The 144,179-nt window shown below is 38.9% G+C and overlaps 4 protein-coding genes across 17 annotated transcripts in view; 1 reads left to right on the top strand and 3 right to left on the bottom strand.

Moving 5' to 3' along the window:
* Positions 1-31,155: 31,155 nt before the first annotated feature.
* On the bottom strand, positions 31,156-67,172 carry plpp3 (phospholipid phosphatase 3). Of its 2 annotated transcripts, none has more exons than XM_079639830.1 (6): positions 66,564-67,172; positions 48,105-48,259; positions 45,294-45,574; positions 44,714-44,771; positions 38,212-38,388; positions 31,156-31,823 (listed from the first exon to the last, which is right to left on the bottom strand). In XM_079639830.1, the coding sequence occupies exons 1-6, from the start codon at positions 66,697-66,699 to the stop codon at positions 31,695-31,697; spliced, it is 936 nt and encodes a 311-aa protein (XP_079495956.1). In that variant the 5' UTR covers positions 66,700-67,172; the 3' UTR covers positions 31,156-31,694. The 2 variants fall into 2 exon arrangements, with proteins under 2 accessions (XP_079495956.1, XP_079495955.1); XM_079639829.1 differs by lacking the exon at positions 48,105-48,259 and adding an exon at positions 47,554-47,711 and having other exon boundaries at positions 66,564-67,156.
* A 3,636-nt stretch (positions 67,173-70,808) lies between these two features.
* prkaa2 (protein kinase, AMP-activated, alpha 2 catalytic subunit) lies at positions 70,809-86,364 on the top strand. Its single transcript, XM_079639391.1, has 9 exons — positions 70,809-71,054; positions 75,455-75,596; positions 80,030-80,123; positions 82,035-82,179; positions 83,149-83,236; positions 83,902-84,126; positions 84,214-84,715; positions 84,804-84,930; positions 85,756-86,364. The coding sequence occupies exons 1-9, from the start codon at positions 70,961-70,963 to the stop codon at positions 85,995-85,997; spliced, it is 1,659 nt and encodes a 552-aa protein (XP_079495517.1). The 5' UTR covers positions 70,809-70,960; the 3' UTR covers positions 85,998-86,364.
* A 3,109-nt stretch (positions 86,365-89,473) lies between these two features.
* Positions 89,474-109,208, bottom strand: LOC307012567 (uncharacterized protein). 3 transcript variants are annotated; one of them, XM_079639388.1, is made up of 19 exons: positions 109,010-109,208; positions 106,255-108,337; positions 104,968-105,129; positions 104,566-104,890; positions 104,354-104,448; positions 104,103-104,128; positions 103,843-103,871; positions 103,565-103,712; positions 103,082-103,241; positions 102,651-102,783; positions 102,491-102,525; positions 101,711-101,786; positions 101,566-101,600; positions 100,650-100,695; positions 100,439-100,519; positions 100,282-100,307; positions 100,152-100,185; positions 99,832-99,936; positions 89,474-90,577 (listed from the first exon to the last, which is right to left on the bottom strand). In XM_079639388.1, the coding sequence occupies exons 1-19, from the start codon at positions 109,019-109,021 to the stop codon at positions 90,553-90,555; spliced, it is 3,636 nt and encodes a 1,211-aa protein (XP_079495514.1). In that variant the 5' UTR covers positions 109,022-109,208; the 3' UTR covers positions 89,474-90,552. The 3 variants fall into 3 exon arrangements, with proteins under 3 accessions (XP_079495514.1, XP_079495516.1, XP_079495515.1); XM_079639390.1 differs by having other exon boundaries at positions 100,282-100,301; XM_079639389.1 differs by having other exon boundaries at positions 104,566-104,887.
* Positions 109,209-111,013: 1,805 nt separating this feature from the next.
* Positions 111,014-144,179, bottom strand: part of dab1a (DAB adaptor protein 1a) — a 410,132-nt gene continuing 376,966 nt past the window's right edge. For 5 of the 11 annotated variants that reach the window (XM_079584679.1, XM_079584680.1, XM_079584676.1 and 2 more), the window contains 8 exons: positions 140,698-140,751; positions 135,064-135,126; positions 133,316-133,378; positions 133,057-133,153; positions 127,849-128,457; positions 122,901-123,025; positions 121,359-121,436; positions 111,014-113,296 (listed from right to left, as the gene is read on the bottom strand). In XM_079584679.1, the coding sequence (XP_079440805.1) occupies positions 113,252-113,296; positions 121,359-121,436; positions 122,901-123,025; positions 127,849-128,457; positions 133,057-133,153; positions 133,316-133,378; positions 135,064-135,126; positions 140,698-140,751 (1,134 nt within the window). In that variant the 3' untranslated portion in view covers positions 111,014-113,251. Of the gene's footprint in view, positions 113,297-121,330; positions 121,437-122,900; positions 123,026-127,848; positions 128,458-133,056; positions 133,154-133,315; positions 133,379-135,063; positions 135,127-140,697; positions 140,752-144,179 lie in introns of all 11 variants that reach the window. The other 6 variants (XM_079584681.1, XM_079584684.1, XM_079584685.1 and 3 more) reach the window with 6 other exon arrangements.

The following is a 144,179-nucleotide window of genomic DNA, read 5'->3' as shown; positions in this document are numbered from 1 at the left end:
TGGACTGGCGTAAAACTTAGAGCACGAAAGTTGTTCGGCCCGATTAAATCTATATGTGTACCGAGTTTCATATTATTACATGCAAACGTGTTTGATATATGGACCAAGTTTTTCGGACCACGTTCAAGGGGGCGCTGTTGAGCTCCCCTGCCACGCCCGGGTACCAGCTTCAGCCCAGCCCTGATGGCCGCAGGTTCTGACCTGTGTGCAAAGTTTCAAGAGTTTTCGAGCACGTTAAGGGCCCCAAATGTGCCAGAGAAGTCCCACACAGCAGAGAAAGGGTTAAAATAAAGCCCCCCTCCTCTCTCACACACACAGACACTGAGAGAGACTGGCAAAATTCCCATCAAATCACATTCAAACCAAAATATCTGACTTCCTGTTGGTCGGAGCTAATGACTGTAAATTAGAAAGTTGTCCGGCTCGGGGAGATAAATATAAATACCGATTTTTGTTACTGTAGGTAAAACTAATACCCCATTTTTGACTAAAGGTGGCACTACTGAGCCCCTTACCACGCCCGTTTCTGAAACTTCACACATGCCTAGTACCTAATAAATCTGATATGCATGTTGAGTTTCATGCAATTTGAAGCATGTTAAGAGCCTCAAATGCACCCAAAAAGAATATAAAAGTTTAAAGCGTTGCCATGGCAACAGTATTTAAGATATCAATAATTCTTTCACAGGTCTACATCTGCCGTGTGTTTACATTATACACATAAAGTTTGAAGCAAATCGGGTAAAAATAAGAGGGTGAATTCAAAGCATTTTGAAAGTGACACACTTCCTGCTGCCAGTTGGTGGCGCTATAACTTTGACTCACAATAGTCACATCCATGCGATCGGCCTCTTACAACGAACACACTGCTGAAGTTTCATCAAGATCAATTAATGTATGAGGATGTTATAACACACTTCCTGTTTCCAATATTCGCCATAAATTCGTTTCCTCGCCACGGCCAAACCGTTCGAGATATCAAAAATCCCCTCGCAATTTATCATCCTCCATGTCTTGACTTCATGCACACCGAGTTTCGTGGTGATTGGTTGAATCGTCTAGGAGGAGTATTTTAAATTCCATTGCATGTGTTTTTTAAACTACGCCAAATAGCCGACTTCCTGTTGGGCTGGGGTAAAAAGTCAGAGCACGAAGGATATATGAACCGATGAGATCTATAAGTGTACCGAGTTTCATATTATTACACGCAAGCGTGTTTGATTTATGGACCAAGTTTTCGGACCGCGTTCCAGGGGGCGCTGTCGAGCCCCCCTGCCACGCCCGGGTACCAGCTTCAGTCCGGCTCTAATGGCCGCGGCTTCTGACATTTGTGCAAAGTTTCAAGAGTTTTTGAGCACGTTAAGATACCCAAAAGTGCCCAAAAGGTAGTAATATAATAATAATGAAGAAATATATATATATATATATATATATATATATATATATATATATATATATATATATATATATAAAGCCGCCACCCCGTTGCCTTTCGGGTTCCTGTGCACGACGGGCAATAACGTAACCCCGCTTTGACTGTCGAGAAGAAGTCTGCTTTAGAGCTTGCATCAGTGTGAGTCTTTCTGCTCCCCTCCAAACACACACAGAAAGGGGGGGGGGGCTGTCTGTGTGTGTGCCCTCCCTCCCTCCCTCCCCACACACACACACACACACACACACACACACACACACACAGAGAATGGCAGGGGGAACTCTGTCAGAGAGAGACAAAACCACATTCAAACCAAAATATCTGACTTCCTGTTGGTCGGAGCTTATGACTGTAAATGAGAAAGTTGTCCGGATCGATAAGCACAATATAGAGACCGAGTTTTGTGACTGTAGGTAAAAATAACCCACCCACTTTAGTCAAAAGTATCTTGAAAGTAACACACTTCCTGCTGCCAGTTGGTGGCGCTATAACTTTGACTCACAATAGTCACATCCATGTGATCGCCCTCTTACAACAAACACACTGCTGAAGTTTCATCAAGATCAATAAATGTATGAAGACGTTATAACACATTGTGTTTTTCTTTTATCGCCATAACTTCGTTTCCTCGCCACGGCCAAACCGTTCGAGATATCAAAAATCCGTCCGCAATTTAGCGTCCTCAATGTCTTGACTTCATGCTGACCGAGTTTGGTGGCGATAGGATAATTTTTCTTGGAGGAGTATATCAAATTCCAGGGGCATGCATTTTCATACAGCCCATAATAGCCGACTTCCTGTTGGACTGGCGTAAAACTTAGAGCACGAAAGTTGTTCGGCCCGATTAAATCTATATGTGTACCGAGTTTCATATTATTACATGCAAGCGTTTTTGATATACGGACAAGTGTTCGAATCCCATTCCAGGGGGCGCTGTCGAGCCCCCCTACCACGCCCGGGTACCAGCTTCAGCCTGGCCCTGATGGCCGCGGGTTCTGACCTGTGTGCAAAATTTCAAGAGTTTTCGAGCATTTTAAGGCCCTCAAAAGTGCCAGAGATTTTGCACACAGCAGAGAAAGGGTTAAACTAAACTAGCCCCCCTCCTCTCACACACACACACAGAGACGCAGAGGGGCAGAGGGAAAATGCTCCGAAAAGTACACATTCAAACCAAAATATCTGACTTCCTGTTGGTCGGAGCTAATGACTGTAAATTAGAAAGTTGTCCGGATCGAAGAGAAGAATATACGTACCGAGTTTGGTTACTGTAGGTAAAACTAATACCCCATTTTTGACTAAAGGTGGCGCTACTGAGCCCCTTACCACGCCCGTTTCTGAAACTTCGCACAAGTGTACTAGGCAATAAATGTGATATGCATGTTGAGTTTCATGCAATTTGAAGCATGTTAAGAGCCTCAAATGCATCCAAAAAGAATATAAAAGTTTAAAGCGTTGCCATGGCGACAGTATTAAAGATATCAATAATCCTTTCACAGGTCTACATCTGTCGTGTGTTTACATTATACAGATGAAGTTTGAAGCAAATCGGGTAAAAATAAGAGGGTGAATTCAAAGCATTTTGAAAGTGACACACTTCCTGCTGCCAGTTGGTGGCGCTATAACTTTGACTCACAATAGTCACATCCATGTGATCGGCCTCTTACAGCGAACACACTGCGGAAGTTTCATCAAGATCAATTAATGTATGAGGATGTTATAACACACTTCCTGTTTCCAATATTCGCCATAAATTCGTTTCCTCGCCACGGCCAAACCGTTCGAGATATCAAAAATCCCCTGGCAATTTTTCATCCTCAATGTCTTGACTTCATGCACACCGAGTTTCGTGGTGATTGTTTGAATCGTCTAGGAGGAGTATTTTAAATTCCATTGCATGTGTTTTTTAAACTACGCCAAATAGCCGACTTCCTGTTGGGCTGGGGTAAAAAGTCAGAGCACGAAGGATATATGAACCGATGAGATCTATAAGTGTACCGAGTTTCATATTATTACACGCAAGCGTGTTTGATTTATGGACCAAGTTTTCGGACCGCGTTCCAGGGGGCGCTGTCGAGCCCCCCTGCCACGGCTGGGTACCAGCTTCAGTCCAGCTCTAATGGCCGCGGGTTCTGACATTTGTGCAAAGTTTCAAGAGTTTTTGAGCACGTTAAGAGACCCAAAAGTGCCCAAATAGTCGTAAGAAAAATAATAATAAATATATATATATATATATATATATATATATATATATAAATATAGCTGCAAGCAGCGATTACGGGCCCAAGCCGGTGGCACCGCCACCCTGGTGCCTTTAGTTACACTAAAGGCACCGGGCTGGCGCTGCCACCGGCTTGGGCCCTCCATCGCTGCTTGCAGCTATATTTATATATATATATATATATATATATATATATATATATATATATATATAAAAAGCCGCCACCCCGTTGCCTTTCGGGTTCCTGTGCACGACGGGCAATAACGTAACCCCGCTTTGACTGTCGAGAAGAAGTCTGCTTTAGAGCTTGTATCAGTGTGAGTCTTTCTGCTCCCCTACAAACACACACAGAAAAGGGGGGGGGGGGGGGGCTGTCTGTGTGTGTGCCCTCCCTCCTCCTCCCCCCCCCCCTCCCCCTCCTCCTCCAGTATCTCACTGGACTAACACACACACACACACACACAGAGAGAGAATGGCAGGGGGAACTCTGTCAGAGAGAGACAAAACCACATTCAAACCAAAATATCTGACTTCCTGTTGGTCGGAGCTAATGACTGTAAATGAGAAAGATGTCCGGATCGATAAGCACAATATACAGACCGAGTTTTGTGACTGTAGGTAAAAATAACCCCCCCACTTTAGTCAAAAGTATCTTGAAAGTAACACACTTCCTGCTGCCAGTTGGTGGCGCTATAACTTTGACTCACAATAGTCACATCCATGTGATCGCCCTCTTACAACAAAAACACTGCTGAAGTTTCATCAAGATCAATAAATGTATGAAGACGTTATAACACATTGTGTTTTTCTTTTCTCGCCATAACTTTGTTTCCTCGCCACGGCCAAACCGTTCGAGATATCAAAAATCCGTCCGCAATTTAGCGTCCTCAATGTCTTTACTTCATGCTGACTGAGTTTGGTGGCAATAGGATAATTTTTCTTGGAGGAGTATATCAAATTCCAGGGGCATGCGTTTTCATACAACCCATAATAGCCGACTTCCTGTTGGACTGGCGTAAAACTTAGAGCACGAAAGTTGTTCGGCCCGATGATATCTAAATGTGTACCGAGTTTCATATTATTACATGCAAACGTGTTTGATATATGGACCAAGTTTTTCGGACCACGTTCAAGGGGGCGCTGTTGAGCTCCCCTGCCACGCCCGGGTACCAGCTTCAGTCCGGCTCTAATGGCCGCAGGTTCTGACCTGTGTGCAAAGTTTCAAGAGTTTTCGAGCACGTTAAGGGCCCCAAAAGTGCCCGAGAAGTCCCACACAGCAGAGAAAGGGTTAAAATAAAGCCCCCCTCCTCTCTCACACACACAGACACTGAGAGAGACTGGCAAAATTCCCATCAAATCACATTCAAACCAAAATATCTGACTTCCTGTTGGTCGGAGCTAATGACTGTAAATTAGAAAGTTGTCCGGCTCGGGGAGATAAATATAAATACCGATTTTTGTTACTGTAGGTAAAACTAATACCCCATTTTTGACTAAAGGTGGCGCTACTGAGCCCCTCCACCGCGCCCGTTTCTGAAACTTCACACATGCCTAGTACCTAATAAATCTGATATGCATGTTGAGTTTCATGCAATTTGAAGCATGTTAAGAGCCTCAAATGCACCCAAAAAGAATATTAAAGTTTGATGCGTTGCCATGGCAACAGTATTTAAGATATCAATAATCCTTTCACAGGTCTACATCTGCCGTGTGTTTACATTATACAGATGAAGTTTGAAGCAAATCGGGTAAAAATAAGAGGGTGATTTCAAAGCATTTTGAAAGTGACACACTTCCTGCTGCCAGTTGGTGGCGCTATAACTTTGACTCACAATAGTCACATCCATGTGATCGGCCTCTTACAGCGAACACACTGCTGAAGTTTCATCAAGATCAATAAATGTATGAAGACGTTATAACACAATGTGTTTTTCTTTTCTCGCCATAACTTCGTTTCCTCGCCACGGCCAAACCGTTCGAGATATCAAAAATCCGTCCGCAATTTACCGTCCTCAATGTCTTGACTTCATGCTGACCGAGTTTGGTGGCGATAGGATAATTTTTCTTGGACGAGTATATCAAATTCCAGGGGCATGCATTTTCATACAGCCCATAATAGCCGACTTCCTGTTGGACTGGCGTAAAACTTAGAGCACGAAAGTTGTTCGGCCCGATTAAATCTATATGTGTACCGAGTTTCATATTATTACATGCAAACGTGTTTGATATATGGACCAAGTTTTTCGGACCACGTTCAAGGGGGCGCTGTTGAGCTCCCCTGCCACGCCCGGGTACCAGCTTCAGCCCAGCCCTGATGGCCGCAGGTTCTGACCTGTGTGCAAAGTTTCAAGAGTTTTCGAGCACGTTAAGGGCCCCAAAAGTGCCCGAGAAGTCCCACACAGCAGAGAAAGGGTTAAAATAAAGCCCCCCTCCTCTCTCACACACACAGACACTGAGAGAGACTGGCAAAATTCCCATCAAATCACATTCAAACCAAAATATCTGACTTCCTGTTGGTCGGAGCTAATGACTGTAAATTAGAAAGTTGTCCGGCTCGGGGAGATAAATATAGATACCGATTTTTGTTACTGTAGGTAAAACTAATACCCCATTTTTGACTAAAGGTGGCGCTACTGAGCCCCTCCACCGCGCCCGTTTCTGAAACTTCACACATACCTAGTACCTAATAAATCTGATATGCATGTTGAGTTTCATGCAATTTGAAGCATGTTAAGAGCCTCAAATGCACCCAAAAAGAATATAACAGTTTAAAGCGTTGCCATGGCAACAGTATTTAAGATATCAATAATTCTTTCACAGGTCTACATCTGCCGTGTGTTTACATTATACACATAAAGTTTGAAGCAAATCGGGTAAAAATAAGAGGGTGAATTCAAAGCATTTTGAAAGTGACACACTTCCTGCTGCCAGTTGGTGGCGCTATAACTTTGACTCACAATAGTCACATCCATGTGATCGGCCTCTTACAGCGAACACACTGCTGAAGTTTCATCAAGATCAATTAATGTATGAGGATGTTATAACACACTTCCTGTTTCCAATATTCGCCATAAATTTGTTTCCTCGCCACGGCCAAACCGTTCGAGATATCAAAAATCCTCTCGCAATTTATCATCCTCCATGTCTTGACTTCATGCACACCGAGTTTCGTGGTGATTGGTTGAATCGTCTAGGAGGAGTATTTTAAATTCCATTGCATGTGTTTTTTAAACTACGCCAAATAGCCGACTTCCTGTTGGGCTGGGGTAAAAAGTCAGAGCACGAAGGATATATGAACCGATGAGATCTATAAGTGTACCGAGTTTCATATTATTACACGCAAGCGTGTTTGATTTATGGACCAAGTTTTCGGACCGCGTTCCAGGGGGCGCTGTCGAGCCCCCCTGCCACGCCCGGGTCCCAGCTTCAGTCCGGCTCTAATGGCCGCGGGTTCTGACATTTGTGCAAAGTTTCAAGAGTTTTTGAGCACGTTAAGGCCCCCAAAAGTGCCCAAAAGGTAGTAATATAATAATAATAAATAATAATAAATAATAAATAATAAAGAAGAATAATCCGAAGGAAAACAATAGGGCCTTCGCCTTTTCAAGGCTTGGGCCCTAATAATAATAATAATCCGAAGGAAAACAATAGGGCCTTCGCCTTTTCAAGGCTTGGGCCCTAATAATCCGAAGGAAAACAATAGGGCCTTCGCCTTTTCAAGGCTTGGGCCCTAATAAATAAGTAATTTACAAGACATTTACACTGTTTCCGTATTCACATGCATATAAACAGAAACATGTACACAACCATGCTTATAAACCAGTTCATGAGCGCGCGCACACACACACACACACACACACACACACACACACACACACACACACACACCTGTGCTTGAGGTCACATAAAAAGATAATCCTGCACGAGCGCACACGACAGAACACACCCCCTCTCTCTCTCTCACACACACACACACACACACACACCTGTACATGAACACACGCATAACGTTACACGGTGCATGAGCGCGCATGAACACGAACACACACACACACACACACACGACACAAGCTGGCAAGTACACTTCAAAACAAACACATAACGTTACCTCAGTATATGCAGTAAAATATGCTGTATAATATAATAAAAACACTTACTTGTCGAGAGTGACGTGTCCACCACCCAAAAACATCTCCTCTGCCACCGAGTCAATGGATCCTCCATCGCTCTCTTCATCAGAGACATCATCCTCCGACTAATCACTGTCACGCCTTGTACATTGTTCTATCACTTCTTCTAGTAAGAAGTGTGTTTTGGTGGTTTTCTTTGCCATTTTCACCAGTTACCTGTTACTATCACTCCAAAAACGCTTTCTCACTCCAATGGTCTTTTTTGCGCACGGGCGCACGAGTCACTGTGTTACTTTGCGCATGAACTTCTCGCGTGACAGATTGAACCGTCCCAGTAAAGCGTCATGTCATTTTTTAGAGAAATTCATTGGCTATCAGAAAATACAGTCATTTTTATGGATCCATGGGACTGGATAGATTTACTGTCAATCAAAGAGGGGGAGGCAACGTTCTCTATCATTGGCACTGCTTGCCCATTGACACCTCATGACACCTCTATAATTCACGGATTGGCTCAAATGACCTGTCAATCTAAAGTGCAGAGGTCAGCGGCCATTTTGACATAAAAATATCTGTAATAATAACATGTTCAAGGCAGCTTCAGCAAAGAATTTGTCGAAGTGGTGTTAGCTCTGTGTGCTAAACTCGAAATGCTACTATACATTACGTGGATGTTTATTGATATACAAATGTGTTTTGGACTAAATACTTCGCCGAATTGGATTGTATGGACCCTTTACAACGCAACTAAACCATTTTGGTGGAATGTAATGGCTCAGTGGACTAACAGGATGCTTCATATGTGAGTTTTTTCCATTTTTAATTTTTTTATTTTGCTGTAGGTGGTCTGACAAAAACACCGATTGTACCTGCTGTGTTTAGTGTATATTAAAATGGTTTACATCGTTCGAATCACAAGAGTCTAAGCTTTCCAAATATATAAGACATGTTTAGCTTTTAATTTGTTCGTTTTTGTATATCGCGAAGATATTGCGCAATAATGCGTGACGTACCGATGACGACCCGTCGGACCGCTATATGGTTAAAATGGGTCATTTATGTAGAAGAAATGTGAAATTATTTTTGAATTTGGAGCCTTCTAGACTGAGAAAAGCCAGAAAATGTATTTTTGGCTTATGGGGATGAAAGACAACAACTCCCAGAATGCACTTGCTTCGCTGCCCTAGGAGGCCACGCCTACCGGTAAGAGATCGCAGTAAACAACAAGGCTATGCTACTAGTGAGTCTCCGTGAGTCTGCCCAGTATTTTGATGTCGACCAAAATGTCCAGGATTCGGATTTTGCGTTCTTCAGTCGCCATTCCTCATGTTTACTGTGACGAGCAGGAACGAGACTGACGGCCGCGGAGAACGATGCGAGCCCGGTGGCGTGATTACTGATGAGTGGCGCCGGCGCCTGTGAGACGCACCGGTCTCGTATCGCTCACGGAGGAGCGGGAATTTTCCTAGCAATGTTAAAACGCACATCAAACGATCACTTGTTTAGCGTTCATGTAAACACTACATTCAGATTCACCAATCGGAATGAATTCAGTTAGATTGAAACAAAAGGTGTGCATGTAAACTATGAATGCGACTGCAGAAAGCAAAAGCCGAATCCTGGACATTTTGGACGATCTCGACGGCCGGACATGTCCGGGAAAAAGAGGATGGTCACCGCTACTACTCAGCTTTCTCCACAGAATAAGAAACTGTTAGCTTACCTTCCAAATAAAGAATGGCTGACACTATATGTACATTCTGTGAGTGAGATCCCTCTATGGGCGGGTTGAAAACATGCGGAACAGCGCCTTCTACTGGATAAATGATGAGCTAGTGTTTGTAGTCTTACCCTTATTCAAAGAAATTTGACTTCCTGCTTTTTATGACACAAATTGACGATTTTTGCGTCATAAAAAGCAGGAAGTGGAACACTTAAATCCTTATTTCTCCCATCTCAGGGGAAAATAAGGGAATAAACCATGACCATTCGAAAATGTGACTGGGTTTCTAAAGATACAAAGTCTAATGCAAATGGGTGAAGTGTTCCTTTAAGAGATTTAAAAACTGGTCGGATTTGTTCAGAAAATAAACTGTTTGCTCAATCTTTATGCTGACAGTCATTTGAAATGACTTTTTAATTAGAAAAACTTTTGGACCCCACTGTACATGCACATTCATGTAGCTAAATTTGCCTTTTTTTTTATTTTTCTTGCTGTAGATAAAGTTAATGTATTGTCCTGGGGTAACGTTATCAGAGAGCAAAATAAGACCTCACTACCAGACATTTGAGTTTCTGACCAACAAGCACAGATGGAAATCAAAGCCTGAATGTCTCTCATTCTGCCTAAGTAATTTATTCTTCCTTACATACACAAACAGGAAGACACACATTATATGCACACACACATACACACTTCTGATTCCAGGAGTAAAGTTGGCTATCTTTAGCTCTACTTGAGGTAGTGATGGGTCTTTCAGGCAGGCTGAATGAGAAAATGACCCCACTTTAGCCCCAGTGGGAGGTAGAGATGTCCAGTGAGACAGACTTAATGTGGAAAAACATCCCTCAATGCAAGAGTGTAGTTGAACACCTGGACTAAATTCAAATGACAAGGTTTTGGAAACATGTCTAAAGAAGCACTCAAGAAAGTGAAACTACAACCCATACTGTCACACACTCACATAGGAACTTGCTAATATCCATTACCAGCAGGAACTGAACATAATCACACATGCTATATAGAAACATCAACTATCAAGAACCTTCAACGTTTATGTCACACTTACAGAAAAATAAGATTTCCCATGGTATTACCATGATATTTCTGGGCATGTTTTCGTGTTATATTTTGTCACTATACTGTTCTATACTGTAGGTTCATTGAGATGTCACACTTAAAATGCACAACATATATAATAAAATATCAAGTGTAATTTATTTATGCTTTTCACTACTCCCATAGTATATGATTGCAGAACATATATATATTATTTATTTAATGGAGCAGATTTTCTGAGAAAATAAATCATAAAAGTGGTTTGTTTGTTTGTTTGTTTGTTTAAAAATCGTATAAATGTATGAGGTGGCAAGGTGGGCATTTTACCCCGAACACGGGGTAAAAGGCTCACCAGCATGGGGCAAAAGACACAAAGGGCCCTATCTTGCACCCAGCGCAAATGACTTTGTATACTAATGCTTGTATCATTCCTATTTTGCACCCGACACACAGTAGACTTTTCCCTCCACAGACGCACGTCGGTAAATTAGGGAATGAACTTGCGCTCCCGGGGGCGGTTCAGCGAAAAGAGGAGGCTTGTTCTGGCGCAAACGTTCCCTGATGCTATTTTGCAGTTTCAGAAAACAATTCCGCCACAGACCAGGAAAAACCTAGTCTAAAGTCAGTGGCGCGTTATTCAGATGCTGTTTTAAGGGCGCATGCTTGGCCATAATGTAGCGTGTGCACAACGCGCATATACTTTGCTTCTCTTTTGGTTAATTTATATATATATATATATATGTATATATATACAGTATATTTATATATATTTTCCATCTGATTATGTCATGTCAAAAAATAGAAAAGTCAGCTAGTTGCTTTAGCTATTTACCTTGAACAAAACTTAAAATCATTAAGAATACCTTAGTCTTAAAATATAGACAATAGTTGTATCGATTCTCATTTGCTGTTTTAAATGTTTTAAAATTTATTTTTTATAAAAAAAACATTAAACATTAGATCAAATTAGCACAGAATCGACATCTTGCTGTCCGCGATCACGTCAAGGATCAGTTATATTTCCATGTGCATCATCCAAAGCGGTTGTTAAGAAAAGTGCTGAGCAGAATTATTGTGCCATCTAGTAGTTTAAAATACAATAAAGTAAAATGCGCCTTTTTCACCTAAGTCGTTGTACCCTACTTACCGTAACAAAAAGTATGTTTCAAGTTATAAATCAATAGATCTCGTTCCAAAATAAGGCAAAAGCTGTGTCTGAATTCGTACACTGGAAGAAAATGTGCTGCACGTGATGAAAAACTGCCATTGTTGGATTTGAGGCGACCTACAATACAATGTCAATACTTTTCTCTGGCATTAATGAACATGACACCCCCTCTCCTTTACTTGCATTAGAAAGTAAAGACAAATTTGACTAAAGTGCCCAAAATTTAGCAAATGCATTTTAGGGCTCACCTTTTTGTAAGGGTAGGCCAGGCTCAGATCCATGCAACCATTCACATGAACAGAATCACATGAAAGCTGGAGTCGATCCCAGAGTCTCGGGACATAGGCAGGGAAACACTCTGGATAGATGGTCAGTCCTCCACAGGGATGACACACTAGAGGTCTGCTAGTGCTACCCAACCCAAGCCTGACATCTGAAAAACGAATTGTTTTCAAGTCGGGTTTGGGTTAATGTTTCATGAATAGACTCAGGTTTGGGTCGAGTTCGGGTTAATGTTTCCTGAATAGCTCTGGGCTCGGGTCGAGTTTGGGTTTGTAACTAAAGAAAAACTGTCTTTGGATTGTGTGGGAACTTCAACTGCGGATCAGGAACCGGAACAATCTTGCTGTGAGCCATCAGTGCTACCCACTGAGCCACCATGCCATCCCTCATCCAAGAACTAACCAAGCCAAACCTTGCTTAGCACCTCTGAGATCGGGAAGGAGGCTCAGATCTTTCTAACAAACTTATCTTTCTTCTCTGCCATGACACCTTTACAATACAGAACTTCTAACATTCAACCCTAACCTTAACCTTTTCAATCCACCCTTCAAACTCACGTGATGCACACCACCCTCATGCTCAGTCTCTCTGTGGCCCATCTCCTCAACCTTCACACTAAATCACTCTTCTTAGGACAGTCCTGGATGTTAATACCTGCCCCATTGGCTCCAACTCAAGGGCCATAGTAGGGTTGAATGAGTTTCATGCATATGATGTGACTGTGGGGCCTTGTCCATGGATGGGACGCCACCTAAAAACCAGGGTATGGTATCAGAACATTCTATTCAAAGAGACCCTGGATAACTATTTACAGGGGCTGAACCATGAAAGGGCCCCATGGAATGAACATTATGGAAAGGAACCTTAATCTACACATATTTCTTCAGCAATACACTTCAGTTTTGGCAGGACCTAGGCTCGATTTACTGTTTACACCGAAAGTTTGAATGTTTAAAGCTTTATTGCTCAATAGACTTGATGAGAGTGACTGCATTCATTATAAGTACCAAAATGGTCCGGAAATGACTAGAGAGCTTGTATAAAAGAAAACATTGTCGCAGTTTTCCCTAAACAACACAGTTAAAAGCGAAGTTTTCACATCTGGAAGTGGCGTGTGTCCTAGAGCCATATGTCCACAAGAATGTGTAACTGCAGATGTCTGCAGGGCAAAGCACACGTACTGCATGTTCCCCCAGGCAGTGAAGTCATGCATCATTGCACAACTCTCCATAGTATTAAAGCTGGAAGTGACATCAGACTGTTGAGAACATCAGAAACAGAAGATATCATTGGTAAAGTAGGATCTCAATGGGAACGGTGATTCAGAACCTAAATAAATACACTATTAAGTTAGCACATTTTTTTCAATTTCCAAACACAGAGCTACCGATGAACATATGGACACCACTTGCTCCTCTGCTGAAAAACAGAGGGAGAGATGAAGAGCGAGAGAGCGTTCTTTTTGCACATAGATATATGACAGCCGTGGAGACGACAGTAAAGCACTGTCTGTCTTTCATCCACCATATCCCCCTGTAACCTGGGGACTTACGACCTCCGCCCTGACCCCTGACTTTTTGGCATCACACAACCGTGTCTAAACTCCGAAGCCTGCCATGTGGAGCGTTTTGCAGAAGTGCAGTGAGTCTCAGATTGAGTCAGAGAGTAAATGAGAGAGACAAGAGAAAGAAAGCTAGAGGGAGAAACTGGAGTAATGTACAGACTTAATCGTATCAATGAAATGACTAATGACAATAATTACTGACAAAAAGTCATTGCAATTTGATTTGATTTTCTCACCCTCAAGTGATTCCAAACCTGTATGACTTGTCTTGCCAGCTTGGAAATCATGATTAGTTCATAAATCAAACCATTCTGATTCTCAGTTCAACTCAGTGACCACAGATTACATACTTTTAAGGGTGCCTCTGCATAATTTTTTAAGCTACATTTTCTCTCAAAATGTGTGTAATTTGGAGGAAGCAGCAGCAATACGCTTTGTAACAAAATCTGGGTGGATACATGATGACAGAATTTTCATCTCTAGGTGATTAATGAGTATATCCACAAAATAAACTTAATAATACAACTTAAATCTGCATTAAATCTGAAAATTACAACACAGCATGTTATTTTGATCAACTAAAATATGCCATTTTATAAAATTGAATGAACATAAAAGGACTTTTCTGTCAAAAACTAGATTATAACAAACACTGCTAATGGCATGTCTTTCTTATGAATCACGAGGAATGAGATGAAAAAACCGTTCAGCTGGATAGGAGATCAGTGGGGTAAGGAGAAGGACTGGACTCTTGTGTTTGCGTGAGTAAGATGACAATGAGATGAGAAGCAGATGTTTGAAGACGCGAGCTGGAGAAATGTGACGTCCATATGAGACTTCCCAATCACTGACATAAAAGAGGCCCTGCAGACAACATCATAAAGCTGTCCTAGATGAGCATCACTTCTCCACAGCTCCCAGTGTGTTTGACGCAAGATTTGGGAAACATCCCAGTCCGTAATTGTCTCACAAAAAGAAATGGATCAGGTTCTCAGGGAGCCGTTTTTTCTGCAATGGATTTCAATGCTGGCCAAGGCTGGTTGATGCTGGTTTGGTGCTCAGATTGAAGAACTGTACATTTTGTCAACCTTGGATGACTTCCCTCCCCTCTGTTGATGAGTGCAGTTGCTAACATTGACAAATGCAGTTTAGGTCAATTTCACAACTCAAGTTCCAAGTTCCTTGTTTACTGGAGATGATTCTGCTCTTGTACTTTCAAGATCAGAGGTTACAATGCATCTAAACCTTCAAGCAGATATGCTGGCCACTTGTGTGGTCTTGAGCTTTTTGCGATCATTATCATACATTATAATAATCTGCCATCATGAAATCTAATGGGATTTGAGCTCAAACCCAAGAGTCAGAGCAGTCACAAAGAGTTTCAGAGTTCATGAGAACGTCCTCCATCCGTGTTACCCAAACTAGATATCAAAATAGGAATCAACCAACATGTCATATCATTTCCTCTTTTAATGCTAATTGTGCTTATTTGAGTGATAAAAAGAGATGCGAGGCCCAAATCACTGTGTGTGACATTTTGTGGGGGAAGACAAGAGAATGGGGCTTGGCAAAGAAGGCTGACTTTTTGCCTCTGAATCAGGGAGACTGCTGGGAAAATTTGCAAGCAGAAAATGTGTTTTGTTCTGGGCCACCCGGAAAACAGCCGTGAAATTCAGTGTGAAAAGTAAGGGTCCACCATGACTCACTCAGTATGCAAAAACACACAGAGACCTGATAACAATATCAAGTAAAATATTCACCACAGGACAAGTATACAACAAGCATGTTTGAACTGAAATCTGACATAGGGCTCTGACTTCTACTAACTAACTAACTACTAATGTTTGAGAAGCTACTGAACGTAATTGATCAGTTTTAATGATATGTAATAGTATTATTTACCACCAAAGTGGTGAACAAACCTCAGTTCAGTTGAATGAGTTACTTTTGGATAAAATACCAAAAAGTTGAAATCAAAATGCAACAGCACCACCAGGGTTGTGTGGCAATCAGAATTGAATTAAGAATGTTTTAATTCATTCTGAATAATAATAAAAAAATTAAACGTGTGTAGCAAATCGGAACCAGTGTTGTTATTGTTAACTAAAACTATTTATTTATTTATTTTAGAAATAAATAAAAAACCTCAATTGAAATTCAAAGAAGGTAATTATTCCGAAATATTGAACTGTCGAATGCTGACCAATTAGTATCAAGTATTTCAGATGGCCGTGTATAAAAGTATTCATAATTGCACAAATCAGCTGAGAAAGTATCATTTTGTCATCTTAAATAGCTACTGCTCTCTATTATTTGGGATGCGTTAGCACCAATCTCACACCGTAAGTAGGATGGAACTGGGATTGATTCAGTGCACATCTGGAAACTGGTTGACATACTTCAGTGTTGAACAACGCCAGATGACTCAGCAGTTTTCATGACTTGGTGGCCATTGAAAATATCATTTGCAGCACTCTGTAATGGATCTGCACTACAAATGAACACACACACACACACACACACACACACGCAAGCTTTAAAATAATAATCAGGAACGGTGGGATGGTTTTGGTAAAGTGGGACTACAGTTCTTGGAAATGGATCTGCTGTAACTGATCATTTTCATCCATCGTCTTACTAAAATGAAATTAACACCAGAATCGAAACTATTGTATCCAGCAAATCTTCCTTGCTGAAAAAGATTTGACATCATATTTAGCTGTTTCTACAGCTCTTTTCATTCAAAATGGCAAGTGTTTGATTTGTTCATGTCTAAATCCAGCCAAAACAATGAGATCAAATTTGGCCAGCTTGAGAGAGAGAGAGAGAGAGAGAGAGAGAGAGAGAGAGAGAGAGAGAGAGAGAGAGAGAGAGAGAGAGAGAGAGAGAGAGAGAGAGAGAGAGAGAGAGAGAGAGAGAGAGAGAGAGAGAGAGAGAGAGAGAGAGAGAGAGAGAGAGAGAGAGAGAGAGAGAGAGACAGAGAGAGAGAGAGAGAGAGAGAGAGAGAGAGAGAGAGAGAGAGAGTGAGAGAGTAAGCATCAGTAAAACTTCAGATTGATGGCTTCTCGCTCAACCATTACATCAGTTGGATGATGTTGTAGGCAACTGAGATACACGTGAAACAAAACATGCATTAGTTCTGACAGTGTCGTACTGCTAAAAGCTCCCAAAATCATTTCCCACCTAACTAACCACTGAGCAACAGAACAATCCTAACATGCTAAAATTAAAAAAGTATTTCCCTGCTGATTTGATGAAGGAAAGGGGATCAAATACAATGAGAGACACAATCTGAAGCCAATGTGGGAGAGTGAGCTTGTTTAATAGTAAATCACTGGTTTTAGCTGCATCTAAGTGAGAAACTACAGATAAAAAGTGCACATCACATTACTTGTGACTCAGAGGTTAAACAATCATCAATCTGTGTGGCAACACCCATAGAGAAACATAAATATTTGGTGTATATACAGAATATGTGGAAAAGCTAGAGCTATTGTATGTGTGACGCACAATACAATTACCAGCAGCAGCGCTGGTTTTACATGTAATGTCTAGAAGCGGTTTTCTGTATTTACACAACAGCACACTAATTCATGAGAATGCAAGTTTTAACAGTGTTAAGGGGTGGTATAATGACCCTTTCACAAGATGTAAAATAAGTCTTTGTATGTGGAGTTTTAGCTCAAAAACCCCAGATATTTTTATATAGCATGTTAAAATTTTCACTTTTTGAGGGTGAGCAAACACCCACCGTTTTGTGTCTGTTCCTTTAAATGCAAATTAGCTGCAGCTCATGGCACAGGGGGTAGAGCTACAACAGCTTGTGTCCTTTTACCTCACACCGACATGCACTCTCTAATGGCGCTTTTCCACTACACAGTACCAGCTCGCCTCGCCTCGACTCGCCTTTGTTTGGTTTTCCACTGTGTAAAAGTTGTACTTGCTTCCAGATACTTTTTTTTTTCATATCACCTTCGGCGAGGTTCTGAGCGATGTGACGTGAATCACGGCAGACTGCTGATTGGTCAGAGAGAATCGTCACTATTCACTGCGTCATCATTGCACGCACCAGACGGAGTATCCTGAATAACCCCGACATTTTTAAATAGTTTGGCCAGAGATTGCGTGATATTACTAATATTATGAAAAACAGCATACACTCGATTTCCTCCATTGTCCTGTGTGTGTGGGTAGCGGGTGTGTGTCGCGTCGCTATGACGACCAGGTACTATTGCGAAGGTACTATCTGCAATGGAAAAAGGAGCGAAAAGCGAGCCGAGACGAGTCGAGTCGAGTTGAGCTGGTACTGGTAATGGAAAAGCGCCAGAAAACTTTTAGCCTTTTATGTTCAAACCAGAGTCAGACAATGATGGAGAGACTCAAGAAGAAGTGACAACATGTAGAATTCACCAGGACATTTCTGAATGGTTAGTTGATGAATTTATGTAGATTATGTGTAGTTATCTTCTAGTCATTGATTAGCATATTCTCTCTTGATAATCTATAAATCCTGTTCAGTGGGCGGGGTTTATGTAAATTCTAGGGTTGGTGATGTCACTAACCCTGGAGGAATGCCGTGTAGTCCCTAACAGCCGTTTTTTTTTAAAGCAAATATCTTTTTTTGCTTTGAACTTTGAGCTTTGCAACTTTGCAGATGTTGTTTATGCTCAAACAGCAACATTACACACTAAAGTTAAAAAAGTGAAATCATAATCAACCACCCCTTTTCACTGTGAATAGAGACGTTTTCTTAATTGAAACTGTATTTTAGTTAAATGAAGCTGATCTATTGTTATGCTCATAATGTAATTTATAATCAAAATGTTCTGTTAAATAAGAAAATCATAAAAAAAAAACCTCCACTGTGTAGGCTCTTAAAAACAAAGGTTTCAAAATGGGGTTTTTGCAGTATTGTAATAGAAGAACCATTTATGGTTTCCTAAACAATCTTTCAATGATCAGTTCTTAAAAGAAAGTAAACATCTGAAGAACCGTTAGTGGCATGGAAAGGTTTCATGGATGCAAACATGAACATTTTAGACCAATAATAATTCCCCCGAGTCATCTGAACAATCTTTGTTTTACGGGTTCATGAGCTCTCAGCATGTACTGTTGAGAAAATAAATTAAAATGTTATTATTAACACAGCAATGCATGCTGGGAATTATTAGCTGAACAGAACAATTTTACATTTTTACTGAAAAATGTAATTCAAATTGGCTAAACAAAGTGTTAACTCAAATCTCAATTCGGCCTTGATTTGTTGCTGCAATTCAATTTTTACAGTGAAAGATAGCATGATGATGAAAAATGTGACCGACATAGAAATCAGGGGAGTGAGTTTACAAGAGATAATGTGCAAGAGAGGCCAGTAGAGCAATGCTGCAGGTCTCAGAGGGTGAGCGGAAGAACAAATGGGGAGTGACAGAGAATAACAGCAGATGAGGAAGGAGGGAAGAGAATGAATGCGAGTGGCAGTGTGGAGGAGTCCAGCTCCCCTGATGCCTTCCGACCTGCAATAACATCAACATGTGTTCATATCGCTTACTAACTGTTTGATGAATGTGCAAGATCTCTGCATTAGCATGGACAGTTTCCATTAACAGACAGTTACTCACAAATGCAATCATATATGTACTCATATCTCTTCTAACGTGCACATGTGGAGTATGCCCTCAATGAAAACCTGAGATTAATAATATGTACTAAATAAATAATTAATTGTATTATTTAATTGCAATGAAATTAATATTTTTAAGTACATTTAAATTACATGTAATTTGCCGAATTGGTCCTAAACTCTAGGTACAAATTGGTTCATATGCAAACCTTTAATCTGTAGTGTATTGAATTAGAAAAATGCAGAATACATATTTTTTAACCCCACAGTAGAAGAACATAATAATTTATAGATATCTGGCACACAAGCACACACAAAACACAAATATTTGACCTCACCTTGATTTAATTTTACTAGTGATGGCTATATAGGCAGACCATTTGTCTCTGTAGACATTAAAATATGTTGTTTTGGGAAAAATCGCAAGAGACACGGAGAAGGGGAGAGAAAACCTCCCTAACCGTCTGCCGTTGACGTGTTCCAGAACATTTCTGTCCAATTTTGACTACATGAGACAGGACACAGGAGTCCACCATGTGTGTATCTAAGTGCGTTAAGTTGTGCATATCAAACTAAGACTCATCCTTACGCCATCATTACTCACAGATTCCAAACGTGCTTCATCTCATTACTGGAAAGTGGGACGTGTTCTGTCCTTGAGAGTAACAGACACAGACAGTATAGCGATAGATTTGGACCTCCACACATTTACCAGTAATGCAGCATGAATGAGGACTCTGACCAGCTGGATAAAGGCCATTTTGGTCCTCACATGGAAGCAAAATCTCCTGACTGACATTTGTAACAAACAAAGCAAGCTGAAGGAATATTGAAAAACAGCTGAGCAGGCACAATTTAAAAACCTCCTGGCAAAAACAAACCATATGTGCTTGACTTAGTTGTGACTTACCGGTATTTATACTAATGGCATTTGAGGCTCAAAGTAGTTTACATCTATAGTAAACTGTTCAGTAATGAGACATTAGCTTATTTCAAGTTGGCAAGGAGTATCAAACATAAACTGCTGACATCTTACATTTGCTAAGGAGGCCTCCAGGTATGATGTCTGATTGTTAGCATTAGCAAACATCCATAATTGTTGCTGTTTATTGTGGTTATAATGTTTCATGATATGATTTGATTTTGCCATGTAGATAGTTGCTCCTGGACTAACTTACTTGTTAAAAACAACTCCTTCATCCAACCAGACTTCAATTTAGGACTAGAGTTAGGCCTAAAGGAAAATGTTATTGTGCTAACAGCTTGCCCTTGCCGAGCTTAGAAGATTTAAAGGGATAGTTCACCCAAACCATTTTTTTTATTGTTTATTTCCAGTCATCTTTATTGTGAGATCAACTTTAAAACCGTCACATTGTATGATTAGAACCACATTGTGACACATAAAGTTTCATTGTGCAGCATAAAACCGCAACACAATGATATATAAAGTTGCAACTGAGAGATATATAGTCACAGGTCTGGAAAGTACAGTTTCAATTATGGACAATAAAGATGCAGTTCTGACAAATAAAAAGGTAACTGAGATGTAAAGCTATTAAAATCAGCGAAAAATTCTAAATGATGAAAAATAATGTTGAAAAGTATTCTAAAAACAGACGCAATTGTGAGATATAATAATTAAATTATGAAAAATAAAGTTGTAATTATGAGACATAAATTCACAATTATGAAAATTCACAATTATGTACAAATATTTTAACTACTGTAGTCACATGGACTATTAAAATAGGACTATGTCTTTACCACCATTCTGGGCCTTGAAAGTTGCAATGATGTTGCTGTCAATGGAGGGACAGAAAGCTCTCAGATTTCATCAAAAGTTGAGTCACAATAGTTGAGGTGAGTAATTACTGACATAATCTTCATTTTTGGGTGAACTAACCCTTCTGGAAGTACCTTTGTGCGCAAATGCTGCCTGCAGCGAAGCAACAAGTCAGCTGCCTAAGTGTACATTTACACGTCAACAATGTACTAAAAACTGAAATGTTTTTCATTTCCGTTTTTCGTGTATAGACGACACCGTTGTCAATGATCCCCATTCACACGGATCCGCGTAAATGATTAAAATCGCTGTATTATGCTGCCAGGCCAGTAGTTGGCGATCTCACATTGTAAAGAAACACTACGCGCATATAGACTGAACATCCAATACACATGCGCATGACGTTTTCACAACTTTTTGTAGTTTACACAGATACTGTAAGTTAATGGTATTGTTTTCAAAAACTTGCACTTTGAAACCCGTTTCAGGCCCTCAAAACGCTCTTATATAGCCAAAATGCATAACAAGTTTTCCGTTTTTAGTTGAAAACAGTGTCGCGTAAACGGCCCCTAAGATTTCAGACGCGGCCCTTGATTAGCTGGTTCAGGTGTGTTTGATTAGAGTTGGAGCTTAGGTATGTGTGACCGTCTTTCAGCATGATCAGATAGGCTAAACCAGATCAGACAGAACAGGAAAACTCGCTTCAAAAGCCTCAGACTGCACTCCTCATGTGGAGCCTGAGCCTCCGGCGCAGAACCATGGGAGACATGAACACACAACAACTGCAACTAATTGAACTCAGTTTACATTTATTGGAGGAGAACTAACGTCATTGTTATGCCATTGGTAGTAATATCCAGAGAGTTATAGTCAATCTTGTCATCTCTAATGGTGTGGAGTAAACAGCGAGACCACTAAAAGCCAGTCGATCGATGTCCGTCACCATACTGAAGTCGTACCGTAAACCAGAGTTATACTCTGCTTATTCTATCATGTTGATTCAGCAATGGCAATGTTTTCCTGATCACTGTAGCAATTAAAGTGTCCCAATCAACAGTATTGCTGAATGCATAATTGAAATATCTCTATTTCAAATAAATGCTGTTCTTTTTAACTTTTTATTCATTAAAGAACCCAGCATGAAAAAAATAAAATAAATTCAACAACAATATTAAGCAGAAAAACTGTTTTCAACATTGATAATAATCAGAAATGTTTCTTGAGCATCAAATCATCATATCAGAATGATTTGTGAAGGATCATGTCACAAGACGTAATGATGCTGAAAGTTCAGCTTTGCATCACAGAAATAAATTAATTATACCTAAAAAGAAAACAGTTATTTTAAATTTAAATTTAAATTTACTGTATTTTTGATCAAATAAATTCAGCCGATCATTAGAGAATTATTTCAACAACAAAAAATAGATATTTTTTAACGATATAAATCATACATTATTCTGAACAAATTATCTCTCCTTCAAAGGTTACATGTTTTCGTGTTGCCTATCAGATTTGGTAAAAAAAATAGAAAAAATAAATAAAAGGACAGATTTTTTTTTTTATGTAGCTTTTGGGTTTGAATATGTGTTTTATGATTGTTTCTTCTTGTCCTGTCTGTCACTATTAAAACATATCCTTTATAATCTGAAGATATGTCTATTTTTGGGGATGCATTTCAAATTGATGTAGCTACACATAGGCTATATAGACCTTCATTTATTGTTAAATTCATTACATACCACTTTACAATTATAACACATGAGTGCTAAATTAATATAATCTTTGTTTATTGCTAGCCCAACATCTGCCTCAATTACTTTTAATTGACCTGGGTGTTGACAGCTATTGTCGAATTTCAAAGCTTTGCGCTAAATAAATTAGCAAAAAACAAAAAAACAAATGCTAAAATTGTCCCAGCTCTCCCCATTTTCTGTGTGGGTTTACCCAGAATCCCACATTAAGACCTCCAGACTCCAGTATCTGATTTTTCACAATGATCACCCCAATTGTTGCAGATGTTATATGGCAAGCTCAAGAAAAGTTTGGGAAATCGGCTCCACAAATCAAAACAAGGTTTACTTACGGACTGGATGAACAGGATGTTTCCAAATGTAGCAATTGAGAACCGAATGCTGTTGCATGATGCACTTGAGTAGCGAAACACAAAGCTAAATTGAACACACTCATTGATGACCTTGTCAGGCCCTGCAAGAAGGGTGAGAGAGAGGGAAACTGGTTTCAAAACAATTGGATTTAAACATTGTATTTAATTAGGCCTATACGCTATACAAATACTTGCCTACGTGCAAAGATTTTCGCACCCACACCACTGAAATAAATGAGGTAATTGCGTCTTTTTATCTCACATTTCTGACTTTTTTTTCTGGCAAAATGCGAGTTGCTAGATCATAAACTCGCAATTTAGAGAAATAAAGTCGCAATTGCGAATTATAAAGTCAGAATTGTGAGATAGGCAATAGCCTACAGTAGCCTAACCACTTGCAATTGTGAGAAAATGAGAATTGTGAGTTGACTTTTTTTTTTTTTGTCAGAACTGGACTTTATAAGTCGCAATTGCAAATTGCGAATCATAATTGTGAGGTAAAAAGTCGCAGTTAGCCTACCTTTTGTATTTTTTTATTCCGTGATGGAAACAAGCTTCATCACATGACCAACATCCGATTTCGCGGATTGCTATTTAAATGACGAGAGTTCACGCTGACCGCACTTTATGGGGCACTAGTTCATTACGTTTTTTTTTTTTTTTTTTTTTTTATTTATGAAAAAATAAAAAAAATTACACTTTGTGGCTGTGCTGTGGAATGGAGGGAAAAAAGCAAGGTCCATAAATGCGTTTTTTTTTTTACTTCTTAAATTTAAAGGGGTCATAACACGGATATATGCACAATGATTATTTGTCAACAATTTGGACCCTCTGTCTGAAATTATCTGTTTAAGGGGCGGCTCCTGTTTGGCTAATGTCATTGCATATTGCACATGAGTGTGATGTGTTTTGAAAACATTATCCATATAAAACAGTTATTTACAGACAAAACATTATGAAATCATGTAGCCTAAGGTTTGTGATAAAACTGCAGTCAGATCCAATACAGTTTCGCTGCTTCATCTTTCAACAAAAGTTTCTTTGCGAACTCTTCATTAGGCTACACTGCGCCTCGTTTACGAAACAAAATGCTCCGGAAAAAAATACAACCCTCCGACGCTATCCGGGATGCCATTAAAATAAACCATCCACTTGTTTCTGATGCTGAGATCCTTCTGAAGTCTGTACAGAGATGCAAACAAGCTGTTTAACCTGGAAAACATGGAAAAGCAGAACAGTGAAATACAAAAATGCATTCTGTGTATCAACGATACAACGTGGTACATGTGGTACAACCTGATACCACATGAGTTTCCGCTTAAACCTGAACATACGTCCACTGTATGTGTATTGAACCTCGTTTTGAAGATATGAACCATTAGGCTACATATTTCCCTAGTTTGTCCTTGCCCATAGTTCAAACAGTCAGAAAAGAAAAACTTCATGAGCATTTTAAGGTGTAATGAGAAACTGTATAATCCAAGTTTAATTAAATGAAAACAAAACATTTTTACTTAGTTTAATTACAAAATAACTGTCGTCATATACAGTAAATGAGCAACATGATCCTCATCATCTGCAGATGTTTATTTTAGTAAATCTGATAAGGATACCAAATTTCCTATAGCAAAATTCTCGAGATAGCTCTGTATGACAGAAATGAGAGCAGCCTAAAGTGGGCCAATCCTGTCTTTGACAATTATGAGGATGTTCTTTGGATTGCTTTCTTATTATGTTTAAAGCCAACCGGAAATTCTGGGATATTGTTTTAATACTGTAAATCTGAGAAAATTTAATTGAGCTGCAGGATAATCCCTTAGAAATCAGAGTTTGATTAATTCCTGTGAGACCAGCCTACACATGCGCCTTCATAAAAGAGGGGGAGAAATAACCGTAAATGCTTGTGTGTGTGCGTGTGTGTGTGTGTGTGTGTGTGTGTGTGTGTGTGTGTGTGTGTGTGTGTGTGTGTGTGTGTGTGTGTGTGTGTGTGTGTGTGGATTAGTGTCTGGAAATGTTGCCACCATTCATAATGGATTTACCATGAAAATTGTGCTGTGCGTCAAACACCAATAACTCATTTTTCTCACCATAAATAACCCTTTCATCTTTTAGGAAGATTTTTGTTACACTTTTTACTCCAGTGAATGTTTTTCAGGTTATAAGTTTATGTTGAAAGTTAGTTTGTGCATATCACTGTTAAAAAAAAGTTGCTGCCTTACATTTTTAAGTACAATCAACTTGGATGTTTAAGTCATTTCAACTTAAATTACATTAAACTGATTTAAAAAATAAGTTAAAGCAATGTAAAAACATATGTTGTCATAATATATTGATCATATATATATATATATATATATATATATATTTTTTACAGTGACGTGCTTTAAAGTCAAGTCAAAAAAACATAATGTATTGAACATTTTTAATAGAACATTTTCATCATTATTGTCCAGAAACAAAAGAAAGAAAGATGCATTTCATTTAACACACATTGAAAAAAGTATGTATTTGTGACATTTAACAACCAGTGTCATTATTGTTAACTTAAGGCAACTCTAACCCTAAAATTTAAATTTAATTTAAAATGACACTAAAATTACAAATACATCTGAAAATATACAAATAGAAGCAATACATACTATAAAAGGATATACATAACACAAGAATAACGCTGGTGACAACTTGCCCCGACCTGAAAAATCTCTAAAAACAACTCCAGGTTTCAGTTAAAATGCCCGTCTTGTCTGAATATGTACTGTACACCATCACATTTGACCTTTGCATTCAACTTTAATTGGTTGTGCAGATGACCCCCCCCCCCCCCTCTCTCTCTCTCTCTCTCTCTCTCTCTCTTCTCTTCTCTTTGTGATTATTCCTGTGCATTTCTAGGTTGTATTCAGGAATGTGCTCCATTTCCCTAAAGGAAGTGGAGAGCGGAGCCCAGCCCTGTCGCCCCTCCTCATGGCAGGCCGTAGAGTGAAAAGACCCTCAGAGACCCTGGACGTCCTTCCTGATGGGCCTGCCCTCGATCCGGTCTGATTCCCATCCCTACCACAGCAGCTCTGGCTGGACAGCTCCTCCGTTGGTTACAGTGCTCTTCTTGTATCAGGAGTAATGTAAAATGAGAGCGTACTGTATGCTGGAGGTCACATAAACCACCCTGCACAAACTAATATACTCATTAAACTCAAGCAGTGACAGTGGATGTAATTCAGAAGTTTATCTGCTCAGCATTGAGGCTGGTTTTATCACATCTGTGGTTTTCTAAGCCTGAATGTGGAGGGTGTTTTATTGCAGGTTGACGATAACAGCCTGATTTCATAGTCAAAGGTGATCATACACTGTCGGCAGACAAGTGTAGATTGAAAATCCCCAGGAGAAACCCATTCACTTGGTGCAGTACAGTAGAGGAGGCATTGCGAGGGCTACTGTGGTTAAGAGGAAAAATGCAATTATATTAAAGTGTAAGTTTACCGAAATTTTTTAATTCTGTCATAATTTACTCACGTCGTTATAAACCTACAAGTCTTTCGTTCATCTTCTGAACACATATTAAAGTCCCCTTGTGGCGAAAATCAAGCTTTTAATGTTGTTTATGTCTATGCATTTTTAAAATGATTTAAGACAAACCATGTGAAAGTTCATAAGTCAACACCATTGCTGAGTGTTTTCTCCTTAAAACTGCAGTGAACCAAAGACAGTCTCAAAACGCGGTTTGAAATTACTGGTGTTTCTGACGTCACAAACTACCTTGTAACCAATCAGGACAACGTGTGATCGTCAACAAGTGAATCTCTGAGCTGGTGTGAGTGAGTGAGTGGAGGCGGGACTAATTCACATATTCATCGGTCTGCGTATACTATAGCAGGCAAGGGTGTAGAGTTACATTCAAGCTATTTTAAGGCATGATTATTATTTATTGATAAATTATTTCAAGGAAAAAACTTTTAAAGTCCCCCTGTAGTCAATCATTTTATCCCTTAAATCTCATGTTTGATCACCAAAATGACATATATAAGCACTTTTTCTTAAAAAAAAATCTAAAAATAAGCAAAAATTCTTCATGCGTAAAATAGTTTAAATGTAACTCTATACCCTTGCCTCGTTTTGTATATGTGCTTCTATGTAAATTAGCCCCGTCTGCATGGTTACAAGGTAGTTTGTGACGTCAGAAACACCAGCGATTTCAAACCGCGTTTTGAGATTCTTTGGTTCAATGCAGTTTTAAGGAGAAAATAATCCGCAATGGTGTTGACTTATGAATAATTTGTACCTCTTAAAGCATGTTAAAAAGACCATATATATATAGACATACCGGTATAAACAATTTTAAAAACTTGATTTTCACCACAGGGGGTCTTTAAATATGTAATTTAGGTGAATTTAAAGGGATACAAATATTGACTACAGGGGAACTTGAAGAACAATCGCTTTATATGATGAACAGATTGAATTGATTCACATATAAACATTGATCAAAGACCCAAAATGCTGTTGTTGTATATAATCTGGCTTCTAATCAGGTTAATTAAGGTGAAACGTTGCAACTGTATGGACCATTTAAGAGGCAGGACTAGTTTTGGTGGCTTATTGTAGATGCCAGTGCAAAACCAGTAAAATAGCCCAGCCTTTGCAACTTAGAAAAACAGCCTGTGCTTAGGCTCACGGTGTTAGGAGTAACAACAGAACCTCCCTCGTGTTCTTTCGGTACTGGCATCAGTCCTGCCTACAGGCCTCCCCGGCTCCCTTCCCTCAGCCAAACATGACCACAGAACCAGAACTGCTCTCAGTGCCATCGCCTCGATCCATCAGCAAAGACCTCAAAAGCCTGGCCCGAACCCAACCCACTGATGTAACATACCCACAATTCAACGCACCAGCCTTTGGCGGCATTTATTTTCCCTTATTAAACCGTTCAATTTGATTGGTTAGTTACATTTTAGAGTAATTTGTAGAGATGTTTCAACTATACTGTGATCTTAACAGACTTCATAACAGTGGAGAATATGACAGCGTGCCACCGTCAGGGAGCCTAACATTAGAAATTACGATCATGGCTCCTCAACACAGCCAAAAATATGAAGTCAGTCTTAGTCCTAGGAAAACAAGAACGCCCAGCCCTGATTGAAACATGCTGACGGTACTAAAATCTTATTATTTCATTCCAAGACAATTCATTTAGCTTCTTTTTCAAACTTTTTTATGACGGGTAGTTAAGTAACACACGTAATACGCCATAAAAATGTTCTTTTTGAAACTCTAGTGATTTACTCATTGAACACTAGGACAATTTCACATCGATGATAACAGTATTCCCAAGAATAAGAACAAACATTCATTAAGACATTCATTCACTTGTATTCAGCAAGGGTGCATTAAATTGATCAAATTACTTTACATTGCTTCAAAAAAGTAAATATTATTTTTTTTAACTTTATATCCTGAAAAAAAAGTATCATGGTTTCTACAAAAAAAAGTAAGTAGCACAACTGTGCAATGATACTATGAAATGTGTCTTGAGCAGCAAATCAGCATATTAATGATTTCTAAAGGATCATGTGACACTGAAGACTGGATTAATGATGCTGAAAATTCAGTTTTAAAACGAAATATATATATATATATATATATTAGGGGTGTAACGGTACGTGTATTCGTACCGAACCGTTTCGGTACAGGGCTTTCGGTTCGGTGCACGTGTGTACCGAATGACCAAATGCAATATTTTGTGTGCGGAACATAGGTACATTTTCGTGTTTCCACACGAACATATTAAGTGGCAGAAGTCTCCGCGTTCAGCGCAAATCCCGCCCTGCAGCTGATTCTAAAGTTTTACCAGTGTTTTACCCGTCGTCACTGTAACCTAAACCAATGAAATAGACTGCAGGGCGAAAAAAAGCTTTTCCGCTCTGCGTGCGCCGCCGCACTCTCCGTTCCGTGTGTGTGTGTGTGTGTGTGTGTGTGTGTGTGTGTGTGTGTGTGTGTGTGTGTGTGTGTGTGTCGGCCCGCTGCGCTCTCTGCTCAATGTTCGAGTCCGTGTTTGCGCTGCGCGTTCTGCTCTGTCGTTAACGGCCCAAACACTCCAATCATGTACCGATCACGCACTGGAAAAGCAAAGTCCGCTCAAATAAGGTGAAATTTCTCAGTAGTACACTTCTATTTGCTGAGCTGGTATAGTTATATATATTTGAGGAATTGCAATTTATAACAGCAAATTGTGCAATTAATTAGTTAATTTTTTTATCGATTCCCAGCCTTAATTTTTAAATATGAGCAGGCCTACAAGCTGGGATTGGTAATGCTGCACTGTAATCATAGTTATTTATTTATATTTTTCATTATATTTTATTATGTGATATTGGTTTGAGACTGAGAGTATTTTATTTAGTGGAGAACTTTGCAGCAGTATTTTATTTCTTATTCTTTTTTTATTTTATATATATGTTATTATATTTTATTAAAAAGTGTTTAAAAAAGTGTAAACAAACTGTTAAAAAAAGTGTATAGTAATAAACAACCTGCAGTTTAATGTTTGCATTTCTTTCCCTTACTGTACCGAAAATAAACCGAACCGTGACTTTAAAACCGAGGTACGTACCGAACCGTGATTTTTGCGTACCGTTACACCCCTAATATATATATATATATTACAATAGAAACAATTAAGAAACAAAGTTCTGTTTGACATTTTAATGGGTTTTACTCATCGAAAACAGTACAATTTCAATTTCACTCAATAAGAAACCAAACACTTTTTTTATGGTTTATAATGAGCTTTTATTTAAAAGCACATGTATTAGAGCTAAGTACATTTAGCAGAAAAAAAACAAACAAAAAAACATTTTGCTATTATTTCTTTTGTACAAAATGAGACAATACAAAAATACTAATAGTGAATTTGATACAATTGAATGTGTTTTATTCAACGCTTATTAAAAACACAAATCTACAATATTTTAGTTACCTAAATACAAAAATCTGTCAATCAATGCTCATAAAAGCAGCACTTTGTAAATAACACAGGTCATGACACATTGCTTTTTAGATTCATAGTGGATATATCTAAACACGTTCAGAAATAATATCTTACATAGTTAATTTTAGTGATCTATACATTATTTATATACTTCTGAGAGAGAAATAAAACGGTTTGTTGAAATGATAGGACGGACTATACAATGGGAGGGATGTGCAACACATTTAGAGCTCGAGTTGTGTTGTATGGATGTGTTCTCTGTAATAGTCAGGCATTATTGTACAGCTGTTAGTGGGGACAGTAGACATCATCACGATAGGATCACAAAGGCTAAGAAAAGGCATATAGAAAAGAAAAAAAAAAGTCCACAGTTTTCTTAAGTTTCTTCACATGGTAACGGCCAACTGCACCAGGACAGGCTGCAGAAACACACGCGACACATATAAACACACGCAAACGTGAGAGACGGAGAGTCCTGCTGAAGGACCCCACATCCCCTTAACCCCGTCAGGGTTTGGGGTAGTTTGACTCTTGCCAGGACAGGCAGAGGGCACAGGTGGCATTATGGGTAAAAACACAACTAGAGTTGAGTGATTATGCAGTCGGAAGGGAAAGAGATCAAACCAGCCAGCGGAAGAGGCTCGTTCCCAGTTCCAAAAAAATTTAAAAATAAATGTGCCAGTGCAGTCAGTGGGAATCAATCCCAGCGACCGTGGCGGCGAGACAACTCTACGCCATCCTCCCCAACATCTAACTCCGCCCCCTGCGTTAGCTCTGACCAATCAGAAGACAGCGAGGCGGCACGGCTCAGCCACGCCCCCAGATGTCGGGCATCATGAAATCAATTACTAAAATAAAAATCTATTTGAAATCAGTCGTTATCTATATAAAAAAAAAAAGTCCCGTTTCCACCCACCCACCATTTAAAACCCGTTAAAATGCAGTTAGGCCACTGTTCGGGTAACAAGATCAGCTTTGATGGGTGTTGATCTCGTTTACAGACCTTCATCAAGCTTCTCAAAGCTACACTTCTCAGATAGCGAGTGGTGACATTTAACAATGAACTTGGATATAGTGCTATAAGTTATTCTTTATATTGTTAATATATCTGTGCTAATTACATCGCAGGTAAAACGAATCATTCCTATTAATAAGGAATTTGTTGTCCTATGCGGTTACTGAAAGGCCACAGAGACAATAGAAAGAGACAGTCGCAAAGAGATAAGCGCTGGTCATATGACCAGCCTCACAATCTCTCCTTCCTTTCGTTGTCGCTCGTTTACGCATTCGTATATTTCTGTGTATTACTTTCGTCAATGGGCCGGTTTGCCCGAGCTGAATTCATTCTCCGCAACAAATTACGCAATATTTCGAGGGAGAAATCACTTTTGTTTGTTAGCTTTGTGTCGGTTTCGCCTTCCGGATTGGGCTCTAGGATAGTGAGGTCTTTATAAAGTCATAATAAGAGTCAATAGGATTGTCTCTGTCCTGTCCCTACATTCTACTGTCAGATGAGAGAGAGGAGGTGTCAGCTAGGCCGTAGCTCCTCTGTCACAGGTGGCTGTTCTGGTTTCTTCAGGGGATAGGGGGTGAGGGATGGGGAGATTACAGACGGATCCTCCCGTTCCCTTCCTCCTACACCATGTTGTGATGGTTGTTCCTCTCTATGATGTCAGAAGAGGGGAGAAGCTCTTTCTTGATTGGCGAGGGAGGTGGAGAGGCAGCCTTGGCTTTGGGTTTGAAGAGGTCCGATACATAAAAGGCCTAGAAGAAGAGAAAGAAAAGGAGAATTAGATCATTTATTTGAGAACCAAAGTCTTCCCAGAAAAAAACTAAGAATCCACAGAATGTGATTGTAATACACCAAAAAAATGGTTGTCAGTGATGTGATAGTGTTGTCAAAAATATAAAAAATAGGACGATACCAGCATTTCCCTCTGGCATTTTGAGTGCTGTTGAACGGATTATTAAAGACCTCTGATTGGCCATTGAGTTAATGCGCTCAACACCTGTCTGTGATTGGCTATAATGATCAACATTTCAAAAACATGTTGTCTTCACCGAATGCTTACACGGGAGTGTTTGAAAGCAGGCGTCTATCAGTGGATATATTGGGGATCTGCATACTCCTAATAAATGTTTTTTTCCTTTGGCTCCCCCTTTAGTGATCACTATAACCCCTTCATTTTGTTACATTTGATCTATATTAGTTACTTGGACTATCGTGTTATGTAGGGAGCTGTTCATGAAAACTTTGTTTTTTTGGGGGATGGAAGGGATGACTTGGCAATCGAAGGAGTAGAGGAGCTAAATAACCAGCATATTATTAAAACATCTCAGTTACCCATATTCAGACATATTTTGGAAGCGTTGTTGCATGTTCCACTGGCCACAAATGAGCAATATGGCTTTTGAAATGTCAGATGATATAAAGGCTGGCATTTCATCGCCCGTGACATACGGATATGAGGTCACGCACTGATAAGAGCGGCCAACGCCTTGAGTCAGTAGTAAAGATAAAGAGGAAACCCCTCAGTTCTTTTGTTTCAGTCTTCGACTGTGAGGGAGCGGGGAGTGAGGTCAGGATTAATGGTCTCACTTGGCGTGGGAAGAACTTTGTCGTCAAGGAAAGATGCCCGACAACCCTCTCTTTGCGTTCTAATGACATCACTGGCAAAACAGGAAACCGGGGAGGGGAAGAAAGGAAGTGTGCCCTTGGCATTAGACTAGGCTTGCATCCAATGGATTTACAATGAGCCACGGGCTTTTCATGCCAAAGACGGGATGCTTTCACAGTAATGCAGGCAAAGGAGAGGCCTACGGGATATTTAGCCGTCTACACACCATGAATGTTACTGAAGCATGCAGAACAGCTGAGCTGGACCACAGCAACGTGGAATCACCGATTCCAGAAAGCCTGCCAATGCGTAAACACACGCTATTTATGAGTGTGTGAAGAGTATGGGGCCAGTGTGTGACAGGAAAAGAGGTCAGCTAAATTGTCCTGACACGCTTCAGGTGTTGCTGTCAGCCGCAGTGATGCACTGCCCTTGGACGATGCCAAGGGGTAAGAAAAAGCACACATAGACTTGCACACAGAGTAAAAAAAAAAGAAAGAAAGAAGGGATTTCCTATTTGGTTACGTGAGTGACAGGCCTGAGTAAGCAAACTGTGACTATCAACAGGTTTGTAAGTGTGTGTGTGGAAAGAGATAGAAAGTGAACAGAAAGCGTTCAGAGTTCGGGAATCATCTTTCCAGCAGCTGTTTCTTAGATATCCTCTCAGTGAAAGACTCCATGCTCACATACAAAGAGCGCTTTATCCAAAGGTTACAGCGGATGAGTTCATCCTATAGGGCCTCCTGTGAGGGTCTTCTACCCATATGACTGAAAGCATGCCAGAAAGATCATGACATTTCCAGAGTGACCTTTACATTGCACTGGAATGACATCAGGAAACTGGATCTAGAACCTCTGCTTGTTTGCAATTATAAAGGATTTCAATATAAGAGGAAGGATGTCTGATATGGCTTTTAAATGACAATTGCATATCGTATATATGAAGCAAAATGAATGCACTAAATTGTAATTTTTAATTGTTTTTACAGGAAAAACTGAAAATGCTACAGAAAAAAAACAATTATATACGTATGGTTTTGGAAGTAAAAACTATGAACAATAAAAGGGCATTCCCAGCGTGGCATCACATTCTATATAAATTAACCATCTATATACGAGTATTTGCCGCGATTTCCACGGGCAGGACACTTATAATGAACACCTATTTCACCATCTGTTTTATAATTATGTTGGTTATTAGTACATTTTAAAGTAAAATGTTCAAGTTGTAAAATATTCAGGCACTAATATGCAATCCTTTAATACCTGAAAACTCTCACTGTATCCTTTACATTGAATTTCTGGAAACCATAGCTGCATTTTTTATGCCAATTTTTTACAGGATTTTTTTTTTATAATGAACATTACCGGTATAGGTGTCAAATACTTTTTGCAGCCACTGTATTGAGTAAGACTAATACAATTTAAATTATAGCCATTAGAATGTATGTTTTTTTTTTGTTGTATATGTTGTTGTAATTCTCGAAATTCTCTAAAAATATATATAAAAAAACTATTTATATGTTACACAGGGCTGACAAGGCTTCTGTCGGTAGTCTCCAAATTTGGAATTAGATTTTATGTAATTATGTGTTATCACACTTGCCATCAGCTGCAATCTGGCATTCAGCAGTACTGTCCAACATGACAAGTCGTCTCTCACAATAATCACAGGCAGCAAATGAACCTGTGTCACGGGGTGAGTGCTTCCTGTGTTACAGCCCTCTGTCTGAAAGTGTTCTTCCACAGCAAACTCACTCCATTGTGCTCAAATGCTCAGTCAGCACCAGGAAGCTGTTTTTCTTTTTTGTCTACGCCTGTGGATGTGCGTTGACCTTATTGCGGTACCACTAACTGCATATAAAGGAATAATTATAATTCACCTTTGAGGTGATGTAACCAATTTCTGGTAAACGTTGTTGATAGATGAAATAAACAAAACAAACACGCCCCTATATTGATGCCTCCCCCACATTCACGTACACGCTATTCAACAGGCAACGGCTATGGCGGAATCTGCTGTGCTTGCCGCCAAAGGGTATCAAAATCGTGTTTATGACACTTTCTCTTTAAAGTGTAACATATGTGAAAACACCAAGGCGTCAAATTGCCTAATGTACTATTTTAGTCTCCATCTCTGTATTATATTTTATTAAAGTGGTTTGACATCATCTACATGGCAAGCTAACTGCTCCACCCCGGCACTCTCACAGACATTTACTTAATCAGACAGGGAATGACACCAAACAATGTCACCATCCAACATTTGCCAGAGTCAAAACATCAACATAATGTGTACACTTATTTTGGATCCCGGAGCTGTGAGGGCTCACCACCAACTCAATCCAATCTAGTCTCAAATAAACCTCACTGCACTTCAGTCACTTTTCACTGATGGTTTTATGGGATTCAACTGAACTGTGAACAGGTTCATAGATGTCATGAGTGTGTACACTTGTGTGTGGTCCTCCATTGGTTTGGGTGTGCCTGATCCTAAAAGCGCCAAACACAGCACATGATTATGTGTGAGAGTGTGTTGCTTATGTTATGCATGTGTCTTAAATTGTAGCTTCAGGCACTGAGCCACATCTGCATAATAATTGTGGAGACCAAGTTGTGTTTTGGCTGCTCGCTCTCCTGCGTAACATTAGTAAGGCTTAATAGCACTGTTAAAATTTCCGTACTTACACACAACCACACTATTTTCGGTTTGAGATGGTCTCTGTTACCATGGCTACAAGAGTGTTGTGGCGGCCAATGGAGAAAAATAAAATAAAGAAGAGTGAAGCTCAGGCCTGACATATGGGAGAGAGTGATAGGATATCAGGACAACCATCTTGCCACCCAAGCCAGACCAGAAGCACTTAGCTATGGACTATTATTCTGGAGAAATTGGAGTCGAGAATATTGAACATGACCCTCTGTGCTCTTGAGGAATGGTGGGATACCGTTGACCAGGATCTGTTGTGCTGAGAGAACTCAAAGGGTGCTGTGGATATGGAGAGAGAGTGGAAAGAGGAAAAGGCTGTTTGAGCGCTGGCATCCAGCTGTTTCCACCCTTGTCTAGTCCTGCAGGAAACACCTCTGCAACCGAGCCTTACACGCAGCCAACCTCTCACACTCTCTCCATCCATGTCAGCAGCTTAGAAAGTGGGCCGTGTTTGATGACATGAACAAACAGCTCACGCCACTCTCCAACAGGAAGAACTGGAGGATGTGGCCGCAGTCAACAGTCCAAAAGACAAAGAAGGAAAAAATGGTTTCTGAAGTCTGAATCTCAAGGGTTCTTTTAGTTAAGTATCACAGTTAAAAATATGCCAAGCTGCTTGACTTCAACGATCGTAACGGTGAATCTTGCCAAAATCTCTGATACAAACCAGGCCCGAGTATAACGAATTGGAATTTTAGAAGATTAAACGAAACTGATGGCCTAGTTAGCATTGTGCTGCTTGAAATTTTGAGTTTCCTTTGCATGAAACATAGGCAGACTGACATTAATTGCTGTTCTGAGATCAGTTATCTGTGGGCTTTACAGTCTAACAGCACCTTGCGACCTGATCCTATTTAGTATGGAACATGCGGTAATCAGCTTTTGCAATACAGCCATAACTCACCAAGACCTGTAACTTTCCACCTTTTCTTTGAAGCCAGCCAGTTGGATACCAACCCAGAGCACTTACAACCTTTAAACGTCTTTAAACACAACCCCCTTAAGCAGTAATCAGCACCTATAGTCAAGCTTAAAAGAAATGTTTCACCTCCCAACCATGAACTGTCGGAGAAGTTTGGATAAGGTACACTACACCCTACGGTGAAAAACCAATCCGTGATGTATGGGGACATAACTTTGGCATGTTACCATGTGTCCATTTCTTCTAAAGACATGTACCTTACTTTACCTCTATAGGCTCCATCTGAGCTTTGGTTATTAGAGATAATCTAATTGGGCCTCTAAAGCGTTCACAGATGGGGAGCGGAACAGATTCCAAATGTAGGCTCATTAAAAACAAGTACATATGCGCCTTGATCTGTAGTGAAAAAGGATCTCATTTCTGCCCTCTTCTATTTTAACTCATCTGCTATTTTTTCGTTTTTCCACATTGGGAAGAAATTTCTCTAGGTTTCAAAGACTGTATCATACACCTTGAACCTGGGGGGGACTCAAAAAAAAAATTCTCAATGAGGTTATTAAAGGGTTTGCAAATGCCTTAAACTACTCTTGGAAAAATCGAAATGCCAATAAATAAAGACTAGAGCCAACTGAAAAGTGAACCACACATGTTCAGCAAATTCAAGGACTAACGATTAGCCTAAATGTTTTGGAGGTTCATGATACCAGTAGAAAGATGTTTGGCCAACATCTGTGTACCATAAAAACTGTGTTCTGTCACAACCAATTAAACTGAAGTAAGACACTCCTAGGACATTCTGGGAATTGTATTTTGATGTATGAGAAACACAACTCAATATTTCAACTCCAACACTAACAATTTAGATAATTTTCCCTCGGTTGTTGTAATAATTAAGATGGGGTGATATCTGGGGGAAGATGTCTTGGTCTCTTGCCCATCCCATAACCCCCTACCCCCACCCAAGCTTGTGGGCCTCAAATACTTTCGCCACCCCCTTTACGATACAGAAAAAGTGTTTCTCAAAATAACTAATTAACATTGTAATTTCTCTTATAGAGAACAGTCAGTTCAGCAGACTCCAAACAGAATCCAGCAAATCCAGCAAAGTGAAGCTTTGCTTACTGCAGGGAAAGTTTGGCACTAACGAGTGTTACATGTGCCACAATTATGAAGTGTAAAATTCCTTTTTCCACAAACACCACCCCCACCCTCTTTTCATTTGAGAGCTGGTAATGGTGCAATTTGAGGCAACATGCTCCGCATTAGAAAGAAAAAGTTTATGCTTCACTGTGATGGATGAGTAATTTTGTGGATAGGGGTGAAAAAGAGAGAGGGTGGGGTCTGGAGAATGTTGTGGTCTAGTTCTAGATATTCCAGATCCCCTTCCGACCTCAGACTCTGGATAGTCTTCTGTCTTCACTGCCAGATGACACCAGATAAAGTCTGTTCTTAATGGTTCTTAATCAGATAAATCTGCCTCTAGTTGAGTTCTAACATAATAATGGACTCTCACAAACTATACAAACAGTAAAAGAAAAATATTTACATGTTTCAAAGTGACAGATACAAACAGGAAAACATGCTATAATGTCAAACTTGTCGGGCTGATAATTGCCAGCACATTTACGAAAGGAAAGTTTAATTAGATCTTCTGGTGTTAACACTGTAAAAAGTGCTTGTTCACCAATTTGATAAAAAAAATCCAGATGTTGTGAAGACAAGAAGATCAAGGCCAGTAGTTATCAAATGTCATAAAGTAGGACATTTCCAGATTGGTATACTTTCCGACCAAAAAAGACAAATTCAAGATTGACTCCACAACTCTTGTCTCCTAAAAATATGCTAAACCTTATTTGGGAACCTGAAGCATATCTAATGAATGAAATGCAAATATGTACTCACTATGCAGTAGGCCACCAGGGCTCCCTGGACAAAGCCAGCCAAGACATCAGTGGGGTGGTGCTTGTGATCAGAGACACGTGATAAGCCGGTGTAGAAGGCCATCATTAGCAAGGTGAACTGGAGGAGGGGCCTTAAGAGACGGGCTCCTCGCCACGTGAACCGAGACTGCAGGTAGAACTAAAGAAAAAGAGGAAAGCAATTTAAACAATGGCAACATTTGTAGAACTTGTGTTTATATAACAAAACAGCAGAGAAATGTAAAAAAAAGTTAGAGAAATGAGAGAAAACCAAAGGCAGGTGAAGAAAAATAGAGTATTTGAGGGGTTGAGCAGAGAATGAGGAAAAGAAAAATTTAACTGAAAAACTGACACTGAAAAAACACCCCACAAACTAGCGATGTGGTCTCTCTTTCTCTAGTCACCTAAATCCAAGGACCCCGTATAGAGTTTGCTTTCTGGGAACAGGAAGACTAATTAGGGTAAGAAAACAAATGAATTGAGGGTTATAAAGACAAGGGGAGGATGGGGGTCAGGAGGACAAACTGTTGACGACGCTCCGGCGGCCCATCAGTCCTGAAACTCTTCAAACTGGGTCAGTCAAGGACCCTGTACTCATCACCCTCCTTTAATCATCAATCACCACACGAGAAGGAAAACTTCCATTATGTGCGAAACCACAGCAGACAACAGAAATCTCTGAAAACACCCTTACTCACAGACATTAACAGATAAACACACATGCACACACTCAGACAAGGCCCATAACGATCTGTTAGACAAAACAAACAATAGCCATCTTGAGCTTTGAGCTTCCAAGCGAAGGTGTGTACAAGGTCATGTCTGCTTTCCTGAACAGCTCTCTCCTCAATCCGAAGGCATTGTGTTCATACAAAGGAAGGAATCCCTCCCTGAGGATGTTAGGGAGTTGGAGTTTCCTTACTGAATGAAGTTCTCAGACGATGCGAGAATGGGTGTGCCTGAACAAGCATCTCATCGAATCTTCAAATTAACTTTTGATTAATGATCCGAGTTATTCACAGACACCAAAGGTGACGTCCTTTGGATGTCCGGTGCATTTAACAAAGCCAAAGATTACAAGCACCAAATATGTTCAACCCGCCTCATAGGCAGTAAGACTGGATAAATAGAGGCCTCTTCAATCATTTTAAATTGATCTTATCTCGTAAAAACATCCCTCAGAACGGAAGGATGGTAGAGCGATAACCATCTGTGTGTCTATGTGTGGCTGTGTGTTTGTGCCTTAAATCGACTGGAATCCACATATGGCCTGCTGTCTCATTATTTCAATTTGCATTGTGGCCCAAAGCAGGAAGTCTTCAGAAATATGCTGAAACAAAACTTTCAGCCATTTTGCCTGATTCAGCAATCATTTCTTTCTCTCACGCTACTGTTTATGAGCTGTTGGGTTTATAGGTGGTTAAATAGAAGAGGTAGATGTCACAGATGAAATGGAGATACTTGCTTGATTATATGGCTAAAGTTCATCTTAGGCCAAACACAAATAAATAAATTCATACTCATGTTCATTTTGGTCCAGCTTGGCCTCAATGTTGGCAGCAATGAGGGAATTTCTAACCAAGGAGCTGTAGCTATTTCAACCACAGACTTACACTTGGCATTCCTATCCCTAAAAAAAAGTTCCTGCAGAGAACTTACAAACAAACGTGTCAATAAAGTCTTTGATCAGGCCATTTAAATGCAAAGGAAAGTTCTTCAACAGCAGATCTGTGGCTTACTGAGACAGTCTGCCTATGTCTGTCAGAGACTAACTCACATGACTGAAAACAAAATTAAAAAAGTGAATCAATAAATTAGGATTGTTAAAATGAAGAACATTTTAAGTTTAAGTTAAGTTTTAGAAGTTTTTTTTCCCTTCCCTTTTTATCAAATGTTCTTTGCCTTGAGATTTAAGACGTTTCATCACGCATCACGGATGAAAAATTGAGAACATAATTTTATGTTTACGGTTCGATTTATTTCTGAAGGCTTCCAGGGTTTTTCTTCAAGTGGTTTCATAAATGAACTTAACAAATAAAGGCTATAAATAGATAAAATTGCAGTTTGGTTCTCCAAATTAAAAAAATGTTGTGCCTTAGAGCCAACAATGACATTCTCATGCTCTCCTTCGCTCCAACAGCAAATGTTGCACAATGCAGCACAAAGCATGGAATGTTATTGTCGTTTCAATTTAAAAAGTGGCCACAACACAAACAAGGCAACTGGGGCCTCTGGATGACATCCGCCATATGCTCATTTACACACAAATGAAGGGTGTAAAAGAATTCAGTTTCAGAAAATAATTCACGGTTATCTATGTGTACACACACACAAACACATCATTAACATTAATAATTTTTTCTTTGTATCAGCATTTGCGATATCCCTAATATAAATCTTTTCTAAAAGAGCAAAGAGAGTGAGTCCTGGTATATGTTGGGCTGTAAGAGGTCATGGAGGGGTGACGTACGACACACAGGGAGTCCAGCTGACGCTGATCTCTAAAGCTGTAAGCCAGCATGTCTGAGTATGGAGATGTAGAGATGAGCTCTGTGACTTCTCCAAACTCTTAAAGTGGCTCTTTTCCTCAGGGCAAGAGTGGGGTCCCTCTCCACACGTAGGCATCCAAGAGCTGATAATAACAGCAAAGCCTGAGGACCATCAGGGCTCAGATACAGCCCATCAAATCTGCCTCTTAGAGTCTTGCTATCAGGGCTCAGATAAGCCAAACGTGCCACAGACGTTGCGATCAGAGACGATGCAGTGTATATGGCTATCTCATCTCAGTGCTTTGTGAGGTGGTGGCAGCAGGAGTGGCAGACGGTGGGGTCTTAGATTCCTCAGTGACATCCAAACCCAAAACACAAACACATACACACGCGCTGTGCCCACATGAGTAGTAACACAGCCTTTTGCAGATAAGATGCTCTGTCCTGCTGACAGTCTCCATTCAGTCCCTTCCCTGAAGGCAATCTGGGTCTTATCATCAGATCTGATACAGAGGCATGAAATGGGACAATAGAAATGATCCTGGTGGGTTTTTAAAGGATTAGTTCTCACAAATTCTGTAATTTTACTTGCATTCATGTTGTTCAAAAAAGGATTAGGAGAAATTCTGAAGACTGTGGTATGCGTTCTATTAAAAAGTAAAAAGAAAAATTTAAAAACAAGTCTTCTGCATAAAATGCTAGAACAAACCTCATCGGTTATCATGCTTCAAGCAAGTTTAGCTTCTGTTTACCATATTCTATGTCCATTGATCAAAGTTTATATGCGAATAAAAGCCTGAAGTTAATTTGTTCATTATATAAAGCTTCAAAAGACTTGGATTTCAGTTCATTGTAATTGCATGGAAAAGAGTGTGTTCTGTGAAAGAAAGTTGTACAGGTTGTTCCTTTTAAGCCCACCTATTGACTTTTTTAGTTCATACAAGCAGCCACGAAATTGCATGAAGTTGGGATGAGAAACAGAAAAAGCAAGAGGTACCAAGATGTGGTATAATAAATCATGTTAACTTAACAAAAAAGGTGAGTGTGAATAAAACTACACTTATTTTGCAATATTTAGATAGGAAATGCAGGTCTTTTTCATGCTGCTGTGCATGGTTTTCGAGGTCATTCTGAAGTGTATTTGCACAGTTCTGGTAGAAAACAGTCAAACTTCACCACTGAAACCTTCTCTATCCTGATCTCGCGTCCAAAAATATTACAGCGAAGCCAACACAGCTTCACCACATGGTATACACCACGACGTACAGAGAAATAAGCCTTTGAAAAACAACAGGTAGAAAATGTGCTTGTCAAAATGGGTTTGTGCCCGTTTCAACACTTCCTGTGATCTTTTATCATTCACCGCCTCTTCTATTGGTCTCCACGGCAAACTTGAGCTTCTTGTGTCACCATGCGTTCTGAGAAGTGCAGTGACGCCACAGCCAAACCAGAACTCATGGAGTATGAGTGTGAAGGTCATACTGAGAGGCTGGGAAATAACCAGTTTGCTGCCCACAAAAAAAACCCCACATAAACTTGCTCTCCAGAACAAACTGGTATGCTGATCCAACTATCAGGTATAGAGCTGCATGGATATTGTGGTGCACTGAGACCCCTGAATACACCATTCAACTGCATAACCATGTGAGCTCCACTCGTTCAGTTTAAAGTTTAGGACCTTAATCTCACTCACTGGCTTCTCTGCAAGAAGACACCGTCTGTGTAATGTGTCCTGCGCTACCCTGATCCCCCAGTAGTTGGCGTTGAAAACAGTTATGCTGCTTAATGTTTTGTGTTATTTTTATAGGATTCTTTGATGAATATAAAGTTTAAAAGAACAGCATTTAAATAGAAATCTTTGGCAACATTATTATAAATTACAGTCACTTTTGATAAATGTAATGCATTCTTCCTAAACAAAATAATTAATTACTTTAAAAACAAAAAACCTTTGAATGTTATATAACTTAAGTAAAAAAATAAAAAAAAACTCAATACATTACCAAAAAAAAAAATGCTTCATGTAATTAATTACTTATTTTTCTATAACAATAATGGCAGTTGTGGTTTCTTAATAAGTTTTGGCTGCTGCTTCATAAAAAAAAATACTTGTTAGTTTATTAGAAAACTTAATTACTTTGATCTAACAATGATATTGAGAAATCAATTATGGTTTTAATTTGTATATTGCTTTAAAACTGACATTTATCTGCTGCACTGGTGAACGTTTTACAACTTCGTAGAAGTTTTCAACTTGTCTTAAAAATGCAAACTACGGGGGAAATAAATCCCAGACATAATGAAAATTTAGCTCGGTTACTAAGTAACGATTATGGTGTGTATGGTGGTATGTTCATCGAAACATCGTAAAAAGTGAGGTGGTGTCATTGACGGAACAGGTGTGGGTTCTGTCTTGGGGTACTGTGCCATAATGACTAATTCGCCAATTTGGTGAGAACAAAGACGGTCTAGCTTTGACCTGGGTTATGTGTGTGTGCAAATAAAAGGGGATCACAAGACTGGTGTGAGCTCTCATTATGACTTCAGCGTCTGACCCATGAAGCATGACAGCTAGACTGAGATAATTACAGGGAGCGAGGCCAGGAAGGGGAACGCTTCAGTCAATAAGACGGTATCGCTCGATATGCCTACTCAGAGAAAACTTTCCTTCACTTGTTTCTCTTGTTCTTCAGTTTATTTCAGCTCTGTAATTCTGCTTATCATGCTTTGTTCTTTGATATCTCAGAGCATTATTCTCTTTGTTTTGAACTCTGAAGGCCAAGAGCAGATGGTACAACAATCTTAGAGAGTCACCCTGTATCTTACCATAATAGCCTATTCACGTTTTATAATGGAGTCTGACTAAACTTTGGCTTTGGCTGTGAGAAATCTATCCAAGGTTTTTTATAACACTGGAACAATTTGCCCCAACAGAGACAAATCCTGGGTTTAAAATCAAGTTGATAATTCAGACCTAATATTGCCAAGACATGTTGAGATCTGTTTTGAAGCTGGAAATTCAGCTTTTTTAGGATCCTGTTTTTCTGGATGCTTGCTTTTCGCCATGACTAATGATGTGCAACACTGACTGACATCTCTCCTACCTTGCGGCTAATCGTGATAGTTTAAAAAAACAGCAGGTTTATGTGTAAAAACGGATTGCTTTAGTCACAAAACACTCAACAGTACCTGCCTGGGGTCTGGTTCTTAACGTACGGTTTCCTCTTGTATAGGAAGTGTTCAGGTCAGCGTTTCGGGCGTCAGGCCCAGCTGTCAAAATCACACATTAATTTAATGGCTGTTTTGAGAGAATTAGAACGAACCCTGCATGAGTTTTAACAGACTTGTGGCCTCACACACACATATTCTCTATCACTCTCCTAATTCCATCTTTGCCTATTCTCAAGTAATCTCTCAAAACACTGAGAGTGAACATCTGGCCACCTCCATTAGCAGAGCGGCTCTACCTCCTTCCATCTGAAATAGTGAAAGGTGGAGGGGCCCATGGAGATGCTGATGATTTAGATGCAGGAAGAAAGGAGGAGATAATAGGAGTGTAGGGCATTGCGTGTGAAAGGGAGAAAGTTTGAAGCCTTTGAAAGAGGCTTTACATACAGTGAGAGACTCCGGGGAGGCTGAGCGAAATCTGGCTTTGTGTGTATGTAAAGCTATAATGGGGATTCTGCATAATTAGTATTTTAAAAAAAAGAAGAAGAGTGTGACCCGTTCAAAAAGAGAACAAAAATAAAGCATAAGGAATGAGAGAGAAATGAAGGAAAACTTCAGAGAGAAAGGAAGTCTATACAGCTGCACAAATAAAAACAGGTGAAGTGTGTCCATCTGGGGGATGAACAAGGAAAATAACAGTGACCCTCATAGTCACCCTCAGAGGAGGGTGAGGGGCGATAGAGGGTCCCCTTCTCATACTAGACATAACAGTCATGAATGAACGGCTTTTTAGTAAATCAACAAAACTATGGCAGTGCATGTACTTACAGCCAGGTACAGCATGGTGTACATTGAAAATGAAGCATGTCCAGAAAAGAAGGATTTCCTGTAAAGAAATGAAAGAGCATTTAATCAAAATGTTCATTTTAATTTAAAAATAAATACATCACATTTATTTAATTGGGAAGTTTCCGCCATTGAGTAGATTTTACAAATAAATACATAAACAAAATTCCCTAATGCTCACCAAACATTTACGTTTTCACTTGAGACATAACCGACTGTGTTTACATGAATACTCGCCAAGATGGGAATTTTGACACAACTATGTATGTAATTTGACCGTTCAAGTGCAATTAGCCGAGACAGAGAACTGAATTGAACTGAACAGAGAGTAATAACTCTTTTTAACATCAAGCAAGTCACATGTATGTAACAGTCCCTGTGTATTCTTTGCTATCTGCAATATGAAGTAGCCTATTAAAATCATTCAGATATGCACATCGCGTTTATGTACAAGTGATACATCGTGCAGCTCTTATCTACAATATATGACACTTCTTCCTTTAGCTGAATTTTTCAATCAAAGCTAGGGAACCCATGTGCATGTGAGTGCTAAATGTCTCACCTGGCCTCTTGTACTTTGCTGGGATCTCCATTGCATGTGTATTGAGTAATATATCCCAGAGAGCAGTTGATGGTAGAGTAGTCAGGCTGACAAACATCTAGGAAGTGCGGCCTCATCCGCCCAACCGAGACCTTGGCGATGTCTGTGAATGATTGGCTGACGGCGCAGCCGAAGATGAACACACCCACTTGTCTGTAAAGGGCGGAGACATATGGGTTTCCCACGAAAGATTTGGAGCCCTGGTTCAGGCAATGGATCCTGTAGCATTCGCCAATCACGATCTAGAGAACGGTTCATTTTCAAAGACAAAAGATTACTGACAGCTGAGATTAATACTACATAGAGGTTCTGTTCCAAAACCTAACAAAATTCCAAGAGAGCATCATATACAAATATCCTTTGCGAAAAAGCCAATCCAGTAACGGATTTCGCAAAGATGAGTGGAAAAAAATATCTCCAAGATGGTAGATGAGCATAGATGTTCATTATAAATATATTTTATCAATACTCAAAACTATCAATACAATTTTTCAGTGCAATTAAAAAAAGATAGATTTTACACATGTGTGTGTTTATGTATGTTTATGCTTATTAGAGCATCAACACTTTTAGCTTAGCAACATGCTAACAATTAACTATTGAAATCAACAGAGTTGATCCAATTTGTGTGATGCTTGGCAAGTTGTTGCCTACGTATAGTGTTCCAAATCGCTCACTTATCAGGTTCCATGATGGTTAGGATACCTATATAGACACTAGAAAGCAAGGCAGTTCACTAGGTTTTGGAACAGAGCAAAAATGCCAGTAACATCATAAAATGAGGGTAAATTTGTGAAGTCACCACAAACATTAACATGTCACTGTATACGATCACAAGATTTCAGTGGTCAGGTCATGGACATGCAGGGTGAGGTTAGATGTACATGCAGATTAGTTTGCAGTTAGGAAAGCACACTAATCAAAAAAGCAAGAAGAAATGAGTGAAAGAAATGAGGGAACGAGTAACGTGAGCATGGCCTGCCTATTGCTGGTGATATTTTAATGATATGGAACATATTATGTTTCTAAAGGTTATGACTTTCATATGAGCAGTTAGAGCATGGTATTTTAAAACAGAGGTCTGCACCATTTGAAACCAATAGGACATAAATTAGAGAAGAGAGGCTTTGGCTATGAAGTACACAAACCATGCCTTAATGAGATATTTACTATCTCTCTCTTTTTTCTTTTTTTTCCCTCTTTAAACTGAAGTGGAACGCTGTTGTGTTGGTAGTGAAGAGTGGGGCTGCCTTCCCTGAGGCCTGACCAAACTAGGACTGGAGACACTGCTAATTAACTACAGCTGTGTGAGGGGTGCCAACACACGCATACACACACACGCTCACACAGCCCTTGTTTTAATCATGAGAATTGCTGAGCATGGGAACATGCCTACTCCAGACAGTGAGGCACGCATGTCTCCATATAGGATCTCCATGGAGTCATGGTTTGGTTAAATGCCAGTGTTCAGGGGCTCGTACTTTAAGACCACTTCCCTCATCTTTACCACTTTATTCCACAAGGGGCTTGTCTGGGATGTTACATTTTAGTTTTGAGACAGTGTTTAAGTTTCACAAGTGCTAGAAATCTGGTCTGACATTGCATTCTTTCTTGTTCTTCGTCCTACATGTGTCCTGCAGGTGATTAGGTTAATTTGTGAGAGGTTAACCCTTCACCAGCTGTCACAAATTATGTGAATGTCTACTAATTCAACACCTTAGCAGCAGTAGGGCAGTTTATTCTCTTATCCAGATGGATCTACACTCTACATTTTTGTGAGTCTTTTTAACAAGTTTTTCATTTTATTTTGCTTTAGTTTTTAACAGTAACTTTGCATTGCTGTTTTTGAGAATAACTTTTTTGAGGGAAAAAAAGTCAAACAAAAAGAGCAATGCATCACAAAACATGCAGACAAAAGAAGACGGAACAGAAAAAAAAGAGAACGAGACCGAGACAGAAAAAGAGATAGAGATAGCCCTGACCATGATAAATCCCTTGATGTTGAGTTATTCAAATATTTTAAATGAAAAGATGGGATGGGGTGGACTGGTTAATGGATTTAAAGAGGATTATGGGTAGGATTCTTTGCTATAAAGTTATTTATTTCTACAGTTATTCTACTGATCTAATAGGGGGTGAGGGATGTAGATGGGAAGTTTATATGAATCAGTGGTAGATTTATATGAATATATATATATATATATATAAGAGAATAACTTACAGAGAGGATGGCAATTAGAATGCCAGCGGCACAGAGCACGGCATCGCTTATGGTGTCCCCGTTTTTATACGGGTACTGGATGGACTGGTCACTGCAGTAAAACCCGCGATGATACGGCTTGATTGTGCTAGTTTCAATTATCAGGAAAGGCAGGCCAGCTACAGCGAAACACACACACACACACACACACACACACATATAGAGAGAGAGAAGAGGGGAGAGAGAGAGAAAGAGAGAGAGATTTCAGGTCAGTCACAGAAAGACACACGCAGGTAGCGGCACAGCACAGCATAGCACAGCACACGGCAACCGAGGATTATGGGAAAAACCAGGCAGGGGAGGGGGGTCTGACATGGTAGCTCGGTTTCTGAGAGAGTGCACGGCTAAATATAGTTGATGTCTGCCTATGATTGGTACAATGCACTAGCATTTTCTGCTATATACCAGCTATAAAATATAATGACTCTCTCAAAAGACTCGATTTCCCATGCAGTCACCCCACTCGCCTGGCCCCATGTCCCCTGTTTGAGGCCCCTCTGTGGGGCACTTACACTGGCAATGGGCAGGAGGAGGCCTACGGCTGTCAGCACAGAAGAAGGCACAGTGCTGCTTTTATAGGCGTAGCGGATACTGTCGTCCGCGCAGTAGAACCCTCGCTGGTACGGCTGCACTGTCGATTTATGCAACACCATCGAAGGCAGCATGACTACGCAAAAAACACACACAGACCCCATAGGGCGTGTCATGATACACACTTACCTGAGAGGGCAGGGATGTTTCACATGACTTGTGTTCATGAAGCGTAATATATAGTGAAAAATACACTGCAAAATCAGTATTCGTTTTTTTTGTTGTTTTTTTTGGCCCACTGGCAATTTTCTTTCCTTATTTTTAAGCATACTTCTGATTTATAAATGCTTGAAATATAGCGGGGGAAAATGCCAGTGGAGTTGGAAAAATAAATTTAATTCAAGATATATTCTTTGAAACTAAATATTGCATCTCAAGTAAACTGATTTTTTTTTTTTTTTTATGTATTGTAAAAAATGTATATATATATACACGGTACTGATTGCAGTGTAAAAAGCATGAAAACTAAGTGCAAAAAGCCTTAAAACTAAGCAACATAGCATTAGATGTTAAAGGAACTGAAGAACTGATCAAATTAATTGTTAACTATAATCGACACCAACAGGCAAACTAGGATGTTCTTCTAGCCGTTATCTAAACTTCTAAACAAAGCATTAGCTTAAAGGGCTGCTACTACAAGAGCCGTGTACACAAAACCTCACAGAGCACACATAATGTACTGTGTATCCAATACACATTGTCTTGAAGTGACAGTTTGCGTGTTTGCTAATTAAGTAATTTGCGAAGCAGCACAATAGCAAGAGAAGATTCCCTTCCCTTTTGCTCGGGTTCAGTGCTATTGTCAGTGCAAAGTAGCTTAACAGCTAAAGACAAAGCAGCCTAACGCCATTAAGCAAAGCTTTAACGCAAACAATACTGTATGTAGAGCTTCAGAGAACTAATTCATTACAGATAAGACCTTACAATGAACACCAAACCAATCAAAGTTTAGAATTCCATGTTTCTTTGGTTTTATAAGCTAGTTTTATTGAAACTAGTATTCAAATTGTAAAGGGTAATGGGTTTTAACAAGAACAAGGGTGATAGGTGCCTTTTCAGTGAGAACTTTGGAAATTCGGATAGTCCTTTTCCAAACTCTACTAGTGAGCCATCTGTCTTCCTACATTTGCATTTAGCCAAACAAGTTACCTTAGGAGGTACCATAATGTTGTTGCCTATTTGGAAGAACTTACATTGGGATTGAGACTATGATGCTTTCTAGTTAGGCGGCTCACTAGGGTTTGGAACAGAGATAGTATGTGGACATTTTGGAGACAGATTATATGCATTTTTCAGGTTCACTTGCGGTTTTGCTAAAACATTTTCATAACAGTTTGGTTCATGTCTTTTTGCTTCACGAGAGAACTATAATGGAGACACTTTTTGTGGTTGAAAGCAAAAGACTGAGGACTGATGCTGAGGAGGGGATCCCCTGGTATGGACAACAAACTACATGCACATTAGTTTGGTATGCATCTAAACCAGTGTAATTTTTCTTTAAGGAAAGGGATAGATGCCAGGCTGGGAACTCAGCCCAAAATGGTCAACTCATTAAAATGTCACACGTCCTGCAAAACACACGTCAGCTGTCATCATCTAGCCAACAGCGGGGAAAATAAATACATATTTTCTAATCAAAGCAAACTAAACATCAGACTCAAAGTTGTGGTGGAAGCTTTGAAAAGTTCCCCTTGAAGGATTGTAAAATGTGTGAATAGAAAGAAAAACAAAGCTTAGCTTACGCCGACCACCCAAATGTCTGGAATGGTGTTTGGAGCAAAAGAGAGAAGGGGGCGTATGGGTTTTTTGTGGTTGGCGAGAGAGGAGACTGCAGCCGTGGTGACTGATTCGTTCTAACACACACATACTCACACACACATATTAAAGGTTTGGATTATTGTATGAATGTATATGTAAGATCATACCACTGGGAACAAGCACGTTTTGAAAAACAACGTTCCTCGATCTACCCTCAGGGCCTCTTTGCTTTCCTTTGACAGAAAATCGACTTATTCCTCAACCTCCAAATACTTGGACAAAGTCTTAAGTGCAGAGTGAAATAATATTCAAGCATGTTCAAAGAAACATCATGTTGTGGTTTTTAGACATAAGGTTGTGTACAACAACATAAGCTACTTAATTTACATGCGGTCAAACACCTCTGTCCTTTTTCTGCTTTCAGACGAATAAGCAATACTGGAATTAAAGACTGTAGACACTTTGAACACCTGCAAAAATAAAGGGCTTTGGGAGTGTTTTCTCACAGGTGCTTGAGTTGGGGACGGTCAAAGTAACTTGCTTGGCCAATTCGATCCCAGGGTTTGAGACTGGGTGGAGGAAATCCATGGACCTAGGGTATGTAGAAACACATGCAGACATGGACGCACATTCCTCTTTGGCACTACTTGTGATGTTTTCAGATCTGCTCTGACCACAAGGCCAAATACACTTAGAATGTCTGGAAAAAGCCAAGTGCTGGCGATCATATTTCATCATATGCGCACGCATGTTAACATACAGACAATGCGTACTGTTTCTATTTCTGCCAGGGTGTGTGTATATCTGCATAAGTATGCAGATGGTTAACAAATTTGTTACATGTGTTCTCTTAATGTTGTATGAGATTTTGTTACTTATTAATATCCATTTATATTTAAAGATTTTTTTTCTCACTGGAAAAGTATACACAAACTATGATTTATTAAAAAAAAGAAAACTTTTGTAGTACGGGGGATTACATGTTTTGTACTAGCTAAATAGTTCTGAAATGTGTGTTTGTGTATGAAGACCTCCACATTAAATCCATGTGTTAGTAAATAGCCTTCTGTCTGTGCCCATGATGTTGGCAGAGAGCCCGTGTCATGCCAGCACGCCGTTGTTCTACCGCCCATGTCATCACCACGAGAGAGGCCTGGTATGCGGAGACTCTGCCCATTCTTCTCTTTCTCACTCTTCAGCAATAAAGGACCATTTTCATTCCAAGAGACACACTCTGAAGAGCAGCTTTACTCAACACACTCAAAAAAACTTGTAGGTAGTCAAGCTGTTGGCTCTCAAGCTGTTGGCTCTCACGGCTCATGTAAGGGACACAGGTTTTGAATGTGGTCCAGATCTCATCATCTCCTCTCTGGAAAATGTATGACTTTGTGATCAAAGTTTCTGATCAAAAGGCACAAATTACAGACTATTTTAAGAAACATAATATAAAAATTCTGATCATCTAGCTAACTTGTTCTGAAGTGCTTCAAACAAAGCTCTGAAGATATTTCAAAGCTTTAATGCCACAAACCTGACAAACTGAGGCTGGGACTAGAACTTAAGTAATATGTTTTTTTTTTTAATCTACTGTAACTCTCTCTACTTAAACTTCCTGGTACAACCGTAACTATGAGAGACTGAAAGAAAGAGGGTAGGGAGGGAGGAAACCACTAGTCGGTGGTCTGTGCGTAGTTAATTAAATAGAAATAAATTCAGTCTGATTCACAATGGACCCATGGCCACAGTTAAAGAGTGGTGAGTGGTGACCTACAGAGACAAAGAGGTAACTGTCTAAATTAAACAGCTCTTATCAAATCCTCATGTCAGGGAAACCATGTGAAAAATATTAATGTTACTTGACTTATTCCAAACAGACCAATGTCCTTATCAAGACGAATTTACTCCGTGTCGGATGCCAACAAATTTCAATTGTGAAAGTCAATGGCCAAATTATACAGTGACTTTTGTGATTTGTTAGGGTGCCACTGTTATTCCGACTATGTTATAAACTTACTGTTCTCATCTCAATGGGTTTTTCTCACAAATGTCTATTTTGTCTCATAAATGTCTAAATTGTAAATAAACGGTTATTCAGTGTTATCAGTTACATCAGTATTGCAAACTTTTCAGAAATACAATATTTTGCTTTAATATTTTACAATTTAAACATTACTTTCATATATTAAACAAAGAGATAATTAGGGAGTACAGAACCCCCCACCCCCCCCACCCCCACAGGTCAGAGAGTGTGTCATGTGGCTCTTTGCCACTGGGTTCAGTGCGTATTAACTCTCCATTTAGTCTCTGACTTAATGCTCAATATGAGCATAATGAAAAACAATGGGTCCAAAATCTATTCGGACAACGAGCGCCACACATACACCAAACAGCAACACACTCACAGAACAATTATGAGTGGGTGGTAGAGTGGTGCATTGTGGGGGAAATGTTTTCTATTTGCGTTATCAGATGTAGGCATGCAGCCTTTCTGCTCTCAGAAGGGGAACGGCTAGACACCAGTCAGTCGCTACTGCCAACCACTGAACCAGCTCTTCACTGAGCCGACCACAGCTGCTGATAGGCCAGAATGGAAATCATTTGCAGAAATCAATGTTTATGTAAGAAATGGGATGATTCGTATTGGAGACAATTGACTATTGGTGGCTGGTTACAGTCATAAAGCCTGGAGGAAAAACGTGTTTGTGTGTCTGCTGCAAGACTACATTGACAGATCTTTTGTTCACTTGCGAAAATGTGTTAGAGATTGTGGCATAATGCTTACAGCTTTGATTGCTTTCTTTTTTTCAACTGGGCCATGGCCACTAGAAAAAAAGTCACTGGAAGTAAAACAGTCTGACAGAACCACACAATGTATATCCAAAGTAACTTGTTAAACAACTTATCAAAGATGAAGAGAATAATTTCTGTCACTAACGGAATTTCAAAAATTATCCCCCATATGCCATTGGTTATGTCAAAAAGCAAGTCACACCCTAATCTTATGTCACTAGTTGACCCATTGTTGCTGTCCTGCTGGTTGGAATGTTTAAACAATGTTCTGATGGCGCAAATCTTTAAAAAAAATGTATTTGGAATAATTCTACCTATTAGGTAGGCTATCTGATGTGGAACCTTAAACCATTTGGACTTAAGCAAACCTGCAGTAGGGAATATCTGAAATGTTTGACCTTTCCTTCAAAGCTTCTTGCTCGAAAGTAAGTAGAGGTAATGACTGCATGATGGGGTGAAAGTGAACTGCATTGTTAAGCAGAAGCAGTGATTGACTAGTAAAGGCCGATCTGTCATTGTTGGGACAAAGATTAATTGGTGATTAGGAATAAAGCTTTGTGAAGAAATGCGTAGGAAAGGCCTTCTCCGGACAGGGGCCCTCTGGCCTCCAACAAGAAGTGCACTCAGAGGTCCTAACTTGAGGTGTCAAAACTCTCTTTTGAATAGACGTGCAAAAGCACAAACACAATAAAACACATTTACACATTTAACTCCATTAGATACACACAGCAGAACCAAGTTAGATCAGCAGTAAAACAGGAGGCAAGAACACAGATGTAGCGTGACTGTGCATGTGTGATGGAGGCCTGAGGTAAGCTAACAAGAAGTACGAAATGTGGTGGAAAGAATACACAGAGATGCTCTGAAATAGAGACCACATTTACCACAATACATTCTAGCCAAGTCTCTTTATAATGTGAGCCCCTTTCATGCGTATCAAGTCTTCCTGTAGCTAATGTGCAGAGATACCACAAAGCAAATGTCACGAATCAAAGACACGCTTAAAGGATGCAAAGGGAAAGGCCTACAGTAGTCATATGATGTAAGATAAGCAAGGGTGTTCTACATGCTCTTTTTTACAGTCTGTATGAGCTTATCTGACAAATTTTCAGATTGAGTCAGACATCACCGGGCTTCTATTACATAATTATACATTCAATAAAAGAAAGAAATGGTTTTAAATAGATTGTGCAGGAAGCTGATCCATGAATGGCAACTTCTGGAGTTTTAATTTACTCATAGATTAGATAGCATCTTGTGAAATGTGTGCCAGAACTAAGATGTCAAGGTTTGGTTGGCTAGCATAACTAACAGCATTAGCCAACTCAACTACCTTTGAGATGAATGGGAATGCTAACATATCTTTCTACAGGTGTTATTGACTTCCTTGGTCAGAACTTTGTTCTCAGTACTTCAGGTTGTTTTGTACCTCTTGGCTGGAGAACATGTTGGTCAATACACCCTTGAACGTGTAACCTGAGTCCCAATTAGACACAATGAGGGTCTGGCGTGAACTTGATTCATAACAAACCTGATATGAGGAAAGACCTTTACAACGTTTTCAAACTACAATGGCAACGATCAGGACTACACCTTGAGGAAACAATGCACACATGACAGTATGCAAGAAAAGACTCGTTTTAGATACAAGCACATCCTCTGAGGCCACTACGGGTGACGTGAGGGTTTGTTGTTTAGTTCTCAAGCACCATTGATGGCTTTATCATTGGTGATCTGCAAAGGGCTTGTGGCCAGGGCCTTCACACAATGCGAGAGCCTGTGGAGGATGCAGAGTGAGAGAGAACGGCACGGTAACCCCTGTGGGAATATGTTGAGAATGAGTGGCTCACTGCCAGCTCTCATGAGACTCTCACTGGCTGAAAGAGTGAAGCCGAACACAAAAGAGAAATCCACCCCTGCTGGGAACAGGGGAAATGTAAGAGGAGGGCTTTATTAATCACTGGGAGAAAGGTAAATGAGGGAGGGAGACAGAGCAAGAGGAAGTGAGGGTGGCCATTGAAATTGAATGCAATGCTACAGCATGAAGCATACTGTATTTAGATCAGAGTGTGTGTGGACAAAGGTCTATAATACCTGAAGAAAGCGTTATCAGCAGTTGTTCAGCTGGCTCAGGACCCTCTGGAAGTCATTGATTTGAAATTTGCCCATTTTGCTCACAGATGCTCAGTTGTGGAGGCAATTACTTCTGAACCAAACATCTGAACTGTATGAATGATTACTCTAGAGCAGCAGGAAATTGCATCACGACAATTCGGATTTGGTGCTTTATTTCACCACAAGAATGTGCACGCACCCAAACATTTCACTAGTGACTTTTCCGACTTAAGCACTGATCTAAATGGCACCCTAACCCTTTGCAGTGCTCCTCTGAGTCTACACTTGCAAAAGTGTGTATCGAGGCAACAAATGGGACACCCTAAAACTTTGTGGACTTTATGGGATTCCAAGAAATGCAAGTCTGCAAGACTGATCAAGTGTGCCATTTGGGACAGGGCCTTAGCATAACTTAGTTTGTATTTAGTACATCCTGAAGCCATGCTAACCAGTCAGACCATGACCCCTTGGTGAGGACATGTCATTTATAAAATGTTCTGCACTTGCTCACTGGAATGAGAACGCCCTGTGTGGGATTCTTCAGAAGTCAGGGATGCATTTCAAACTTGATTGACATTTCCGAAACACACACACAGATCCATTCTGACTCCCAGACACATATACCACAAAACCCACCCAGACTAAACACTAAAACAAACACAAAAGTACACACAGGGAGATTAACGTTCTCTGTCACCTTTGACCCATGAGCCCTGACCTCTGGAATGTGTGGTTTGGTCTTAGCAGCACCCTGCACGTTGTCTCTCTTTTGCCCCCACTGTGGTACAGAAGCACTGACCCGCACACAAAACCTATACCCATGACCCATAACTTACAGATATTCATGTCAGAAAGAGACTATTTCTGATAAACAGAATAACACAGTCCGATACAGATCAATGTAGCTCAACCCAGACCTACTAACCCCATTTCCATCTGACCTACTCCGGTTAAATCCTCAATACTAATAATATCTGTGTCTATCAGTTCACCCACACACTATGCACTGCCCAATTTCTGTGCAGTATTATGTTGTCTCCAAAAAGCTGGCGCAAAGTAACAAAATTGCAGCTAATCTGAATATGATTAATTATTCAGTTATATGAAGCGCAATTTTGGACCAATGCCATTTCACCTTGGCCAGAGGTACTCTGTGTAACATTAAAAAACAAGAAATTGCCTAATTCTTTGCCTCTTGTTACGGGAGGATTATTTACTACATCATGCCTGGTTAGGACAAATTTGGAAGAAAAACCGACATGTGAATGTTTATTTTGTTTATGACAGAGACTTCACTGTGTTTTTCATTACTGTATGTGCGAGGGACCACTGCTGTCACCGTGTTCTCTGCTATCTCACACACCAGCGCCGCTCCGTTAGCTTTGTCTATGCACGCTGCTGAGGTCAGCAAAGCTGCTCATTGGCAATCCTACCTTTCTCACTCTCTCAATACATTAGATAGGCTCTGGGGCAGGGCCCCAGTTCAAAACATGTGCTTACGCACAGCAATTTTTACTCACGGAAATCGACGCCAGGGTCATGCTTTTTTACATGGGCATCCGAGTAGGCAGCCTTTTGGGGGCCTGATAGCACTGTATGCAAAACACTAGAACTAAAAAATCCCCCCTATACTCTTACATAATGCACAATTTTGAGGTGCCATTTGTAATGGTGTCTGAAATCATAGTGGACATTATCAAGTGCACTCATTCAATCCCATAATGCCCCACAATAACAAGTGTGCAACCAATGTACACTAAATGGCTCAGGAAAACCTAATGTCTCGGCAGATGGCGTCCACAACCTTTCTGGCCCACTCAGAGTTCAAATTCGCTCACTTGTTTCCATTTTTACTCTTTCAAATGGACTACATTACACTCTTAAAAAGTTTTTTTTTGCAGCGATGCCATAGAAAAGCCCTTTTTGGTTCCCCTCAGAACCTTTCAGTGATCAGTTCTTAAAATAACCCTGTTTTCTAAGTTTAAAGAACAATATAATAATCTGAAGAACCTTTTTTTCCCACTATAAAGAACCTTTAACGTAGTGGAAATGTTCCATGGGTGTTGAAGGTCCTTTATGGAACCATCAATGCCAATGAAGAACCTTTATTTGTAAGAGTGAATACAGGGGAATATTTCAAATTCAGCCTAGGGCTTTGTTTCAGTATGCATACTTGTGTACAGTATCATCACTTCCAGGTGAATGCATATCGAAAAATGATGTGCCAGCCTTGCATTCCTCTGGACTTTTCATTAACTGAAAACCTAAAAAGAGAAATCTATTTCTGTCGCACAAGGGGTTGTGGGTAAAATAGCTGAAAAAGAAAATACACTGAAAAAGTATATTATCCAGGCCCCTTTAGCTTACTAGCCTCAAAATACTGATTTGGGATGCAGTAATTCTTATCTTGCATACTATTTAGGATGAACTGCAATGATACAAAAGCCCTTCAAGTTCCAAACACGTCAAAAGTGTTTACTAGAGAAACATTATTAACAAAGCTTCAAGTCAAACTGTCTGTGTGTTTAACAAACATGCCTGAAAGAGACGTTTATTAAAATTATAAATATATAAACATATCACCCATCAAGAGTAAAATCACAGTGCACAATGGCGTAATGAAAACGTGTCAAAGCTTCTCTGTAATTTAACCTTTTTAATCTCTTCCCCACGCACAAACAGCCCCCTGAGGAGACCGACAAACAATATATTTCACTAAAAGAAGACATGGGGACACATACATTGAATTTAAAGTGGTTTCTTCTAAGAAAATAAGTGTTTCTGTGTTTATATATCATGTAATAAAAAGGTCTAGCATATCAAAATAAATGTCTGGAGATAGCCTACCACTAAATCAAGCAGCAAAGAGCCCTAAAAAACCGCCAACTCTGCCAAGTGTGTCACGTTCTTTGGTAGGTCTGTTTACTTTGCCTTTAGGTGCACAACTGCTGGCCAGTTTCCTTAGGTCAAAGGTCAAACCCAGCTTTTTTTTCTTCTCACAGGAGAGCGCAATTAAACAAATGAACATCAACTATCTGTCTGCCTCTTTTTTTGACATTTCTTTACCGAGGCCAATAAAACATAATAAACCCCTGTAGCTCAGGAGAAGAGGCTTCTTATGACCGCAGGAGTACCGGTATTCCTTTTTCTCTCCATCAATCTTTTCATCCCCTCCGCCCACTTCACAGACCCTAGAGTCAGTGGTGTGTCATGATCCTGGTTAACCTAGGCCACCACAGTCTGTCGTGAGCATCTTCATTGGGGTAGAGCCCAGAAACTGCTCCCATCTCCCACCCTGCCCTGGAGCTCAAGAGAAAGACCCACCATGGACTTAACACTACAACCAAAGTATCTGAAAATAGCAATCTACACTCTACCACTCTAGTGTGAGAGCGGCATTTAGGCTTTTGGTGTGGTGTGTAAGAGCATCATTGAAACGGTCTAAATGTGTTTATTTTTGTGTAGTCTGAGTGAATATATATTGACACGTTTGTGTAAGCTACACATCTTATTATGGGTGTGTGCTTCTTCAATGAGACAGTAGCAATAACAGTGAAGGTGTAAACGATCACAGCATTGTTCTGCTCCTACTCCACCCACCAGGAAACTTCCCAGAGTGAAAGAAAGACAAAACAGCTCTATAAAAGTATGGACAAACTGACGCAGTGATAAATACGTGTTCATTCATGTATCAAGTGTTTTACTCGCAGAGAAATGAAATTATGAGGAGAAGAGGGGAATGGGATTGGGAAATGTTGCAAGCCAGACTCAAGCTATTATTTCCCATATGAGGTCCACAGTTTAATGCCCTAACTACAATGCCACAGATCCAACATCACCAAATTGACTAATTTTAACAGCATTTAGCCCAATTGCAATTATATATATATATATATGTGAATGTATTACGTAATTTCTAAATTTTGTAATTTTGTTTCATGCTCTTGACATTTTTTATTAGTTTGTTTTCATCCACCATTTCTGTTTTGCTTTAATATACATTTATCGGGTTTTAGTAATGTTGAAGTAAACTTTTCATTTCAGTTAGCTGCCAAGGCAACATTTCTACGTTTTTTAAGTTTTTAATTTAATATTTTATTTCATTTAATGAAAACATATTTTTTAACAACATGGCTCTATATAAATGCACTGGAACGAGTCATCTGCTTAAACAGCATATATGCATTTTCAATATTATTTTTTAATTAATATGCTAATTTGATTTACATCGATCCCTCGTAGCCCCACCCTTCTCCCCCTAGTTTTTCAAGATATTATACTCTTCATCTTTAAGAAATCAAGTTGCAATGCTTAAGAAAAATCCTTCTCTATAGGGCACCAAACTAAAACCAAAAACCACATTAGAGCTATATCGAGTATTATCCATCACATTAGAATTAGCTTTGGTGACACAGGTCTCATTAGCATATGAATGCGCGAAGGGTGACTGCCCTTTAGGGGCCAGCTAGGCTTACACTCAGGAATGCCAAGCACCCTGGACTTAATCCATATGACCCAGAAAAAGTGAAAGAGCGCTTGTCGTGTGAGGGTGGCTGAAGTCACCCTTGGCCTTTCGGTGCTAGATGAGATGCCCACACTGGATTTAAAGAAATCCTATTCCAGAAAACATGTACATACTACAGAAAAAATCCTGCAAACACCCTGGAATTATAATCAAGCTGAGCGAACTGAGGATGATTGTTCCGCTATGACAGCTACAGCTGATGCGTCCCACAGACTCCTACACACACAATGCCTCGTTTGCTGAAACAATAGCTAACAGGATACAATATAGACTAGTGAAAGGAAATAGACTAGAATTACACGGAGAATAAATAAACAAATCGTTTGTGTTTACTCATTGAGAGGCTTACAAACCAGCAGGGGTTCCTCATACTTGATTCCACACCCCTGAAGATCTTACGCTATTGTTCCGAGCGCAAACAGAGAGCCGTAAACTGCCAGAGATATGCGGCTGCAGATCACAGAGAACAGCGTCCACACTCGGAGGAATTTAGTGACCGTAACGAAACAGAAGAGTGTGTTATCATGAGCACACACTCCAAGAGACCCTCTGGATGTAATAAAGTTATACCCGACAGTCTACACACACACACTGTCTAAACAGCCAGCTGATGGTCACTCATGCTCATGTCTGCCTGTCTAATTGCTACCTACGGCAACCCACTTCGTCGCATAAACCCTACAAGCCTATAATCAAATCACATGGCAGCGACCTCAAAAACCAGCCTCTCTTACTCAAACAGGCACACACACACTTAGACATACACAAACACCCTCGCAGGTTCTTGAACAAATAGTCAAACACATTGTACTGCACATGTGCACTTAGACATACACAAATACAGAGCGTGGGCACTATGTTTTGACAGCATCATTACTAGCGGTGAAGCCGAGGCAAGGCGAGGCAGTCTGTGACTCCATCTGAGGCCCAGATGACTGTACTCCAAGAGCACTCATATGGAAACCATTCCTACATCACACTGTAACCCTCCAGCCTTAATGCTGACTATTACAAAATACAGCTCCCTCAGGAGCCAAGAGACTCCTAACATCACTTTCCAAAAGATCCGTGGCAGCTTCTCATTCAGAGGAATGACTTCTGAAATCCTGTTTTACATATCAACGGACCCAGCTTGATTTTTAGTTATGGCAGACGTGTTATTTTATCATCTAATATGTCACCTCATTACGTAACATGCAGAAATGGCGATTTCTTTTGTCATTTCTTGATGTAAAGTGGCTGGAAAAAGCCACAGAGGACCGATCTGCAGGAAGGTTGTCTGAAATAAGTCTCACTAAATGTCAACTTTCTATCCAGCACTAATCTTACAGCTTTATGCTTTAGGTTATCATTGGACAAAACGCCTAGCAGTCAGTCAGCATACATGCTCCAGTATGTTGAGCCATGGTGCTCTTTCAAACAACTTGAGTTGCGTAATTTCCGAATCTATGGCAAACCAGGGACCACCAAACTAGATTTCTTGCTAAATCTTTATAACAACTTTGTTATCTTTGAGTGTGTAGCTTTTCATTTCTTAAACAACCATGTAGGAAGACACATCATGGCCATATTACAGGATGACAGTGCCAAGATTCATCAGGCTCAAATTGTGAAAGAATGGTTGGGAGGGAGCATGAAGAATCATTTTTACACATGAATCGGCACCTCTTGAGTCCTGACCTTAAATTCATTGAAAGTCCTTGGGATGTGCTGGAGGAGACTTTACAGAGTGCTGGACTCTTGCATTGTCAATACAAGATCTTGACCAAAAATGTGGATGTTATTTCCTCTTGATGGAAATAACATAAACATTTATTTCCATCAAGAGGTACATACATTTTTGGTCAAGGTCTTGTATTGAGACGATAAGAAATACATATATTATATTATAGTAAAAAATTATATTTTTATGTCCACAGACCAATGTAACTAAAGTATCGGAATAAACGTGTAAATATGAGCGACCGTTCCAAGAGGACTAAATAGAGTTGCTGAAAAGAAGTGCAAAACACATGTAAACTATTATAAACGGGATGGGGAAACATTGCAACAGAAGAAGTTAATGGAGCACAACTGCAGGAGGACTCCATCAGTCCATCTGACTGACAGCTACGGCAGGTCAAAGTCTTTCCTGAACGCCATGTGGCAGCTTTAGACGGTCTCCTGCAATTACACCCTGCGAATGAGAGAAAGAGGGAGGCTTTGGGGCTCAGGGAAACGATGTAGAAAAAAAAACTTGGGGGATTACATTTCACAGCACAGCTGGCCACACCTAGGGCAAAGAGTCAGAGCGAGGGAGGAAAAACAGGAGAGCGGCCTAGCGAGACTACCTTTTCCTCTTCCCTCCCTTTCCTGAGTTTGCCCCTGCATACATAGAACGAAAATTATACCAGATGTCACTTCAAGAGGTGAAGCCGCCCTCAGTCTGCGATGAAGAATTTGAGAAATTCTGGAAAATATTTATAGAGGTGGACCAGACCTTCTCAGCTTAAGAGGTGGAGGTTAATGTAGTCAGACCTAAATGAGAGAGACTCCCAAAGGGTTCTCTGGCACTCCATAACTCTACCATCGCCCTCCTGGAATGCCACGGATAAAGGAGAAGTTAAAAGCAGCAGCTAAAATTGACCAGAAATCAAGAGACCGAAACCTTTTCCTTCACTTTGATCTCCTCGCTAGGTTAAATGACTGAGGGTCAAGTCGTTCACACGTTGTTTTAATTCAGGGTGATTGCTGACGGTGGTGATATCTTGTAGTTTTTAAGTTGAGTTCTCATTTCCATTCCAACAAGTAAACAAGAAAACTCTTTTAGAATTGATGGCTCCCCAGAGAGGTACCAGGAAGCAGCTTGGTCAAACCTTTCAGACCGGCAAACCGGATTAAATGTCACTGGTAAGTCAAGTATGCTTCGCATCTGTGGGGTATGAACAATGAGCACACGAACAAGCATTACTAATCGCTAACCAAGCAGAAAGCATCAATGTTATGTGTTGCATATTAGGATGAATCGCACAAAGCCTGTCAAAAAGAGCATGTCCAAGACAACCCAAATTCAAAAAAAGAAAAGAAAAACTAAGTCTATAAAGGCACTATTTTGCAAGACAAATATGTTCATTTCCATTCCAATTGCCGTTATGGTTATGTAAAAGAAAAAGTGTCGGGCAAAGTGAGATATTTCAAGCCTTTATTTGTTATAATTTTGATGATTATGGCTTACAGCTTATGAAAAACCCACATTCAAAATTTGATTATTGTGAAAAGGTTTTCATAGCTGTAAGCCATAATCATCAAAATTATAACAAATAAAGGCTTGGAATATAATATAATATATTGGTTTCACCTTTTAAGTTGAATTACTGAAATAAATGAACTTTTGCACGATATTAAAATTTTTCGAGTTTCACCTGTATGTGTATAATTATTTTGTATATATAAATACGCACACACATGCATGTATATATTTAAGATTTTTTTTGTTAATTATATATAAAATATGTATATATAATATAAATTATGTGTAGGCCTATATGCATATGCGAGTATTTATATATACAAAATAATTATACACAGTACACACACATATATGTAAACACAAATTTTTATTTTGGATGCGATTAATTGTGATTAATCGTTGCCAAGCTCTAAAAAGAAAAAAAAATTATAAAAATATTACAAATTATAAAAATATTAATAAAGGTATAAAATATATGATGGAATACAACACTAATACATAAATATTTAATAGTATATTATACGATTATTATTAGATAGGCCTATATAATAAGGTATAAATAAGAATAGAACTAAAAAATATAATTTTTTTATAGAAAAATGTTTCCAATTTATTATAATGTAATTTATTGTTATATAATGTATAATGTATAAACTGTAATAATACTAATAAATTCACATTATTTCATATCATATATTATATATAAGAAAGAATAAATTTTTACATTTAATTCTTACTAATTCATATACACATATAAAAATAGTTTTTTCTTTCGATTTGGGGTCAATTAAAACCTAAATATGTTCTTCATAAGATTCAAGTTAACAGACATTTTTATACAAGCAAACCACTGACATCAACAGTGAAGCCAGTGCGGATGAGAGAAATAGTCCGGGTGGGTGTTCGTGTCTGTATGTAAACTATTTCAGCTATCAGTGGCATGGGCAGGAATGTGTGCGACCCACCACCCCAGACACCCTCGGGTGGGGGTGACAGTCAGAGACACGCCTCCTTCCCGTTACTATAACTACTGTATGCTAATGAGCAGAGCTGCAGCCTCCCTGCTTCATCTCAACAGGAGGTAACGCTAAACACACAATCCGTCTGGCTGCTTTCTTAAGCTTCATTAACATTCATAATGCATCAGACACACTGCAGATACAATGCCCACAGTGATAAACTACTAATGAGCAGGAACAAAAGCATCGGTCTCAGTGTGGATGCACTGCATGTGTAAACACCAACGGTTGAAGTGGATTCGAATGCAATAAAACAGACAAGCGAGAGCCGAGGAGGTTATCAGCTCCGTATCTGATGTGGGAGACCGAGAGGGTGAGTGTGCGAGAGAGAGATCCAGGGAGAGGGAAAGATGAAGATAATGCTCTAATCTACAGATCTCCACAACAGATGGATCTTCAAGTGCCTGATCATTGGGTGAACCGCAGCTTCAGCGCTAACAAAGCCCATTCACTGAGAGACATTCTTCAGCCATCCTTTTCAAATGAGTCTCCTTTCTTTCACATAAACCCCCCCCCTCCCACGATCACCAAAAACAGGCCAACCCCACTATCTCACACATGACAAAGAGCATGTTTGTTTATGTCTTCCTTTTGAAGCGCAGCGAATTCAGTGAATTTGTTACATACGTTTATGCGTCTATATAACAGAACATGTGTCGTTTTGGTCGCATTTAAGAGAGGCCGTAAAACATGCACAGGAAGAGCTGAGGGTTCGTTTTCATTTACGATACGGCGACGAAAGGAAGTTATTAGTCACCAAACTCGCTGTAAACTTCTAATTTAGGACCGCCGTTGGATCAGTGATATTCCGCCTCCACCTGCTCTATAGCGACATGTTTAAGCCATTCTACTTCGCATTCCTGGGAACAAAAGCAGCGGGACTCGTTCTGCCCCTAAAAGCGAGAGAGAAAGTTGATATGATGCCGTTGCTGGAGTTAAATGAGGCATATGCCAGCTGGCGGGGGGTTGGAGGGTCTCTTCTAGAAGAATGTGTAAAGATGAGGGCTGAAGTTTGTTAATCCTTCCATTCTGAAGGAGGAGGGTTCGAACTGACAGGCTTTGTGGAAAGATGAGAACCCGAAGCTGTGATGGTTTCCAGGTATCTGAACCAAACTATACAAATAGGGCACCTATAGCGAATTTACTAACTTACTGTAGAGGTGTTCCAGGTACAATCCTTCTGGAGTTATCGAGGGTTAAATGTGTCGCTCGAGGGGCACAATTGTGTTGGAATATTGTGGGTCTGAACCTACAACCTTTAGGTTACCAAGTGCACATCTTTAACCACTATAGGCAACACTTTCATCAAGCTCCCAATGTCACGCTGAGCTGGTGAAAGCTGTGAATGACAGCACATCGAAAACTCGCACGCTTTCCTTTTAACCCTGTAAAGCCTGACTTAGGAAATAGTCAAAAAAAGTGTTTTGGATGAATATCATATTTTGATACATCAAGCTTTTAGTTTTATGGCCCATATGATATGGGAGAATATTGAGCTTATACTTGAGGAGGAAAAAAAATGTATTTAGAGGCTTGACTTAGCCAAAAAATATGCAGTTTGGTGCAATTTCTAATATGTTCAGAGCTAAAAAAGTGAAGTCAGATGAAATTGTGTGGCTCTAAACATATAATGCAATGCAATACAATGTAACAGATATACAAATAAAAGTTCCTCAAAAGCCTGATGTATCACTTTTTAGCATGATTTTTTTTTTTTAAAGTGTTTACTGTTCATCTTGAAATACTACCAAAAATATATATAAAAGTCAGTAAAGATTTCATAGCAAAAAGACAAGTAGGACCTGAACTTGTATGTACAAAAAGTATGCACTGTCAATCAAATGACAGACGGCATCGGCATGTGGTAGATTCAGTACAATGTTTTTGAGCAAAGTTTTGAATGTTGACAATTTAGAGCCCTTGGAAATTTGTGTATCAAATATGACACAGTACGCTTTACAGGGTTAAAGAAAATTGGAAAGAAAAGACATGCGCCTGAGAGCAATTTACAGATATCACTGTGTGTCCTCTGTAAGGCAAGTATGTCACGGTCAATTGACTGTACTGAACTTCAAATCTAAATAAACTCTGTCATAATAAACTCGTCAGATCCAAATCAACTGCACATGGCTGTGATGGTCTGCCTAAAAACCGGCTGCATCGCAACTATAAAAAGCTGTGAACGTAAAGTCATGTTTACAGAACTTGTTTTGACTACAGATGATTCTGTTACATGTAAGTGATCGGTTAACCATAATAAGCATGTTCATATGCCACTTCAAAAGATGTCAATAGGGTGCAAAAAGGGCCACAATAACTCCCTCCATCATCTGATGAGTGAGTGAGAAAGGTCTCATTAAAGCAATCCAAATAAGGTTTCTTACACAACACAACCCATGGAGAAAAAAAACAAGTGGTTTTACATCAACAACAGTGCCAACTTTGCCCATCCTACATGGCTGAGATAAGAGCCGTCAACGGTTATTCTTCTGTTTACTAAGATACCAATGCAAATTATGAAAAAAAATATTTGCATTGTTATCTCAATAAACAGTAGGCTAGTTAATTTTATTCAGCTGACATACTCTCCTAGAGATTAGGCTAACAGTTAAACCAGTTTAACTTCAATTGCAACATTTCCACCTGGTGCATTATGCTATACAAAACAATGTAGTTTTTATGCATTTATATAACTGTAGTCTACAAACTTTTTTTTTTCACCTTGATCTCAATTACTGCTGAATGCTGTATTTTCGTACATTTTGTGATCAAGTTTAAAATGACTAATAAACAGACAGATAACACACACACACACATTTATATATATATATATATATATATATATATATATATATATATATATATATATATATATATAGGCTATATGGTTCATTGATTTTAGACATAGGCATAATATAAACTTTTTGTGTGTTGGGACACTCACCCAGGACAAGGCAGAAGATGTCTAGTGCTATCAAAAGTTTCCTCTTGCTGTTGTCTACGCCGTTGTTGTTTAACGTGGATGTTCCTCCGTTTCTTGTTTCGGGTGCCATCGCTTTCTCGTACATATAGTTTTGCATTTGAGAGAGTTCCTCCAGTCGTCCTTCTCCTTTAAAAATCCCAGAGATTGACTGCAGCGGTTCGTTTCAGTGGTCTTGTCAGCAAGGACGAGTCGTATAAAGTTTGAGGGAGTTCAGTGTCCCGGCTAAAGTGGGAAGACGTCCTGAAAAGTTAATGAAAACAATGAGTTGTCCGTGCAATCAAGTCCATTCAACTTTGTCCAGTGAAAGAGCAGTCGTGTTTGGTCGGTTAGTGAGTTCTGAGTGTGGTCTAGTTCTACTCTACTTGAAGGTTTGAACTGAGAGCGGCGTTTTAAAACTAGGAGATCAACTCCTGTTTATGAATCCTCCTTTGGTCTCCACCTCCTTTCCTCCAGTAAGCGCTCAGCCCCCTTCTCCTGTCCCAAGCCACGCTGAATGAAGCCCACGGACCTTCAGCACACACTCATTCACTTCACCCACTCACCCACACAAACACACACACACCGCGAGCTGCACTGCCCCTAGCGGCCACTGCTGATAACACACCCACCAGACCAGTAACCAGTTATCTCATTAACATCAGAACAAAAATGAACAGGGTTACATTCACCAGTTAGAATGTTTTTCTTCTTCTTTAGTAATAATCCCTTGCTATTCCATGTTTTTAATATGAGTAATGCCCATTATATGAGGTTTAAAAAAAACTTATTATTTTGACACTCATTATTTTAATGGATAGGCTTAATAATAAATAAATGGATACATTTGTTTTTTGACCAATTTTCAGATTGTTTCAGTTTCATATTTTTTGTGTGTTAAATTGATTGGTTTTAGTGTATTATACCATTTATCTTGGTGTTTTTCTGTAATCCAAAACACTATAAGAGCTCTAGTAAATCTAAAGAGCTGGGAAGTTTTGCAAAAGAACTAGTCGTTAAAAACGGAAGCTTGGTAGAAGTTCATCTTTTTGTAGGACAATGATCCCACCCACAAAGGTTAGATTAACATCTGAGTAGCACCAGAACAAAAGAGGCATGGCTGGTCGACAATGAGATCTGTCAGAGATCTGACCCCAATTCAATAGAGGATCTGAGACACTAGAAAAGTGTGGTGCACAAGGAGCATTTGACTGACCTGCAGGAAACCTGAAAAAGAAAAAAAAAACTAAATAATAATGCCACAATATGTCAAACTATGTCATTTATGTTACAGCCTATATTCTTATATTGCCATAATATATTTATTTTCAAATATCTGTCTGATTCAATAAATAAAAAAGTCTACAATATAAAACAAATCAGGTCATGGCAACTCCAACTCAGCAGTGATGAAGCATTGCCATCTAGCGGTGAAACGCATGCAACACACTTGAAGTTTACTATAGCGACAAAAAATACTTCATATTTTTTTAGAATCTCGGGCCAAATACAGTTTTTCTCAGTCGCTTTGTGCATTTCTCACATCACTATTTGCATTTTGTAACGCAAAGTTGAGATGTAGCCCAGAGAGAAAAAACAATAGGCTAAGTGTCGGAGGAAAAGATGCACGAGAGACGAGAGTTGGCGTATTTTCCCCGTGTTTAATACAACCACTCAAACGTCACACTCGTCCGCATACATGGGGATCGAGTGAGAAAGAGTATACAAACAAACATCCAACTTTGGTCACAAATATAAACAGAATAAAAGAAAGAATAGGTACAGAGGTCGTTAGAGCGGTTATCTCTTCTCCTCACCTGTCAAATCTGACACTCTACGCACATGCGCAGTTCCCCTTTCACCCCATATTAACCAAAAAACACAAAGTGACCGTTACAATTTGCACAACAGTTAGTTCAACTTCAACATTTAGTCATTTGTGCACATCATAGTAGCAGTTTCTCATTCCTTCCAACAAATTGCAAATGCTTTTGGACATGCATCAATTGCTTTCATACAACTCTCTGCTGTTTTATAACATTATCATTTGCTTATGTCATGTCAGTCAAAATTAACTATAGGCCTACTTGTGAATGCTGAATAGTCATTCCATATTAAACTAATAGTCCTCATTTCATTGCTCGAGTCATTACATACAAAAACGTTGAACTAGTTGTCAAAATCTTGTCAAAAAGCAAATTTTACACATTTTTTAAAATCTTTTTCTTTCTTTCTGAAAATGTCTCCTAAATTGAAAATATTCTCTCTCAGGTGAATCTCAACTTTCACTGAAGAGAAGGGGTGTGTGAAGCAATAGTTGCAACCAATGATAAGCCACTTCTCTACAATCACTGTAAGAGCTGAATCATAAACCCCCACTTTAAAAGCATATGTGAACCAAGCAGGACATGTGTACCATTTCTACAATACTGTGACAGAAATGGAAGGCCAGCCTCGTGGAAGAGGGGTGAGGGTGCAGGGGGAAGGGGAAGGGGAAGGGGAGGCCAAGTACATAGGTGGATCCCTGATGAAATCAGGGGTACAATTGTGGATCATGTTGTAAATCACGGCCTAACGGCTGAGGCTGGTCGAAGGGTGTAGCCAAATGTTGAGAGAACCACTGTAAATTCAATTATTCAAACATTTCGTCGGGAGAACAGGTGTGTATAAATGGCATAGGCTATCCCCCGTCTTGCTCAATACAACACACAACATCTGCTGACTTTTTTAGACACTCTTTCCAGGGACATAATCCCTGAGAATGAGAGGGGTCTAACTGGAGACCATCTGAGCAAGCATGTTGTTGTTGTTTTGGATAATGTGCGTTTTCACCACTCAGATGTCGCCAGACAGTGGTTTGCAGCACATGATAGGATGCTGGTGGAATATCTCCCTCCTTACACCATTCCTAAATCCAAAAGAGGAGTTTTTCTCTTTCTGGATGTGAAAGGTATATGACCGGCGGCATCCACATACCCAAATGGCCCTGCTAGCGGCCATGGATGCAGCATGTGATGACATCACAGCAGAGGGTGGATTCGCCACTCGAGGAGATACTTTCCTCGCTGCACTGCAAGAGAGGATATTCGCTGTGATGTAGATGAAATGATGTGGCCATGACAGAGAGGAACGTCTGGATGTGCATGAATGATTACAGTACTATCATGTATGTTATGTTCAGTTCCAATATGTACTGCAATATTGTTTACAGTTGTGCACAGCACAGCTCTACCCAAAGGGAGTTTATGTTTGTTGTAAATAAGGGTGTATTTTTTCTTTTGCAAAATGCTGTGAACAAATAAGAATTGCAAAGAGCATATGCAGTAAAAATGTGAAATTCAGTGTCTTGTACTCTGTTACCTCACTAAATACAGTAATGTGTAACTTTACTGTATTTTTCAAATGGCTGTGCAAATAGTATAGTGCTGTCTTGAGCATTTAGTGTCCAATATCTTACTTTTTTGCATTGGAAAGAGTAAACTGTCATAATGAAAACATGACAAAGCCATTTGACTATCTTGTTCATAAGCAATGGTGTCAGGACTTTTCATCTTGATGACACTGACACTTTCATTGACATGAGTAGCTACTTGCTTTTGAGGAATGAGCTATCCATTTTGAACAAGTGACAAGCTTTTGCAGGTTATCAGCTAGGTTTTGCAGTTTGTACTAATTGTTTTGAGAACTGCATTAACTGTTGTGCAAATGTAAATAGTGATGTGAGAAATGCACCAAAGCGACTGAGAAAAACTCTATTATTGTTATTATGTTTATTATTATTTTAAACGCTGCAGAATAAAGATTGACTATGATTTTAGAAATATTTTCATAATAATCTATTGATATAAATAGCCTAAATACACAGCTGTGAAAGGTTGTATAAAAAGGTAATTTATAAATATGTCCCGACAGAATTCAAGGGTTCATTATATATACAGGGATAGATAGATAGATAGATAGATAGATAGATAGATAGATAGATAGATAGATAGATAGATAGATAGATAGATAGATAGATAGATAGATAGATAGATAGATAGATAGATAGATAGATAGATAGATAGATGTGGTTCTATGAATAGTGAGTAAATGTCAATGGTATACATTAGTTATCATCTTTAAATAGTTAATGTCAGAGTAGGCTATAGTTGATCCATCTAAAAAAAAAAAACTAACGTTTGTGAGGTGTAGCCTATCATGCATGCTCGTTTACATAATCAGTTGTCAGCTGATCCGAGAGCTGCCTGTCTGTGAGTTTACAGTTTCTCCTAAAGCTGAATTCAGATCAGCTCTTAGAGGGGTTCAGTAAAGCTCAGCCTCAGTCTACCTCATGTGTTCAATCCCGCCTACTGTAAGTCAGCCCGAGGACCTCACATAGTAAAATGGCTGAAAAACAGAAACACGAAGGCAGGGTAAAGATAGGACACTACATCCTCGGAGACACGCTGGGAGTCGGAACATTTGGAAAAGTGAAGAGTTAAGTATATTAATTTACTATACGTGTTCGGACGTTGCATGGAATGCGAGTACGAACGTATGTTTTCGGGGTTGTAAGTGCTGAACTTGCCGGCGGACGATGTGCGCAATTTACGTAGCACGAAATGCGTAGGAAGAACCTCCGCTGACGTCCTCCAGGCGCAGAGAGTGCGTACGCTGTTAGTGAATATGGCGCAGAGATGGAAATTCTTTCAGCACCACAGAAGACGGTGCACTTGCAATCATGTTTGCGTAAATGTTTAGTATCACAACATTTGGGAAACTATCTGGTATTTCGGAAATGTTTAGGGTTCACATACTTACGCCTTCTTAATATTTGGCATTTTAAACATTTTAATGCTCTGTCATCCTCCCTGAATCGCGACCATTGAGCTGCGCTTTTAAACATGATCATTTGCATACATTTCCAGCTCCCAAACTATTGAATCTTTAAAACGTTTGTTTCAAACGTGTATTCTGATGATTACTGTAAAAGTACACTGGAGCAAATGTCGTAGTTGGTATATTTTACCTGCAGTACAGCTTTGACCTTGCAGTCATTTTCTATTCTAAGCGCGAGTGGGAATGCCGCTCATTTTGGGAATGACCTTTCGCACGGGTGTATAGCCCTGTGTTTGAGCTTTGCTCTACATTTATTAAAGTAAAATCTTATTATATAACACGGTCTATGTTGCATTAAAAGAAATGCTCTCAATTATTAGTGTGTCTGTGCACATAAATCCGTTATAAACCAACTTATTGATTGCCAGTGCTTATCATTTCATAAAAATAAAACCCAGAAATGTCTACCTAGACAGCATTTTTGCCTAAACACAAGCATTCTCATTTATCTTATGACCATTTCTCAGCTGGGTCTGACAATTCATCCCACCTTTACCATAGGGTTCAACAACAGTACCGCCCACTTTTCCAGGGGAACTATTTTCCCCATTCATTTCCCCAAAGGGAAACCAAACCAACCAGCTACAGGGTGAATCACAACTTTACAAACTTTGATCTGAAGCAACAACACATTTTTTTTTCTTTCTTTTTTGTGTGAAAATCAGACAAAGGGACAAATGTGCAAGACTGTGCACTTGACAGCTTTTTGAAAATCTTATTTTTTAATGGAATATTGCAGTATTTATTATATATTTTTTTATTTTGCCCTCATAATCTTTAATCAAAATAACTTCCCCCTCCCTCTAGTGTCATCTCCTCTATGATGATGTTCACTTGCGAGAGGGCGGGGCAACCTGTCACTCACATGACATCATAGCAATAGCAAACCACAACAATCCTTTGGTTTAATCTAATCTATTCACAATGGACGGAATCAAGTCCCGCTCTACAAACAGAATAGGGATAGTTCACTTAAAAATGAAAATTCTGTCATTATTTTTTCTTTGTTGTTTCAAACCTGCATGAATTTCTTTCTTCTGCTGAACACAAGAGCAGAAGACATTTTGAAGAAATTGAGTTCCCCATTGACTTCCATTGTAGGAAAAAAAATACTATGGAAGTCAATGGGGTCCATCACTTGTTTGGTTACCGACATTATTCAAAATATCTTCCTTTGTGTTCAGGGTAACATTTAGGCTATTAGCTTTACCTCTAGCTCAGGTGTCCAGTCCTGCTCCTGGAGGGCCGATGATGTCTGGCAAAGTTCAACTCCGAACAAACTGCCTAAACACTTGCCTGGAAGTCTCTAGCAATCCCGAAAACCTCGATTAGCCGTTTCAAGTGTTTAATTAGGATTGGCGCCTAACTCTGCTGTGTATTTGCCCCCAGGATCAGGATTGGAAACCCCCGCTCTAGCTGATTAAGATAGTTTGCCATACTGATTAACCTGCTAGGCTAAACATGAGTTTAAACACTACCACTACTAGGCTATACATTTACATGTTGAGGATACTTGGCTATTTTAATTAAGTTGAAAAACGATAACGCAATGCATTTTTGAACAGACATAATAAACGGGTCCTGGGGGGATAAAAATCCTTCGGGGTAAGAGAATCTTCACTAGCGACTATCCTGAGCTGTGAAGTCAGCCTGTTTCCTCTGAATATATGGATGTTGTAGAATGGCCATCAACAGAGTGCAAAAGTCAGGTTCTGGAAGTAAAAACTGAAATTGATTTTGAGCGGTAACTTATAAAAAGACAGACCTACTGTGAGCTGTGAGGTTGTAAATAGATTGTATTTGCTTCTGCTGAAGACGTCTGTCCACATTATTTTGTTTAAATGATCGTTTAACAGCGGAATTCCTGGTAAAAAAACGACATTACCCAATAATAACCCTTGATGCTGTACAGAAAAATTCCACCAGTCAAAGAAGAAAAAAAACACTCCCATGAAGCACTGTGAATGACGTGATTGAGTCGATCTCTACGATCTCAAAATACTTAGGCCTAAATGTTTATATATAGGCTAATCAACATTTATAAATGAGTAGTTTTATGTTTCTCCATTGTTTTTTAGTTTATGCTGTTTGCAATGCTTGATGGGATTGTAGTTATATCCCTACTAAAGCCGTTAAAGGGATAGTTCACTTTAAAATTAAAAATTCTGTCATCATTTACTCACCCTCAAGTTGTTTCAAACCTGTATTAATTTATTTCTTCTGCTGAACACAAAGGAAGATATTTTGAAGAATGTCGGTAACCAAACAGTAGACTGTACCCATTGACTTCCATAGTATTTTTTTTTCCTACTATGGAAGTCAATGGGTACAGTCTACCCATTTGGTTACCGACATTCTTCAAAATATCTTTCTTTGTGTTCAGCAGAAGAAATAAATTAATACAGGTTTGAAACAACTTGAGGGTGAGTAAATGATGACAGAATTTTAATTTTAAAGTGAACTGTCCCTTTAAGTAGCCTAGTACACAGTCGTGTACCTTTGTAGTTTTGTCTGATATTTTAAATACTTTTTTTTGTGCTTCAAATCAAAGTTTGTAGTGTTGTATTTCACCTCACGATTGTCTTGGTTCATGACTTAGGCTAGTCTATAACGCTTTAACAAACACTTTTTAAAAATCCCTATGGGAAAATTAATGGAAAATAATAATACTTCCGGAACTAGTGCTGCTGAAAAAGGTGGCGGGCGCTAATGCACTCGATGGAGGAAGATGCTCCTTGCAGTCAGATGATGAAGTTACAACATCTACCAAGAGTTTTTGCTGTCTAGGTAGGCAGCTCACTTTTTGAGGTTTGAGGCTCGAGGCAAAGCCAAAGTAAAGAAAATCAATGACCAGTAAAGCAAATGACCTTGAGGAGAGTCTTAGGATCTTTATCAAGGCGGGAAATCTAACAGCCTTATCAGGCTCCACATGAGATCCCATGACTGCAGTTTAAGCAGACTCATGCTACTTTTCAGGTTAACGCATGCAAGCTAACAAATAATCCACCGTAATACTGAAACCACTGAAATGGTTTATTCCTGGTCTGTAAAGATTGTACCACAGAAGCTGCTTGAGGGTGCTGATATGAATAAAGCCCTTTAAGCTCCCTCCATACTGCATGCTCAGGGTGTCATTGGACTTAAATATCCACAGCGGAAACACATTTTGTTTGCAAGTGACCCTCCAACTGTTAGTAGACATTAATAGATGCATTGCTTTTACTTATTAGCTGACCTTTACTTCATTATTTCTTCATGTAGCTCAGGCAGTGAATGTAGTGGCAGTGAATGTAGCAACTAGTGTCAATATGGACACTAAAAATACTAACCTAAACATATAAAGTCAAAAATACGGAATAAACCTGAATAGATTAGGTTACACCAATCAAATTATTATAAGGTTCAGAATATGCAAAAATAACTGAAATATATACTTAGCCTAAATACTGATATATTAGTATGATTATAAATGTCTTGATTGGCATTGTTAATGTATATACTGGAATGTGTGTGTGTGTGTGTGTGTGTGTGTGTGTGTGTGTGTGTGTGTGTGTGTGTGTGTGTGCGCGTGTGTGTGTGTGGGGGGGGGGGGAAATACATAATCTTACTTGTTACAATAATGTGCAAGACTGATAATATATCAAACCAAACAAAATATGGGTATTTGTTTTTCGTAAATTTTGCTCAAAAGTGAACAGTATCTAATCCTAGATAAGCAATTATCTTAAGGCTAGTATATGAAAGTCTAAACTCAGAGTAGATCAGGTTTTGTTTGTTTATTGAGGCCTCAGACCTGAAATGAAAGTCTTCTCTCTTTCTTTGTTTTCTTAGAAGGTTTGTGTTGGAGGTCGCCGGCCCGCAGCGCCGATGCTTGTTTTCGTTGGAATAAAACTTATCTTTCATCAGTGGTGTTTACAATAACCTAACTGCTGGTGATGGTATTTCAGCTGAGTCTTCATTGATGTGTGTGTGCGTGTGTGTGTGTGTTTGGCCAACAGTTGGAGAGCACCAGCTAACAGGACACAAAGTTGCTGTGAAGATCCTCAACAGACAGAAGATCCGCAGTCTCGATGTTGTGGGGAAAATCAAACGAGAGATTCAGAACCTTAAGCTCTTCAGACATCCGCACATCATCAAGCTGTGAGTGAATCACACATAAAAAACAACAACATGAAAAACGCAAACAACATCAACAAAATCCACTGAGTATGCCTGTGCATTGCACTGGTGATTATCTACCTCGATGGAAAGAAAAATAATTTTTTCACTGGGTTAACTGACAGCTTAAGCTTCTTAAAGATTTTAAGAAGCTTTATGTCTTTGAACTGCAATTTCTGGAGACTTAAATACGGTGCACTTAAAACTTTAGGAGTATTACAAGGATCATTACACATGCTGACTTTGGGCCCTATTTTAACGATCTGAAACGCAAGTGTCAAAGTGCAAAGCGCAAGTAACTTTGTGGGCGGATCCCGGCGCTGTTGCTATTTTCCCGGCGGATAAATGACTCTTGCGCCCGACGCAAATCTAAAAGGGGTTGGTCTGAAGTAGCTTCATTATTCATAGGTGTGGTTTGGGCGTAACGTGAAATAAACCAATCAGAGCGTCCTCTCACATTCCCTTTAAGAGCAGACGCGCTTGTTCCATGGCGGATTGCTATTATAACGGCGGATTTGCCTGCGCACGCAGGAGCGGTTCACAGCCGAGGAGACCGACGTTCTCGTCAGGGCCGTAAAACACAGAGAAGTGACATTGGGGATGATGGGAGAAACCCACCCAAATTAGGTTAAACAGGCGTATAATTTGGGTAAATGTGTAGCCTAATCTAGATTTTTTTATTTTTTTTTATCTAGATAGATCTTTTTCACATCTTCACGGACATACCAATGATTTCCCTCGTGTGTTAATATTTTTCCTTGTAATAATGTATGATTTGCAAAAATGAAAACTGCTGCATCTGTTTATATTAGAGAATCAAAGTGGATGCGGGTTAACATTATGGCAAGCACGTGCCCTTAAAATACCACATCACTAACGGGCAACGCGCCACTGTCTTTAGACTGTTTTTTTCTTGGTCAATGGCGCAATTGCTTTCTAAAACTGGAAAATAGCACCATTGAAGTTGTGCGCCGGATCACGCCTTCTCTTTGCGCTGAACCTCCCCCGCGAGCGCAAGTTCATTCCCTAATTTACCGACGTGCGTCTGTGGAGGGAAAAGTCCGCTGTGCGCGGGTGCAAAATAGGAATGATACATGCGTCGGTGTTCAAAGTCAATTGCGCTGGGTGCAAGATAGGGCCCTTTATGTGCTTAATGTGTGTCAGTTTTTGTGAGATTTAACATCACTAATGACAAGGATGTGGAATATTTTTGTGGGCAAATAATTAAAATACAAATTATTTGGTTATTTGATGTTTTTCCTATGTGGTTAGACATGTACGGATAATTGATTTTACTTAGTCCAACTGAAAAGACCAGCTTTGACCTGCTTACATTTCCATGCTGGTCCAGTCTGGTGTGTGCTGGAAGCTGGTATAACAATTATGTTCTCCAGAAAAGCCTATAAGCTCCCCAATTCAAGACAAACATTTATTGAAACTAAGCTGAAATCCTCAGGTTTCTGGTGTTAATGTGATATATACATTTTAAATTAAATTTTACATAAATAAAAAATAAAACACACACACACACGCACACACACGCACGCACGCACGCACGCACGCACACACGCACACACACACACACACACACACACACACACACACACACACACACACACACACACACACACACACACACACACACACATATAAATATATATATATATATATATATATATATATATATATATATATATATAAAGCCCACTAGAAATGAAATGTGCCTCTTAAAGACAGATAGGGTGGGAAATGGCTACCGTATGTAAAAAGTAAAATATATGTTCTTAATATATATTAAATATATATATGCCCAATAATGTTCCTAACATTATAATTGCATCTCAGCACAATATTATTCATGGGCACTTGCAAAAACTGCATTTTGAAGCTTTGAAACTTTAAACCAGTAGTAGCATGTCAACCTGCCAAAGTCACTTGATTCCAGGAAACAAAGTTTTGTTACGTCAGAACTTCTCAATTTGAATGGTTCGCCACTAAGGATCTTAATCTCAGTGAACCAGTTTCTATATCGTTTTAAACTGATATAAGATCAGGTTTGTAGTGTAGCCATTTTTTGTTTGTTTTTCAAAACAAACTCTACAAAAGAACACATTGTACAGACACTTTGGTATTTGAGGATTTCTAGATTACATTTAATAGATTACACACGGTTACACTTTATTTCGATGGTCCACGTTAGACATTACCAACTATAAGCAACTTTGCAACTACATGTCAACGACCAGTCATAGAGTATTAGTAGACTGTTAGTAGAATGTTGGGTTAGGGTTTGGTGTTAGGGTTCAGGTAAGTAGAATAAGTTGACAGGTACCTGCAAAGTTACGTATAGTCAGTAGAATGTCTTTTGGGTGACCATCACAATAAAAAGTTTTCAGATATTAGGCAGACAGTTAAACACAGATTTAATTAGGCTATACTATAAACCAAGAAAACCATGACCAAGGACAGGAGCACAATGAACAAAAAACAAAACTCACCAACAAGACAGTTCAAAAGAAACAAGACCTGACAATGCATTAGACTAGAGAAACACAAGGGCTAAGTGGATAATAAGGCACAGAGGGAAACAGGAACAAGACAGAACAACAAACTAAAAGTCACGTAACGAAAGTGCAAAGACATGACACATTTGAATTGGGAGGAAATGTAGCTGCATTTTACGCGGTGCATTTCTTGTTCTGCCACTCACAGTTCAATGGCACATTTCAGGGTTGTTCGGATCAGAAGTTAAGGAGACAAAAACAGCATAATCTTCTTATCCTCTCATGTCCCAATCTCTCACTTTCCTTCTTTTCCACTCTCACTTATTCCCCTTTTTTCATCATAATGCAATAGCTGTGTTATTGTATTCTCGACACATGTTCCATGTTAAGCCCCTGCTGTGTTTTTGTGTGTGTTTCTCTGGGTATTTGCTCTGTTTTGAGAGCATGCTTTGTTCTCTCCTTTTATCATTCTTTTTTCAATGATTGGATTTTGTAAAGTTACATTATGTTTATTTGAAAATCACATCAGGTGTCCCAGACTTGTTCAGTATTCTCCATATTAAGCCCCTCTGAGGAACACAGGCCTTGTCCTTCTCTACTGCTGTTTGAAAGGCTGTCTGTGTCTCCCACTATAAAGGATCTTATGTTGAATATAAACACAGCAGACTGCCAGTACGTTTCCCTGCCGAAATTACCATCAACATTTCTGTTTTTAAGAACTGTAGCATAACATGCTGATGCTCTTATTGTCGTCCAATACAATTGACCCTTCGCAGGGAGCTTGATTGACAGGTGTTCTGACCAATCATACTTCGCCATCCGCCATTTTGTGCGACAAAGCAGTCAGGAGAGTTAGCAGATTAACATGGGAGGATTTTAACTTAAAAATAGTGTATTGACGCCTTTCCGCGTTTAAAACAACATTCCTTCTTATGTTCATTCATGTTTATTTGATGCTATAAATTAACTAGAAGGAAGAGATGATCGGTTCACAAGCAGCTTTAACTGATGCTCTACAGCGATCTGTCACGACACATTAAAGAGCCACAAAAAGGTATTTATTGTTTAAATTTCTTTTAAAAAATGACCAAATTTAAAAGGTGAGACTTTGTTTAATATGTTTAATTACAAAAGTAACCGAAAAGTAACCTGGTCTGTCCTGTCTGTCAGTGCGTTGTCAGTCTCCTCTCTGCTCCGCGTTGTATTTTTCACTGCGTGAGAACATGGTGTGGCGTGAGAGCGGCGTAGCTTGTCGGGCATAGCGACAGTAACTAAGGGGGGCGGATCTTTGCGAACGGTCAATTGAGTTAAAAAAAGCTTGTTAAATAGGTTTTATAAAGTATATATATTTATATATATATATAGCGCATCGTATTTGTTATGTGTCAGAAAGAAATGTAATTAAATTCACAAAAAACAATTAATATAAATTCTAACTTAAAATGTAAAATATATTTATAGCAACATATTTGTTATGTCAGCAAGAACTAAATTAAATGAAATTAAACATTAAATTAAACATTAACAAATAATGTATAAGGTTTTTAATTATAGCTGGAAATTATATGACTATAATGTAACTTCATGACAAATATAAAATGTATAAACTCACTTTTGCTGGAAAACAATGGCAAGGAGTTTTCATCTTATTATAGTTGATGCTTGCCATCACAAATCAAGATAGCTTTCAAGTCAGCTGAAGTTGCAATAATAGTGTTTCACATATCAGAGAAATACAAATGTTTTCTCTTTGCAGGGTATAAACACATACGTACCGGTACACGATAAAGACAGTGTCCCCCGGGCCATTGGCCATCCTTATTGTTGAGCTCTGTATTGCTGTATTTTTAAAGCACCAGCATTAAAGCCTCTTGTTGAGTTTCTGTGGTTCTTTTCTCTGGTGTGTTGCAGGTATCAGGTGATCAGCACTCCCACAGACTTCTTCATGGTGATGGAATATGTGTCTGGAGGGGAACTCTTTGACTATATTTGTAAGCATGGAAGGGTAAGAATCATCTGAAGAGCTCTTGCTACTAAAGTCAGCTGCAGGCTAATGGTGCGTTCACACCGGACGCGAATAGCGCGTCAGGCGCGAGTGATTTCAATGTTAAGTCAATGCAAAGACGCGTTACGCACGTAAAACGCGTGTAACGCGTCTTTGCATTGACTTAACATTGAAATCACTCGCGCCTGACGCGCTATTCGCGTCCGGTGTGTAGGGACCGTAACAGGCTCTTACATGGGAAAGGCTATTGGCTTTCTCAATGGTTCTCCAAAGTTGCATGCCATACCTTATTTGAAAAATTACAATTAATAGCGTTCTGCTCAACAAAGCATATACAATTATGGACAACACAATTATGTTTTGTGTTAGTCACCTAATAGCTGGAAACTGCATTATGAGCCTCAGAACTTGCTTTTGTGGCTCTGGTCTGGATTTGAGCATGGATTAACCTTTGAGTCTTCCAGACCTGTTGGGGTTATGGGGATCTAGCTTATCCAAACAGCGCCTGATCCAGTGAAGTGTTCATGGGAAGGGTCAGGGAGTCCATGCATATATACAGGGCTCAGTCTTTGTGTTATCTGGGTTGCCTACAACGGCACTGCCTGACGCTTCGTGTTGCAGGACATGTTTAGTTTGAACACACAGCTGACTACGGTGAAATTTGATCCTTTTTATTTTTAGTGCCTTAATTCATCAACACTTGAACAGGTTTTTGAATTACTTTGTGAAAGTGTTGTTGGATATAAGATTCAGTTCAATTACAGTTTTTTTTTTTTTTTTACTGTCATCTAAAAGTAGTTTACATTAAAATTTCATATTGATATGATTTATCTATATTTGAGCATTTAAGGAATTATAATACATAATTTGCATTGACAAATGACACATAGCCTACCTTTATATATATAACAGTCTATCTATCTATCTATCTATCTATCTATCTATCTATCTATCTATCTATCTATCTATCTATCTATCTATCTATCTATCTATCTATCTATCTATCTATCTATCTATCTATCTATCTATCTATCGATCGATCGATCTATCTATCTATCTATCTATCTATCTATCTATCTATCTATCTATCTATCTATCTATCTATCTATCTATCTATCTATCTATCTATCTATCTATCTATCTATCTATCTATCTATCTATCTATCTATCTATCTATCTATCTATCTATCTATCTATCTATCTATCTATCCTGACTTATGCACCCTGTATTTTAAGGAAGAACATGTGTTTATTTATGATAAATTATTCATGCACAAAGAAAATTGGTGTCCTTAAAGGTTGGAGTTTTCCAAATTTTTTTAAGGCATTAAGATCAATTTCCAAAAGATGATTTTTTTTCAACTTTAGCATGGGTGTGTTCACTTATGCATAGCACTGTATCTTTCTGTCTGTCAGTCTGTCCGTCTGTCCAGTGTATTTAACAAATATAAGTTCCCACTCTAAATATATTTTAGTAAAATATTTCAATTTTTAATTCATTTAATTATTCAAATAATTTAAATGAATTGTATTGGGGGCATAATACATGCATTACATGATTGAACATTTTATATCTTAATACCTGCTGTATCATATTCAAATACATTTTCAATACTGTTTTTCTAGAAATGAAATTACATATTAAGTAAGTAAGTTGCTTAAATTCAGTAAATATTCATTTTGAAATATCATTAACAACACAATACAATGTTATTCTTGACATTACTTTATCCAAATAAAACATTCCTAGCAAGAGTATTTGATCTGGATAGTAGTTCTGATTTGGACTTGAATGTAGGAACTTTGTATCAAATACAATGCAGACAGCTTTAACCCACAGAGAACAAGTACTTGTTTTTATTATAAATAATGTTTTATGTAGTAATCACTCTTTATGTCTCCCATGTGCAGGTGGAGGACACAGAGGCGAGACGTCTTTTCCAGCAGATCATCTCAGCTGTAGATTACTGCCACAGACACATGGTGGTGCACAGAGACCTCAAGCCAGAAAATGTTCTGCTGGATGGCAACATGAATGCCAAGATCGCTGACTTTGGTACACACGCACACACACACACACACACACACACACACACACACACACACACACACACACACACACACACACACACACACACACACACACACACACACACACACACACACACACACACACACACACACACAGAAAGCTAATGTTGTGCAGACAGTGAGGGATAGTTGCCAAGCAACCAGCTGCAGTTTTGCTGCATGTCCAGTCGTGTGGTTTATATGAGGCATGCTGTTTGATTATCCACAGAAGAGCGGAGACAGGAAAGAGGCAAAGAGAAACACACATAAATCTGCCCTGCAGCTAGATTTGTTGAGCTACACCACATATACAGTGGAGTCCAAATGTGGTCCAAGAGCGCTAGTGAAAATGCTTTATTTTCTAATTTTCTAATTTAACGCACATATATATATATATTAAATTACTTTAAACTTTGTATTATTTACACACACGCCAAGTATAAATACAGTAAAAAAAAATAATACTTCTATTTTCTATACATTTATTTCACAGATTTAAAAATGATACAGCAAGCTGTGTATATAACAAATATATACATGCATACCCCAATCTACATATATATTGGTAGAATGTTATTTTAATATTTATTAATATAATGACATTGTATTGTGCAGTGGGCATAACACATGCATTACAATGATGAGATGAATATACCTGAAATATCTGCTGCACCCTGCAGATGCACTGAACGACACCACATATACAGTGGGGTCCAAAAGCCTGAGACCACTTGTGAAAATTCTTAAAGTTTAAAATCTTCTAATTTAATAGATTTTTACAACGTCATATTATTTATTATTTCATTATTTATTTTTATTAAAATTCCCAGATTGTCAAATATTGTGTCATACGTTTGGATCCCACTGTATTTAGATCTGCCCTGTTTTACTTGTATATATGTACTTGACCAATCAAATTGTCTGTTAACTGTATTTGTGCGGTTCTGCTTGTCAGGTCTGTCAAACATGATGTCAGACGGAGAGTTCCTGAGAACAAGCTGTGGATCACCAAACTACGCTGCACCAGAGGTCATTTCAGGAAGGTGAGAGGTCATGTAGTCAGTTTTATTAAAGTATTGACTACCAGATTATGCAAGAAATTTACAGTTCTTGGACATTGCGCTACACTGTATTATATGTATCAATAGCCAAAGGTCTGGCTTGCAAGACCAGCTGTCCAACAAACCATGGCTAGCTGTTTGTTTTGCGGTATGGACTGCATTGATACACTGCACATAAATATTATATCAGGACTGCATACATTTTTATGAAAAACCGATTGTCATCTTGTTCTGCTCATTTTTGTAAAAATGTCTCATCCAGACTGAGGCCCTGTTTACACCTGGTATTAAAATGCCTTTTGGTCGATCGGATAACAAGTGGACGACGCTAAATACGGGTGTAAACAGGGTGTAAAACATTTTGAGCTTGACCACTTTCGACCACTTCCAGAGGTAGACAAAAACGCATTCGACCGGATACCACTCATAGCCCTCCCCTCGAAGAAATCAGGACAGAAGTGGTTGAAAGTGGACTAAAGAGACGGATTGAAACACCAGGTGTTACTGGAAATGTGTCTGTCTCGTCCACTTGTGATCTTATAAACCAAAATGCATCTTAATACCAGGTGTAAACAGGACCTGATAGATACGTAAACACAATGTAGTAGCCCACACGCTCACACAATGACACGTATGTTGTGTTTCAGGCTGTATGCTGGTCCAGAGGTGGACATCTGGAGCTGCGGCGTCATTCTCTATGCACTGCTCTGTGGGACTCTGCCATTCGATGACGAGCACGTGCCCACCCTCTTCAAAAAGATCCGCGGAGGGGTCTTCTACATGCCAGAATACCTCAACCGCTCAGTGGCCAGTCTACTAATGCTCATGTTGCAGGTGGACCCACTGAAGAGAGCTACTATCAAAGACATCAGGTTGCTATTATTTAGTTTAGTATGATTTTCACAAATATTTAAATACATGCATACAGTACTTTTATTTGATTCTCTCCTGAATGACAGAGAGGATGAGTGGTTTAAACAGGAACTTCCTGGCTACCTCTTCCCAGAGGACCCCTCGTACGACTCCTCAGAGGTGGACGAGGAGGCCGTGCGGGAGGTGTGCGACAAGTTTGAATGCACTGAAGCCGAAGTGCTGAGCAGCCTCTACAGTGGAGACCCTCAAGACCAGCTGGCGGTGGCGTACCACCTCATCATCGACAACCGGAGAATCATGAACCAGGCCAGCGAGTTCTACCTGGCCTCCAGTCCCCCAACTGGCTCCTTCATGGAGGAGGGCATGCCCCTGCCGCCAGGGGTCAAACCTCACCCCGAACGGATGCCCCCGCTCCTGGCCGACAGCCCTAAGGCACGGTGCCCTCTGGACGCCCTCAACACCACCCGTCCCAAACCGCTGGCGGTGAAGAAGGCAAAATGGCACCTGGGCATTCGGAGCCAGAGCAAACCGTACGACATAATGGCTGAGGTTTACCGTGCCATGAAACAGCTGGAGTACGAGTGGAAAGTGAGTGGCTTGAAACGAGCACAAGTATGCATGTTTGATTTGATAGTGAGAATAGATATGTCAGTGTGTCGGATGTCGTGGGATTTAGGTGGTGAACCCTTATCACCTGAGAGTGCGCCGGAAGAATCCTGTCACTGGGAATTTTGTGAAGATGTGTCTGCAGCTCTACCAGGTGGACAACCGTAGCTACCTGCTCGACTTCAAGAGCATCGATGGTGAGCATCAATCAATCAGTCTTTTATAATCACAAGTACCACCAAAAATGATGATCTCTTTACTGGAATTAAATGTATGTATGTACCTGCTTTAACAGTATGAACAATTATAACATTTCCAAAACTGAATAATTGACTAATCATTTTTATTTCAATTGACATTTTTTGTGACTTTGTGTACTAAAGCCACAAACAAATTAGGATTCAGTATATGTGAAAAACAAAAAGTTTGGGGCAGGTAAAATATTTGAATGTTTAAAAAAAAATATATATATATATATATATTATTCTCACCAAGACTTTATTTAATCAAAAATGCAGTAAAAATTGTAGTATTGTGAAATATAATTACCATTTAAAATAACTTAATAAAATAATTTGTATTTATGTAGTTTATTCCTATGATGGCATAGCTGAATTCTCAGCATCATTACTCCAGTCTTCAGTGTCACATGATCTAATATGATGATTCAATGATCAAGAAACATTTCTCATTATTATCGGTTGCGCTGCTCAATGTTTTCCTGAAAACAGTAAAAAAAAAAAAAAAAATCAGGATTCTTTGATGACCAGAGAGTTCAAAAGAACAGCATTTATTTGAAATATATAGATTTTTGGTAACATTATAAATATATTTGTCACTTTTGTCCAATTTAATGCATCCTTGCTGAATAAAAGTATTCATTTCTTTAAAAAATGTGAAGATGTGAAGCCCCTAAATGTACAAAAATCCTAGTTATGCCTCTGATCTAGATGCATTTAGCCAGTTAGCCTGGCTTGTTACTCTTCATTATATCTGTCTGATTTCTTTCGCTCACTTTTCAGATGATGTGATCGAGCACAGGTCAGGGTCGTCGACTCCTCAGCGCTCCGGCTCTACAGCGGGCCTCCATCGACCTCGGCTCAGCATCGACTCTGCGAGCGTGGCTGTTGAGATGCCCCTGCTCAGCAGCTCTCTGCCGGGGTCTCTGACCGGGAGCACACCCCTGCTGACCCCGCGTCAGGGCAGCCACACCATGGACTTCTTTGAAATGTGTGCCAGTCTCATCACTACCTTGGCTCGCTGAGACCAACGCGCCCAGAAAACACCACCATCTGGTGGTCTTTACCTCTTAGAATCCAGTCAAAAGGTGAAGGGTTAAGGGGTTGTGAATTATGGAGTTGGGGGTTGTGAATTATGTCGGTCCCACAGTAGCAGCACAGACACACAGTGGCCCCAAAAAGGTTTTGGACACTAAAGACACAGGTATGAGTCGTTGTGTTAGTTAACCAATCATATCAAGGCCATCAGCAAACAAGTCATGCTAAACCTTTTTGTTATCACTTTATCATGCTCCATTTGATATATTTATGCAATATAATTCAGAATTATATATACAACGTGGCATGCAATTTAATATTTATACCATAATAACACTATACTATATAATACTATATAATAATAACAACAATTAATATAGTTATTATTATGTTCCATTAATGTTTGACAACCAGACATTGTCCATATACTTTTTAAATCCCCCCCCAAAAAAACTTTTTGTAACTGTATAGCTTTTATTATTTTAAACCTAACAAATATTTTATTTAAAAATAAAATAAAACATTAATTTTGTCCAAAACATTTTTAGGGCCACTTTTTGGGGTTTTCCTTATCGTCATACGTTTAAAAAAATTCAAAAACTACAAACATACTTCTGATTTTATGTATACATTTCTTTTGATAATATGTATTATACAGTATATTTATATTCGCACATCGATCACTTGAGTTGCATAGTTTAGATGAATAGCTACTGATTGCAATGACAAAACAATAGGTTTATACAGAGCAAAGATCATTATTGAATTATATTATATTAGAGATTCTTCCTTATTTTGCAAAGAAATCATATTTATTCACATTATTTAAGAGTTCATATATAGAGTGAAGAACTTCTATTGAGCATCCAGGCTTTGGCTTGGAGTCTCCAGAGAGCATTTATATAGCAGTGTTGGTGAATGTCAGAGTGAATCTCAGATGATACACACCATCTGCAGTGGAAACGGCTGACCCTGAGCTATCTGTGTCTGTCTCAGAGGCCTTGCTTACATCATGGGCTGTGCCGCTGCCATGGAGAGACAGATATGCTGGACGAGGGCAGACAGACCAGCTTAAATGTTGTGCCTTGATATGGCTAAAATGCAAATAGAGAAGAATACAGACGGATGAAGTGGAGAATGTGCCAGTCATTTTGTCGATATGAGTGAACCTTTAATCAGACGGCCTTAAAATATTCGCAATGCTTGAGATTACAGACAGGCAGAAATCACTTTCCCTGAATGACACATTCAACCCATTATTATTTATGGTTTTCTGTATTTTTTTTTGGTAATTATTTTACAAAATGGTAGTAAAGTAATAGTAATATACTATAAATATTATTTATACTTACATAAACATTATATACGCGGTGTGTATCTGATGAGAACATTAAAGATTGCGCCATGTGACCCCGTCCCTTGCGATGCCTTAAATAGATTGTGAACGTCGTTTTTAATGCTTTAACACGTTTGTTTATGTGTGTGGTTGTTTGTATGGAGTAGATCCAATGTATTTATTAGTTACACATATTTATTCTTTATTTAAGCTCACATCTTAAGTGTTACTTGTGAACAAATGACTTCAGATTTCAGTGAGGATCCAGGTAGGGGATCTGTTGTAGTTTGTCTTTGTGCCAACGTGTGTGAATGGACAACTACAAAACAGCCAGATGGGAAATAGCAGTGAAAGATGACTGAAAAATGAGAGGAGTGAATTATATTGAATATTATATGCAGATGTTACATTATGACAAATCATGAAAATCAAACAAGACAGCCAAAAAAAGAGATGTTTTCAGTTCAACCAATCCCAGACAGTGTCGGCTCGGATCCGGCCCACATCTGATACATTGATCCACATGTACCGGTACCAGATGTGTCCCGGATCTGGGCTGACACTATGTTGCGGTCTAGGATAGATCTGAATCATTTTAACCAATCTTTTTTATTTTATTCGTGTTGAACTAGTTGCAAAAGCTAGATCTACTAGTCATTTTCATATTCATTTCTGCTCATAATCCGGAAAAACAGACTTTATGACAAATCGTTTTTTCCATAGATGTGGTGATCATCCTGAATCTCCCCCTCTGTCTTGTACTGTACGGAATGGTTAAATGTCTACCATTGTGTGCATGGAGCAGAGCGTTTATTTGTTTTGTGCCAGTGTGCTGTATTTTTATGACACATACTGCATTTGAACTGAATGTAAAACAGAAAGATGGAAAGTTCTCGTATCATTTATATGAAATGCAATAGATATGATGCCTCTAAAAAGCTGAACAGTTCGGTGCAAACCACCATTGCTGGGGGACCCGTTATTGCCGGGGAAGATTAGACTGGATTATGTTGTTGTTTTCATTGAAAAATATTGCACAGTCCTCCCAGAATTTAAAGCCTTTACGCATTCTTAACGTTCTCACCTCAAATCCCAAGTTAACTCCCGGTCAACTTTGAGGATCAGTGTACCTTTTTGGAGAGAAAGTGCTGAGGTAAAAGCTTAAACACACAGTTTAGGGAGTTTATCGCCCCCTGCTGCTGGACTTTGCCATTTTATTTACTATCAATGGCAAACCTTGGGTGGGAATCGCAGGAATGTGCGCACGCTTGACGCCCTTGTCATAAATCTTTGTCTTTTTTCAAGTCCATTACGACAGTTTTATGTCACTTATATCAGCTTTATGGCTGTGTTTTGTGAAAACTGGTCAGAAACTTTACAGTCCCCATTTTTTTCAAAGGGGCATTAGTGTGTTGGCCATGGCTTCAGCTCATGTTCAGTGTTTTGTCTATGTAGAGGCGTTTGCGCTGGATATTATACCCTCCCTCTCTCTCCAGTGTAGTGTTGTAAGTGTGAACAGCTTCCCTGCAGTGAGACATGAGAATAATGTGTTGTCTGCCTGTTCCCGAGCCCTGCTGGGAGACGACCTCTGCCTGTCAGTGTATACATGTCTGTATTCTACATATGTGTGTGTCAGTTCCTGTCTGTGTGCGGTTTTTATTTTAAAAGTTATGCACTGCATGGTGTTCCTGTTCTGATTTGCACTTTAATTTTTATTGTTAAAAAAGAAAAGAAAAAAATAGGGAAAATAAAGAGGTATATGCAATTTTTAGTTTGTGTAGTTATTTTGATTATGCAACATTATAGCTGTACAACACTCATCAACAACCCTCTAAAAAATAGTGGCTGGCTTAAATTTGTAAGTACAATCAACTTGGATTTTTAAGTAATTTCAACTTACATTACATTACACTGAATTGTAAAAAATGAGTTGAATCTTGTAAAACATTTTGATGCAAAGCAATGTAAAAACATATGTTGCCATAACAAATTTTTAACAGTGAACTTATGACAATATAGTCCCCGTCGTTATGAAAACCTAAACAAATTTTTATTACATGCCTGGAAACTACTTTCTCCTGTACTTTCTACAGTTTCCACAAAAATATTAAGCAGCGCAACTGTTTTCAACATTAATAAGAAATGTTTATTGAGCAGCAAATCAGCATATTAAAATGATTTCTGAAGGATCATGTGACACTGAAGACTGGAGTAATAATGCAGAAAATTCAGCTTTTCCATCACAGGAATAAATTAAGTTTTAAAATGGACTTATTATAGTAATATTTCACAATGTTTACTCTTATGCCTTTTTTTTTATAAAATAAATGCTTCTTTCAAAAACATTAAAATCATACAGATCAGTATGACATTTTTGCAGCTTTTATAAATATTTATTTATGTATTTAATCCATACTTAAGCAACTATACTGGGAAAATCAGGGGAAATAGTTTTGAAGCAACAAAGGCAGAATATTTGATACAACTGTGGCATTTATTGTCTGCAGCAGAAAACATATTACATGCAGTAGAATAACTAAATAAACAGCACTCAAACTTGCACTAGAAGCGTCAGCATATTTCCCCTAATGTAGACTGGGAACACTTAAACGCAAAGTGCTGCTTGTAAAATATAAAACTAATAAAATAATACTAATTAATCTAATACAAATATAGAGTATGACTATATAAACATTTAATTCGCAAGAAAAATATACCACAAAAATAATGCTGACTTTTTACTGCATTTAAAGGTTTACATGGCAGTGTGCTGTTAAAACCAAACCCAAATGCCAAGCCGTTTCAACATGCATGAGCTCTCATGCTTTGAATGCAATTGTTTAATTATAAACCTTTTAGACAACCTCTAGACACAGACTGTCTTTTCCACACAACAGTGAACTAACACTTAGATGAAAGGGTCTAAATAATCTGAAGAGCTTCTCGCCGCACCACGCATGGGCTTTTTTTTCACACACAGAATGCACATAATATACATGAATATAGAAGAACTCGCCTGCAGCCGCTTACAGACAGATGCACAATCACAAACATTATTCTTCCCACTTGACAGACACATCTCTTCTTGAGCTTGTGTGGGTGACATTTACTGTGGTACTCATCAAATCACACCCCACAGGAGGGTTATGAACTCAACGAAGATCCAGCGCAGTCCATCTTTCCCTCTTGCAGCCGGAGCTATTCGCCTATTTTGAGACGAGTTTGAGTGACCTAGAATAGACAAAAAATGTCAGTAAACATCTATGTAGCATTAAAAAAAAGCCAGAGGTCAGAAATGACCAATTTTAGCATATTTTTATGGTTGAATGTATGTATAATTATTGTATATATATTTTTAGTTATATAATTATTTATTAATTGCATTATTTACATTACTGTTTATACGTTTGGGGTCAGCAAATTCAGCAAAGATGCATTCAATTGGTCAAAATTATAAAAAATATTGTTGGTTTAACTTAAAAAAGTAAGTTACCTGGTTGCCTTAATATGTTGAGTTAAGACAACAGAGGAGATTGATTTAATCAAAATATTATACTACTGAACCACATTATGTGTCTAATGGCGCTTTTCCACTGCATGGTACGGTTCGGCACGGCACGGTTCGCTTTAGCTCGGTTTGCTTTTCCACTGCAGTTAGTACCGCTTCAAAGTGGTAGAATGATCGTTATAGTTTATCCGCTCCTCGGCAACCGATGAGAGGAACGTCTGCACTTCGTCCCATGACCAAGATTCAGCCATTTATTTTTTGGAGGTTTTTTTTTTCTTTCTTTTTTTCTTCAAGCAAGTCAAGCAAATAGTTTAAAGGGGTGGTTGAGTATGATTTCACTTTTCTAACTTTAGTTAGTGTGTAATGTTGCTGTTTGAACATAAACAACATCTGCAAAGTTGCTATGCTCAAAGTTCAAAGCAAAAGGAGATATTTGCTTTTAAAGAAATAATTTTTTTAAGGACTACAACAAACGGCTGGTAAGGACTACATGACATTCCGAAAAAATGTACATAAACCCCGCCCCGGGAACACGCAGTCCATGTTGAGAAGAGGGAGAGTTCAGCGTGAGTCAGCTCAAACTGTAGCATCCGTCTTTTCACATGCAATAGAAAGTCACTCTGTGTGCATCTCACAACAGTTCTATACGAGCGATTTATAAATTATCATGACAGAATATGCTAATTGAAGATAGTTAAAGGAACACTCCGACTTTTTGGGACTTTAGCCTATTCAACTTATCCCCCAGAGTTAGATAAGTCCATACATACCTTTTTCATCTCCGTGCGTGCTATAAGTCTGTTTGACGCACCCACCGCTAGCCTAGCTTAGCACAAAGACTGGATGTAAATGGTTGCAGCTAGCATACTAATCCAAATAAGTGACAAAATAACGCAAACATTTTCCTATTTACATGTTGGGATTTGTATAGTCACAGAGTGTACAAAAAACAAAGTCACATGAGACACAGACATATTTTAACCGTATAAATACGGGGGGAACTATATTCTCTGAAGGCGAAGCACTGCTACTTGGGCGGAGTGATAACCGCAGCACCTGAGACGCGCCGTGGTGAGGAGCAGAGAGTTCGTTCAGAGCGATGCTCAGGTGATGCGGTTATCACTCCGCCCAAGTAGCAGTGCTTCGCCTTCAGAGAATATAGTTCCCAGTATTTATATGGTTAAAATATGTCTGTCTCATGTGACTTTGTTTTTTTGTACATTCTTGTACAATGACGCTGGTAGTGACGATTCTGTCTGACCAATCAGTGATCTGCAGTGTTTTTACGTCACATTTTAGTATCGGTACGGTATGCTTGGAACCTCAACATTTAAAGCGAGCCGTACCGTACCATGCAGTGGAGGAGCGCCACAAAATGAGCCGTACCGAGCCGAGCCGAACCGTATCAGGAAATGGAAAAGTGCCATAAGTTGATTTGACAAAAGATAAAAAGTTGTGATAAATCATAATTTTTTTGTTTTTTTTTACAGTCATTATAATGATACAAATGTTTCTATTTCAAATAAGTGCTGTTATTTTAACTTTCTATTTATCAAATCATCCTAAATGTTGGTAGCTTTGCTAAAATAACTGTTAACATTGATAACAATACCAAATGTTTCTTGAGCAACATTTTTCTCAGTAACGCTTGGCAGTTTTGATTTAGTACTGTATATGCATATGCGAATCCGCTCCTTCTGGTTTATGCAGATCTTCTCCACTTGCTTTTTGGATGAGGAGATGCAGTTCTATATCAAAAGATCTGTAACAGCGCTACCGTATAACAGTGAAAATACAGATTTCTGCAATAACTCGTCAATGGCGGTGTAGGTGCCAGGTTTGAGTTGATGTCTTTTATTTTGAAATTTGTTTCGGTTTACGTCACTTGTTACAGGTGCATATATTACCTGTTAGTTTGTCTGTGGTTTGTATGTAGGAAGGGGGTGAGTAGCTGGGACGCTCACTTTCTGTTGACCGTTTTCATTTTCATTTTCATTTCATTTAGTTTTATTTTATTTCATTTGTTTTGCTTACTTTACCGTCATCATTCATCATGTGTCTGTTCACTTCAATGTTACAATAAATCACCTGGACTACAATGGAAACGCGTCATCTTTTACTCCCTCTACTCAGCCTCTTAGCGGTTACTGGCTGCCGCTATATTTAGTCAACAGAAATGGCTCGCTGTTGGATTTGATTACCGTGGATTGGAAAGGATTTCTTCGCACACCGCATGTGAAACGCCGACGCACACATTGAAGTGAGATCGCGCTTCTGTATCCTGACGGCAGAAGAGGTATGTGCGCGGTTCTGCTATGTTTGGCTGCAGCATTGCTGTTTATTTGATTGAGAAGACGCTATGGTCTCGGGCCGTGCAGTGTTTGTGTGCCGCTAATTGGATGGAATGCGTTTGTGGAATGAAGTCGAGTTTACTACGCACTCGTAATCGTGCTGTGGTGCTGCGCCCATTCATGAAGTTGTTGGCTTGATCTGCACGTTGAATTACGGCGCTGTTTGGATTACTGGGATTGCGTGGTGTGTGAAATGGACGCAGATGAGTCTGCGCACGCTGCTGTGAGCAGCAAAAGAGAGCCTAAGCTTACGGCAAAGGCATTGGCGCTTAAAATTGAGGCATTGCAAAAGGATCGCAAGGCTAAGGTGAATCAAATGAAGAGCTTGATTGTATCAATGAAAGATCTCATGGAATGTGATGAAAATGCTTTGCAAGTGTCTTCAATGGTGGAATCTTTGAAATGTTTGAAAGATGATGCATCTGTGTTGCACAAAGAAGTACTTCCTTTTCTTCCTCCTGATGAACAAAACAAACAAAATGAGTGGTTTGATGCTGTTTCTAAGCACAATGATGGATTTGTGGAAGATGTTGAACGATGGTTGAATGAAGCTAGGAATCTGAGGCAACATGCAATAAGTGAACCAAATTCTACTCAACGTGATGCAAACCTTTGCCCGTCACTTTCTGTCATTCATGATTCAAGAGCAATGGATAATTTTGCTGAACCTCAACTGAGTTGTGATTCTAATATTCCATCTTCTGCTGAACCAGTTTCATCATCTCATAAAATGCATGTTCCAAGTGAATATCCGAACGGTGATCTAGACGATGGTGATATGCAGAATCAAATACAACCAACTGATAGTGTCTCTAACGTGAGCAGGAAAACGACAACTACTCATGGATCTCGAACCAGTCGATCTTCCATTGTATCTGCTCATCTTAAAGTTAAGGCCGAAATGGCAGCCTTGTTGGCACATCAAAAAATGCTGTCACGGAAACATGTATTGGATAAGGAAGAGGAGGATTTGAAGAGGAGAAAAAAACAAATGGAATTGGACACTAAAATTGCTGTATCCATGGCCAAGATGAAAGTGTATAACGACGTGAGATCAGAAAAAAGTGATTGTACAAATTCTTCTGATGCCAGTGCGTTAAGGGCAAGAAATACTGGAACCAGTTCTCTTAACCCAAATGTGGATCCATTTTTACCTTCAAGTTCACATTCAATGCCACTACAGCCACCTGTATCTTATACACCAGCTCAAGCAGCACCAGAGAATCCTATGCGTTTTCCAATTACGTCAGCTCGACAACAGCAACAGATTGTAAATTCTAACACAAGGTTGACACATTCTACATTACCCAGTGTCAGTCATGATGGTGGACATGGACCTGGAATGCAGGGTGCACATGGATCAAGATTACAGGATGGTTTGGAAGGAGGAAGTATCCTTAAGCTTATTGACAAACAAAATGAAATTGCTGCCTTATTAGTTCAGCAACACAACTTATCTTCACTTCCACCAAGGGAGGTCCCATTCTTTGATGGAGATCCATTGCGTTATCACGACTTTATGCGAACATTCGAAGAGGTGGTGGAAAAGAAAGCAAGTGGCCATGCAGATTGCTTGCATTTCTTGGAGCAGTACACTCGAGGGCAACCTAAGGATCTTGTTCGAAGCTGTCAACTGATGATTCCTTCACAAGGGTTTATAAAGGCTAAGGCTTTGCTCAAGGAGCATTTTGGCAATGAGGTATGGATAACCTCAGCTTACATGAAAAGAGCGCTCTCATGGCAAGCGATAAGACCTGAGGATGCAAAGGCTCTGCAGGACTACAGCTTATTTCTTCGGAGTTGCTGCAATGCTATGCAAAATATTTGTTACATGAATGAGTTGAATCTTGCCTCTAATATGCAAATTGTTCTTGCAAAACTTCCTTATAAGCTCAGAGAAAGATGGAGAATGGTGGCATATGATTTGCAGGAAAGACGTAACCATCCAGCTTGCTTTTCTGGTATTGTGGACTTCCTAGAAAGACAGGTGAAAATCATCACCGATCCGGTATTTGGAAACATTCAAGATGCCCTGCCTATTGGAGGTAGAAACCTGAATACCAAATCGCCTCAAAAACCTAGAAGTAGTTTTGCCACCACAGTCAACGCAACTGGTGCAAAGGAGTGTGTTGGGAAGGCTAAAACCTGTCTCTTCTGTGATGGAGCGCATGCATTGGACTTCTGTAAAAGGCTTGTTGAAAGATCTCATGCAGAAAAGATGAATTTCCTGACGCAAAAGAGGATTTGTTTCGGTTGCTTATGTATAGGACATTTCAGCCGTGATTGTAAAGAGAGAAGTATATGCAGAATATATCATCTCAAACACCCAAGTCTTCTTCATATTTTTCCATCAGAAAGAAGGGCCATTCAGTATAAAGATGAGCCAAAGTCAACCGTGGGAAGTGGTTTGGTCTCGCTCCAGTCCAGTGCTCTTACTGGGGCTGGTAAAGAAAATTGTGCATTGTCTATCGTTCCTGTATGTGTGAAATCAAAGAAAGGAAGTAAAGTTGTGACCACCTATGCTTTTCTGGACTCTGGGAGCTCTGCATCTTTCTGCACAGAGAGTTTGATGTCCAAGCTCAATCTCTCCGCAAAGAAGGTTAACATTCTAATGAGAACCATGAGTCAGGACAAATCCGTTTGCTGTTATCTTCTGAAGGATCTGGAAGTGTCAGGATTGAATCAAGAGTATTACTGTTCTTTGCCAGAGGTATACACGCAGAAAACCATGCCTGTAAGTAAAACCAACATTGCCACACAAAACGATCTTGCTTGTTGGCCTCATTTAAGTCATTTATGTTTGCCTTCAATTGATGCTGGTGTGGAGTTGTTGATTGGTGCTAATGTGCCAGAGGCTTTGGAGCCATGGCAGATTATTCGCTGTCAAGACAGTGGGCCATATGCCATTAAGACCATGTTTGGTTGGGCAGTTAATGGACCAATCAAGCGACAGGAAGAGTATGCTGTTAAGGAAGATTCTCACATGACTGTCAATAGGATCACAGTTATGAAACTGGATGAGTTATGGGAGCAACAGTTCAAGGGTGACTTTCCTGAATGTGCTCAGGAAGAACAGCAAGGATTGTCAATGGAAGATCATCAATTCATGGATTTTGTTTCTCAGTCAGCAAGACTGACCAATCGGCATTATTACATTTGTCTTCCACTTAAAAAGAAAAAGGTAGTCATGCCCAAGAATAGAGCAATCGTGGAACAACGTGCTCTGAATCTTCGAAGAAGGCTTCAAAGAAACGCTTCTTTTCATTCTGACTATACTACCTTTATGGAGAGTGTCATCGCTAAAGGCCATGCTGAAAAGGTTCCCACAGCTGAACTGGAACGACTTGATGGACGCTTATGGTACATACCTCACCATGGTGTATACCATCCTAAAAAGCAAAAGATCAGAGTGGTATTTGATTGCGGAGCATCATATCAAGGAACATCATTGAATGAACATCTTTTGCAAGGTCCAGATTTAACAAGTTCGCTGGTGAGTGTTCTTGTGCGATTCAGAATGGAGTACGTTGCCATGATGGCTGACATAGAAACGATGTTTCATCAGGTTAAGGTAAATCCTTATGATTGTGATCTCTTGAGGTTTCTTTGGTGGCCTGGAGGAAACATTGATGCCAATCTGGAAGAATACAGAATGGTTGTGCATTTATTTGGAGCAACTTCATCTCCAAGTTGCTCTAGCTATGCATTGAGAAAGTGTGCAGAGGACCATAAGGATCTGTATGATGCCAAGACCGTGGTCATTGTCTTTAATAACTTCTATGTAGACGACTGTCTTGTCTCTGTGCCTACAGATTCAGAAGCTGTTCTATTGTACCAGAAGCTCACAGAAATGTGCGCTAAAGGTGGATTCCGATTAACCAAATGAATAAGTAACAGCCGCACTGTGTTAAATGCCATCCATGAAGAAGACAGAGACAAGAAAGTTAAGAACTTGGATTTGGAACATGACACGCTACCTCTGGAAAGAGCATTAGGTGTGCAGTGGTGTGCTGAGTCTGATGTCTTCAAGTTCAAGGTGACCATCAAGGAGAGACCTCTTACTCGAAGAGGAATTCTTTCTATCATTAGTTCCATCTATGACCCTCTTGGTTTTCTGTCTCCTGTGATTCTACGTGCCAAAATGATACTTCAAGATCTGTGTCATGAAAAAATTGGATGGGACAGCACTATTCCAACAGTGTACATTCAGCGATGGACGAGTTGCTTGGAGAAACTTCATGAATTGGAGAAATTTGAGGTCCGCAGGTGTTTAAAGCCGGAAAAGTTTGGAGAAGTTATATCTGCCCAATTGCATCACTTTTCGGACGCCAGTGAGAAGGGTTATGGCATGGTGTCGTATTTACTGCTTCATAATGATCAACAATGTGCCCATTCCTTTCTTTTAATGAGTAAAGCAAGAGTGACACCTTTACGACCTATCACTATCCCTCGTCTGGAGCTCACAGCTGCCACACTTGCTGGTCGCATGGACAAGTTGTGGAAGAGAGAGCTGAATTGGAGATTATCCGTCTTTGCCAAAAGAAGAGGTATTCTGAGGAACTGGCTAGTCTACGGAAAGATGGATTGGTAAAACGAAATAGTGAACTCTATAGACTTAATCCTGTGCTTCACTCAGATGTCATCAGAGTTGGTGGGCGTCTGGACAAGGCTATGATGCCTGAAGAGGTTAAGCATCCGGTAATACTGGCGAAAGATCTACACATTTCAGATTTGATTTTGCGGCAAATTCATCATGACATTGGACACTGTGGACGGAATTATATGCTGGCTAATTTGCGGCAGAGATATTGGATCCCTGGTGCTAGCACGGCTATAAGAAGAATTTTGTCCAAGTGTATATTCTGCAGACGTCTTCATGGAATCCCGGGTCATCAGCAGATGGCAGATTTGCCACAAGATAGGGTCACACCTGACAAACCACCATTCACGCATGTTGGAGTGGACTGCTTCGGTCCCTTTGAAGTCAAACGTGGAAGGAGTGTTGTAAAACGTTATGGAGTGATATTCACATGTTTGACTATAAGAGCGGTTCACCTTGAAATGGCAAATTCACTTGATACAGACTCTTTCATCCATTCCTTAAGAAGGTTTATTGCACGTCGAGGACAAGTTGTCGAAATCCGTTCAGACAATGGTACAAACTTTGTTGGTGCCCAACGTGAACTGCAGCAGGCTATGACAAACTGGAATCATAATCAGATCAATTCATTTCTGCTTCAAAAAGGGATTAAGTGGAACTTTAATCCCCCGGCTGGTTCGCACTTTGGAGGAATTTGGGAACGCCTTATAAGATCAGTAAGGGAGATTTTAAATTCTATCCTTAGAGGACAAAGTTTAGACGAGGAAGGTCTTTACACACTTCTTTGTGAAGTTGAATCAATCCTTAATAATCGTCCAATATCAAGAGCATCTCTGGATGTTAATGATTTGGAAGCCCTTACTCCTAATCATCTTCTCCTCTTGAAAACACAGCCGTCTTTATCACCTGGACTGTTTAAAAGGGAGGATTTGTATTCTCGACGACGTTGGCGACAGGTCCAATACATGGCGGATCTATTTTGGAAGAGATGGATCGGGGAGTATCTACTTGCACTACAAGAACGCCAGAAGTGGCTGGTGAAGAAACGCAATTTTCAAGTGGGAGATATTGTGCTTGTAGTGGATGATACTGCTCCAAGGAGCTCATGGATAATGGGCAAGATTGTTCAGATCACACAGGATAAAAAGGGATTGACACGGCAAGTAAGAATCAAGACTAAGAGTTCCTGCTTGACCAGACCCATTACTAAAGTTTGCCTTCTTCTGGAAACGGAGGACTTTTAACTATTCTATGACCGACTGACTGATTGACTGACTGACTTATGAGAGCTCTCAAATGACTTACTGGAGACTTTGACTAAAGACCGTTTGATTGACATGTTTTACTTAATTTGATTATGGACACTGTTCACACATTGAAGAATTTACACATTCACATGTGTATACATTGTTTATTTGTGAAATAAGATTTAGCGATTTCTATGTTTGTAGGTAAATATTCAGTGATGTATATTTTGTGTGATTGTGTTGTATTGTTATGATTATTACAGTCTTGGGGTGTAATAATCAGGGGCTGGAATGTAGGTGCCAGGTTTGGGTTGATGTCTTTTATTTTGAAATTTGTTTCGGTTTACGTCACTTGTTACAGGTGCATATATTACCTGTTAGTTTGTCTGTGGTTTGTATGTAAGAAGGGGGTGAGTAGCTGGGACGCTCACTTTCTGTTGACCGTTTTCGTTTTCATTTCATTTAGTTTTATTTTATTTAATTTGTTTTGCTTACTTTACCGTCATCATTCATCATGTGTCTGTTCACTTCAATGTTACAATAAATCACCTGGACTGCAATGGAAACGCGTCATCTTTTACTCCCTCTACTCAGCCTCTTAGCGGTAACTGGCTGCCGCTATAGGCGGGGAAGCGTTTTGTCATAAATGACGTAAAATCTCGTCAATGGCGAAAGAGTTAATGGATCCACTGTGACAACTAACCCTATATATTGCAACAACATGTTCTGCCATTGGGGCATGTTGTCGCAAAAGGTCAAGATGTATTCAATGTACGTACTGGCTGTAAATGGGCATGGAGTCTCCAGCTACGATGTCGGCATACAGGTCCGGAGGAGGAAGAATCTGCAGTTCCGAAACATCTACATTTTCTTCATCTTGATTTCTAAAGGAAATATACAACAACAACAACACAAGTTAGCATTATCAGGTCATCCGGTGGTGCACAGGCTGAAGGAATGAGACTTTCTGAAAAAAACAAACATCTCAAACATCCATGCAAAACCAGTCTGACCGCATACTCCAGCTGACAAAAGACATCCCATAAATGACTGTCTGTGTTACGTTTGAGAACTTGCACATATTTGTGAGATTACTTACAAGCTGCCAGGATCCTCTTCGTGTGCTAACAGATCTAACCAGAAGTGGAGGAGCAGAAGGAGAAGGAACAAAGTGAGTGTGGGTAGATGTGATTGTTTATGCAATTAAGCTTTCGTGTGTCAAAACATACCTGCTTCAGGCTCTGGCATTCTTGATCCACAAACCACCAAATAAGGAAAAGGGAAGTAGAGAAACCATGATCACTTGCTTTGCTGTAATCTCATTTACAATAAGTGATCTTCAGTGAATTCGAAAGAAAATAGACAATGCGTAAAGTGATGGCCTACATTGGGTTGCCGTCTTGCGGGAGAGGTTGAGAAGGTGTCATAAAGAATGTGGATAGTCTTTGAAGGGCTTCCTGTTTCGGTCTGCAACACACAATAAACAAATGATTATTCGTGTGTGTTTAATGTAAAACAGATTATTTCAGATCAAAGGTAGTAGATGTGTCAATTTTAGTGAATAGAATAGAATAGAATAGAATAGAATAGAACTTACTGCACGTTCATGTAAGTTGAATCAGTTTCGGTTGGCTGGACAGGACCTGAAAGAACAATCAAATTAATACAGGGACAAAAGAATGAATAAAAAAAATTATAACGAGATACTGAGTACTACTTTTTTTTCATAATTTTGGCTTTTAATCTAATAATTATGACGTAGTATCTCAAGAATCAGTTTCGACATTTGATGTCAGAATTATAACTTTTTTTAGCCTGTTATTTCGATTTTTAATGTCATAATAGACTTGTTAGCTCATAATTTTGACTTTTAATGTCATAATAGACTTTTTAGCTCATAAAATAGACTTAATGTCATAGACTTTTAGCTCATAATTTCAACTTTTTATGTCATAACTGTAGCTCATAATTTCAACTTTTAATGTCATAATTTACTTTTTAGCTCAATTTCGACTTCGTCAAATTGACTTCGTCACTTTTCTCATAATTTTGAGTTAATGAGATATTTTACTTCCAGCTCATAATTTTGACTTTTTGACAAAATTCCAACTTTTTTCATAATTTTACCAATTTACTTTTTAGCTCGGAAATTTTGCTTTGTCAAATTGTTTTTGTCAAATTCATAAATTACAAAATTATTTGTCATTCATGTCATAATATTAACATTTTTATAACATAATTTTCATGTCATTATTTTGATGGCATAATGGTTTTTGGTTATGATTTCAACATTTTATGTCATAATTATGATTCTGTCTGTCTGTTTTTTTGTTTGTTGTTTTTTTGTTTTTTTTTTGCTGAGATGGCGGACATTGGTTTCCATAAATGTCTATGAACAAGTAAATGAAATTCTGTAGCTATAACAGTTTCCCCAGAGTTTTGATCTCTGTCTTGGCTGTTCCTGGTTAGGTTTCCCTTGAACATTTTTCCGTCATGTCTCATCAATGACTCACCTTGAGCTGGTGTGGCCAGCGACTGATCCAGCCCTCTGAAAGATTGAACATAAACCTCATGTAAACAATACAATAGCTTAACAGTCAAGTTTGGTTACTAAGAACAAATAAAAGGGCACATCCAAACATACAAGGTAACACTTACACGTGTGAGGTTTCATTGGGAGAGTCAAACACAGGGTCATCATCATCAGCTGTCCACTCCTCGCTGTCTTCTGAGACTGAGGAAATACAATGAAAAATGTGTTCATAGCTGAAAAACATCCTATTTAAACTAACTAGAAATTTTAATTCCTGTCAAGAGTTGGATTTGTACTATGCATTATAAGCACCCAAAACAGCAAAATCCAAAGACATTACCTTTATGATAATTGTGTTGGTACCATTGTTCTCTGATGGTACTGTATCAGATGATATTAAAATACCATAGTCCTCTACTGTTTACCATGCTACTTTATGATTTCAAGAAGGTAATCCAAAATACTTCAATAATATAATGGTATTAAGTAGTGTCCAAAGTAGTGTTCAAAAAACCATAGTATTATCAGGGGTGTAAAGTATTTGAGAAATGTAATGTCATGTTGCAGTGTGGGACTCAAGTATTGGAATTGGCGACTTGTAACTTAATAATGGAGTTCATTTTTTCTGTAAGGTATTTCTGCTTTTACTTAAGTATTGTTTTCAGGTACTCTTTACACATTTGAGCATTACTATGGTACAATCAAAGTGAAGAGAATATTTGATGTATAATGTGTGGGTGTTTTTTTTTTGGACCAATGAGATTTCACAGTGGGCGGGGCTAGTTAGTATGATGCAGTAGAAAGTTATCAATAAAATATCCTGATACTTATTGTGGTCAAACAGACAAAAAACAATACAAAATAAAACATTTATAAAAAAAAAATGATTAAAAGAAGGTGCTTACAGCTTTCACGGATCATGTCATAATGCTCCGAGGTCCTAAAACAATACAGATGAAAATAAAGAAAATCTCATTTGTAAACTGCAGATCAAGATCAGCACTCAATGCTAGCATAGCATTACTACTGTATATTGCAGTGGCATATATTTGTCTCGATGGCTACCTGCTGTTTGTTCTGATGTCCTCTGTGTTTTTGTGTCCATTGCCGTTGGATCTGTTAGATGCTGTTGTCATCTTCCCCAGCTCCCTAATTCCATTGATGTTCAAATCCATACTCTCCACCGGGACATAACCGTCTGAAAAAACAACAACACACAGCACATTGCCAATCAGCATTCCAGCAGAAGCATCTTAAAAATGAGATAAGCTCTTACGTACACAGTCTAACAGATTAGTCAAAGCTCAAGGACTCGTTCACGTCTTTGCTTAGTGACAGATCTATTCAGGCATTTAGTCCTTATCAGGGTACATTCATAACAGTGCTTATTTTCTGCACGCCATTTATCTGTAATACTGAGTTAGCGTCTTGCTAACTATGTGTGTGCCGATATATGCATATAATGGAATTCAATTAATTTCTTGTGTTTCGCTCACATTTGTTGTTGCTGTCCTTAGCCAGCCATTTCCCTTTAGGGCAATTGTTGGTACGGATGATGCTCACGGTGTCTCCAACCTTCACCGGCAGGTCGTTTTTACCTCCCTTACAGTCCTCGATCACTTTAACATGATACATGGCCTCTTCCTGGCCTGTGATCTGCATTAAACGTCAATACACACAGACAGTTACATGAACATGTGCACATCACTTACTGAACTTGCCATGCGCATCAGAAAAAAGACTCTTGCTGTTAGCGAGAAATTGAAATGTAAGGCTCATTTCATTTTTGATTAAAACGATCGGGGTTTAGTGATGGTAAATGCACCTTAGGAGTGAAATGTGGATTGTAATAAGTAATCTGATACAATTGGTGCAAATTATTAGTGAATTCCACGTATACCAGATTTGGGCCGACACTATGTGGCTGTCTGGGATACAAATACTGACGTATGTAAGAAATACCAAGGAAAAAAAGATACCTTAAATTTTTTCTTTATTTCATTTTCCTTCTTTTCCTTTTCTTTCTGCTCCTTCTTTTCTCTTTCCTTCTCTTTCTCCTTTTCCTTTTCACGCTGTTTCTCTTTCTTCTTTAGTTCTTTTTCATCTGCCACTTTTCCTGAGTTCTTCCTGCAAATTGTTTTTTTATCATTACAATCAGATTTTTTTGGGAATGTAGTTGCAGTTTTTTGGGAATGTAGTCTGCAGTTTTGATATCAGGACTTTAAAAACAAAAACAATATATAATGTTGCTACAAACCTGGAGAACAGCCGTTTAGGTGGAGCCTCCTTAGGTGATTAATTGAAGAGAACAACATGTTTGAACAGATCATTTCAACAACGGAACATGCCATTAAAAGATACAAAACATGTCATATGATAATGCTACCAAAGAGTAAGATTATTAGTATTGAAAACAAAAGGTCCTGACATTAACATTCACACATTCAACAGTCATTCTAAAAAGATTTTTTAACAATAATGGTAAAAACAAAACAAATCAAAACCAAAAAAACGTACCACAGCTGCTGCATCATCATATGGATCTAAGTCGCAAACAATACAAAACATATTTTAGTTAGCAGAATACTTTGTAGATAAAAAGAGAATCTAAAATAAACTGTTTATCATTTCTATGGAGGTCAGAAGGTCATCTTAGATCACTACACTGCACATTTTTCTTCTTTTTTTTTTTTTTACTGGAAAACAAGACAAAATAACACACTTCACAACAGCATTAGCCTATTTTAGTGAATACTTTTTCCACTTACTCTTTGGAGATCCTTTCGGTTTCTTATTCTTTATTGTTTTGCCTTTTTTACTGTTTGCTTGATCTTCATTAACATTGTGACCTCTTTCAAGGGTCCTGGAGGAAAGTCAGAATAAACATATATAATCACTCAATATCGACAACACATACACAAAAGCCTTTTTTTCTCTCTCTCTGCTGCCACACTAAATCATCATGAAGTTAATGGCTTACCCTGATGGAGAAAAGGTAGGTGAGCTTTGCATTGAGTCCTTAGGTACAGCAGCTTGAGTGTCTGGATTTGGAGAGCCAGAGTTTACAGACCCATAATCCACATACATAATGTCCCTATCCTTGTTCAGAAGCGCATTTTCTTGAACCTGATGTTTTGGGCTATACTGTTTCAGGAATGCTTCCTCATGAACTGAAAATGGCCTTCTGGAACTAGAATCTGATGATGGGATTGATGGAGGCCTAAAGGTAGAAACTGCTGGAGCCAAGGGTCCCCCAACATCTTCATAAAACACATCCCCAGATGAGTTGTCATGTAGTGAATCTTCTGATGAAGAAAACATATGTTAATGTACACATTTAGTGGACAAACACTTCTAAGAAACATATCTTAAGAAAGTTAACCTTGTGTTTCTAGAGGTTTAAATGGGGTTGTGGGAATCTGGAGGTCTCTGGCAGGAGACTGAGTTGGTTTCTCAAGTGGAGCGTCCACAGAGGGTATGTCTGGCAAAGCCTTCCTAGGCGGAGGGGGAGGGGGGTGCATATTTTTGACCACTGTCACCATCCCTGCAGAAACAAGAGAATAGATATTAGAATGGACAACCACTGGACCACCACCATTAACAAAAAAAAAACAAAAAAAAAACATGTAAAAAAATATACGACAACTTGTTTTTACATTGCTTTAACTCATCAAAATAAATTAAGCAATGTATAACTTTTTTATGATTTATACAAGATTCAACTCATATTTAAGTCAGTTTAATCTAATTTAAATTTAAATTACTTAAAATCCAAGTTGATTGTATTTAAAGATGTTTTACAGTGTAGAAGCTTGATTAAAATGTTTTAAGAATACATTAAGAATTTGCATGCATTTGTTGAATTCCCAAAAAAAGAAAAAAAAGAAAAATTCGAACCCTAAAAAAGAAGCATGAGGAAGAAGAGAGAGTGAACCGAGAAAGTTATGTCTGCAAAGCGAATAAAAACGGTGAGGTCGAGGAAGCACATACTATGGAATGAAAATGGAGGGACCATGATGTTAATACTTATGAAATTATAAGCCTGATCAAATATATGAGATGGTACTAAACGTTTCTCTTTTCAAAATGTTAGGTGATAATCATATTTAATACCCAATAATTGACAGTAAATGTCATTTTAATCTAAGCTGTAATGGAAATAATTATTTTCTCTTTAAGGATGTCTCTATGAGCAATATGGTCTCATTACAACAATTACTTATGATAATATATGTAAGCCTCATTAACATTTAGTTTAACTACAAAACAAAATGTCTTACTCTTACGGATATGTCCTTGAGACAAAATATGATTTGCTGTTCTGATTATGAAAAATATGTTACTCAACACACGCCACAAAAGACGTACATATCCTGCATACCAACCCTCCCTGACGTATGGAATCCACATAACTCCTCACAATCAAAAAGGCATCTAAACACTGCTAAAAGGTATTTACATTTATGAAAAGTTCATCAAAAACTGATTTGTGTTGATTAACAGTAGCACTGAACAAAATTTAATTTTACCAATTAATTGGCTGTCTGTGAAAATGCCACACTTATTGATACAAGACTGCCCTACAATAAGAATAACCTTCTACGATGGATGAAAGTGAAATTGTGGTCAAACTCACACAGTGTCCACCCTGCTTGAAACAGATACTTACTGTGATCAAGGCCATTAACCTTGGCAGTTTCAGGTGGGTGGGTTTTAGGTGGCACCCGAGGATGATCCACATAATCAACTGGAGGGAGTTCAGGTATATCAAACCCTTCTGGTACAGGTGGGGCTTTCTCAGGCAGTGACTCTACAGTTGTGGCAAACTGTGGTGATGCTTTTTCAGGTGTAGCTAGTTTAGGTTGAGTCACCTCAGTTGTGACAGTCTCAGGCAGAGGTGTAGGAGTTGCAGGCATAGGTATCTCGGGTGTAGCTGTCTCAATTGGGGTTGTATTTTCAAGTGTGGTAGCCAACTTGCTAACTGTGGTCTTTTTCTTAGCCCTTTCCAGAAGACTAAATATTCGGCTATCATTTGGTGCCCGTTTAACTGAGGCCATCTCCTCCGCTCTCGTCAAGGCTGAAAACGGCTTGGATGAGGACTGGTCCTCCTTAGTCCTCTCTAGGTTAATAGCAGTATTGTGAGTAAGAGCTTTTGCGTTCTCCAGTACCACCTCGACAGGTGCAGGAGGGCTTGAGACTATAAGTCTTGAGTCTGGACCAGGTGTATACTCTAAGGGCATCACCAAGGGCTCTGGGGATATCACTGGAGGGGTGGATGGGGCAGGGGAGGCTAACCTGGAGACTACTGGACTCCTGGGAACTGGATCGAAACATTCACGGATCGCTGGAGTGAGTATAGCTTGCTCAGTAAGGTCTCCATCGGGAAAATCTCCATAAAGAAAAGGGGGAGGAATGTCAGTGAACTCTGGAGGTGGACTTCCTTCAGGGGGAGGAAATACTTCTGATAAACTGAGCATTTTTATATTTGGTTTAAGAGGTTCAGGATCAGAAGGAGTTGAAATAGTGGTATCTGGCTTAGAACTCTTTGATTTAGGAACAGCGTGAGAGGGGATAGTTGGTGTTGGAGTGGCTGGTTCTGGAATCTTTGGCTCAGGGCTGGCAGAGGTTGGAAAACCTGGAGCTGGAATGATTGAGGTAGGAATGTTGGGGACAGGTGGTGTTCCAGCTGAAGTCTGAGAAGGGACAACAGCCTTAGGGATAACAGCCTTAGGGACAACAGGTACACTTTCCACAGGGGGACTGGCTGGTACAGATGGCACAGGAGCCGAGTGACTTGGAGCAGGGGTACGACTAGCTGGAGTTGGGCTATCCACTGTATCTGTCTTCTCATTTTCATCTTTGCTAGTTTTTTGAGTTGTAAATACAAAATTCTTGGGTGTGGACGCTTTGACTGGTGAAATGCAAACAGGTGTATAGGGGCTGGATTCAGGCTCTGGGGTATCAGCTTTTATTGTAGCCACTGGCAGAACAAGTGGAAGATTCCTGTCCTTCAGAGACTTTTTGACAATGTCGACCTCCTTAGCAGTGTCTCCCTTCTCATTCTCATCTTTGCTAGTTTTTTGAGTGGTAAATACAAAATGATTGGGTGTGTCTGATGCAATGGACTCAGCTGTAAGTGGGCTGGATTCAGGCTCTGGGGTTACTGATTTTTTTGGAGCCACAGGCAGAACTAGTGGAAGATTTCTATCCTTCAAAGATTTTTTGTTAATGTGTACCCCCTTCACAGGGCCTGTCTTCTCACATTCATTTTTACTAGTTTTTTGAGGGGTAAATGCAAACTTTTTGGGTGTTGACGGTTTGAATGGTGAAATGGACACAGGTGTAAGTGGGCTGGATTCGGACTCCGGGGTTTCGGCATTTTTGGGAGCCACTGGCAGAACCAGTGGAAGATTCCTGTCTTTAAGATTCTGCTTAACACTGTTAACCTCCTTCTTCTGGTTATTATCTAGTTGTTCAGCATTATTGATGGGCTGGTTCTCTCTAGTCTTCTTCAATCCCCAGGGTGGAGAGAGCTGGCGACTGAGATTTTTGTCATCTTTGAAGACTACTCGTGGTGCGTGAAACGACCCTTTTTGCACGGCAGCATTGATAGATGAGATCAAATGATTGCTGGCTTTTGGCAGCGGAGAGATGATTTTGGGTTTCTCTGGGACAGCAGGTTTAATCTGGATCTTCAGACCATTTTCACTCTGGAACCGTGCCTTCGCAGTTTTAAAGTCTATTGATTCATCCTGATGTATGAAATGGAGCAAATGTTAAAAAATATCAAAGTAAACCTCACATTTCACTATGGCATGCATATGATTTAAATCCATATGATAGGTTTGTACAGTCATTAGTATATCAGAGCTTAAAAATAAACTGCTTTGTAGCACAACACAACACCATCCACTTGGTGTGGGAAGGTAATGTGATGACATGCTATCATTGCCCAAACAAATTCCATACATTCACACTAGTCAATGTCAAAATGTACAATAGCATTTGGTAGAAATCAGTAAGCGGAGGTGAAAATCAACGCTAGAGCTATATTAAGAAACGTCTGGTTATTTCCATCAAGAGTATGGCTGGTGTAAAAAATCAATAAATCAATAAACTGATAAGTATGGAAACTCTCACAAAAGAGACAGCGATACCATGGTACTGAATGATTGCCGTATTTATGATATTTACATGAAGGAATAGCATTGTACTGCCAAAATGAGGTATGTCCAAAAAAAAAAAAAGGTTTTATCTTGGTACTTTTTGTGACCAAAATTCTTCACAATTTCTTCACAATTGTCTAATATTACATTTTAATGTATGTATTTAATTTGAGTTTAAGGAATCTATGTAAAAACAAAGCATAGATCACATTTAAAAGTTGATAATAATAGAAAAAAACTAATGTCATGGTTTCTCACCTGTTCCATCATTGCGACTCAAAGGTTTCCAGCAGTTCCTCAAAAAATAGATATTTATCTCTCCTCAACCCCTCATAATTAATAATCCATTGATTTATTCCTTTATGCTTCGAAATGATCCAGCATGCAAATGAAATGGTGTTGTGTCGCAGTTGTCAGAGGATAAATAGAACATAGAGTGAGAACTCGCCCATTGGCCCTCAGACTGGAATGAGGTTGGATGGGCATGTTCATGTGCTAATGACGAGATAAGGAATGTCTCGTCAAACAAGTCACTTCACTGAACGCAAGCAAAGGATTGTTTTTTCATTCTCAAAGAATGCGGTCAGTCAAGAACCACAGAAATCCAAGAAGGCACAGCTTCTATTGTCAAACCACCAAAACCAAACTCTCATTACCGTCTTCACGCCAGGCAGGCTAGAAGAAACATATAAGTATTGGTCAATATTGTGTATACTTTCACAGAGGTTGTGCTTTACTCTCAGGAGAACAGTCTCTATCTTAAAGAATCTAATCAAAGTTAGTTATTTTGCTTTAAATTCAATTCTAAACAGATGTTGGTTAGCTTTACATCTGAAGATCTCAAATTCGACAATAAAGGAGACCAGGGCTAGTTGTCACACTTTATACTTAAGTTAATTCTTCTTGAGGTCAATGAGGTGGCTTTATTTATGAAAGCCTATTTCTGTATCTTAGTTTCTTTCTTATACATGAAGTCAAAACAATCAGAGCGCAGGAATTTACATAAGAAGAAAGGAAACTAGTTCTTAACCTAGTAAATCACCCTCCATACCTGAGAAGGAATCTTACTACTAATGTGTCATGGTCATTTAACATGTGACGTACAAATTGTTTAGTGACATTTCTTACATGATGACAAAGAAGGTTGATAAAAATGTGATCAGAAGAACACCAAACTGCTCCTGAAACCAGTTCCTGTGAAACAGAAAACAAACTAAGCAGGCCTAATGTATTCATTTCCCCCATAAGCAAGTTGAGAGTGAATGTGAGTGGTGTTCAATGGAATGCCTATAATGTGATGTGCTCATTTATCTGGCAAGGATCCTGTTCAGTGATTCAATTCACATTCTGCATCTAATTTAGATTGTGCGGCTAGATCATTTAACACCTGAAACCACATTTCAGTTATAGTAAAATGTTCTCTTTTCTCTTCCCAATCTAGTGTGAGTTTAGGTTGAAGTAACATGTGGTAATTTGATTTGTTTGTAACTCAGGCTGGCAGAATGTAATTAGCTAGCACTGATCTATCAAAATACTTTGAAACTCTTTCAAACATGAGATCACAAATCAAAAAGCTTATAAAAAGAATACAAATTTTAAAGCTTTTCAAATACATATAACTGCCTTGATATTATAAACTTTTATTTTTGTATGTACTTTAAAAAAAAAAAATATTTGTATTATTGTTATGTTCATGTTATACTTTAGTTGATGTTATTCTCTGGTTAAACATTTTGAGCTGTATCAAAATAAAATAAAAAAGAATGTAATTAGGTTGTGTTTCACTGATAGATACAACGGTGGTACTGAACTTTATCCTGACACCTAGTGGTGTGGATGCAGCAGTGCACAAAAGCAAGTTACTGTTGATATTATAGACATTCCCTGTTCACGCTCATGATTCATCTTCCTTTTAACCTAAATTGTACAATAATGGGGGTTACCAAGAGAGTAGTAGTATTCAGCTGGTAATAATAATAATAATAATTCGTTACATAGCGCTTTTTCTGAGACCTCAAAGCGCTTTACATGGGGTGGGGTGGGGTGGGGGGGAGATCTCCTCAACCTCCACCAATGTGCAGCATCCACTTGGATGATGCGACGGCAGCCATATTGCGCCAGAACGCCCACCACACACCAGCTTACTGGTGGAGAAGAGACATAGTGATGAACCATTAGAGAGGACCACACATACTGTATGTAGAATTAAACAGCCTTTTCCTACTGATGTTTTGCTGCTAAGGCAGAGAGGCAGAGAAACATTTTGGGATGTGTTTATTGGTAACAGTATTACATGGTGGGTTACGTAAATCAAGAGTAAAGAAAAAAAAATGCTCTAAAAATTCACTGTATAATGTCATTATCATCAAGATAAAAAATAACGTGTCCTTTTACATTACCAAACCGTTAGCTGAGGTAAAGGCAAAATAGAAATGTACCGAAATTGAAAGGACTCCCCATTCACCTTGCTTTTCACCTTCGTCTTCTTAATGCTCAGAATTTAGATCCTGAAGGTCCAAAACGGCTTTTGTTTTAAATTAAAATGGGACTCTGGCCATAAAATAGGAGGAAGTTATCGTCACAGTAATGGAGTGCTCTGAGCTTTTCAGATGCAATGAAAACATATGCCATTCATGGTGATTTTCTCTGATTGGAGGTTGGATCTCAGACAGATATTCTGGTGTGATTTAATGTGATCAGACGGCCCTAAAGTCAACACGAAACAGCCTTCGCAACCCATTTTAGTCTTAATGTGACCTATATTTCTGAGTAAAACAGGATATTCAACAAATAGGAGACAGGAATTCACATTGACTGAAATGTAAAAAGTGGGCATTACATATATCAGATTGGAGCCAATATGTTTTATCTATGATAATTGATACTGACATCTGCTGTTCGGCCTTGTTTATATTAGTCAAAAAGGAAGTTTAACACTTTGATGAAAACATAAGAAGACATTTTCTCTTTGGAATAACATGCACTGATAAATGTGCAGAAAGGTGTATTAAAAAAAGTAAACAGAGCCCATTTTGACGTCTTATTGACTTTAAGGTCTGTAAATGTGTTTTGTGTACATGCGTATTTGAGATTGCTGCATTAACATACACGTTGAGACAAGCTCTGGTCTTCCTCTATCACATTAACCAGCTTCATCTTGACAACAAACCAAAAGAAATCACATAAATATGACGCCATCTATTTACCACTTCAGCCATTAAAAACATAATAACAGTCTCTCTGGGTTTGTTTCAGGCCACTTAAAAAGACTCCACCATCCTGCTGAAATCAAAAGACAGAGAAAGCAAACGTAAACCGCTTGGGAGTTTGGGACACGTGTTAATATTGCTTGGGTTTCATGAGGAGTTTGCATCACTAAGGCCAGCCTATTTTATGGCACGGAAGTCCACAGGATGGAATGAACACTGTTATAATCGGAACCATTATTATTATCATCATTATTATTTGTCATTGTCGTCATTATTATGATCAATAATAATAATAATTATTATTATTTACAAAATGAGTTTGGCAAACCAACGATCAGATTTTAAAGCCATGTTTACCCCTAAAACACATCTAAAGTCGACTTCAAGGGCTCCACTTGACTTATAAAATAAAAATTCCATTTCAACGTCATGTTTTTGTTTTGTTTTCTCATTAGTATTGTACAAAAGCTATAGAGAAGGAACAGTTCAATCACAGGTTTTTGCAATGTTCGTTCCCTCGAGTTCCCCTGTCAGATTCAGCTGCTCCAAAATCTTGAGATTTGGCAAAAGTCATTCCTCGTGTCTGTTCTCCATCCGAGAGAGAAAGTGAGTTTTTTCTTCTTCTTTTAGCTCTGCATAGCTTTCTAGCAGCAGAATCTCAAATACGTGGGAGAGGAAAAACCAAATAAACCCAAAAGGATGGATTGCGTAAGTCACAGATGGATCCGCTCTGTGATGGATTATGGTGGTCTTGGGTCGGATGCGTGATCGGGGGTCCGACAGGCACCTCTCGAGAGTTTCCCGTAATGCGGTCTCTATAGAGAGTCAGACCAGCAGAAACTGGAAGTAGGACGAAGGGCATGGATGTATCTGCAGAACTGGGCTCATAAGGCTATGAGGGGTGTTGTAAGGTTGAAATCACCCACAGTGCCCTTCTGTCAAGTGCAGAAAACACAGTGAGAAAGAAACAAAGTGGTATGGAGAGAGTCTGTCCCTCTCGATCCTTGCGGAGGGAGTAACGGAGGAAGTCGTGAGGGGGACGGGGCGGCTCTTGAGAGATGGCTGCTTGTAGAAGTGGACCGTTCACGCTGGAGTGACCGCGCTCATACACACACACACTCTCATACACATACACACGGATGGGTGCACACACACACACACACACACACACACGCACGCACGCACGCACGCACACGCACACACGCACACAGGGCAGAGAGTTGATCTCCAGTGTTTTGGTCTCCTGCTCCCCCCAGCGCTGATCACGTCTGTGCAGAGTTCCCATGATCCTTCACTTCTTCCCCTTGTTGATCTGGGCATAAAGAGGGTCCTTCCCCTGAACACAAACAGAGCAGGGTTACTGAAATATAAATGACAAAACTCTCAGATGGGAAACACGTTTGCCCCTACTAGTAAAAGTTATAACTATATCATCTGGACACATAAAGAATCTTTCAACGCCATCTTAAAGCTACACTGTGTAATTTTGTATGTTCTTTCAAAATTATATGTGCTCATTAATGTATAATTACTTCTACCAACTAATCAAGTATTCTCGTAAGCATAGAATCTGCCATTGATAATACATACGAGTGAGCTGCTCGAATGGCGGAAGCCATGTTGTGCCTCCATCTTGAAAATACATTAGCCAAAGAGGGACATACCTGGAAATTCAAGCCTCGCCTTTCGCGTTTTTACACTCAGTGGCACCGTGACGAATGCGAGGGGGAGATTACTCGCGACTCCAGTGTTTTGAAATAATACGGCAGATTTGAAATAATACGGCCACCGTAGGAGTTAAAATGCCCTCGGAATGGGAGGGGCTAGAAAGTAATATTCAGTTGGTAGTCATATACAATTTCACCGCTAGATGGGAGTAATTCCTACACAGTGTAGCTTTAAGCGACATATTTATTATTAAAGTGTATCTGAACTATCATAGATGTTTAGTCAGTGACCATTATTTGAGGGCTTTTAAAAGTGTACATTTTTATGGTTTACAGAAATATATATATTGATGAGGTCTGACACGTCTTCCCATGTTTATTTGTTAAAAAAATACAATTATATTATATAAAATTTTATATAAACACAAACATATATCCAATATCCAATATTTGTGTCATATGTCTGATGTTTTGTCATGAAGTGCCCTAGCGACTGCGCCGCAAACCCAATTGCCCGACGGGGACAATAAAGTTATTCTACTACTAAATATATATATATATATATATATATATATATATATATATATAAATATATTGATACATATTTTTGCTATTCTATTTCGGATGTTTTGCAAGTGACCATTTTTGAGGGCTTTTAAAAGTGTCAATTTTTATTGTTCACAGGTCCATATATATATATATATATATATATATAGTGTGTGTGTGTGTGAATATGATTTATATTTAATAAAAATGACTTATAATACACATGAAAGTACCCCAGATCTCAATTGAAAACTACAGTTAGTGTGAAAAAAATAAAGTATGTCACATGTGAGGGTGAAAATCTGGTATAATCTGGCAACATAAATCAAATAAGCACTTCTTCCAAATCAACACCAGGTGGCAACAGAGGTCTTTCTGAAAATCACTACGTTCACAAACTTACTCCATGACACCAAGAGCTACACCACAGCAGCTTCTCAGTAGACAAACTGCTGCAGAAAACACTGGAAACAGAGACAAAATGTGTGACAAAAATCTATCAGCCTCGTACTCTACCTGTAGCCTGGTTCTACCAGACTCTCGTACATTTCATTTGTACAGAGAGTCTGGCCTCTCTCCATTAACAAGCGTTAACTTCCTTGAAGGCGGGTACTCTGTTAAAATATAACAATTTTGGATCTACCCAGAGTCACTCTGGATCTGCCATAACCAATCGCTAACGTTTGGCTGTGACGTATGACGACTCAAACTAGCACACAACATCAATGACATCGTTCTCAACCACTCCCCCTGTTCACTGATTGGACCGGTAAAAAATTGACTGGAGAAAACCCAAGAATATACCTCAATCCCAGACATAGTTCTGAAGGAAAAGGAAAATTGAGCGGAAGTACGTAGGAGGGCGGAGCCAGGCTACTCTACCTGCTCTCAGAACAACCTCATCCATGTTTGTAATCTTTATATTCAATAATTGCAGACATAGCTGCTTTTTAACCACCCACTTGAGCATAAAATCCTGTGAATTCTCTCTTCATCAAGAGGTTATTTATTTAAAAAAAAAAAAAAAAACAGCATCAAGGCGCAAATGAAGGCTTAGATAAGGTACAATAGAGCTTCCAGTCAGTGTGTGTCCAGACTACAGCCTGAACCCTACAGTTTGAAATCAGAACCTCAAACAGCAATTATCACTCACTTACAGACATTTCCGCCCATCGTGGGCGCTCGGACGGACACACGGGGCGAGAGATGACAGGATAAGTGTTTTAGAGAGCGAGAAAAAAAGTGAGAAGATAAAATGAATTGAACACTAAAAAGCTGAAAAAGAGGAGAGCCAAGTGAAAGGGAGTGTGGGAGGAAGTACATAAAGAGGGGAAGGAAGAAATAGATGACTAAGTAGGTGAGAGGTAGAGCAAGGGAAATAGAGCAGTCAACCCTGCTGAGTGAAAGTGGTAGAGAAAATGAAATAAATGGAAGAAAGACTGTGATGACGTGACCACTTTCTATAAGAAAAGTCCTTTTGGTAACGTCTATTTTCTCTTACACATGTACAAATGCCATCTACATTAAAGGTGCAGTAAGCAATTTCTCATAAACACTGTTGATTTTTGAAATCAACCCAAACAAACACATTCACTTTATTTCTTTATTTCTTCTTATCCCAAAATCCACAACTTTTTATCATAGCTGAAGCGGAGCTGAATAATGCTTCACTAAAAATAAAAGTGAAGATGACGAACAAACGACAAAGAAGAACAAAAAATTAACATAACCGTACACAGAGTCTATACAAGTCAAACCAGTAGCTGCGTTTCCATTACCCTTCGTATTGAAATTGCGAATTGAAAATACGCTCAATGGAAACACGTACATTTAGCAAAAACTCCCATATATCGCAAAAATGTTTTTACGCTCACATGAGGTGTTTTTTCAGCCAGTTTGAAAAAGGTTATCTCACACAACTGCAATTGAAATTTACAGCGTTTACAGGTCACCTTGCGTATGTGAAAGTCGATCATTGGTGACGAGACGAGTAATTTTATTAAACTCATTAAAGACAAAAGAATTACAGGAATACTGGTTTCCAAACAACAAAGAAGTGCCACAATACATCAAGACCTCGAAGCAGATATGAAGGAGAATCACCCAGAAACACCTCATACATGCCGTTCTCAAGTATAAGGGTCTTTCCTCGCCACTAATGCTTGGATAACACGCCTACATCTCCCTCGATTAAAACTAATGGCTAGAACGGTGGCTGCGATGTGCGAAAACCTACCAACATCCATTGCCATGATGTTTGGAATGACTTATCGCAAGAGGAAAAAAAAAAGTACCTTTTAGTCGCATACTGTCCCTTTTGATCATTTTAACATGTTGTTTCTCCTTGCTAAATAAAAGTATTAATTACAGATACATAATATTCTATTCAACTTATTTCCAGTTGTGTATTTTGGCTTAGCAAAACGAAAGTTTGATAGACAAGTAATTGCAGTTGTCAAATCCCCCATACAGTTCCAACGGCTCTGTTCTCTGACATAATGTCATTCATAATCGCTGTAGTTGATTGCGCCTTTAAAATCTGTGCTTTCCCCCCTGTCCTTTCCATGTGTATGAAAGCAATTTATTCATTGACATTTGACTTATTTTTGTAAAAGAGTGTAACTATTGAAAATACTTTTTTTTGTAGAAAAATGCAATGTAACCTACTGTTTATTTTAAGCCTGAGATCTGGCAACACTGCTATTGGCTCATATTCCAACAAAAGGTCACTGTCAGCGAGAACACAATACCGTTCCAGATCATCACTGTGCAGACAGTACAGAGTAACATCATCCTCAGTCAACCGCTATTATAATTCTGCTGTTCTGCGCAATCTCATGTACAGATGTATGTGTAGGTTGTTAGATTCTGCAAACAGCATAATTTCAACATTGACGAACCCAGCCCCAAGTTCAGTCGGGTTCTCATATATCATTCCTATATGTAAAAGTGATATTGTGATTTGTATTTTTGTCTGTTACTGTTTGTGTTTTGCTACTGTTTGTGGTTGGACCATGTGTGTCCTTAATAAAGCTTTGATGATGATAATCATATTGGCAATGACTGCTAACCACACAGTTCACAGATGCCATACTGCTTCAAGCACAGTAAACTGAGTATTACTAGCTCATCATGTGCTCTGAAACTATGATCAGAGACACCATCATACCAGGATCATACACATGACAAATCAACACCACAGTAAGCACTGTTTCTGAATTCCCTGAAACGCCTCGATTGTACTCTTGAGTTTTCTTCCGGAAACGAACACGTCTCTGCTCCAGCCGACCAATCAGAGCACATTGAGCTTTTCAGAAAGAGGGGCTTCATAGAGACAGGAACTAAACAGGGGTGCGTTTCTCGAAAGCATTGTTAGCCAACTATTGTCGCAAATTCCGTTGTTATCAGCATAGTTCAACGAGTCTGTGTTTCCCGAAACCTTAGGGTGCTATATCACACTGGGCTTGTTTGCTGCGGTCCGAGCCTGAGCACGATTGTTCCCGGCGCCCCCTGCAGCGTTGGTCTGGTATCACACTCAACTTGATTCTATCAAACCCTGGTGCGTTTGCGTGCATATTACCTCATCGCAAACGTGCACGGCACATGATAGAAAACAGAACGCGGGTCAATATATTGTGTTTTTTTTATTAATTCGGTACTATTATGCGCAGCTGAGTGAACCTCACAGGTTTACTGTGCGTGTGTCGCATAAGGTGGCCTTCTGCTGCTTGTGAAAGGACTCTTTTAAGGAGACAGTGGATTTCCATTCATCTGTTGCCCTGATTCCACATGCTATGCGCAAATACACTGCAGGCTCACTCTCGCTCGTATCCTAGGTAAATCATCAACACTATTATCCCTTACATGTGTTTTATTTAACTAAATACATAATAATCAGCTAAAACGCATGCGCAGTTTAGTTCCTGACCAAGTGCGCACCCACCCGAGTCCGTGTTGCTTTCATGCGAAACGCGCCCCGTTTCGAACTAAACTGCCAGTGTGAAAGCCCCCTAAGTTCCAGCCCCCTTAGATGCCATGTCATTTATAGCAAAACATTTAGCATTAATTCGATCTCAAACAGATGAACTGAAATAAGTTTCATTACTCCACCACGTGCGTGACATCATTAACCAACGTGGTTGAACAACCAATTTGCGACAATACGGTTTCGGGAAACAGTCGTGACTAGCTAGTGGATTTCTTATATGATAAACGCACCCCAGAGCGTTACTGACAGACTGGGAAGAGAGGAGCTGCAGCAATGTAAAATATGTGACAAATAAAAAAAATCAACATTCAAGCATGAAAACCTATTATAATAGTCCCCAAAAACAAAATCAAGACCTTGTAAAAGGGCATAAATAAAGAACTATGAAAGGAACATTTGATAAAACCTCTCAAAAACTCAAAAACTTTAATGTTTTTAAATCAAACCAAATATTGGTAAGATTTTACCCACCAAACCAGGAACCAGTTTTCCTTCATTTTATAGAACAGACACATCTGTTCTACAGTCTGTGTGTTTATTGGGGGTGTATGTAGGTGTGTTAATATTTCAGTGGGGATCAGTGCTTCATTCATCATTAGGCAGGTAGAGATGAGTGTGCTACATCAGTCTTCCTACAGTCAGAGAAACAAGCCTCTGGCTCCCAGAGCCCTTCATTAATGATTCATCCTGATGAGCTCATGTCTCCTCCAGACAGGTACCACCGAGCGATCGCTCACTTTTGAGGCCATTTGGATTTTGGAAGTCCAAATTTTTTTAAAGAAATCACTGAGCTAGTTTGTTTCATGTGACAAGTATCTGGGCAAGTCTTTTATTTGCATGTCTTTTGTTTGAAATCATCGAGGTTGGGACTATCATTCATACAATTCAATTTAAGTTGTGTAATACTGTTTGTTGCAACTGTAAAGTTACCAGCCAACTGGCTTGGTGTTAATTTAGTATTACATAAGCTGTAGACAGATACACAGAAAGATAATGGCATGTTGCTTGTTTGTTCATTAAAAAAAGTCACTAAAATGAAAGAGCTGAAATGTTGAAAGCACTAGCATTATTTTATGCTTTTAGTCGCAATGACATAAATCAAAGATAAAAAAGGATCTAGTTTGCGTGTCAGACCTCGTTTTACATCGGTTCAGATCAGTTCGGTGTGTTGTGTGCTTTTGCTGTGATGAGTGACAATATAAAAAACATGCACGACCTCGTTTTGTATATCTGGAAATGACACAACACAGATACTTAGATGTTGATCATTCATGATGTTCATGGGTATGCCATGCAACACCGCTGTTTAAAGAACACATTCAAAAGCATTGCTACTCACACACATCAGGAAGCTTTTAAAGGGACACACACGCACAAACTCACTCATACTCTGTCATAAACAAAACAAAATTACACCATAAAAGCATATAAACCATGTTCCCATGAGATGCATACCAGCATAAGAGTGATTGCAGCAGCAGGCAGGGACGGCGAGATGAGAAACGGAGAGAGAGAGTGAGAGAGAGAGAAACTGAAGGCAGAGAATAAGGCCACATTCACACAGTAGCAGAATACACTTGTCAGTCCTGTTTGGAGTGCTAAGTACAGTTGCAGTATACAAATAGGGAGAACATTTGACAGAAAAGCATGGCTGTCAAAGTTACGATTTCAATTTAATGCAAAAATGTAATCTTTCATTCTGCTTTCTAGACTCAGAAATCCAAAGATAAATCACAATTATTTTATTCTATTGATAATCATTATGGAAGCTTTTCCGCTATGCAATAAAAAAATAAAAAAACAACAACTTTTTGTCTGACTTTATTTATCACACTTCTGAGAAAAATGTCTGAAATGTGAGATAAAAAGTTACATTATTATGATTATTTTTTATACCGTGGCTGAAACAAGCTTCCATAGAGTCATAGATATTAACTTTAGGAAGAAATATATATATTTTTAGCATATACAGTAGTTTTATGAATTATCCTAATTTTCAAAAGTTTAAGTTTTTTTTTATACTAGCCCAAAGCTGCATTCATTTGATGAAAAATACATTAAAAACTGTAATATTATGAAATATTACAAATTTGTAATAACTGTTTTCTATTTGTATAAATTTAAAAAATATATCATTTATTCCTGTGGTGTTTTTTTCTGGATTTAATGCATACAAAGTTTATTTATTTATTTTTATAACACTGTAAAAGTCTTAACAGTCACTTTTGATCAACTAAAATCATCCTTACTGTCTAAAATTATTAATTTATTAAAAATTTAATTAAAATTAAATTAAAAATGACTGACTTGAATGGTATAGTATATAAATATGTGGTAAAATGGTGTATGTATATATATATATACACACACACACACACACACATACAGTGTCAGTGTACGAGTAATCACTTTTAAAGCACTGTTACGTCATTTTATGTATAGATTTATCTGCCGACTTAATGCTTCTAAAAATGAAATTATTGTGAGTCTATCAAATTTAAGGTTTAGTACTACACGGTATCAGTCAAAGCTGTGGAGACACTGGTACTGGTGTATTTTGTAACTTTGTTCACAAAATTGTACGGTTGTAATGGTTTGTATGGGTTGTATGTTGTTTAATGTCTTTTTGTTTTTGTTTGATTTTTAAATAGTTATAATATCACTCTTAATATTAGCTGCCTTTATCATTTAGAAAGAGATTCCCCCACAAGTGGACCATCATATTTAAGAGTCCTCTGCATCATAAAATGGCTGAAATGTCCTTGTTCATAATGAAAATTAACACTGCAAGACACAATGCATGCTACAAAACACAAAAAGTCTTGATATGTATTTACTATCATTAAACTATGGGTACCATGTCACTTGGATTAAAGACATAAAACAAGACCTCATTCCTAACAGAGGATTGAATCCAGATCTGTAATAGTATAAACAGGACAAATCAAGAGTCACACCTTTTAGTACACTGACTGTGTGAACGCAGCCTAAGAGAGTTAGAGAGTAGAAAAAGTGTAAAGTATAAAGAGAAAGAGCACCACAACACACGGCCACGATGTGTGGGTCTATGTAATGGTGGTGAGGACGGGTGAAGGCGTGCTGACGTGACGTCATGGTTGGAGCAGGCCGACACGAAGAAGAGGGGGAATAAAAGAGGACAGATACCTACCCTGACCTGCCGCTATCTAGCTACCGACCTGAGGACTGTCCGTCTCTGAGCTCTCAGGCTCTGCTTGAGGCTCACTCGCACCCGGAGACTGCTGGGAGTCTCCAGCCTGGACAAAGAGAGAGGAGCATAGAAGGAGAAGGGGAAAGGAAAAGAAAGAGGAAAAGTGACAGGAAATAAGCTTTTATAAAGCAGCAGGAAAGAAGAAATCCATAGTAAATCCAATAGTTCACATATTTTTTTCCTGCAACAGTAAGAACAGAAGCATAGACAGAGCTGTAAATGTTCAAAAAAGAGAAAGTATCCATCCATCCGTCCATCCATCCATCCATCCATTCATACATTTATTAGTCCACCCACACACTGATGTATTCATAAGTTCCCGCACACATGTGCCCATTACCGGAGCTGTGAAAACCCTACTGTTAAAAAGGGTCCTGTATTGTACTACCGCATAAAAGGCTTTAGACTAAAGCATTTTGTATTTTTATGAATATTCCCTCTATGGCTGCACTCGTAACACCTCATGACGGTGTGTGTGGGTGTGTAGTGAGTAAGTGAGTGAGAAGTCCAATGCCATTTCAGTAGAGAGAGAGACACACACACAAGGACTAATTAAACTTTTTGTTCAAGCTGAAATATAAAAGAAAGGAGAAAGAGCACTAGTCGGGTTTCCATGGCATTTTCTGATGAGTCATATCTGATCGAGATCAGGAAAGAGAGAGAGAGAGAGAGAGAGGGGTGTGTGTGTGTGTGTGTGTGTGTGTGTGTGTGTGTGTGTGTGTGTGTGTGTGTGTGTGTGTGTGTGTGTGTGAGTGTGAGACGGCACCACTGATGTGTTTTCATAGTTCACCCAAAATGACATTTGTGTCATCATTTACTCACTTGTTATTACATAAAAGCACCATAAAATAGCCTATATGATGTGTTATTTCAATATGTCTTCTGAAGCAGATTTAAGTGACAAACATATTGAAATGTATAGTTATTCATAATGTAAACTACCATGACTCAATCACTGACTAACACAAAGCTAACATGGTTTTCAAACACTCTGAATACAGCAGACATGCCATATAAACCCTTTTGTGATGCTTTTATACCCTTTGTACACCTTGAAATGATTGTAAAGGTAGTAAGAGTGACCAGTACATTCTTTAACAATTTTTTCCCTTCTTTTTTTTCCATGGAAGAAAGAAAGTCGTTTGATTTTGGAACAACACGAGGGTGAGTAAATGATGTCAGAAATTTTATTTTACGTCATTAGTCTAAAAAGTGGTGGTCATTTGGATAATACCCTTTTTTTTAGGTCTTATATTATTTATGAGGTAATAATGCACTTGCTGAAATATAAATATTACAATCAGTAGGTTAGAATCGGGCTCTATTCTAATACTTCAGTTTTCATAAGGATATGCAATATGTATTTATATTTTACCAATATTAATCATGTAAGTCATGAACTTTAGGTTTTGATTCTGATTGTATTTTGTGTAATAAAAAGCATGTGTGGGATCAGATCTGATATTGTTGAAAAACTACATTTCCCACAATCCTGTTCAGCAGTACTTACAGCATCCTCCTCCCCGCTCCGACTAGGGCTGCCCTCTGCCTCACCAAAAGAGTCATCGGTGGGCGGGTCACTGGCGTGGGACGAGGACTTTGATGGAGAACTCTGCCGGGGGGCCGGGGTGGGTGCTGTAGAGAGAAAAGGCCAGAGTTATGCTTAGTAACAGGCCACACAGAGTAAATCTCACATTTGTTTATTGCATTAGCTGATATAAAGCGTCTGATGTGTTGTTGGGCGACGCTAAGAAGGTACAAATATGTTTTTTTCACCCGCTGGGAGAATAACTAAATATCTGTTGCAATCTTACAGGAAGGGCGCTGAAATTTTCACACTTGCATTAAAGACGAGGTTGTGATCAATTATACATGAAAACAATGTTCCTTTTCTGGCTCATGCAACCTTAAACTGCTTCAGCGAGCCGTTTGCTCTCACAGCTCAGTGACGGTTGTTGCATTCAGCCGAGGAAATAACTGGAAGCGGCTAACACTGGAAGTCTTACTCATTCAAATTAAATATGACCTAACCCGCTCTTACGTTAAAAATAAAACAGATATGCTTTTCCAAAAGCTAAAATGCATTAGTGCAGCTACAAATCGGTGCAGTTTCCATTTGAAATGTCTACAGGGTGGCGCTAAAAGCACTATGACTTCTACTCACATTGAAAGTCTGTATCTTGCACTAAACCATCAAAAGGCTTTTGAAGACTTTTACACAGATTTTATGTGAAATATCGTACTACAAATATTTTGTAGTTCTATTTTAGCACTAGCATGGTGCTAGCAATGAGCCCGGCTCACAGGGAACCCACAAACTCACAGAATATATCTTCAAAGTGCTTGTTTTAAACGCATCAGAAAATGTTGTGATCTCATCTGAGGTTGCATTTTGGATTTGACAAAATCAAACAGGCACCTCGTTGTTAAGAGACGCATGATGCATGCTCTGAAATCAGCTCAAAATATCAAATAAGTTTGATCATCTGACTGGGTGGAATGAAGCTAAAAGCCTGAAGCTAAAAGATTAAGTCTATGCCTACCATAAGCTACGCAATTTCAGAGAAATGTCAACTCAATGCCCAATTTCTCAATTTCAGAGAAATGCCCAAAAATCTGCAGACTGCCATTGACTTTTAGCAAACTAGCATCGATTTGTCCAAACTGCAAATCAAGTCGTGTAGAGTATCCCAGCCTTAAGGGTGAGTAAAAGTGAATTCCTATTGGTTTTGAGTTAATCATGTGGTTTATATTTGTTACTTAAAGGTACACAATGCAACTTTTGGCCCTCTAGCGGTTGGAAAGAAAAACTTGAAAAAATGCATTTTGCGGGAGAATATTGTTTTGGTTGTGCTTCGGCTCTGCGTGACTGTGCGAATGAATATGGTTATATTACTTATTACTTTTTTTTTTTTTCAAACGGATGAGGTTCAAGATTTATCATGCTCCGTGTCAACTTTTCTCACTCGTTGTGGCAACTAACCTGACACTACCACACCATACACGCGTCAAAGTAGCCGGAGCAACTTTTCTCTATTTACAAATTTGATGAGACATGCATGTATATATAAACAATTTCCCTCAAAAATCATCCCGACAGGTCTAAAATATCGATAACACTTCTAATAGGCTTATCATAGTGAATCAGGGTAAGACAAAAACAAGTTTTGGAATGATGACGTATTGACTTTGTTAAACTTTGTTAATTAAAAAAAAAAAAAAAAAAAAAAAAAATTACATAGTGTACCGTTAGCCTCTTTAAAAATAAATAAAAAACCTCACTATTTGCAACATTCAGTTGATATTTCATTCCGAAACTGGAACGATTTGTACCTAGGGGAATGTATTTTGTGTTTTACACAAACTAGTCATGATTAGTGTGACTAAACATATGCATTTAAGCCAGAAACCTGTCAGAAAGGCTCCTATGTGGATCAAAATCCCTTATTGACACCTAATAAATGAGTATGTCTCTCACGCACGGCCTGCCTGTGTGCAAACTCGGGACGGTGCGGCGTTCCATCCCAGCAATAATTAGCACTACAGGAGCGAAAGGATCCAAACAGGCCCAACACACAGCGCAGGGCTCCCTAGAGATCAGTGATAATTACACTGTTCGCCAGAAGCACAGCTGGGCCTGTGACTGACTCTCTCTTTCCCCCTGCCGTCGTTCCCCACCGCAGTACTAATTGTCATTTTCACGCTGACTAAAGACAATGCCTTCTGGGCAACAGCATCAAAGCCCACCTTTCAACCTCTGAGTGAAAAAGGATGTGTTGATGAAAGACGGGATGAGGTGCGAGTTTGAAGTTCTGTAGAAGGAAACGGATAAAGCCTTTCTAGCCGTGTCAGCACTCTTAAGGGCTTGCGATGAGAGAGGCGAGAGAGAGAAAGGGATGTGGTGAGATACCAAGTTCTTCTATGTGAGATTCGTTTTCTTTGTTGATGTATTTAGGGTTTATGGAGCTACAGAATGATGTGATTCGGTTGGTCCTGAAACAACATTCCTGATATAAAAACATATCCCTATACCGATCCCTAAGCCTAACCTAACCGTGACCAACCTCTTAAATCAGAGTGAAAGAGGACAAAAACAAATAATAAATATATATTTTGATAAATAAGTATAACAAAATTCACATAATTCTAAAACATCTATTCAGGAAAACATGGAAGATCTAATATGTGTACATATGTGACTTCATTTTGAGTCCCTTGACCCAGAAACACATTTTGAATTTTATGTAGTGAAGCAAAAAGGAAAATTGCAGCTTTCTAAAGATAATCATTATGTTTTCAAGCCAGTGCCAAGATATAATCATTTCAATGTCGGCTGTCATCAATTCTTATTATTGAAAAAAGAGGAAGATGCTAACCCTCTTTAAATTAATACTATATTGCATTAAATAATTAAGACATCAGTGAAAGGTCAATTGATGTCCTGTGGCTGTGGAGGCATTCCTGCGCTCAAACAGTAGAGCAAGAAGCTAACAATGCCAACGTCATGGGTTTAAGTAATGCATGAACTAACAAAATGTAATTTAATGTCATGTAACACATTTTTGATAGAAGCATCTGGTGCATATATAATATCAAAATATTATATTAAATATACAACCATTCTTTCTGGTTCTCGAATCTGATTGGCTTAGAGATGTGCGATATTTCCACAATATCAGCACTGGAACCGTTTTACCATTTGTATCATTCTGCGGCTGTCATGGCGGTCGAGCAAGTCCACCATATTTTAAAAAAATTCTACTGTTGTTGTGTCACGAAATGTAGTTATACGAGTTTTTAGGCGAGTAATTTAGACCTCAAATATGTGGCTATATATAAACATAGCACCTGATTTCAAATCTGTTTTAAAGGCTTTCAGGCTTTTTAAAGGCGTTTTGCCAGGCTTATGGTGCGTTCACACCGGACGCGAATAGCGCGTCAGGCGCGAGTGATTTCAATGTTAAGTCAATGCAAAGACGCGTTACACGTGTTTTACGCGCGTAACGCGTCTTTGCATTGACTTAACATTGGAATCACTCGCGCCTGACGCGCTATTCGCGTCCGGTGTGAACGCACCATTACAGCGGCCATTCACTGCTCATGTACCCGCAGAAAACAGCTTAATCTCGGCCAATCCTTTGGGAATTTGCCACTGGCTCTTACTGTATGTAAATAGTGGTTAAACATGAGATATAATTAATTTGAGGTATATCAAACAGGCAATCTTTGGTCTAATTTATTTCTTGTTCAAGAGCTGATTTGGGTTAAGGAGGAAATTAAGTTTATTATTATATTTACGCTATACTGCTCATAATACTGTGATACTGCTCATATATGTATTTATATTTATATAATATTTTGATATAATAAATGCCACAAATACTATATGTACGGTATGTATTTGCATGCCAAACCAAATACATGTGATGTGACCAGCAAAAAGAATAGAAAAAAAAGAAAAAGTGTGGCAAAGTTGTAAATAAGTATTTTAAAATATCAAATAACTTGAAGGTTAAATCAGGTTGTAAAATGTAATGTGGTGCAACTCTCCCAAAACATGATATTTATGAATAATATAAAAATATTAGGGCTGTCAAAAGATTAATCGGGATTAATCGCATCCAAAATAAAAGTTTGTGTTTACATAATATATGTGTGTGTACTGTGTATAATTATTTATATATCTAAAAACACACACAATCATGTAGATATTTAAGAAAAATTGGTTATATTTATATATAAAATATTTAAATATAATATAAATTATATAAATGTATATACAGTATATAAATGCAATTATTCCTTAAATATATACATGAATGTGTGTGTATTTATACATAATAATTCTACACAGTATACACACATATATTATGTAAACATAAACTTTTATTTTGGATGTGATTAATCACGATTAACCTTTTGACAGCCCTAAAAAAATATATATTTTAAAATCAAGTCACGCCCTATATTTTTGCTACTTTGAGAAGCCATATCACTCGGATATACATCACAATAGGGGAAAAAAATACTTTTTTTTGTTCCAACTTTAAACCTCTTCAAACAATAAAAAACCCTCACTTTTATTTGCTAATCAGTAAATATTTTACCTCGAAACTGGAGAAATTTGTACTTAGGTAAAACTTCTCTTGAAAATGGTATAAAAATCCCGGACGAGCCCCCACTTATATTATGTCTTTCTATTTAAGATATCTAGGGATAATAGGGTATGAAGAAGTAATACTTTAAAAAAAAATGTATCTAACTTTAACACTTATATGTTAATTACCCATAGACATCTTAAATAGGGAGACGTAACATATTTCCATATGAAATTAATACAAATATTTAATTGAATTTGACCACGTGTTTTAAACTAGTTTTCCCCCCCTATAATCGCATTTACATAACCAGCCCCAAATTTGAGTCAAAACCATGGCGTCTACATGTGTCCTACTCACGTGAGTTGGTGGAAGGCGTGGTGGAGGTGACGGGCGTGAGGTTCATCTGCGAGATGTCGAAGTCGTCGCAGTCGTCTGTGTCTTGCGCCATCCCCACTCTGCTGAAGTAGCTGGTGAAAGCGTCTGTGGTGCAGGTCAGGTTAGGCTGCTCGCTCTTCCTGGCAGGCATGGTTGGTGGCTTTGCCATCTGGAAGTCCTTAAACATCTCCTTGCTCATCTTAGCCTGTCTTTGCAGTGTGCGCTCCCCGTGTTGCGGACTAGAAGCCGTGGAGCCCGAGGTTCCTGCCACGGCTCCGCCCATGGCCACCGCGGGCGCCTCGCAGGACGCGGGCACTGCCATGGGAGCCAGTGTCTGAAACATGGCAGCGGGAAGCGGCCCTACTGTCTGGGCAGGCATGAAAGCGGCAGGCGAAAAGTGAGCCCCTGCCATCGCGGCCCACTGTTGCTGGGTGGCAGGAAAAAGGTTGGCTTGACCCCAGATCAGAGGCTGAGCGCCCGGTAAAACCTGCGCAACGGGCACCGTGGACTGGACGCCAAACGCTAATGGAGCCTGAGCGGCGAACTGTTGCTGCGCCCACGCGGGTGGCACGGCTCCCATCGTCACGTAACCTAAAGGACGGAGACAATGAAACTTTCTGTTTACAAAGCTCTTCAAACCATCGAAAGAGAATTTACCGCCAAAATGCTTTGGAAAACACGCACACCTCATTACGAGGTTGTGCTGTAACCTTTAGCGTTCACTAAAGGACTTTCGGGCTGCAGCCATATATCTCTTGATGACTTGGGAAAGATGACCTAGATTTTCATAATGAAAAAGGTCTTTATGGCTCAGATGAACTATTGTAATTACTTCTCACAATAGGTCCGGGCTTAATGAATAGCAACGCCCTTTAAACGAGGCCATTACAACAGTCTGACTCATATCACATTGAGGCTTATTTCATTACACATCTTGCTCTTTCTTTCCAATGAGTAACGCTGATTCAAATAATAAAACTCCACATCGTATCTTATCTCTATGACATGCCACACAATGTGAAAGCGTGTCTGGAATATTTCATAGAGGCGTGAGATCAACTGTAGTTGGGTTACTCACAAAATAGGAAGTTGTGGGAAGATGTGATGATCCTTCATCTTTAAAAATGTCCTAGAATCAGCCACAGCTTCTCTACTTAGGTGTTGCCATTAGCAATTTAAAAGAAGAATCTATCACATTTTGTTTTCAGAATACATTTTTTTATCATCTGAAACTTCCTGTGACTTACCTTCCAAAGTGACTTATTCAATGCATTTAAAGTCAAGTATGCAAACATGCACAAAGCACACACATTTGGATTTGTGCTGAGGTAATAGCGCATGTAAATTTGTTTAGGCTTGGCATTTATAATACATTTTTACTTGTAGTTAGTTACTCCTCAATTCATGGTGCTAACATAATGTCATTGAGCTGTGTGGGATGGGAATATTTGACACATGGAGTTGCAGTAATGGTGTGTGGTTGTCTCAAGGACCAGTGAGTGGAATGCTTGGAGAAGTTCTATATGTGAATTTAAGTAAATCGTGCATGTCCATCATTCAGTCAGGCAGCAATGGGCTGTCTCATCACAGCAACGCACCCCTGCACTGGTCCATGATGGCCCTCGGCAGTCATTTTTGAGCAATGGATCCACCATTGGCAAATAGGATGGAATTATGGACTGTTATTCAGGTACATGGGAAGCGAAACCTGAAGCACATCTCCAGTATACTGCGGACATGTCGAGGAGTACTATATCTTCTAGTGGAAAGATGGCACTAAATGCATTTAATTAATAGCGTTTTTTAATAAAGTGAATTATATTATTTAAAGGCCGTGTTGCAGGTTAAATTTTTCAACGAATTTGTGCAATTTGCTTGTTGGTAATGAACATTTAAACTGTTATCCATTGTATTTTATGTTGTTGGGTATCACAAAACGGAATATAATACGAAAAAGTAGGTACTATCTTACAGCGCCAACGATTCTCCTTTCCGCCACAATGCATTCCATGACGTCACCTTGGGGAAAGAGTTTACCAAAGCCCGCCTGGAGAGCGTTGAGAGTGACTAGAGAGACGAGTAGTAGACGAGAGTATTCAGATAGCGCAGATTATAGAACATGATCATTGTCTATACAACACATCTATAGTCACCTATAACTGTTTAAGTTGGTTCATAAGACTTCGTGAAAAAAGTAAACAAACAATTAACATACTCGTGCGTGCGGGCTTGAAGGGGACCATGATCCTTGCCTGAGATGTATGTATGCTATCTTCAGCACAAACGGATTCAGGCAGCATGCATTCAGCATTCAGTCACATCTGGTCGCGGGGTGAGCTCCTCGGCCAGCGACCAAAACGCACTCACTGCCCTACAGCACAAGCTTTCCAACGCAGTTTCCACGGGACGGCACCGCCCGCGCGAGCACCTGCCAAACACCGCGACAGACACGCGGCGGCTACGTTTGCAACAACATTTTCACCGGAGGAAGAGAAACGCTTAGAAACGCCTATATAGCTAGCACGATGCCTTCTATTTCTAGATGACAAAGACAAAGTTTACCAGTACTATGACAAAGGTTACCGGTACTTATCTGAACTAACGTCATCATGATCACCGCCACTATAAAGAAAACGTTGATTTTTCACTTGGTGCTATTCAATGACAGTAAAAAAAATATGTGTCGTTATCTCATTGCTGCGTTGCTAAATGATAGCAGCTCACCAGGACACTTCACCAACTCTCCACTCATTCTCCTCGGACCATGCATTTCATCGGCTTTGACGGCCATCAGGCTAGCTTTCCTCCACTTCTCCCCAACGTGACGTCATCACCGAATTGCGTGAAAAAAATCGTTAATACCAAAAACGTAAAAAACTGGTATTTAAGACCATTTTTGAGACATTTTAAAAATGATATACATATCTTGAGTGATTTATGTACCCATTAATCGACAGTGGTGGTTAACCTGCAACATGGCCTTTAAACATAATCTTAAAGTCATGCTATATTATAAATATAGAACACATATAGTGACTATTTAGTGTGACTATGTTCACAATACAGCATAGCTTTCCTAAACAAGATCGTAATTAAGTAGTGTATTCTCATTCAGATGATTTATGTTCCATTTGACATGCCATTTAGCACACAAGTTTCATTGAAAGTGACTTACAATACACTGCCAGCGGGACCAGACCCCCTGAAGCACTCTGGGGAAAAATTCTCACTTGAAAAAAGCCAGAATGATTCCACAAAGGTGAAAAATGTGCTCATGCTATCATAACTGAACTGTGAGAATTCCATCAGGACAGGTGTGTCGGAGTCAAGCCTGGTGTTTATGATTTTACAACACAGAGGGGAGTTTGACTGAGGGAAAGAATTGAAGACAGATGGGACAGATGATACACTACTTGATTCCACACATATCAATGCTGTACTGTTTACTGTTTCAGAGGAAGTCAATCTGGCTGGAACAGATGTCCCAGGGAGAGCAAAGTCAATGCACAAGGGCTATTAGTTTTTAATAACTGGTTCAAATATCATGACGTGAGTGTTCCTGTAGAATTTAAAGTGGTAGCACCTCACAATTTGGAGTTCGCCATGTAACAAAACATCAAATCGTGATGTTTTATGACAAAAGACTTTAAAAATGCTACGGTGAAAACGTTTTAATTGGTAAACAGTAAGTTCTTCTTTGTTTTGTTTTTTATTAGTACTGTACATTAAAATGGGTCATTAATTTCTGTCATTAATTACTCACCCTCATGTCATTCTAAACCCATAAGACCTTCGTCCATCTTCGGAACAAAAATGAAGATCTTTTTGATGAAATCCGAGAGTTTTCTGACCCCTCCATAGAGTGCAACATTATTAATATTATCAATAAGGTTGAACCACTGTAATCACATACTATTTCAACGATGTCTTTACTACCTTTCTGGGCCGTAAAAGTGGTATTAACGTTGTAGTCTATGGAGGGAAAGAAAGCTCTCAGATTTTAACGAAGATTAACAAAAGTCTTATGGGTTTGGAATGACATGAGGGTGAGTAAATAATGACAGATTAAAATTTTTGGGTGAACTATCCCTTTAAGGTCTTAAGTTGCATCATATGTTCAAATAAATGTTTATAGCATTATTTTAGTGTCGTGTGTTACCATGATGGTGTTTTGTACTTGTGTGGATGACACTGCGTTCATCTTCTATAAATTTATATTTACCTCAGCTTGTGGAAAAGCTACTTGTGGGGAACTTTGAATTATCTTATATTATCTATTAAATTTGTATATATGGCTTTCTCTTTACCATAATGTTTATAAGATGAAAAGTCACCTTAAAGTTCAGTAGTAGTCTATAAAATATGTTTGTAATCAGATATATGAACAATATTAAAATGTTAGTTCTGGCAAGTTCAGGCATAGGGTAGTTCACCCCCAAAAAATGAAAATTATGTCATATGTATTTCCCTCATGCCGTTTTAAATCTGTAGACTTTCTTTCTTCTGCAAAACAAAACTGTAAAATAAGATATTTTTAAACTGTTTTTGTCCATTTAATGAAAGTCAATGGGGCCCAAAAACAACATTCGACCCCATTAATTTTCAATGGATGGAGATGTTTCACAATATCTTTATTTGTGTTTCACAGAAGAAAGAAAGTCATACAAGTTTAAAACGACATAAGAGTGAGTATATATTTTAACCACTTCTTTAATAATCTGTATATATTTTATATAATTTAATCAAAGAATGAGAGAGAGGGGTGAAAATGGTGATGAAAAACGAAACTGCCCCTTTGTGGCGCAAAAATCCTTGACTAAGTGGACATTAGGGAAAAAAATTACATAATAAAAATGTATGATATGACTCCCGAACAGATGTGCATGTTAAAAAGGCATCAAACACTCACAGATATAAACACACACACACACACACACACACACTAGAGCAGGTAGAGGTAACGCTGTGTCCTCTACAAGGCGTTTATCATGCAGATCAGTACAGCATCCAGTAATGAGAGCATTCATATTCTACAGCAGGAGGACGGGACATCTTATTTAGCCAGAACTAGACAGACACATTACTTAATTTACATCCGCCCCGTTCCATGTCTCCTTTATCTATTTTCTTGGTATTGTTTTCTCCTGTACACACACCACTTGGGTGGGTGGGGTGGGGGGTTTCTCCTACCTGAGGGTACAGAGGCAGGGTTGAAGGGGGTGAACATTTCGGATGGATTCTGGTGGGCCAGCGTGCGGTCCAGAGTATTAGCCGGAGATGCTGGAGTCTGTGGAAGAGGAGAATCACAGCAGTCTAAACAGAAGCTTTACAAAAAACTACACTTGCTCATAGCTCAACTATATCAAAATGACATCCTGTTTACATACTACCTAATTAGTATGCAGTATACACTGTGCAGTATTCCTGCATTCCATTTGGAGACACTCACCGAGGGGGACGTGATATCAGGAGGAGTGGACATGTCTCCGAAAAGCTCTAACTGGTTGATATTCTGCAGATGAGAGAGGAACATTTACCAGCATAAAATCAGATGTGTTTCACCTCAGCACTCACTGCCACGACAGTCTAGTCTTTGCCACAGAATATTGGCATCTACCTCGGGCAAACAGTGGATTGAATACAAAAGGTGACATATGGAAATGATAGTGAGTTGCTATAAAAATGATATGAAAAACATATAAAAGATGATGATGACTTCTTGTACCTACCGACCATGAACAGCACGCAGAAATAAACAGTTATTTATTTTAATTTCCTTCCTTCCTTCCTTCCTTCCTTCCTTCCTTCCTTCCTTCCTTCCTTCCTTCCTTCCTTCCTTCCTTCCTTCCTTCCTTCCTTCCTTCCTTCCTTCCTTCCTTCCTTCCTTCCTTCCTTCCTTCCTTCCTTCCTTCCTTCCTTCCTTCCTTCCTTCCTTCCTTCCTTCCTTCCTTCCTTCCTTCCTTCCTTCCTTCCTTCCTTCCTCCCACCCATGTAATCTACAATATAATATAATAATGAGTGAATATTTTGGGATATGTCCTGTATTCAAGGTCATTGATGAACAAGGGCATGCCAGTCACACTAGGGTTAAGCAGGACTTTTTCTGTTTTTTTTTGCTGCCCAAAATGTCAGAATTTTCTGCAGCCTTTATTTATTTATTACAATTGTGGTGATAGTAACTGAATTATTTGTGTTGTTTCGCAGTGAAAACCCACCAAAAATCATACCATAATCTACTTATCAAAACTTGCCTAAAAGTGTTTAAGTCCTGGCGCTCTGTATGGTTGGGTCCATCTATATTCACTTTTCACTGCAGTACAATGGCAGGACAGCATTTGTTCGGCTTGGAATTATAGATTTTTGATTAGCCAATATTGCTTTCCCCCCTCTCAGGTTAAGGGAACTATTTGCCAGTCCATTTAGTGCAGAGGCTTCTACTTCTGCTTGTTCTTAAAGCCGCCATTTTTCCTTCTTTTCGTGGCTGAGAATTTTCTGAGCTTTTTAAAGTGACTGGCGCATGACAGGAAAGCTTTTCTAAACTGCTTCTAAAAACTGTTTCGTTCAGCCATTTGCTTGAGGCCAGACCACAGGGATCTTTCCTAAAATGCAACACACTCTTTTCACACCTACTGTACATCTTTTATGAAAGAATAATTGCTCTCCCGTCTCTGATGTTATGCTGGCCTTTACTGCCTCCACTCGCCTGTCTCTAATCATTTTAAAACAATTAAAAAACAGCACACACAATAACACGACTGTGTGCATGACCTTTGAGACCACTGTAAAAATCCTGCGCACATGGTCTCTGACTGATTTATTCATGGGAGCACAAAACCTATTCAACAGGGTCACACTAGGGTCATCTAAAAGAGCTCTGTCATTTGACTATGAAAAAGAAAGGTCAGGTATGAGTAAGTAGACTACTTCCAGGAGACTAGTGGAAAAGGTAAAAAGCAAGAGACTGGGGATTTAGCAGGGCTATAAACTGTTCATAGCGGGAAGTGTGACATTTACTTTCCTGTACAGGGACTCTACTGAAGTCTACAGTGGACCATAGTGCACTACTTATTACTGTTTAGCTAGATTACAGCTAGATGAGCTTTCTAGGTCGTTTGCAATCAAAACAACAGCTTGGAGGATTATGGGAAAGCCGAGGGCAGGTGTGGAGAAACTTCGGCCAATCATTGTCCACCTTACCTTGGTGACCAGCAACAGGTCAGTGTCTAGATCCAAGAGTTCGATCTGTTGGTTATGTTTGTTCTGCAATGATAACATGGTGTTAGATGAAAGATGAAATGGGACACACAGAAAATGAGGTCTGTTTTGGGAAGGTGAAGTGTGATTAGATGAGATGGATGGTACTTTACCTGTACAGGTGAGGTTACACATGTGTACCTCACTATCCCACTATCAATTCGTGGCTTTTGCATTTTTTACCAGATTATCTCTCAACAGGTTTGAGCCAGAAAAATGCAAGAACCAACTGTATTTATCTTCGCTAACTCGCATCCCACCCCATAGTGCCAAACTTTCATTTGTGGAAGGAGGAATAAAAAAAAAAAAAAAAAGATTTTTAACCAGCTGCCGGCAGGCTTTAATGGGAAAATAATGTGCTCAAATGGGCGTCTCTTGAGATAACATGGGAAGAGCAAAAGACCATGAACAACAGCTGCTCCCATCTTACATATTGTGCTGCTGAAAAAGCAACACAGGCAAGGAGAGGATCGTATACAAAAGGAGAGGATGGGTAGACCACGAAATAGAAAAGAACACCAAGAACCCATCTTCAAACATGATTTACTTGGTTAGCCGGATAAAGAGGTGTCATGTGCACTTTTTTCTTCTTCACTTGGTGCCCTCAGAGAGACATGACTGAAGGAATACAATTTATTTTGGTAACTTTACATTAGGTCCCAATGGTTAACATTAGTTAATTACTTAAAGAGTAGCAAAAAGTATTTATTACTGTTAATTTTAACATTTACAACATTTAATTTCAACATTATTTTCATATTTTAATTTTTAGTTTCAGTATTTTTGTTGTGTTTTTGTCATTTTTATTAGTGATTTAATATGTCCAGTACTTATTAAGTCTATTTTAAAGAGTTTATTTAGTTGGTTGTGCATATATTCTCTATCTTGTGTTCAGTTGTATGTCTGCTCTCGTTGATGTAAAGTGGTGAGTTTCTATGACCTGCTGAATTTTTGGATTAAAGACTGTTTTCTTACATTACTCCAGCCGTGGGATTCATTAGATACAAACAGGTCGTGACATAATTTAGTGTTCATTTTAAAAAATCACCTTAATATAAAAACAATATCTGTAAAAATTGACATTCATGACATTCAAACGACTGACATTCACATTGATTTCTGCTACAAAAGATAACTCAGGATTATGATGGAATCCGGGAAGTTATCCGGCTAACCAAGTAAGACCAGAGTTAACACAGACAACAAGATGAACACACAAGATCTGGACATGTAAAACATGCAATAAAATCAAGTGAGAACTGACTCCAGGTCAGGTTTCAAAAGCAGTTGACACCTGAGATGGTTAAGTCTGAAAGTCTCTCTATGTTAGCGCTTGGTGTTCGGTGTTAGCGCTTAGCTTAAAGAATCGAAGTATGGTCATATCAGTCTGAGAAAAGTAAGCAGGAATCAGCCACTGCTAGTGACATATTATATTTGCTAATGCAGTTATGAGTGAATGGACAAACGTGAAGGAAAGCAGAGGCAGTGTGATAGAGAGGGAAAGAGAGAAAGCATCATCACGGTTTGGGTTGTGTAGCTTTCTTCACTCGATCAGTTCAGCTGTCTAACATTGAAACGGGCTTCATTCATAAAACATAAGCACAACTCTGAATGATGCAGCAATCTACATTTGCACTCAGTTTTGTTCTGCTTGTGTTTCACGAATGAGGCCGAATAAGGGGAAAAAAACAAAAATTTGATTTGTTCCTGCCATGTTTCCAGGGTGATGGTGTTCGTCTCACGTTGTTTGGTTTTGAAGGTCATTGAGCTGGAACTGCCGTTCTACACTGAGGCCAGTAGCTGAATTAAATGGCTCTAATATTACCAGCCCAAAAGATTCCATCAAATCAATCTCTTTACACACCCTTGGGGATCACCATTGAGGATAATGGGAAAGATGACAGCTGGGCCCCACAGTGATGAACTGTGTCAGTCAAAGCGCCTTGCATGCCACTGACACCTTATTACTGATGGATATCACGAGTGCTGATAACTACCTTCTTATCTGTTATTATAACAAGCTGCCTCTCCTGTGGAAGTATGACTCGCATGATGTATCGTCATTCCAGAACCGAAACTACAGTATTTACACTAAACAGTCTCCATGGCAACATTTAGAACGAGGCTGGGAGTGAATATTAGAATCACGTTTATTTTGCCACAATCCATCAGCATACTTTTCTATCATCATTATCACTTCAAAAGACTATCAATTAGCCGTCCCCTCGGAGGGAATAATTATCTTCACAGTGTCCTGTGTGCTTTTAGTGCTGCCCATTTCATTACGGACGGAGAGTTATGATCATGTAGCCACAGGCATGAAACCGACTGAGAAGCACAGCTAGGAAATTAAATAATATGTGGAGAGGTGCAAGAAATAAGAACAACACTAAAGGGTTATTCAAAGAAATGATTCATTAAATACTGTTTATCAAAGTCAATTCTTTAGTAGGCAAAAATATAATCGGGGGAAGTTACTAAGAATAAATTGCGCCAACTGATATTGTTGTTTATTTGCGCACACTGCCTGCTTTGTTTCACCGCATGATTCACTAATGGAAATATGAAAATTAATTAAAGTGCAAACTTGCTCCAAATATATGTGCTAAATGCAGTTTGCATGACACCGTTGTCCATTTCAGTTGTGAAGGATGCGGCAGAATACCATGATCTGGCATTTTTTTTACTTATTTTGAACAATGTGTATTAAAACAATGTGTATTAAAAGTGCAAAACAATAGCAAACAGCACAACAGACAAAAAACAACAAAAGAAAAGCAAAAAAAAAAGCTAAACAAAACACAACAAAACCCCCAAAACAAAGCAAGGCAAAACAAACAAAACACACAAAAAAACAAAGGAAGACTAAACAAAATAAAGTAAAACAAAACACAACAAACCCCCCAAAACAAAGCAAGGCAAAAACAAAACACACACAAAAAACCTAAACAAAACTAAACAAAAGAAAGCAAAGCAACAACAACAACAACAACAACAAAAAGCAAAACAAAACACAACACAACAAAAACCACAAAACAAAACAAAGCAAGGCAAAACAAAACACATAAACAAAGCAAAAGAAAAACAACAACTACAGAAAACAAAGAAAAACTAAACTAAACAACGAAACAAAATCTATGTGTCATAAGTATAATTTGATACTCATTTAATGAATCAGCCCAGCTATGAACGCTAGAAAATGTACACAAATGTCTCCTAAAAAAAATGTTTACTGAAGTTGTAATAATTATAATAATGTATAATTATGTATAATTATAATGCACATTACACAAAATACTTAGTTTTATAGAAGTGTGCTTGTGACAAAAATAATGACACTGTTTTCAATGTATTGAAATGCTAATTGAATTTGCCCCAAAATGCTGCTGAAAAAATTAATTAAAAAAGCGCAAATAAATACATATAAATAAATAAATTCAGACCCACAATGTACAGTATGTGCAGATGCACAACACAAAACAGATTTACAGCCTAACGGTTCAAAAGCCAATTCCGTAGAGCCGAAAGTGTTATTTTATGAGTTGAAGCTGTGCAGATTTTTCTTCGGTAGAAATGAAAAAGCTGGGGAAGGCAGGATCAAGAGGCCACGCGACTTAGATTGAAACAGGAGAGAGGGATATGTGCGAGGAAAAGAGAGAAAAGAGCGAGTGGGTGTTTGAAAACATGATGGAAAGGGCGAGAGGAAGAGATGCCAGACAGCAGCACAGGGTGACATGAGGAAAATCCAACTCAAACATTGTTTTCCAGGTCTGGAGTGACCCAAACAATTGAATATTGAGGACAGACTCAACCAACTCCAGGGTACGGGGGATTTTTGCAGGGGTTGTGTGTGTTGTGATGGTGATTGTGTGAGGGTTTAGGCATTTAGCTGAGCTAAGACTGAATGAACAGAGCAGCTATAACACAAGAGAGATACAGACAGCAGAGACACTGGCCAGAACATGAAAAGATCAGCCATCTTTCTTTATAACAGTGTTAATGTTGAGGCCAAATGGCCTGACAAGAGATCATCCACCATTTAAAGAGAGAGAGAGCAACATTCACTATAACTTCTTGACCAGTTGAAATTTCGTTCACAGTGCGATCACAGATGCATGAGCACGACTCAAAAAACTCAGAAGAATGTTTGCCATCTCTCATTTAAATGACTTTATCTGTCAACCCATTTACGCTACACAGACTTTCTTTTTATTATTATTGTAAATCATGCATGATTCACGGACATTTATGATGTGGCATTGAAAGAATAGTTCACCCAAATTCAAAGTTCTGTCATGTCGTTTCAACACTTCAAACATTGTGTTCTTCCTCTGTGCTTTTGTCTCGTTTTCTTGTACAAATATCGAAACATTCTTAAAAATAAAGATATATTTAAAGATATAAATCAAAGTGACTTATGATTTGATTTTTTTTTTTCTAAAAGTTTTTGCGTAAAACAAGAAAAAGAATTGCCACTGTCTGGTTGCGTTAACATTTTGAGTTCATTGAATTAAAAAAAATGAGTTAATACAGTGAAGGAGATTGGTTTAATAAACAGAAACTCAAAATATTATGTTGATTTGACAAAAGATAAACAGTTGTGATAACAAATCATGACAATAATTTTGACAGTGAATGGGGTCAGAAAAAAACATCTTGTTTTCGCTTTGAATTGTTTATATTTCTGACCCCAAAGACAGATATTTTTTTCTAGTTTAAGCTTAAACTCACTTGAGCTCATTTTGATCCTTTTTTCTTTTTTTTTCTTTTTAAGAATATATTAGTTTTTCTTCTCAAATTAAATCTTGATTTAAGAATATTTAGATATTTGTACTAGAACACAAGACAAAAATACTAAGGAAGATTTTTTTTTGCAGTAAACTTCCCTGGAACACAAAAGAAGAAACCCTTTAGTTGCTCATTTCCATAAAAATATGAATATAGCAAAAATGGTCCGTATGAGTTGTGTTCGATATTCATGTTTTTATTGAATAATTACTTAAATTTCTGCCTGATACTGTACATGAATCATGTGGACCACATTTACGGTGCTTTTATATCCTTTTTAAAGCTTGAAAGACAGTCATTGCAAGAAAAAGAATGAGCACATTCTTCTTTCAAATCTCTGTGTTCCATGGAAGAAATAAAAGTCATACATGATTCATGAGAATTTTATTTTTGGGTGAACTTTCTTGTCAACTTGATTCACAAGGCAGGAATGCCCTCATGAACGCACCAGCTGTCCTTATCATGGGGTGAAGACAAGCGTACATCATGCAAAAACCGACCAATCACGTAATGCCCCAAACAGCTACATTTTCACAAAGAAAATGAAACAAACACAAAAACCACACATGTACACAACCAGCCAAAAACGCACAAACACCGGGGGTAAATTAAGAGTGCACAGTCTATGCGATTTACTGTAAGCCGGGGAATGAGTGCTTGCTGAACTCATCACGGGACTCGAGACAGGGAGCGGAAACATGCTTGATGCTTGGTGGTTCACATATTGAAAGGTTTGCCAGAGAGAGGCACAGGATAGTCACATAAACAAACACACACAGGTCCACTCACTGGATGTCGCTTTGGGACGTCATAAACTCCCTCCTTTTGTTGGCTGGTAGGGACCTGGTGTGGACAGGGAGCCCAGCCAAATGCACAGTTAACATGACAAGTTACCATTAGTTCAGATTTCAGCAAGAGATTTTACAAGGTCAATGCAGAATGCAAATTTTATGCTTCCTGGAGAGCAAAGTGAGCCTTTGTCTGTGTATAAAGTGTTCTAATTAATATTATAAGTGCAAGATGCAGAAAATAGTGCATAGTAGACATTCAAATTGATCTTGAATAATAATAATAATAATAATAATACATATTTGTATTATTTATAACAAATGTATATTTTATTTATAATAAATGTTTTAGATCAAATAAATCAAAATAATATCAATATACTGTCATTTTATAGTCTGCATGATAAATATAAAAAAATATATATATTATTGATCAATAAGTTATGACGTGTTTTTACATTGCCTAATTTTTTTAAACAAAATAAGTTAATTTATAAGCTATCCAAGAACTAATTTTTAAAGTCAGTTTAGCGTAATTTAAGTTGAAGTTGAATTAAAAATCCAAGTTGATTGTACTTAAAAAATTTAAGGTAGTAAATTTTTTTTTTTTTTACAGTGTACCATCATTTTCATGTTCAAATTAGACGGCTAGAAAAGATGCAGATCCTGATCCTGTCTTTGTCTGTTATTTTCACGTCCTCTCTCTCTCTCTCTCTCTCTCTATTTTTAATTTGCCATTGTTCTTAATTTCCCTCTTGCTGAGAGACTGATTGCCGCTGTGTTTTTATTTGATCGTACACTTGAAGTGATTTTTCCATTTCTTTTATTTAAAGATCACACAGCGACAGCAATGATTAATCATTCTCACTCTTTCATTTGGAGAAAGGGCAGAGGAGAGACCTGCTGCTTTCCTCTCACAGCAGAGTCATTTCTCCATGCAGACTTTGGAAAGCTCCCTACGCTAGGCATCAAGCCCTCCGCTCAGTCATGCTATCCAAACTTTACCAGAGCCAAAACTACTTGGGACCCAAGGGGCCCGCTGGAGGTCAAGGTTACTTTTGATGCATAGTGTTAGCTTCGGATAATCAACATATCTTGTTATGAGATGCTGTTCTATAAAGTTAAGGAATGTTAGATTTAAAAAAATCCCTTAATATAGGGTTCCCGTATAACAATTAAGAGAAGACGCTATACAGGCAAAACTATTATTTTTTCAGGTACTGGTACATTTTTAGATTTTGGGCTATTTTTAGATGTTTTCTTCAGTGGAAAGAAAACATCCAAAATACACATGTAAGCGATTATTTTATTACACTTTTATCTATTTGCGTCTGTACATTTCAACTATAACTGTACATATCTTTATAGGCAGTTTTCTCAAAATATTTTTTTTTCCCCTCCTGCACTGAGCAAGAAATCTCCACTTACATACAGCATTTTTTTCCTATCTATATTTCGAAGGTATTAACAGAGAGGTTTGTTCATATAACTTTTTTCTAACTATTTATGTTATGATACAAAGAGATATCCAAAATCCCCTCAGTAAAAACCTTTAACTCTAATTTGTCAACAAAATGAGATATGTGAAATTCAAACTTGGCTTTATCCAAAGTTCAATTCCTTTTCTCGAAATGTATGCAAATCTGTGCATATTTAATTAACCAATGCCTCACATGCATATTTAAACAGAAAATTTCAGAAAAATTGTAATACAAAACAATTGCCTTAATGTACTGTGATAAGTCAACTGGATAAAGTATGGTATTTATTAGTTAAATGTTTTACCCTATTCACCTGTAGTGTCTAAGTTTGGGGAAATCATTTTTAGGAATATTGCACACAAAAAGAGCAATTTGTAAACAAGTGGCATATTTTATATAGCTTAGCATAGCTAGAAAATGTAGATACACTTTTGAAATGTCCATTAATTTTAAATTTTCCCCTGATATTTTCATGGCGCTCCGCAATATAACCACGATTAATTGGTTCGATCGATGCCATTTATACAGCTTCAGTCTGGACAGTGGACATCTAGAGAACACAAATCTCTTGTTCTGTTCATGTAGGTTTCCCAATTTCACTGCTGTTAGCGAACACCAAAAGTGATGTTCACGCAGATTCAATTTGACTCGGCCAATCTGGCTTTTTGTTTGATATGAGATGAGATCAGGTGTTAGCTGATCCTGGCTTTATTGATGTGACAGCAAGCAGATGTCTCTTTCATGCTCCCGAGTTTCCGATATCTGTCCTGATGTCAGCAACAAGTGAAGGAGTTTGTGAAGTGTCAGCTTAGCGCTTGAGAGCCGAGCAGATATTGGAATTTGGAGGGTATAATTTGGTCCCTGATGGTGTTTCAAGCTTTCGCGGAGCTATTTAACTGACTACGACATTAAGTCGGCTCTGTAAAAAGTTGTGGAGGAAACAGACTGGCAAAGTGTTGGGGCACTGATGTGTTTATTGTTTAGCTTGGCAGTGTCTCTTTTTGACTCAAGCCACAGGTGACAAAACAAAGCAGCACCTGAGGATACAACACCTGCTGTTGTCTTGGTCATGGCGCTCGGAGCACGAAACATTGCCGGGTGTAAATCTTTGAAAGGGCCGTCACGCTGAATTAGTGTGGCTTGGCGAAGCACTCTGTTCTAATTCACAGGTGGGACTCTGGCAGCTACGCAGTGGAGCTGTCAGTATAGCCGCACCATCAAAACCAAGGGATTCTTCTAAAGTGTTATTTAAAGAAGAATGCCGGTTTGTTTGGAGGCTCCCTATTGGATGTTTGATCATCAAAACCTGTGTTGCTCCATGAAAGCTATTAAGGATAGACCTAAGCTCGATGTATTATGTGTTTTTTTTTCAAACTGACAGATTGTATTGTTGTGGACGGCGACAATATTTTTTTAACACACTGTAAAAGTGATTTTTCAAAGTAAATAAAACTAAGATTATCGGAGTGTTTTACAAGAAAATACGATTTCAGTCGTTCTCCGACATTTTTTGACATTTATTTGTAGTTATTTGTGAAATTTAGACTACATTTCTGTGTGAAAAAGGTAAATCCACATTATATATATATATACATTATATAATTATAATTTATAATATCTATTTTATATTTTAATTGTTTTTTAGTCTAGATTTCTTTCAAGCAAGAGTGTAGGAACAATCTGAAAAATCAGGGGTGACATTATAAACCTCATCAGCCTGGCTCATGAATATTAATTAGGTGAATCATTTTATAAACTATGAAAAATATGAGAAGCTACGCCGTTATTTATTTATTTCAAATGTAAAATATTAATTTCAATGAATTTTGAGTAGAACTTGTAAATTATGTATTTGACAGAATTAATCATATTTTACAGTGAAACATGATAAAACATATTGCAATTCATATTATAATAATTTATGAAAAAAATACAAATTTACTGGTAACATTTTTATTGAATTAGTCCAATTTAAAATAGCAGATTTCTCTTTCCGAGCTGG

This window comes from Phoxinus phoxinus, assembly GCF_949152265.1.
Source record: "Phoxinus phoxinus genome assembly, chromosome: 16".
Lineage (NCBI taxonomy): Eukaryota > Metazoa > Chordata > Actinopteri > Cypriniformes > Leuciscidae > Phoxinus > Phoxinus phoxinus.
The sequence above is the reverse complement of the archived record's forward strand: the minus strand, read 5'-3'. Positions and strand labels throughout refer to the sequence as shown.

Coding starts and splice junctions, on each gene's coding strand:
- plpp3 (XM_079639829.1), bottom strand. CDS start 66,699: ATGCAAAACTATATGTACGAGAAAGCGATGGCACCCGAAACAAGAAAC. Junction 44,772..45,293: donor AGCAAAGTACAAGAGGCCAG/GTGAGACATTTA, acceptor ATTTCTTTACAG/GAAATCCTTCTTTTCTGGAC. Junction 31,824..38,211: donor CCCTGGTGGCCTACTGCATA/GTGAGTACATAT, acceptor CTCTTCTTCTAG/GCCTTTTATGTATCGGACCT.
- prkaa2 (XM_079639391.1), top strand. CDS start 70,961: ATGGCTGAAAAACAGAAACACGAAGGCAGGGTAAAGATAGGACACTAC. Junction 83,237..83,901: donor CCAGAGGTCATTTCAGGAAG/GTGAGAGGTCAT, acceptor GTTGTGTTTCAG/GCTGTATGCTGGTCCAGAGG. Junction 84,127..84,213: donor GCTACTATCAAAGACATCAG/GTTGCTATTATT, acceptor CCTGAATGACAG/AGAGGATGAGTGGTTTAAAC.
- LOC307012567 (XM_079639388.1), bottom strand. Junction 104,891..104,967: donor TAAACCTCTAGAAACACAAG/GTTAACTTTCTT, acceptor TTTCTTCATCAG/AAGATTCACTACATGACAAC. Junction 103,872..104,102: donor ATGATGATGCAGCAGCTGTG/GTACGTTTTTTT, acceptor TAATCACCTAAG/GAGGCTCCACCTAAACGGCT.